This window comes from Podarcis muralis, chromosome 3, assembly GCF_964188315.1.
Source record: "Podarcis muralis chromosome 3, rPodMur119.hap1.1, whole genome shotgun sequence".
NCBI lineage: Eukaryota > Metazoa > Chordata > Lepidosauria > Squamata > Lacertidae > Podarcis > Podarcis muralis.
In genome coordinates this window covers 48,230,806-48,374,064 of record NC_135657.1, presented here as the reverse complement: position 1 = coordinate 48,374,064, position 143,259 = coordinate 48,230,806, and the positions used below count along the sequence as shown (strand labels likewise).

General features: G+C 42.6%; 6 protein-coding genes across 12 annotated transcripts; 2 read left to right on the top strand and 4 right to left on the bottom strand.

The window, feature by feature from the left end:
* Positions 1-22,434: 22,434 nt before the first annotated feature.
* On the bottom strand, positions 22,435-30,900 carry PSMB1 (proteasome 20S subunit beta 1). The gene is made up of 6 exons (XM_028723983.2): positions 30,711-30,900; positions 29,264-29,371; positions 26,995-27,076; positions 26,550-26,679; positions 25,262-25,368; positions 22,435-22,723 (listed from the first exon to the last, which is right to left on the bottom strand). The coding sequence occupies exons 1-6, from the start codon at positions 30,815-30,817 to the stop codon at positions 22,538-22,540; spliced, it is 720 nt and encodes a 239-aa protein (XP_028579816.1). The 5' UTR covers positions 30,818-30,900; the 3' UTR covers positions 22,435-22,537.
* An 80-nt stretch (positions 30,901-30,980) lies between these two features.
* On the top strand, positions 30,981-44,453 carry TBP (TATA-box binding protein). 2 transcript variants are annotated; one of them, XM_028723978.2, is made up of 9 exons: positions 30,981-31,747; positions 32,021-32,190; positions 36,232-36,464; positions 38,803-39,128; positions 40,081-40,168; positions 41,799-41,890; positions 42,086-42,253; positions 43,224-43,318; positions 43,680-44,453. In XM_028723978.2, the coding sequence occupies exons 3-9, from the start codon at positions 36,411-36,413 to the stop codon at positions 43,757-43,759; spliced, it is 903 nt and encodes a 300-aa protein (XP_028579811.1). In that variant the 5' UTR covers positions 30,981-31,747; positions 32,021-32,190; positions 36,232-36,410; the 3' UTR covers positions 43,760-44,453. The 2 variants fall into 2 exon arrangements, with proteins under 2 accessions (XP_028579811.1, XP_028579810.1); XM_028723977.2 differs by lacking the exon at positions 32,021-32,190.
* A 479-nt stretch (positions 44,454-44,932) lies between these two features.
* Positions 44,933-56,752, bottom strand: PDCD2 (programmed cell death 2). The gene is made up of 6 exons (XM_028723975.2): positions 56,389-56,752; positions 53,999-54,241; positions 52,256-52,405; positions 51,183-51,298; positions 48,637-48,753; positions 44,933-45,158 (listed from the first exon to the last, which is right to left on the bottom strand). Exons 1-6 carry the CDS (start codon positions 56,681-56,683, stop codon positions 45,000-45,002), a joined length of 1,080 nt encoding a protein of 359 aa, XP_028579808.2. The 5' UTR covers positions 56,684-56,752; the 3' UTR covers positions 44,933-44,999.
* A 1,804-nt stretch (positions 56,753-58,556) lies between these two features.
* Positions 58,557-82,562, bottom strand: GNPAT (glyceronephosphate O-acyltransferase). Of its 4 annotated transcripts, none has more exons than XM_028723970.2 (17): positions 82,358-82,462; positions 79,549-79,693; positions 78,550-78,741; positions 77,394-77,570; positions 75,935-76,064; positions 74,834-74,961; positions 74,520-74,595; positions 74,183-74,334; positions 73,311-73,441; positions 70,392-70,615; positions 68,351-68,596; positions 67,361-67,440; positions 61,834-61,974; positions 60,989-61,088; positions 60,803-60,896; positions 60,551-60,612; positions 58,557-59,246 (listed from the first exon to the last, which is right to left on the bottom strand). In XM_028723970.2, the coding sequence occupies exons 2-17, from the start codon at positions 79,609-79,611 to the stop codon at positions 59,203-59,205; spliced, it is 2,040 nt and encodes a 679-aa protein (XP_028579803.2). In that variant the 5' UTR covers positions 79,612-79,693; positions 82,358-82,462; the 3' UTR covers positions 58,557-59,202. The 4 variants fall into 4 exon arrangements, with proteins under 4 accessions (XP_028579803.2, XP_028579805.2, XP_028579806.2 ...); XM_028723972.2 differs by having other exon boundaries at positions 78,550-78,738; XM_028723973.2 differs by lacking the exon at positions 79,549-79,693 and having other exon boundaries at positions 82,358-82,562.
* A 30-nt stretch (positions 82,563-82,592) lies between these two features.
* FSAF1 (40S small subunit processome assembly factor 1) lies at positions 82,593-93,301 on the top strand. Of its 3 annotated transcripts, none has more exons than XM_028723979.2 (7): positions 82,593-82,833; positions 84,208-84,566; positions 89,000-89,056; positions 89,845-89,940; positions 91,163-91,249; positions 91,526-91,578; positions 92,955-93,301. In XM_028723979.2, exons 1-7 carry the CDS (start codon positions 82,713-82,715, stop codon positions 93,082-93,084), a joined length of 903 nt encoding a protein of 300 aa, XP_028579812.1. In that variant the 5' UTR covers positions 82,593-82,712; the 3' UTR covers positions 93,085-93,301. The 3 variants fall into 3 exon arrangements, with proteins under 3 accessions (XP_028579812.1, XP_028579815.1, XP_028579814.1); XM_028723981.2 differs by having other exon boundaries at positions 82,596-82,833; positions 92,958-93,301; XM_028723982.2 differs by lacking the exon at positions 89,845-89,940.
* Positions 93,302-101,164: 7,863 nt separating this feature from the next.
* On the bottom strand, positions 101,165-139,833 carry TRIM67 (tripartite motif containing 67). The gene is made up of 10 exons (XM_077925803.1): positions 138,205-139,833; positions 130,598-130,693; positions 129,038-129,160; positions 128,200-128,310; positions 127,339-127,492; positions 119,803-119,948; positions 119,030-119,168; positions 115,130-115,433; positions 109,423-109,585; positions 101,165-106,917 (listed from the first exon to the last, which is right to left on the bottom strand). The coding sequence occupies exons 1-10, from the start codon at positions 139,147-139,149 to the stop codon at positions 106,852-106,854; spliced, it is 2,247 nt and encodes a 748-aa protein (XP_077781929.1). The 5' UTR covers positions 139,150-139,833; the 3' UTR covers positions 101,165-106,851.
* Positions 139,834-143,259: the final 3,426 nt, after the last annotated feature.

The following is a 143,259-nucleotide window of genomic DNA, read 5'->3' as shown; positions in this document are numbered from 1 at the left end:
ATGGTGTAAAATTGAATTACTTTTACAATGCAAGTTGTACCCAGGCAAAGAGGATTTTTTCCCACACTTGACAGAGAAGGAGCCAGCAAAATGGGTGCCTAAGGTTGAAAAGCCAAAGTAGAAAATTGCATTTTAATAAAACAGAAGGAAAATAGTACTTAAAGGTTCAGCTTGAAAGATAACTTGAAACAGAAAAGTAAGCAATATTATGGGAAGCAAGACTAGTGCCATCTCACTTGTCTTCTAGAGCAGCTTCGTTTCTTGAAGGGTTTTAGGAGAGGAGGTGCAGTTTGGGCAGCTTCTTGTTGTGGAAGGAACTATCACTGTAAATATTAAGATTGTTCTTGGATTAAGATTGTGCTTGGAAAGTGGTGGAAAGAGAAGATTGTAAGGCGACCATTCTCCATTACACCCCCCCCCAACCCATTCCTTCAATGTGACCTGAGATTAGATGGCCCTTATAGTCCCTCCCAAATATACAGTTCTATGATTCTAAGTCTTTAGACTCTTCTGAACACAACTGGAGGGGCGGAGAGCAGGCAAACATACCACGGGAGAGGCAGAGCCTAATAATAGTAATACGACGGGGTGAGCTCCTGTTGCGCTGTCCCAGCTCCTGCCAACCTAGCAGTTCAAAAGCACACCAGTGCAAGTAGATAAATAGGTACTGCTCCGGCGGGAAGGTAAAAGGCGTTTCCATGAGCTCTGGTTTTTGTCACAGTGTTCCGTTGCACAAAAAGTGGTTTAGTCATGCTGGCCACATGACCCAGAAAGCTGTCTGTGGACAATGCCGGGTCCCTCGGCCTGAAAGCGAAATGAGCACCACACCCCATAATCGCCTTTGACTGGATTTAACCGTCCAGGGGTCCATTACCTTTACCTTACCTAGTAGTAGTAGTAATAACTGCAGCCAAAATGTTGGCTTTGTAATAAGTCCCTGAAAATAATGGTGCCATCATCACTCTCTCCCTCATTCCTTAGCCTAAGGGGCAGCACTGATTGGAGGTATTTAGCTTTTTAGGGGGCAATAACAGTGACCACATGCTGCTGCTTTCGTTCTGTTGACTTGAATGACAGGACTACATTAGTCAGTGAATTTTCCCATAAGCCTCTTAAAGAACAGTTAAACATAAAACTGTTAAATATATACAAATCCCATGTACCAAATGGCAGACTGTAATGAAAAGCCGAGGACTGCTGCTCAGCAGCTTAATCTGTGTAATTTTGATAATTTCATCGGATCTCAGGGAATTGCAGTAGGTGTGGCTGGGGGGGGGGGACGTTCTACCAGCTGAGGGCAGGAAAGCGATACCAAGCAGGCAATCGGAAGATTAGGAGATTTTAAAATTCTGGCCAACGCTTACATGCACACACATACAGCCACAGAGAGAGACCTAAAAGAGGATATTCTTGTAATCTATATTTATAGAAAATGAATGTTAAATATTGAAGGCGTGATTCAGTCAGAGTTAAAACACTTCAAAATCACATCTGTTTTGATCGGCAAGCTCAGTATGTGTTTTGCTAGGTCCCATTTAAATTAAAAGGGACACAATAAAACAATTAGGGTGCTATCCTAAGTTAATCCAAAGTAAACTCCCTGAAACCAATGGGCCTTAAGTAACCTATTCTATTGATTTCAGTAGGCCTACTCTCAGCATGATGTAGTCAGATATCATCCTAATACAATAACAAAATACAAATAAAAACAAACCTTTAAAAATTGAAGTAGCAAAGGACAGTTTTTAAAAAAGGTAAAGGACCCCTGACAGTTAAGTCCAGTCGCGAATGATTCTGGGGTTGCAGCGCTCATCTCACTTTACTAGCCGAGGGAGCCGATGTTTGTCCGCAGACAGTTTTTCTGGGTCATGTGGCTAGCATGTCGCGGCCAGCAAGCCGCTTCTGGCGAAACCAGAGCAGTGCACGGAAACACCGTTTACCTTCCCACCAGAGCGGTACCTATTTATCTACTTGCACTTTGACGTGCTTTCAAACTGCTAGGTTGGCAGGAGGAGGGACCGAGCAACAGGAGCTCACTCCGTCACGGGGATTCGAACCACCAACCTTCCGATTGGCAAGCCCTAGGCTCAGTGGTTTAGACCGCAGCGCCACCCGCTTCCCCGTAGCAAAGGAAAGTACCCCCCACAAACAACCCACCCCTCCCTACTTAAAGGGCACTGGAAAATAAGAACATTTATTGGCACCAAAACCACACCAGAGGCACTAGGTGAGCCTCTTGAAGGGGAAAAAAATCCATCATCAGGGTGCCACAACATAAAAGGTCCCGCTTTAGTTTGCTGCCCACCATCTCTGCACAGGTGGGGTCACTTGGAGAAGTGCCTCTCATTAAACAGGCAGGTTCATGCAGAGTTACGTGGTCCCTCAGGTGCCTCAATCCCACGCTTGGAAAGGGGCAGGCAATTTAGATCAGAGACATGGCATGGGAAGGAAGGGTTAAAAAAAATCTTCCTCAGCATGGTGGCTTTGAAGTTAAAATAAAACCCATGGGAGATCCTGATTATTGATCTCCTGCATCATGTTCAGTCGGGTGATGGTAAAAGCATGAGCTGGTTCCAAAGCACAAGTCCTGCATTTAAAAAGAAAACAAACAAATGCTACCTCTTGGGAACCTATATAATGATTTTTGGTAACGTTTTTTGCTTTGTGCTCCTAAGTCTGAGATGCATGGCCCATTTTATGATAATAGATACCTCTCTCTGGGTGAGCCCTTTGAAGTGAATGAGAGGCGTACAAGACAACTTCCCAGAGGACTGGACCTTTAGCAGAATAGAAGATCCATTTCTAAGCTGGGTGGTTTGCTCAACACTTTCCAGAGTCTGTTTCAATAATACTGTAATAAAGAAGCAAATATTGCCATCCTTCTGCCTCTTTAAGGAGCACAGAGGGTATTCCCCCTCCAAACAGATAGTGTTTCTATACTGTTTAAACATCCACCTTTTCCAAAGCCCATTAGCAATGGTAATGCTGTGCTGGCTTTTGTTTCGTAAATGTTTTCCCTCTATTATGTTCCCAGACTATCTGAAGGCCATCAACACATTGCTGATGATGAACTAGGAATCTTCACCTACAATCATCACCTTTCAAATGACCCATGAAAGAGTCTTTGGAGATCAAAAGATCTGCCTCTACCCCCCACCTCTCATACCTCTTTGACTCAGATACTGATGGGATTTAGCACCCATGTGGGACATGGATATGGCCCAGGAGCTGAATTACCTGAAAGGGGGGGTGGTGGCAGAGGAGATGCTGTTGGATTTCTTTCCACTTTGGCTCCATAGTATCACTCGCAAAATGGTTAGAAACCAAAAGAAGAAGGTATTTGCATCATCTAAATCTCTTGGCCCAAAGCACATTAGTTCACTCTCAATTGATGATCTTGGCTAGTCAATGGAACCTCATGCAAATTTATCTGTAGCAATATTACATTGCATGTTTAAGGGCTCGTCCACACTCCTGCTTGGTCCGTACCTAGAAAGCACAGGTCTCAGAGGTTTTCCACTTTTCGCATGCTTCCTACACATGGATCTGAAAGGTTTCTCACCTTTCCTCCGGAAAACCTGCTTTTTACTGCTGAATTGGAACAAATGGCAACCCACAGAAAACCCGATTGCTGTTTGTTCTGAAAGGGTAGGTTTTCCTTAGGGAAAATGGAAGTGCGGAGGAGCCCTAAGACTCCCAGTTGTGACAGAAGTATTTCCGGTGAATTTTAGTTCGCCTTCTCCATTCATTATATGGTACATAATGGTCTAGGGTGCTTTTTACAGTCCTATACCCTGGGATGTTTGGAGATATCATGTAAGGGGGGAGGGATGGCTTTGTTACACTCTGCTACAGCTGTAGGTCCAATTGCTGTAGGTTAAACTTCTCACAGATGCTTTATAGACTTTTACAGACATGCTCTTAGGATAGCAGCCTTAATGTTTATTTAAAGGATAGACATATAATCAATTCATGTGACCTAATGCTGGCCTTCATCAAACAGCTTAGTTCACATTACAGCTGCCTGTGCAGCAAAGTTGTTATCTGATTGTTCTATCACACAGATCAGTTTTCACTGCACTGTGAAGTGAGTGGGGAAAATTACTCCAGAGCATGTCCGCAGGACCACTTAAGGCAAGCATTTGGGGGGCTCCTCCTTGTTTGGCTGATCTCTCTCTTTCCAAAAGCACAGGCTAAATCCACACACCCTGTGTTTCCAGGGGGCTTGAGTCCTCACATTAAGGAATGAGCATGCAACTGTTGTTCTGGTTTAATTAATCCTGCATAAAAAGAATATGACTGTGGAGTGTGTCTATGTGAGAGAGGGAATCGGAAACACAGAGTGAGAGAGAGATGTCTTGGGCTGTGGAGCCAACTTTACAACATTTAAGGAACCAGGAAATCTGAAATAAGGTGCCTTGGCTACATCATGTTTGATGAAGCTGCCATGTTTGGATAACAGGAACCATTCAGTCAAAATATGAAAGGGTGATTGAAGGGAACTGAAAGATGTTAAGTCTCAGGCAAAGACATCACTCCACTGAAGGAATTGCTTCAATGTTGGAGGCTTCTTCTATCTCTCTCTTCTTTGGCGATCACTCGTAGCCGAGTAAGATTATCTTCCATGAACACAGTCTTAACAGTGAGTCCGTAAGTGACTGTCGAGGTCAATTCTGGATCCACAAATCCTTCCACAGCGGGGACACATATTTCTTGACAGGAGTTGATCAAGGTTTGCCAAACGTGCCTTCCTCTTAGCACATTTCTCCCTTTCGTCCTGAGTTTGAGCATCTTCAAAATCCATGACACCTTTGGTAAACGCTGTTCTCCAATTGGAGCACTCACAGGCCAGTGTTTCCCAGTTGTCGGTGTTTATACTACATTTTTTAGAGTCTTTAAACCTCTTTTGTGGACCATCAGCATTGTGCTTTCCATTCTTAAGTTCGGAATAGAGTAGTTGCTTTGGAAGGCGATAATTGCTTCAGTGTTGGAGGCAGCATGTATCTGAATACCAGTGACTGGAAACCACAGGAGGAGGGGATGTTATTGTCCTTGAATCCTGCTCACGGGTTTCCCACAGGCACCTGGTTGGCCGCTGTGAGAAGAGGATGTTGGACTAGGTGGGCCTCTGGCCTGATCCAGCAGGCTATTCTAATTCTTTTCTGAAAAGGTTAGGGGCTACATTTTGTAGGAAGCGTCTCCAGGAAGCAAATATATATGGAAGCAAATATACCTTATATACCAATAAGCAAATGTATAGAGGAGCCCATAGTCGGCCACTTGAAGTCTGGGACGCGTTCTGTACAAGACATTGTGCATCGGCAATGACGACATTCCATTGGCTTTTAATAGAGAAAGAGCTGGGGGGGGAGGGAAGAACTGCAGTTATTCCCAACCCAGCATGCCATCTTTGTATGTGGCCCCCACCCCCCAACAGAGGACAATGGTTCCCCTTGCTGTGAGAATCCCTGGGAAGCTGGAGTCTGACAATACTGCCCCATAGCTGCCGAGGGAGAGAGAGAGAGAGATTAAGTTAGGAGTCATCAGTTTTTACCACTTTCCTTTTATACTAGCCTCCTCCTCACTCGCCGCCCCCCACATTTCCCCCCTTTGTTGGCACAGGGTTGCCATCTACCAGCTGTTCCCAATTCCTTCACCCTTTTTTGCCTTTCAGCACCACACTACCATGAAATACACTTAAGAGAAATTGCTTCCACTTCAGCAGGCCCCTCTGCTCCCCCTGCCCTATTGAGCTGATTTAATAATAATAATGATAAAAGAAGACGAAAACCCTTTCTCGTTTCCAGAGCTGGCTTCCCCAAAAGCCACTTCCTAACTTGCAGGGGGAAGTTATTATATTTGCGATCGCAGCACAATTCAGATTTGCCCGTCTGTCGTCTTCTAATTGATTTAGATTGATCTCTTGAGTGTTTCTCACAGTCTGGGACTGTTTGTTCTCTCCTCCGCCCCTCGCTGGTGAGCTGACCTCGCCCACAGAGTGAGCACTGGCGTTTTCTGAAAAAGGTTTCTCCCACCGATTCATGAAACAGAGGTTTTCTCGCGCGCCAACAAACTTATCCTTTTCTTCTCTCTCCCCTCCTGCTCTGGTGGCTTTTGCGGCATAATCAGATTATAATTCAGACTTGAACTGTACTCGGGTCTCCATCAGTCACACCTAAAGAAAAGCAGCTTGGGAGAAAATGGATAACCAAGAACCAAATGCCAGCTCTCACAGACTCGACCAGATGACCAGCTGCAGGGCCACGACACCTATCAACGTATAGGATGGTCCTGAGACTAGAGTGGCACCTGTCATTTTAGTAAAAACAACAACAAACAGATTCAACAACCTGAGTAGGACCCAAAGAACTAGCTCCAGGTTCCTCAAAGGATGCCAGGCTTATGTTTCATGAACAGCAGTATCCCATGTCACATGGCAAACACCTTTTGAAATTGAGGTGAGCTTGCAATGTACGTAGCACAGGAATCTGCTGTCGGCTGTGTACAAACCCATACATCTAAAGCACCCCCAAATAATCTTGGGAATTGTCCACCTCTAACAGTGCTACAATTCCCAGCAGCCCTAACAAACTGCACACTGCACACACTCTACCTTTAAAGCACACATGGAGCAGATTATTTCCCTCTGGGAAAATTCTGGGCAATATAGCATTGCTGGGAATTGTAACTCTGTGAGGGGTAAACTACAGTGCTTGAGGGAAAGAGTGCTTCAAATGTGCTTAAAATGTATAGCGCAGATGTCACGAACCTTTGGCTTTCCAGATGTTGCCGAACTACAACACCTATCAGCCCCAGCAAGTATGACAAATGGCCACGGACAATGGGGTTTGTAGTTCAGCCACATCTGGAGGGCCAAAGACTCCCAACATCTGGTAGAGTGTGTACACAGCCTCCAGTTCCCAGGCTTTGGGGTGTGTGGGGGTGTGATTTAATGCGCTTTACATTTCTGGTATGTGTGCAGCCATAATTAAACCTGTCAAAAATTCAAAAATCGAGCATTGCCAAAGCTGAAGTGGTGCAGAAGTCTGCCTGTCACTCTCTCATTAGTATCCCACTTCCTACAAGAAGTAGGACTAACCGGTGTTGTCTTCACAACACTGTGAGGTACATTAGGCTGAAAGCTGGTGAGTGCAGGAATGTCACCTGATGAGCATTGTAACTAAGAGTGGATTGGAATACAGAGAGAGAGAGAGAGAGAGAGAGAGAGAGAGAGAGAGAGAGAGAGAGAGAGAGATGCATGTGGTTTGTAAATGGTTTTCCTTCCACTAAGTGGCAAGGCAGAAGAGAGTACTACTGTGGAAGAGAAGTAACTAAGAAGAGAGAATTATCTTTTTGCTAATAGCGTTTTCCAGAAGAGGATAATATTTCCATTTCCATAGGCTGGGTCCGCTAGAAATCTCAGCTTGTGGTATCTGTGTATCTGGCACTTCATAAAGACAAAGAACTTCAGTGGTGACGACTCTGTGAAATGAAGAATCGAGGTGTCACAGTAGCAAAAAAATCAAAAGCACAAAGGGAAGGAAATCGTCATTCACATTTGAGTGCGGAAACAAATATGTATATGCAGATGACAGGATAGAGATGGGCAGCGCACTTGAAACGTGCTCGATTATGCATATGCCGCTTCATGCACATCTGAAGTCAAAGGCAAGTGGATCCGCTTTCCTCTTCCACAGAGGCCACTCCAGTTTTCCATAAACAGCAGGATTCTATATTGGGTTGCATGCGCATAAAACAGATTAACACTTTCCCTGCATGCATGCGGTGGAATTGTGTAGGCGTGTGGGTGCAGCTATACCAGCCTTCATCCTGCAGTTGTTCTGGAGTACAACTCGAATCAGCCCCAGCCAACACAGATGTCCAAAACATCTGGAAGGGCTCATGTTGGCAAAAACTACGCTTTTGCAACTATTCCGCCATGCAACGTCAGGGGGCAACTGGTTGCAGCGTACCATTTTCCTCTAGTTTTTGTACAGCATATAAAGGGTTGTTTGTATACAGCACCCTCACATATCTGAATTTCTGATCTTACCAACTGTGTTCGAGGTGGGATGTGAAGAAGTAGAGTTTGTACTACAAAACAGAAAGGGGCAGTAAGATGTCATAATCTGTGCCTTGTTTCTGCACTGAAAGCCTCAAATGTTGGTATTAACAAGAAGCTTATTGTGTAAAAGTAGCCTTGTTTCCATTTATCTTAGTACCAGGAATATGGAGGGGAAAATTATATCCAGGGTTTTTCTGTTTTGGGGGGTGGGACACGTGTGTGTGTGTGTAAAAAATGACTCATGAAAATTATAAATTATTAAGCCATGTGTTTAAATCAGTAAATGGAATGGGTGAAAACTAATTTAAAACAGTTCTGGGGGGAATCTCCTATTCTTGGGAAATGACCCATTTAAAGTGAAATTCTTGGATGGAAAGCAGCTCTCCACTATTAAAAATTTCCTCAGCTTTTTCTTTTAGGCACAAATACAAACGCGATAAAGTTTTCCCCTTTAGGAACACAAAACTTAGATACGCCATTTGCGTGTGGCTGCCATGTTCCACTCCGCCAGTTTTGATCCTTCTGTGCTGCGGTTGTGTTTTGGAGACATTCTGCATCTCCTCCTCCTCCCCTCCATCGCCCGCCTCACTCCCCTCTTTTGTCTTTTGGTAACAGCATTTGGCATTTCCCGGACAGCCCGGACTCCATAAGGCCTCAGAGTTTGAATGCTAGAACGGATTGAACATTGCCTGCTGAGACTGAAGAAGAACTTGAGTGAAAATAATCCTCTCCTTTGTTCTGCTTGGTTTGCTTTTTGTTTGCCTGACAGATGTTCGGCCCCTGAGCGTGTGCATGGAACGGCTCCTCCGAAGAGTCGCCAGGCCCTGTGATCAGTCAGCTTATTGATTTCTGAATATCCCCGTGCTGCTTATTACCACCACTCAGCCCAGGACAGGCTTCTGGGCCTGAGACCTCTCTCTCTCTCTCTCTCTCTTTCCCCCTCCCCGTTTTCCCACTCTCCCTGACATACACAGACTGACACACAATTTGGGAGACCTCCCGTTGCGAAGCTCCAGAGGAAAGCAGGTCTTCCTACTGTGCAACTTTAAATGGCAGTGGGCGCGGGCGGTGGCGGAGCAAATTCTGTCAAACGGGCAGATGTGATGATGTGTATTGATGCGTCATGACATGTCATTTCAAATGGGATGGAAAGCTCTGAGGCCAGAAGAGGCCTTGCGGTTCCTCTCTAAGCCTGTCTTCACTGGATCTGAATAATGGATGGATGAATGGATCAAAGGTATAATTCTGAGCACAGTCGCACACATCCCACAGATTCTAGGCTGGTGGTGTCTGAATCCCATTTATTTCTTTGTTTGTTTCTTTAAACAGCGCTGCATTTTGTTGCTCGCTGTCCTACAGCTTGTCTGCACCAGAATTTACTGTGTGTTTGCAGCTGCTTGCATAGTCCACATGATGTCTACCCTCAAACAACGCCAATCTCAATAAATTGGGGGATACTGGGCTCCAAACTGCTCCACTCAGGGTTGCAGATGACTTGCTTCAGTTTCCCTGGATGGGTAGAGTATCACTTTCTGCTACTACCCTTTCCACACCCACTAATTCCTTGGTGATTTTGTTTCTTTTTTCCAGCCTTGCTCATAACTATTTCTGGTGTGATGCTGAATGGAGGAGTGTAGCTTTAGCAAACACATAAGGGGATGCTTCCTGGAAAAGGCTAAACATGTTTCTCATATACAAATAAATGCAGGTGTGGACCACTCTGGTCTCATCTGAATGGTGGGGAAAGTGGATTAACAGCTAAATAATGCTCAAACATGGACAATCCCCCAGTTGACACCTGTTGTTTCAAGGACATGAAAGAAGCAGCCTCCAGTTTTCCAGAGATACAACTGAGTTTTCCACATCTGATTTCCTTGCTAACACCCTATGCTCAATTCTGACACAATTTCTCTCTCATTTTTTTAATGATTTACCCCATGTTTAAGCCAGCCTGTCAGGCAATGGAGCCCACAGGTTGAAGTGGCAAGGCTCATGGGAGCATCTCCTGGCTACGGAACCTGTAAAGCAAAGAGTTAATCAGAGACTACAAGGATATCAGACACAAGTTATGTAAGCTCCAGAGTATCCATCAAATTAAGTAGATCCAATCAGCTATCAGCTACTTTAGTGCTAGGCAAGTTGCACTAGTATATGCTGTCTTGATACTAATGGCTTTTATAGAGTTGCCACTCAGATATGTGCTACTGCGCCACAAAGCTGTGATTCTGCTCTCGTGCATTCCATTCTGTAGTTGACTGAGCCTCATGTTCAAGTGAATGTTTTGGTTCTTTTGTACAGCTTTCCCTCCGTTCTTGTGGTTTTGCTACATGAGAGGGTTTCACTCTAGTGGCCTGGGGTATGGAGGAAGCAGATTTTCCGAGCCAATGAGGAAAGACAGGTCATTTGTGATAATAACTGGATTATGGAGAAGATCCTCATGGAAACTGATAGTCAATAGAAGACTTCATTTTGTGGGAATGTTGAGGAAAGTAGGAGAGGATATATTGATTAAATATTATCCCTCCTCACTCACGCTAGTGAACAAGTAGCAGAGCACATTCCCTTGCAGATTGCTGGAAGCAAGTTGATGGATTTGTTAGAATTTAAATTAAGCAATCCAGTCTGGCTTGGCCAATCTGGATTGTTCCTTTTTATTTCTCTCTTAAAAATAATAATAACAAGACAGTCTTGTTTGAAAGTAAGAATAAAGTTTATTTACATGCAGTGCTCTGAAGACAGGCTTTGCCTTGTGGTTACAGTTACATTTGTAGAGAAAAGAAGTCTAAGCTAGGCCTCAGACTTTCTACCTTGTGGCTTCCTTCCTCTGTAAGGATGAGCCATGTACTGGCTAAGAGCCAGAAGAGAGGAAGATGCCAAAAGAGGAAGATAGCTGCATGGCTAGCCCTTTTGTAGGGTCTGCTAGGGTCACGCCCATCTGCCTGATCATACATAGGGGGAGGATGCTGTATTCCAGGTGTGACAGGAACTCCTCCTTGTCTCGAGCAACATTCTCCTGCGTGTCCACTCTAGGCAACAGGAAATGTTGTATTTGACTGCTTCACATCCCACATATTTCACCTGCAGAGGTAGAAATTTGGTTGGTGTTTTGACACTAGCTGATTAATAACTCTTCACCAAGACATTTGGGAGTGATTAATCAGTGTTGTTCTGCTGTTTTGTTCTAGTCTTAAAATTGTAAAACACAGTGTAACAAGTTAAGTTTTATGTATGCAGACCATCCTGAGGTTATTTATGGTGAAAGGCAGCATATTAATTTACTGAATGAATTTTTCTGGCCAGCCTCAGGACCATGGATGGGGAACCAGTGTCCTTGCAGATCTTGTATGAACCAAACTCCCATTGGCCCAAGCCAATATGGCCAATGGTCAGGTCTTATGGGTGCTGGAATCCATCATTTGTAGGTTTAGAGATTATCCATTGCTGCTGCCTTTCATCAAATATATATTTGTCCTGATGTCGCGGGGCTTCTTCACACATGCATATACTCCTCAATGCTGAATTACGCAGCGCCTACTGACACTGTAGAATGCTTGAACAGACTCTGTTGGCAAGAAATTGCATTTGAATTCAATGCAGAGTGATGTGAAAGTTCTGTCTGCGATGTTAGGCTTGCAATGGTCGGTTCATACATGCAAGCCATCATCTGATCTTACTGTCATCAAGTGATGAACATAACGGTGTGATCCAGCATTTTGTAGGGGACAGTATTTTGCCACAGAGGCAGGATTGGACAGCTGTGGGAATAATGACATGATTGTTATGAATGTATTGGCCATCCTGGGTGATCAAGTCTATTCAAGTCCCAACAAGCAGTACCTTTTTGTGAAAACTCTGGCTATTTCCTTCTCTAAAACAGATGTATAAAAATCATTTATGGGGATATTCACCCTTTTGACCCTGAGTGAAGCCAGTTTTTAACACACATGCCCATGACCTATCCAGCCAGATTATGTGAGTTGCACAAGCGACAAATCTCATTTTAATGTTGCGTGGCAATGCCAAACAAGTACCGTGTCCCTTTTAATAGGAAGGGCACTGCCCTGCAAAATATCCCTTTAAAAATACATTCCGCCTAATTCTGGTGAAGTCAAACAGCCTCTAAGTGCAGTGTGAAGGGAAAGACCCGGGACATCTTTCAATCTAGAGCAGCTGTTAAAACTGTCAAACGGTCTCAGTGTCCATTTGGCTGTGGTAGTAAATGTGGCACTAATGAGATTGCGGCCCTGCTTCTGCCCTGCTAGCAAATAAACACCTTCAGCCGCTGACATGTTTGTTACCACATCTGCTTAAGGGATGGGATTAACTATCTGCTTAATGTCACACTTCATTATGCTGTAGTTAAAATGCTACCTCCAGCAAAACTTTAGAGAGGGAGGGGAAAACATGAGATTTGTGAGGAAGGCCAGCTTTCCTGAAATCTAATATGAACAGAAATACCCCCTGCATGAAAGGTATGATAATAGCTTTGGTCGTTGGCATGTGCATGATATCAAGTTACATGGGAAACCCACCACGTGGAAAGACAGCTTATTCTCAGAGATAATATAGAGCAAAACTAGCCAGGTTTAAATGGCTGGGAGCAGAAGGGGGGGGGTGGAATTCTGTTTGTGCAGTTCCATGCAACCTTTAAAGCCCACAATGATCATGGTGCAGGTTTCTGCAGGGTGAATCCACACATCTGGATTGCAACACAACAAAACACCAGTGAGGTCACAGCAGTGAGGTCACGGCCATATTCTATTACTACTTTGTTATGTACTTAGTTGAGAAATACGTAGAGAAAGAAGGTAGGAGAGAAATGGTATTATTTTTAAAGGGTGCAGATGTTTGCAGAAGGGACAGGAAGCTTTTCTTTTGTGCACTTCCTGAAGTTAAATTATTTCAGGACCCAAGCAGATATTTGTTAGTTGCATCTCAGCTGAGTTGCAGAGGGGCCATGGTTTCATCCCAGGTTTAATTCCAGGCACTTCCAGTTAATGGATCTCAGTTGGGAGGGATGGGAAAGGCCTCTCCCTGAGAGCTGTTGTTAGATGGAGTAGATGTTAGTTAGTGGGTAAAGATGGGGCAGAGCCAGTGTGGTGTAAAGTTAGTTAGTGGGTAAAGATGGGGCAGAGCCAGTGTGGTGTAGTGGTTAAGAGCGGTAGTCTCGTAATCTGGTGAACTGGGTTCGCTTCCCCCCTCCTCCACATGCAGCTGCTGGGTGACCTTGGGCCAGTCACACTTCTTTGAAGTCTCTCAGCCCCACTCACCCCACAGAGTGTTTGTTGTGGGGGAGGAAGGGAAAGGAGAATGTTAGCCGCTTTGAGACTCCTGAAGGGGAGTGAAAGGCGGGATATCAAATCCAAACTCTTCTTCTGCTTCTGCTTCATTATAAGGCAGATTTGTTTGTCTGAAGGTAACTAGACTGATGCATGCAGTGAAAAACCAACAAAACAGTTCAAATAAAAAACAAAATTTGATGTCTAGATTAAATACACAAGCGACAATTTGGGGGGAAGTTATGCACAAGCCCCATTGAAATTTCTTCTTCTTCTTCTTCTTCTTCTTCTTCTTCTTCTTCTTCTTCTTCACTCAAAGTAACTTACAAAAATGAACATTTGAGACAAGTATAAAACAGTCCAAGCTACACAAATAAAATAATGACAACTGGGCTCTTGTGCGGTTCTCATTCATTTTAATAGCACTTATGGATTTTGTAAAGGATGCTTGAGGAATTCGACCTTTGCAAATTCCTACACATATTTGTGAAATGTGTTGGAATATCTTGAAATATTTTGAAATGGAAATGCATTTTTCAAGGATTTGAATAAAAGTAATTTTAAGAAATATTCACAGAGCAAGGAGGAACTGGGACTAAATAGACTTGTGGGTCTTATGGGACAATGAAGCAGACCAGAAACAGAGTGTTTCACCTGCCCCTAGTTCCCATATTTACTTCCATTAGATTTTCCTTGCTGATGTGCCTTTATGGGTCTTTTAAACTTTTTTAAATTGTAACAATAGTTAAATATTAAGCAGAAATGATTTTAAATGATTTAAAATGATTTGATTGTGGTCATGCATACACTGATTTAATACTTCTTTTAAAGTCATAGGAAATCCATCATTTCTCATGATGAAATCCAGAAATCCTCTCATCCAGTGTCAAGGATGGCTTCAACAAGCACTAAATTTCCTTTTTGAGCCCTTCTGGAAGTGTAGTGTGCTTCTCCACCACATCCACAAAGACTAGGTTCTGAGCAGTTGAATATCACTAGGTGACCCCAAAATTTCACGCATGAGTGTCACAAGTCATATGAAACTCACCACCTCCCTCTCATTGCCAGCAACCTGGAAGTTCACCTCTTTTATTTCTGTGTACCACTGGTCAAATATTAACATAGCATAGTTTGCCAGTAGAAAGCAAATGAGCACATAGCCTATTAGTTTATTAAGTAGGCAATAACCCATTAATCTAATGTCCCAACACCAGAGAGTGCTGGAAAAGTAAGGATATAATAGCTGCCTTGTTAGTTTATTTTCCTTGAGCATATGATAAATAGGCCTAAATTATGTTTCCCCAAATGAATTCATATTAAATACAAAAGTTCCTTCATTTTGGAAGTTGACAGCTTCTCAGTGATATACATTCATATTGGTGCAATAATTCAGGCTGAAAAAAATTCATTCTGGTGATTTCAAAGTAAAAACTGGAAATTCATCCACTGAAATTATTCATTTTCAAACGGGATCTGTTTTATTATGTATTCTTTATTGAAAGCCAGCTTAGATCAGGTGACTATATTACCTGTATATGGTGAAAAATGTATCTGGAATAGGTAATTTGACATTAGAAAGTAATTTTTACATTTGAATAGGAAACAATTCTCTCATTTTTGTTGATAACAAATGTTCACTGTTTATTTGAAATCTAATAAATCTCTATTCGGACCTCACCCACAGTTTGGCTACCACCATAATTGAGACTGAAGCCTCAGCAGCAAAGGCCCTTTTCACGTTAGATCTCAAAATTATTTTTCAAGATTTCCCATGCTATTTGGATGGGTGAATATCATTAATGTGGAGCAGAACAGGAACTGAAACTGAATAAAAGCTGCTCAGGTTGGTTAAATCTCTCTGTGTCTCAGGCCCAAAGCATTCCCCCCCCCCCCCAAGCCACTAATAGCAACTCAATGCTGCCCTCTAATGTTTGCTCCTGGCCAAAATAACTTCAGATTCTGCTCTAAAATGGGCAGCCAAACATGTAAGTGGACTGACGTCACTAAAAATAACACTTTGAAATCACTGTTTGGATGCTTGAGAGCATTAACCAGTTCAGTTGCTTAACTGCTGTTTTAAATAACTTGGCCACTTCATCCTATTCTCTGATAATTTCCAGACTGGATTATTGCAATGCGTTCTATGTGGAGCTGCCTTTGAAGACAACTCAGGAACTACAGTTGGTCCAAAATGCAGTGGCTGGGGTTCCATTTAGATCTTGCATAACTCCTGGGACCTTCTGGTGAAGTCATGAATTAAAGTAGCAATAATAAGTATTCTGATCATTATTTATATTATTTTATTATATGTATTGTGTTTCAGTTTTATATCTTCTGTAAACCACCTGTGGATTTTTGGCTAAGTTGGACAACTTTTAAGTCTGCTTTTAAGTGGAAATTTTAGGTTTTCTTTCAAATCAAAAGACAAGACACCTGCACCAAAGTTAATGGAGCGCAAGGTTTCTACATTAAGGTTACCAAACGTCCCCATTTCCTGGGGAGAGTCCCCGGATTTACAAATCAGTCCCCATACAAAATCCATTGAAGTTGAAAAGTGTCCCTGGATTCACTGAAAAAAATAATCTGGTAACCTTATTCTACATGCAACGGTGGGGGGGGGGTTGATTTGGGTTGGGCTGGGGTCTGAGCATAGTTGAGGACAGTTCAGAATTGTGCTGGTTTCTATCCATAGAGCTGAAGGGTTGTTGGGTAAAGTGGCTCATAGTGTCCATGCATCTGGTGCATGTGTTGTTAGAAGGCATTATGGCATGGTTAAAGAACAAAAACTAGCTGGGCTGAAACAGAGAGGGAGAGGGCTCCACCTTCTGGCTCACAGGAAATCCTCTCACCTGCACTAGGAAACCACACTGGGGTGTGCAAGTAGCTCAACCACAAAACCCTGAAGTGAGCTGAACAATGAAAGGTGCAAGCTAATACGTCCATGGTCCTGGATTGTTTTCAGATCAGATTCTGCGGTGGTTACTAGTGCTACCTAACCCCACTTTTGTGGTGACTGTGGGCTTTCAATTAGGGATAAATAATAGTGTTCACACCTCCCTTCTTTTCATGTATACATGGAGGTCTTCCAGAACTGCCAATAAAGGCTTAAATTGTGGAAAGACCTTGGTGGCTGTTTCTGGGCACTCTGTCAGTGGAATGCTCAAGCCTCAAGGAAGGACATAGCTCATATCATCTGTTGAGATAATATTCCACTCCTAGTCACATCCTGGTTGTTACAGCTGAAGCCTACAAAAAGACTGAAAAGTCCTAGTTTGCACTGAATGCAAAATATTGATTAAAAACAGACAATCAGGAAACAGTTTAACAATGCCTGCAAGTCCCATAGCTTTCGGTGGAACTTCTGCATACAGTGGTACCTCGGGTTACAAAAGCTTCAGGTTTCAGACTCCGCTAACCCAGAAATATTACCTCGGGTTAAGAACTTTGCTTCAGGATGAGAACAGAAATTGTGCTCCGGCGGCGCGGCGGCAGCAAGAGGCCCCATTAGCTAAAGTGTGGTGCTTCAGGTTAAGAACAGTTTCAGGTTAAGAACGGACCTCCGGAACGAATTAAGTACTTAACCTGAGGTAAAAGGTAAAGGTAAAGGGACCCCTGACCATTAGGTCCAGTCGCAGACGACTCTGGGGTTGCAGCGTTCATCTCTCTTTACTGGCCGAGGGAGCCGGCGTACAGCTTCCGGGTCATGTGGCCAGCATGACTAAGCCGCTTCTGGCGAACCAGAACAGCGCACAGAAACGCCGTTTACCTTCCCACCGGAGCGGTACCTATTTATCTACTTGCACTTTGACGTGCTTTTGAACTGCTAGGTTGGCAGGAGCAGGGAACGAGCAACGGGAGCTCACCCAGTCGCAGGATTCAAACCGCCGACCTTCTGTGCCCTAGGCTCTGTGGTTTAACCCACAGCGCCACCTGCATCCCTAACCTGAGGTACCACTGTACTAAAATGCATGCTGAATTTAATAAATGGGACTCTTTCCAGTATTGGGGACATTGGAGATTGGGATGATATGATCAAGGAAGAGAATGGCTTGACTGATGTACCAGATGGCCCACTTAGGAAGATGATCCATTAACTCAGAATAAACTCATTATCCCATTAAAAAGCAGGATTTTCAGTCCCTTGTTTTATAACTGTAATGAGTTGGCCTTGGTGTTTACACAGAATGGGCTGAATGATTAACTGTAAGCTATACGGATGCTATTAGGTCTGTTTGACAATCATAATGACCTAGGTTTGTTTGAAGAGCAGTATTGCCAAGGTGCTGGAGCTAGTCCTGTACAAGGCGTTATGACAGCAGCATGATTGCTTTCGATCTTCTTCCTATATCGTATGGGACATGGGACATAGTCTGTTGCACTGGCAAAACAAAATGAGGCACAATTACTTTGTAATTGCTTCAAGGTATTTGATAAGCTGCTTTGCCTTAGCATTACCAATAATATATTCATGTAAATATTGGATGAAACATGTAGTTAATCACATAGGACTTACATAGGTCTTAAGAAGCAAATATCATGTCTGCTTGTATTGAAAGCCTCTGAAATGGATGTCGATTTGCATTTGCAAGGCAGCAATTCCACATTCATGTTCCCTGTGCAATCTTTATACGAGTTAACAAAAAATCATTCCCTTCCTGGTTTATCCTCACAACCCAGTAAAGCAGGTTCCGCTGAGAGTGACTGAACCAAGGTTGCTTTCATAGTTAAATGAAGATCTGAATGGCTCTACTTTTGGCATAATACTTGAACCACTAGAACCACATCTGCTCAAATGTATACCAAGTTTCAATCAGCACTCAGCTCTCTAAGGAAGACCTCAGCTTTCCATGACATCAGAGCAGAGAAGCCAATTGCATACTTCTGGGCTGTTGATTGTGGAACGTGCCAGCAGGTTGTGAAAAGGGGGCTTTTTTCTATTGAAAATGCAGCTTTGAGTGGAAAATCTGCAAGGTGATGTGCCATAATATTCCTAGCTCCACCCCCAGTTCTTATGTTGTCACTCTATTATGTTTTGATACCTTTGTGGTTGGGGTTGCAGGTTGAATAATAAGCTGGCTTGTGGACTGATGCAATCACATGACTGAATTCTAGGTGAAAAACAAGAATATTAACTTGTCCAACTTTTACTTTCTTGCCCCAGCTAGCATGGCCAAGTCAGAGCTGTAGTCCAGCATAACTACAAGCAATAATTTCCCTACAGTTTCTGGGACACTGTAGTTCTTTGCCTCTTCCCTGTATTTACCAGCAAACTGATCAATTCAGCATAGCCTAGTTAAATCCAGTAACACTTTGCTCCAGACTATATTTCATCCCTCTGCAGATGCTTGGTCTTTAGAAATGAAAGCCTTGAGTTGCATAGCAATACTGGGCAGGTGGGAATTTCTCAGATAAGGGAAAAACCAAGTTAATTCAAGCTAGGGATGGTGTGTGTGTGTTTAGTAATTTGAGTTTATCAGGCAGCTTAAGGTGAAGTAAAGGATGCTACAGGTCTCCAGTTTTATTCTTGATTTGCATGCTCAAGGCTGCACTCTTGCTCAACACTGAACTATTTTATCTCGGTTAATTCTTTGACTTCGCCACATTCCCATCTCTGAACTGCTGTTTTAAATTGAAACTGCTGAGCAGAAGCCAGGAATTGAAGGTCAGTATTAAATGAAGTTAAACAAACTTCCTAGACCATAAAGGGTAAATGATTTCATATAGCAATTCTTATATAAGCAGTCTTGCTTTGAAAACTGTTAGGAACAATTCCATGTTAAGAGTAACGTTTTATATTTTAACTTGCCAGCCATTTGTTCTATCCAAACACAGATGATCTGCTGTTTCTCCTAACTAGGGAAATCTTAATTCACTTCAAAGGAACAGTAATGCCACCTGGTGGTGGCCAACTCTACTGCAGGAAAAAACTTTACAATTGATTCATACCCTCCCGCACAAAGAATATTAGTCAGTTTCTCATTCATAACCTGTAATCAGAGAGTGAACATCTGCAGTCAATATATCAAACGGCAGATGCTTGATGCCTATACACAATATTAATTATATTAATAATTTGCCAACTGGTACACAGAAATGAAGGGACGCGGGTGGCGCTGTGGGTTAAACCACAGAGCCTAGGAATTGCCGATCGGAAGGTCGGCAGTTCGAATCCCCGCAACGGGGTGAGCTCTGGTTGCTTGGTCCCTGCTCCTGCCCACCTAGCAGTTTGAAAGCACATCAAAGTGGAAGTAGATAAATAGGTACCGCTCCGGCGGGAAGGTAAAACGGCGTTTCCGTGTGTTACTCTCATTCGCCAGAAGCGGCTTAGTCATGCTGGCCACATGACCCGGAAGCTGAACGCCGGCTCCCTCGGCCAATAAAGCGAGATGAGCGCCGCAACCCCAGAGTCGGTCACGACTGGACCTAATGGTCAGGGGTCCCTTTACCTTTACACAGAAATGAGTATACTTTACTCTGGGCCACAAAGTGAAAAAAGGGGACAAGGAACCTGCAGAGACATAAAATATGACCTCCCATGTTATTTTTTAACAATAGACTAAAACTACCAAGTTTCAATTTAATCTTTGTTAACGTTAGGATAGGACCAATTTCCATTACTTTGATAGCATCAATCACTTTTTTGAGTTAGGACACCTTTTCCTACATTTTCAAATAAGCATAATGGGAATGTAGTGTCAAACAATAAGGTACAAATGCAGATCTTTTTTCACCTATAAAAGGCAGCTGATGTGCATTTCATTTTGTAAAGAATATATGCAGGTTGTGTTCAATAGGGTCACTAGGCTAATGGTAATTTGGCTTACCAAAACAACGGAGACAATTTTTGGAAATTCCCTCCCCACCCTTTGCAACTTCCATATCTCCCTAAATATGCTGCAGAGATCACTGGATATCGCTTCAGTTCCCATTCTACAGATCATCATCTGAGTGACACTGTTGAATAGCGTCTTATAAACGCATTTTCTGCCATAGCTTACAAGATAGGCATTATGTTCTCAAACAAGGAAGAAAATTGCTACTTCAGAGCATAGTGCTGTAGAAAAAAGATGGAGTGAATCATAGGCCTTGTTCCCACATGACAGTAAATCATGGTAAATCGTTTACCATATATGCACCAATCTCACCCACTTCGCTCCCCATAATTAGCACAGGGGGAAAACAAAGCATGATCCCTGACTTAACATCAAGGCTGAATCAGGGATCAGTTTGTTTCATTCAAACAAACTTTGATCAGTAAGCCACAAATCTTCTTTACAGATGTTTTATTTGGAACAAAATTAATCACGATCCCGAGTTCAGACATACACTAAAGCCAGCGATCATGGTTCGTTTTATGCACTAGCAGAGAGGAAGGAGCAAAGTGTTCATCACTGACTTGTTTACAGCAAATCATTAACCATGGTTTTCTGCGATGGGCAAAATTGGGATTACTACACCTGCTGAACTTCTGTAGCTTCAACAATCGGGAATGAGTATCTGACTAGCAAAGTACTTTCACCAAAATGCTAGTGCCAAATTTACTTCTCCACTCTAGGATAAACTCAAGTAAAGCATGTGGATATTCTGTAGCGAGCTAAATATATAATTAAGTATGCAGGGAACTTAAACATACTTACTTTCTGGGCCAAACCACTTTTTAAAGAGTTTAAAAAACCACCACCACCATAGAACATAAGGAGTAATAATTATCAGAATTTTTCTCTCCTTCCATGCTGTGATCCTGAGGAAAATTCCTCCCCTAAAGGAGATACTTGCATTTCAGAGAAAATTCCCGTTAGTGCCAAAACTACAGTGGTACCTCAGGTTAAGTACTTAATTCGTTCTGGAGGTCCGTATTTAACCTGAAACTGCTCTTAAACTGAAGCACCACTTTAGCTAATGGGGCCTCCCGCTGCTGCCGGCCGCCGGAGCACGATTTCTGTTCTCATCCTGAAGCAAAGTACTTAACCCAAGGTAATATTTCTGGGTTAGCGGAGTCTGTAACCTGAAGCATATGTAACCTGAGGTACCACTGTATTAGCCCCTTCCCGTGTACCTGATATTTTTTGCATTTTTTTAAAAAAACACCCTACATTAAATGCAAATACACATTTCATAGAATCATAGAGTTGGAAGAGACCACAAGGGCCATCGAGTCCAACCCCCTGCCAAGCAGGAAACACCATCAGAGCACTCCTGACATATGGTTGTCAAGCCTCTGCTTAAAGACCTCCAAAGAAGGAGACTCCACCACACTCCTTGGCAGCAAATTCCACTGTCGAACAGCTCTTACTGTCAGGAAGTTCTTCCTAATGTTTAGGTGGAATCTTCTTTCTTGTAGTTTGGATCCATTGCTCCGTGTCCGCTTCTCTGGAGCAGCAGAAAACAACCTTTCTCCCTCCTCTATGTGACATCCTTTTATATATTTGAACATGGCTATCATATCACTCCTTAACCTCCTCTTCTCTAGGCTAAACATGCCCAGCTCCCTTAGCCGTTCCTCATAAGGCATCGTTTCCAGGCCTTTGACCATTTTGGTTGCCCTCCTCTGGACACGTTCCAGTTTGTCAGTGTCCTTCTTGAACTGTGGTGCCCAGAACTGGACACAGTACTCCAGGTGAGGTCTGACCAGAGCAGAATACAGTGGCACTATTACTTCCCTTGATCTAGATGCTATACTCCTATTGATGCAGCCCAGAATTGCATTGGCTTTACACATTTAAATACACATTTAAAACCATGCCTTCATTGGGCCCTCTCTGCACCACGATTCAGAGAAACAGAAGGGACAGAAGGCTGGCTACCTTACTCACCCAAAGTAATGAGAATTTGTCCAACTAACAGCTGTCATCATCTTAATTTAAGGTATAAATTTGTATCATGCATTTGTGCAAGTCCAAAGTATTAAGATAAACTTAAGTGGTTATGTAGAAGACTGTGCTGACATAATGATCATTAAGTTATTCTCTTCTACCATTTACCAGATTGTAACTTACATTTGAATAACAGCCTGTTTTTCCTTGACAGGCCTCATGTGACTCAAATCCCACTTATGCTGCGAACAATGAAATATAAATGATGAAAGACAGCTTTGTTTCCTTTTTTATTACATCAAATATCATACCAGCAGTATATAGCCTGCACAAAAATTAAGGTTGCACACCAAAATTCTTTAAATGTACACTGCACTGATTTAGTCTCTTCGCAATGGAGTCATTTCTTCTTTAATTCCATCTTTTGTGATAATGCAGATTTTTAGTGCATCTCCAGTGTATACATCTCTTTCTGCAGCAGAAATGAAGACATCCTTGACTAACTGCAAAGCCTTCTCCAGAGACAAAGACACATGCTCCACATTCTGCAAGTTCTTGAGGCCAACCTTTCAAAAAGAAAGACATTTTAATTAACCTTTCTGTTCTCACTTTCATTTGACAATTAAGATGAGGGCTACTTTGTTATGCTGTCACCTTAACTGACAGGTATTTTAACAGGCCAGATTTCGCCACTAAAAAATAATAATAATCAAAATAATGTGCAAGGAAGTCATTTGGTAAATTATCACTACATTCATTTGGAGGCGGGGGCAGAATAAGGGAATAAATTAAAGGCCAAATTCTCACATTCACTTTGGCTGCAATTGCTGGAAATCAACTCTTCATAAATGCCATGACATCAAAGTGTAACAGTTACAGACAACTGATGATGAAATGACCGCAGTTTCACATATTCAAGGTAAGTGATGGATGCAGCTATGGCAAATAAAATAGTCATCCTCTCTGAATTGATAAAAAATAAACTGAAACAAGCACAAAGCACCAGTAGAAATTGCTTCCTTTTTATTTAGGTGACCTTCTAATGCCTGTGGCATGATCATGCTTGGTCAGCCAGAGTAGTACAGTGGTACCCCACAAGACGAATGCCTCGCAAGACGGAAAACCCGCAAGACAAAAGGGTTTTCTGTTTCGGAGGCGCTTCGCAAGACGAATTTCCCTATGGGCTTGCTTCGCAAGACGAAAGCCCATAGGGAAATCTCCGGGGACCTGTTTTAAATTGCTGGCGGTCGGGAGCAAAGACTTTCGCCCACAGCCGGCCTTCAGAAGAGGTCCTGGACCTCTTCTGAAGGCCGGCGGGGGGCAAAAGTCTTTGCTCCCCCCCGCCTGCCTTCCCGGGACAGCGGAGACTTCTCCGCTGCCCCGGGCGATCTTAAAATGCTGGCGGGCGGGAGCGAAGCGTTCGCTGCCGACCCCCAGCATTTTAAAATCTCCCCGGGACAGCAGAGAAGTCCCGCCCCGCTCGGGATGGCGGCGCAGAGCTGTCTGCCGTGCCGGGATCAGCGCAGCTCTGCGCGGCCATCGGGAGCCGGGGGCGAAGCCCGCCCCGCTACAGATGGCCGCGCAAAGCTGCCTGCAGTCCCGGGACTGCAGGCAGATCTGCGCCACCATCCCGAGCGGGGACTAAGTCCCGCCCCGCTCGGGATGGCGGCGTAGAGCTGTCTGCCATCCCGGGATCAGCGCAGCTCTGCGCGGCCATCGGGAGCCGGGGGCGAAGCCCGCCCCGCTACAGATGGCTGCGCAAAGCTGCCTGCAGTCCCGGGACTGCAGGCAGATCTGCGCCACCATCCCGAGCGGGGCGCTAAGTCCCGCCCCGCTCTGGATGCCAGCGCAGAGCTGTCTGCCGTCCCGGGACTGCAGGCAGATCTGTGCCGCCATCCCGAGCGGGGCGCTAAGTCCCGCCCCGCTCTGGATGCCAGCGCAGAGCTGTCTGCCGTCCCGGGACTGCAGGCAGATCTGTGCCGCCATCCCGAGCGGGGCGCTAAGTCCCGCCCCGCTCTGGATGCCGGCGCAGAGCTGTCTGCCGTCCCGGGACTGCCATCCCGAGCGGGGCTAAGTCCCGCCCCGCTCTGGATGGCGGTGCAGATCTGCCTGCCGTCCCGGGATCAGCGAAGCGTTCGCTGCTGACCCCCAGCATTTTAAAATCTCCCCGTGTCCCGGTGAGATTTTAAAATGCTGGGGGTCGGCAGCGAAGCCCTTGTTCCCCCCCAGCCCCCCCCCCAGCCTTCAGAAGCCCTTGTTCCCCCCCCCCCCCAGCCTTCAGAAGAGGTCGGGGGACAGACTGTCCCCGGACCTGGTCTGAAGGCGGTTTCCCTAGGAACGCATTAATTGATTTTCAATGCATTCCTATGGGAAACTGTGCTTCGCAAGACGAAAAACTCGCAAGAAGAAAAAACTTGCGGAACGAATTAATTTCGTCTTGCGAGGCACCACTGTACTGCTTTATAGAATGACAACTCTTTCAGGAACTCACAACCGAGCAAATGAAGTCCCCAGAGATGCTTATCAACCCAACTGCTCACATAATACATTAGTCATCGGTAGGCTAAGAGGAAAGAACCACCAAACTTGTCTAAAGCTATGACGTCTGGGGTTCTGGAAGCAAATCCTAATTGTTCCAGGCTGCCAAGAAGGTAGCCATTTACAAGTTTGCTCTTGCGTATGGAAAATTAGTTGATAAAAGCTTGTCTGTTTCTTACTCTTAATTTTCTATCAGGTGAAAACCACTGTATGTCAAACATGGAGGCCATCAGAAGCATAGAAGAAACATTAAGTGCTTCAGAAACAATTCAACTACAATCAAACCTTGGTTCTTGAACAGCTTAGTTGGCGAACAAATCAGCTCCTGAACGCCGAAAACACGGAAGTGTTCCTGTTTTCAAACATTTTTCGGAAGCCGAACATCCGACACAGCTTCTGCTTCAGTGCAGGAAGCTCCTGCAGCCAATCAGAAGCCACGCCTTGGTTTTTGAATGGTTTTGGGAGTCAAACGGACTTCTGGAAAGGATTAAGTTCAAGAACCAAAGTTCCACTGTACTTCTATGTCAATGTAACCACTAACCAGAGAGTCATGTCTGAAATCTTACCTGGTTGTCCAGCAGAGGCTGCAGCATGGCACTAGCTGATCCACCAGCTTTGAAAGTATCTCTCTGGTAGGAGCCTACTGGATCAAAGCTGTACACTGCACCCTTTCCTTAAGAAGAAAAAGAAGCTGATGTTAGAATCATAAGCAGCAACCATGAATAAGGTCTAATAGCTGGAGCAGACACACACAAAAAAGGCTACAGCAGCCACTTCAGTTTGGAACCAGATGATGTGGATTTGACTGAAAGAGTAATGAACTGTCATCTTAGATAAAAGTGGATGAGAAATTATATAGCTACCAAAGCATAACAAAATTAATCACACAATCCAAAAGAATGAACTCGAAACACAACCCAAAAGAATGAATTCCAAAACATCCAACAAGTATTGGCCCATTTCACATGCAACTCTAAGGCAAACCACAACTTGCCATGAATGAACGTTGTGTGGGTTCCTGGAACAAAAACTGCAGTCGCAATGCTCCATCCCTGGCCCTGCTACCACCATGCTACCTAGGGCTGAGCTATGATTTGTCTTAGCATTAAGTCTCAAGCTGAGCTTATGGTTTGTGGTAAACCATGAACTGTAAACCAAGAACAAACCTTAGTTTACAGTTCATGGTTTGTGTGAAGCATTTTAAATCAATGGCCTGGTTCATACATTATGCCAAGTCGTTCTCTGCTTAGCCAATGTATGGTCTGTTTGAATGGAGGAGTGGCTACTCCAGACTGTTGCAGAGCAGTAGAAGGCTTGGGGCTTCATGGGCATGAATGTCATGGTTCCTGAAATTTGTTCTGATTGCCCAGATAAAATTTCACGGCTATACAGTAGTACCTCGGGTTACATACGCTTCAGGTTACATACGCTTCAGGTTACAGACTCTGCCAACCCAGAAATAGTACCTCGGGTTAAGAACTTTGCTTCAGGATGAGAACAGAAATCGTGCTCTGGTGGCGCGGCAGAAGCGGGAGGCCCCATTAGCTAAAGTGGTGCTTCAGGTTAAGAACAGTTTCAGGTTAAGTATGGACCTCCAGAACAAATTAAGTACTTAACCCGAGGTACCACTGTAATTCTACAGGTTGTGTTGCTAGTGTGTGAAAACAGGCAAGATCCCAGGATCCCCAGGCATGCACCTCCAGATGGTGGAGACATCAGGCGCCATCCTGGCAATCAGACATCTTCACTTTGTCGCAAGCACGATAGCCAGGTACAAAATAAATTTGGCGCCTAGCGAATTTTGAATGCTGCAAGAGAGACTTATATTTACTAGGAATTCAAATTAGACTTTACCTTCTTCATCTAATCCACCAATTATGTTGTAAACATAGTAAGGGAAGAATCTTCGAGAATACAGGATTGTAGAAAGCATGGCTGCAATAGCTCCAGCACTCATGGTCTTGTTATTGGAATGTTTGTACATCTGGAATCAAATGGCAAAATTGTTATAACAGAAACAAGGTGGAAGTTCATGCTGAATGTTTCACTGAAATGAGCTGCAGAACAGGCAAGACGGTCAGAATCAGAATACCGCATAAGCAGGCTACTCTACCAACAGGCAAGAAAAACTAGTTATCATTAAAGGGTAAAGGAATTCCTTAAAACATCTGGCATCACCCAATGTTGTAACTGTACACTGGAACAGCCACGTAAGTTTTATATACACCCCTTGGCATTTTTTTAAAATTAGCGTTTGGCCACCTCCATTTACAGACATATATAAATAAATATAATTTACCTTTAGCCTTGCTTCAATAATTTTAGTAAGTGTAAGGCAGTCTCCGTGAAATCCACTGCAACCAATGACCGTTGTATCTGTCCTGTACAAATGCAACATTAATATGATTTTAAGTAATCTTGACATGATGAACACTCTCAGATAAGATTTTTTGTTAAAGTACCTTTAGTTGTCAATTATGACACATATTAACTGTAAACAAAAACATCAAATAATTCCTCTCATTCAAATTTTCATAAAGCGGTGTTGTACGAATCACAACTTTACTGCTTAACGTGCAGAACCAGGACTGATTCAGTTGTGCATTGATACTGTTTTTATTCAACATGATGATAAGCAACTGTGCTCACTATCACATGGGCCCATGCAATTTGAATATAGTGCTACACACAACTGAAGCAATTATATGGAATGCATTCTTGTAAGATGTGATGGTGACATACTAGCTGTGAAGGCCAAGTACAACTTACGTCTCCATAGGCCACATGCCACCAAATACCAGTTGCTGGAGGCTTCTCGGCTTCTCAGAAGCATCTGGGAACACATGAACCTTTGGCTCTGATTTTGCAAAGCTTTGCTTACATTCTTAACTCCATGTACTGGTGCCTGAGTGTACTTTGGTTCACTTGATACATTCTCCACCAGATCACAGGTTCTCAAAGACACCACAGTATCAAATCAAGGAAAAGTGGCAGTAATGCACATCTGGACCAGCCCCAAGACTCCGCATAGCATATTATATAGCATATAGTAATTTGCACAAACCCTGCCATTTATAGAGAATGCTATGGAGACAGTATTAACAAGTACCATCATCACAAAAGACCAACTGATGTCAATAAAAAGGTAAAGGTACCCCTGCCCGTACGGGCCAGTCTTGACAGACTCTAGGGTTGTGCGCCCATCTCACTTAAGAGGCCAGCGCTGTCCAAAGACACTTCCGGGTCACGTGGCCAGTGTGACAAGCTGCATCTGGTGAGCCAGCGCAACACACGGAACGCCATTTACCTTCCCGCTGGTAAGCGGTCCCTATTTATCTACTTGCACCCGGGGGTGCTTTTGAACTGCTAGGTTGGCAGGCGCTGGGACCGAGCAGCGGGAGCGCACCCCGCCACGGGTATTCGAACCGCCGACCTGACGATCTGCAAGTCCTAGGCGCTGAGGTTTTACCCACAGCGCCACCCGCGTCCCTCTGATGTCAATAGAAGGTTACAAACCAAATGTTTATATCTAGACAACCATTTAAGATCTATTCTACTATAAAGCTAGCAACACAACCCTATGCAGAAGTAAGTCCTACTATGTTCAATGGGGCTCACTCCCAAGTAAGTGGATACATAGTATGCCAGCCTAAAACAATAAAACTAAGTCCACAATTCTATACCCACTTACCTAGGAGTATATCCTAATATGCTAAGAATGCATCCCTAGTTGGAACCTACGAGACATGTCTATTTAGAAAGCTAAAAGGCTATATATTTCATGCATCAAATGAAATGAGTTATGCAAAAATGAGTGGTGAAGTTTGTGGTACTACTCATACTTAGCAAATTTCTTTCCTTTGCCCTGGAAAATTCTGAAGCAGTATTATAGAAAACATTTTGGTTTTGTAGTCTGAAACGTCCATTACGTGCATAAGCATGTAATTGGGTGTTTTTCCTGTTTCACTTTAAAGAATATTACCCAAGAGAAGACACTGACAAAGTGAAACATGTTAGATAGTGAAACTAAAACTACTTATTTAGAAAAGGCTGGGCCCACCAATGTTCCAAGAGCTACTACAGCAGCACAATATTTTGCTCAGAAGTAAATATTGCCATGTTCAATGGGGCTTACTCCACAGTAAGCGTGTTCAGGTTTGCAGCCCACGTGCACTCAAAAGCATGACCTAACACAACTTTTTGTGTACTTGAATAGCAGGCACACTGCAATGTGCTTTTAAACCACTCTTTCATTTTCAAAAGCTGCTTGCCATGAAGGACGGAGGAACACAGCCAGAGAATTTCACCATTTTACCAGATGGCATATTATGTAAGATACAGCCAAGTTAGGCAAAATCCTTGTCAGTTAGTTATCATCCTTCTAGCTAAAAGTTTGAGATACTTGAGTTTATAAGAAATCAAATGAAGCTTATGGAAACACCAGGCTTCAGTGAAGTCCTGTTTCAAAAAGCAAAATTATAGAGAATTAAGTTAGCTGCAACGAAGACATGATGCTCTTGATGACTATAGGGCAATTACAATTTTAGGTTCTCTCAAGTTAAACTTACAGTTTGTAGCATTTTGGACTGTCCCGGCTATGAATTGCATAGTCTTCACTCAGTCGGGTGTCTGAGGCAACAATAGAAAAGTCTTCACCAGCAATTGCCAATATAGTCCTTTAAGACAAAAAAAGGAACAAATGTTTCTGCGTACTTAGGATTTAGCAAACAATTCAGCTCAGCAACACAAAAACTAGAAATCCTACAAGTATTAAAGATTTTGCTTTGCAGTTGTGATTGTTCCAATAAAAACCAGATCTAACAAGTATTTGAAGACATAATCGCATAATGCATTGTAATAATGCAACCTGCAGACTACCAGAGCATAGACAACAGAGGTTAGGCTATCTCTGTGCAGATAGGAGCACAGCTGGGCCATCAGATGAAGCTGATGTAAGCACTCTGTGTCACCAAGGCTACCTGAGCCTCAAGCCACAGCAATGGATTCAGGAATACCCCAGGGAAGGTACCCACTCTTTCAGCAGGAGTGCAATCCTGTCATTTATTGACTCTTGTCATTCTACCCTGAGTTATCGATCCACATTTATACCAGAGAATCAGATACCCTGATTTGAACAGGGGTTGCATTCTGGATCATTTGTGCATGTTAGTGGAGTTTGTGCAAGCATGCCACACTCCTGCCCAGATCCAAAAACAGCCTGCACATATGTGGTTGCACATTCTTTGAAAGCACTCAAAACTGGAGTTTCACTGACATAGCAGCCAGATCTCAGCAATTTTGCTCAAAAACAGAGAGTCTCCCCCCACCCCAAAAAAAACCCCTTGGTTATTGTTTTTCCTTAGTGCACTTGTACAACTGAAAAAATACTGACAGCACTCTGAATTAAAAGAAAAAGAAAATCGGATATACGTAAGATGAAATACAACTGAGGGAATCAAGGAGGAGACACCCTCACCAACGGGAAAACCTGAAAATCCATGAGAAAAAGGCTGGGCATACTGGGAGGGTGGGATTAAAACTATTTTGTACAAGTCTTGATCTAGAAAAGCACACCGACTCTGTAAAGACCTTCGGGTGAGCATATGGAGGCCGTGATAACTGTGGGCTCTCACAGGAGGGCAGCGAGTTGATGCTCTTGGTGATTGTATTCATCTTTAAAGCTGTCCTTAGTGTTTTAAACTTGGAAGCCGTCTTGAAGGGGGGGGGGGGGACTTTCTACGGCCATAAGGCATAGCTGTCAACTTTTCCCTTTTCTTGCGAGGAATCCTATTCGGAATAAGGGAATTTCCCTTAAAAAATGGAAAACGTTGACAGCTATGCCATAAAGTGGGGTCGGATTGTAATAAAACAAGCCCGTCTCGAAGACATAAAAGCCAAACACTAGGAAGTAGGGCCGATCGCGTGCGCGAAGCAAAAACCGCCGTAATTTGGGCAGCCCGAACCGAGCAGCCGAATACAAAAGGAGAGGACAGGAAGCGGCTGCCAGATACTCACCCGCCATTGAAGGTGTAAGGGGAGAAGCGGTGTTGCACCGCAGAGCCCTGCTTCGCCTCACAACCCAGGCCAAGCGCGGGCTCGGCGTAGCCTGCTGTCGACAGCATCGTTAGCTTTCAGAAACCCCACCGCTTCTCGAACTGCTGCTGCGGCTGCTGCTGCTGCTGTCTCACGGCAAAATGGCGTCTCCGGAAGAGAACCGGTTTCCCAAGCCCTCTCTGGGCGGCATCCTCGACGACTTCCGGCGTCGGCACCTGCGCGTCGCAGCGCCACCTGCAGGCGGGAGGCTGCTAGGACTCACAAGGGGGCACCGGAGACGAAGAAAGGGGAATTCATTTCAAGCTACAGACCCAAGCGCGCTTCCCGGGGAGAGAGAGGCTGAGGTGGTGGCGGCGGCGCTGGGGAGCCTGACTCCCATCCGCGCCAGCCAGCCAGCCAGCCTGGCCAATGTTCAGGAGTGAGGGCAGTTGAAAAGTGCAGCAACATCTTGTTTGCGCTTTCCCCTGTTTCGTGGTGGTTTTTTCTGCTTCTGCCGTAAAGGTCGAGGCAGAAAAAGACTTGCAGTTAAACGGGAACACGGGAGTCAGACACAGCACTGCGCTGAGGGTTGGAGGCCAGCGTAAGGGGGGTCAGGAGCACCTTCGCTTTGCTTGGAATCCCTTCTTATCCCTGCGGTGCTCTGATCCATTTGCCTAGGCGTGCAGCAGGCGGCTTTGATCGCCGATGCCTCCTAGAGAAGAGCTGCGCTTGGCATCCCGATGCTCATGCTCACCCCTCCTCCCCTTTATGCCCCTTTCCTCTTTGGGGCACGCCAGCCGCGCTCGGAGTCTTTCGAACGCGCCTGCGCGTTCCTTCCACTCATTTCTCTCTTCCCACCCCACCCCGCCTGCCGGCCGGCCGCTGCCGCCCTCAAGAAAGCTGGCGCCCGAGGTAACCGCCGAGCGGCGCAGCGGCTGCTTCGGATGACGCGAAAGAGGCGCGCCGCTCGATGAAGCGAGCGAAGGGGCACAGCTCGGCTCGGGAGAACTTCTGGAGCGGTAAGTTGCCGGTCCGCCAGCGTCGCCCTCGAGGGGAAGGGCAGCCCTGGGAAGGAGCCCAGAGCCGCTGGGCTGAGGAGGTCGGAGGAGGCGCCGCCTCTACGACTGTTCGTACCGCTACGGGCGGCAGACAGGGCTTTCTCCTTCCCGCTCCCCCTTCCCGCCCTTCGGACCCGTAACGTCAGGACGAGGGTTTGGCGGGTCTGTGGGCCGCGAGTCGGGCCCGGTAGCCTCCCGCCCGCCCGCCTGCCTCACTCCCGCTTTTCCCTCCAGCGGAAACGCAGCCGGCGGGGAGGGGCGCCCTTCTCGGCACCTCTTTCCCGGCGGCTGCGGGATGGCGATGTCCCCAATCTCCCGCCTCCGCCCGGCTGCGGTGTCTGCTGCCCGTGCGGTTTCCCAGTCCATGGGAACTAATGAGGAGGATCCTAGCCAGTGGCCCTAAGGTAGGTTGCTTCTTGTCGGCCACGTGTGCTCCTCTCGATCCTGTGCATGCTCTCTGCTTGGAAGCAAGTCCCACTACGCTGAATGGAGTTCCTGCACCGGTGTAGGAGGTGCTCGGAGGGAGAGAGGAAAATAATCACCTTTCTGGGTCTCTGCACTTTTTCCTGCAAGTCGTTTTGGCACACACGATTCCGAGAAGCACTCGATGATTCTGTGCAATTTGGAAGCTGCCCTGCTCCTTTGCCATCCTAAAAATGTTTGGCAAGGAAGGGCCAGTGAAATGTAGTTTGCTGCATTACTCTTCAGTTAGTAGAAATGAGTCCAAATTGCCATAGTTTAACATACTTAATTGAAACAGGCTACATTTCCGTGGGCTCTAGATCACGGAATCATAGAATTGTACGGTTAGAAGGGACACCGAGGATCATCTGGTCCAACTCCCTGCAGTGCCAGTCAGATGCACCGATCCATTGCGCCACACAGATTGCTAGCCGGTTGTTGCTTAGGCTATAATCCTAAACTTACTGGCAATTAAGTGCCATTTGAACTGTTGTAGTGTGTAATAGATATCAGTGAAACTCATCTATTGGGTGGTTGATGTCAGTCTCTTTAGAGAGATATTTAATTGTGAAACCTGCAGTGGGTACTTAACTGTCTTGAATTATTTCTCCATCTCTTTCACATATATTCCTATACAAACATAACTTTCTTTAAACATGTGAAGAGAGGGAGTTACAGACCACAAGAAGGAGTAGTGATTGACTGTGCTTATTTTATAAGAGTTTATACATGTTTTTATATCTGCTTAGATGTCAGTATTGTGTGTGTGCACTGTTACTGTATGTTGAATGTTTTTTGTATTTGATGAAAGCTATAAATAGAGGATGACAAAGTCAATTTGCAAACAGCTGTAATATGCAATGCTTGCACTCCTTTACATTTGCCTAATTCTTTCAATCTTGAAGTGTTAAATGCTACCCACACTTATTATGTAGCAGTATAACAATAACCGTAGGTGTATCTGCAGCTGGAAAGATTATCCTGCTTTGACACAGATATATTTGTGGCATTTGGCAAGACTATTCTAATCCCTGGTGTAGTTCTGTGTCAGTGAAATAAAAATAGTGCTGTTTGGATGGCAGCCTTCAGTGAGTACTTCTATAAAACACTTCTTGAGGAAGCAAGGTTTGTATAGCTTCATTACTGAAGCAATATAGTCCATTCTGTAAAATAGCTTATTCAAAGTATTGGTGTATGGAGGTGCTTCACAATGTTTCTGGGTTGTTTTTTACTAGGCCTTTAAGCTGTTGGTTTCTGGATGAAACAATCATTTCCTGGGATGTTGACAAATGATGCTACTAGACCAGGGGTTTCCAGATTGCGGTCAGTGGACCACCAGTGGTCTGCGAGCATCATTCAAGTGGTCTTGCAACATGTCTGCATTAATTACTCATACTGATTTTTATTTTTATTTTTATTTTGCTGTCTTTATTTCTTATATTAGATTGTATTACAACTTGAATTCTGTGGAGTTCAAATTGCAATAAAATACAGGCAAGGGGGAATAAATTAAAATACACACACACAAAATGCATAGTACCACACATTCCAGTTGCTACAGCAAGCAGAAAAATCATTAAGTGATCTGCCAAGGCCATAAATAATTTTCAAGTAGCCCATTGGCTGGGGTGGGGAAGCACAGAATGGAAACCACTATACTAGATAGTGATGTTCTCGTGGTGTTCATAATCTAAGAGCAGCCATGCTGGAATCAAAGATCTGTGTAAAGCAGCTTATTTTATCCAGTCACCAGCCAGATGCTTTTGGGAAGCCTGATGGAGGGCATGAAGGCATGTTGTCTCTTCTTCCAGGCCACTGTTATTGGGAGGCAGGCTGCCTCTCAGCCTGGATGATCCACATAGAAATGTTTGCCTAATAGCCATTGATAGACTTGTCCCTCATAAACTTGTTGAATCCATCTTTAAAGCAAGCTGAGTTAATGCTGAGTTGTAGCCGTGAATTTCATTGAAGTACAGTACTAGTTTCTAATTTCACTGAATCTTCTTCCAATCAGTTTTTTTAAGGGTGTCCCAAACCCAAGTGTTACATGAACGAAATGAAATACACTCTTTCATTTTCTCCACACTATGCATACTTTTATAAATGTGTATTGTGCTGCACCTTTTACAATTATATAATTTCTTCCCAAGATGGGACAATCAGAAACGTACACAGTAGTTCAAGTGTATATATGCAGCCATATACTTGTACCCATGAATTATAATATTGACAGTTTTTTAACTGACATTTAATATGCACACACGGAACATACATTATTTCTTAATTCAATTTAAAGTACATAAGCAACCTTAAACATTAATGCCAACATATTTCTACTTTCCTTTAGTAGGGAGTAGGTCTTATTCAAATCATTGGACTTATTTCTCAGTAAACAACCTTAGAATTGCATTTTTGCTCTCTTAAACTCACTCAGTTTTATTGTGCAGTTTTGATCTATTCTTTCCATGTAGGCGTTTTTGGAGTTTGCCAGCCTTTGGCCATAAGCAGTCATCAATAAACAATTACTAAGGGATAATGTTCTTTCAATACAGGTGCATGCACATGACTTCTCAAAATAGTTTCATACTCAATGATACAGCTAGACATTTTATTGTTCTTTTTCCTCACAATTCTTGATGTCTTATTTTATGTTCATTTCCAAATAACCCATAGCATGGATTTTTGCCTTTTTCTTTCCTGACATGCCCTGAGTTGGTTCCATTGAGCTGTATAGCACAACGCCAACATTTTTTCTGGTTAGTCAACCAGCGTTAGAAATGACACCTTAAACCTATGTTGTGGTTGCCACCACGGAATATCTAGGCGCCATAGTTTTTTTTAGAATGAGTCTTATTATTAATAATAATAATTCCATTTCTATACCACTTTATATTTTAAAGAAAAAATCTCAAACAGGTTGATAACACATTAAAGCATCAACTAAAACAATCCAGCATAAAGCACATTCAAGTTTCAAGGAAAACATTTCAGATCCTTTTCTAACTGCTGCCTACTATTCAGCCAAGGGATATCATAATCAGTTTCAAGCTTTAGTCCAAAAAGGATCTCTTGATGTAAAAGGTCACTGTCATGCCCCTTTTGGAGGAATGCTCTTTGAAGGATGACCTTGAGCTCTCCAAGGCAAACATTCAGGAGAAGCATCCTGTATCAAGGAACTGCAAGGCAGAGCAGGGGGATGCAGGTACTTCAGGGGTCACATCAACCCGCCCTCCTCCTCAAGTTAGCTAGCTATTTATTTCTATTTTCAGTGTGAAAAATGTTTATGTAATCTGATACTTATTATTTACTTGTTGCACTCCTGGTTTTGGCTTTTTGCTTGTCCTGGCCAGGCTGGTGCAGCGGCTAGTGAGTTTGGACCTCCAAATCTTTTCTCAGATAATGAATGTCACCGGAAGACCTTGGGAATAACACTCTGTCTCAGCTGAAGCTCATAGTCTATGACGTATACAAAGTAATAAAATAATAACCTCAGTTTGCTTATTACTTAACATTCTTTCAAAATTCAGGTATGAGCAGAATAGAAATTTTAAGTTGCAGTACTACTGGGTCAAAGAAGAAACCAAGTTGTAAGTACTTGATTTCTGTTTAGGTATAGTTATTTTCCTTCCAAACTGAGCTATTTGGGTTGGGTAGCTAAACTGATACCTTTGCCCTGCTTCAAAGGTAATTGTCATCACAGATCTCATCTGTCTGTTAGGCTTATGCTTTTTGCTTACTTCAAAAACCAATTCATTCAGTATGTGGGAGACCTGAAAGGGGATTTGTCATTGCAGATTCTTAGAACTGGCACTCAGAAGCTATTCTGCAAGCAGACCCATGCATATTATACTGGAAGAAGCACACTTGACAGCATTGTTTGGACAACAGAAATACATTTTGTGACTATAAAATGCAGCAGTGTTGTGTGTTTCTTAATTTTACTGCAAGGCATGCTTTTCATTAAACTTGTTTCTCTCTTTCAGACTTATGATCCTCCTCTTAGACACTTGGAAGCTGAAGTCCTTTCAAATATGTCAAGACAGGCTGCATACCTTGTTGGGATGCTTTAGGAAGTGACTCTCAAGGCAGATGGTGTGAAACTGCTTTTCTGGACAGGGTTTCTGTAAATACTTGTCACTTGACTGGAGACCGGACTGCTGCCATGGATCAAAACAACAGTTTACCACCCTATGCCCAGGGTTTAGCATCCCCTCAGGTAAAGATGTGTGAATTTTGGAGCTTATTAGGAAACACAGATTTCAAAATTATTTACCCAATGAAAAGTGATGCAATGTTGTAGGCACTAGATCTTCCTCCTCTCATCTTTTTTCTCGGTGGGCTTGCTTCAAACTCTTTTGAATCACATCTAATCTATCTATGCCTGCCTGCCTGCCTGCCTGCGAAGATCACAGGATGGTTTTATCTCTCGCTTCTCACCACAGGCCAGAACATGCTCTGGCCCTGCCTTTTGCTCTGCCTCTCCAGTGGTCTCAGTGAAAGGGTAGTTGGCAAAGGAGGCAAGAAATACCACTGGCCCTCAATACAGCCATTGCCCTAAGTGGCAGCATGCTTGCTGATGGAGCAGTCCCTGCCACAAACTTACTACAGTCTCCTTCAACAGTAGCCAAGAATGCTTTTCTTGGACCCTCTCTGTTTTTTTGACTCTCTGGAAGCCAGTTCCTTGGCAAGAGCTGAAAATATTGGAGGCACTTCTTCCCTTCCTGCTTCATTCTTGTTTACTTTTTGAGTGGGTGAAGCATTAAAGACACAGACTCCTCCATACTGACTTCCTCACTACCCAGACTCAGTTTCCAGCATTTTGTTTCTATGATGTACCCTTGGCCTGAAAGGTGTGTGTGTGTGTGTGTGTGTGTGTGTATGAAAGAGAGGGAGGAAGGGAGGAGACTCTTATTTCATTTAATTTCAAAATATAGTCTCAATTTATAACTATGGTTTAGACTTGAATCCTTTTTCAAAATATCTCAGTTAAAGTGAACAATGTGTGTCTAGATGGTTATTTGTATTATGGAAATTCCAAACTCTGCCCCCCTTCTGTTGTTTTGTAATTTTGTTGTAATGCAATTTGATTGAAGGGAACAATAAGCAAACAATAGTTTGTTTATTTAGAGTATTTATATACCATTTTTCAGGTGGACTTCACATAAGGTTATTACAACAATAAGCATCACCTTCTTTAAAAAGAAGCTGCAATAGAATGGATGGGACAACTTGTTTAGAAAAAACTGTTACTGCTTCTTCTCCCCTCAGGGCAAGATGGTCCTTCAGACATCCCTGTGGTGAAAGTTGAGAGAAGGGAAAGTTGCAAAACACTGCAGGATTGCTTAAAAAGAACCGTTCTGCATATTTGGAATTTGCTGATCTTTTTTTAAAGAGTATGACATGTACAACTGAATTTATTTTAATTAGCTTCAACTAGTAATTCCCAAACTGTGTCCCAGGCATGGGGTATACTAGTGTGCCTTGAGGGATACATTTTGAAATAATAGATGCAATTCAGCATTGCACTCTTCCAGTTGCCCCACCTGCAAAAGCATTTCAGCTTGCTAGACAGAATGATCCCACCTCTCTCTCCCAACCTCCCCAGAGCCAATGTTGGGGCACAAGGGGAAGTGGTGGGGGAGCACCATGATGCAAGCAGAAGTTCTTGTGCAGGGCTTCTGCTGATGGCACTGAGTAGGTGACTCCTGCCCAACTGCATGTTCTGAACCCAAAACAGCTGCCCAGAAGGAGCTGCATCGCTTCATGATTTTACTGCTCTGTTTTTCCCTTGATTTTATTTTGCTTTCTGGTTGGCATTCTAGTGGTGGGCAACTCCGACACCTCTCTACATTGTATTTGGATAATTCAGGCAGAAATATTTGGGACACTTACTTAGGAGCAAGCCTCACTGAACACAATTGGGCTTTCTTCTGAGTAAACATGCATAGGAATGCAGTGTCCGTCATCCCTGATGCAAAGACACAGAACTACCAGCCTCAGGGAAGGAATGCTGAAATGAAAGGGAAGCACTCCTTTGAGTAGGTAGTTATTACTTTTACAGGTTCTGAAAATCAACCATTAAGGATATAAGAGCGCTGCATGTCTTTAATTTTAAGGGAAAGTTCCTCAGCCAGAGAGAAGCACTGACTTAAAGGTATCTCAGTGCTAATGAAAGCATATATGAGAGAAATCCAGTTTTGATCTACCCCCCCCCTTCTTTTATTATGGTAACTGAATGTCAATTTCAGCCCTATTATAAGAGTCCAAGTAAAATAAGGTGATAACAATGCCTTGGAGAATACACATGGTAATATACTCATTCTGGAGGATCCTAGCTACTGTTTCAGTGCAATCCTGTGCACGTTTATTCAAAGGTAAAGCACACTGTGTCCAGTGGGTCTTACTCCCAGGTTAGTATGCATTGGACTGCACTATTGGTTTCAAAATAGAATCGGCTGTTTTTAAAGCAACTTAATGAATACTTAATCCTCTTCTTGATTGTTCAAAAACATCTGTGGTCGGCAGCATTCTCTAATTCTCTTCTCTTTTTTTAGGGTGCGATGACTCCTGGTATCCCTATATTTAGTCCCATGATGCCCTATGGCACGGGGCTCACACCCCAACCTGTTCAGAGCACCAACAGTTTATCTATTCTGGAAGAGCAACAGAGGCAACAGCAGCAAGCAGCAGCACAGCAGTCCACATCACAATCCACACAGGGTGCATCCGGTCAAACGCCGCAGCTCTTCCACTCACAGACACTTACTACAGCCCCTTTACCAGGAACCACACCTCTCTACCCCTCTCCGATGACCCCCATGACCCCAATAACTCCCGCAACACCTGCCTCTGAAAGCTCTGGGATTGTACCACAGCTACAGTGAGTGTGTAGTCTTCTCTTCTCCCTCCTGTGACCCTGCAATATTTTTAAACAGTGACTGTAAGCTCCTGTAACCTTCTGATCTTGGCTAGCAAATCTATCTTTTTTGACTTAGGGCCAAGCAACTAGTGTTAAGCAGCAATAATAAAGTTCCTTTTAATGGCAGCGACTTAACTAAAAACCACTGAATAGTTGACATATCCCTTGCTTCCCAGACATCTCAAATAAGCCTCACAACATTGGCAAAAGATGTTCAGGCTTTAGCTCATGTTTTGGAATATGGAACTTCTTAGGAATGTGACAGCTATAGAGTTCCTCTGCATCCCTGTGCTCTGAACTGGTTCACAGATGGGGAGTTCATGAGCACTCTCAATTGTTTGATTGTTTTTAGACAACAGGCAGGAGGTGCCCCTAATATGTTGACCATAAACTGTTAATGCACAATAATGTGGGACTGAGTGGGCTCCTGTAGTTTTACGATATTCAATTCTTTGTTGTGTTCAGAGACAATACGATAGCACCCTTTAAATATTTGTCACAGCTCTGATGGACCAAATGTATTTCCTGCTGTTCCAGAGGGTAGGACCCAAATCAATGGGTTCACTGTGAGAAAATGGAACAGTGCATTGAGGTGTGGTAGACTTTCCTTTGTTGGAGATTGAGTGTGTGTGTGTGTGTGTGTGTGAGAGAGAGAGAGAGAGAGAGACAGAGACAGAGACAGACAGACAGACAGACAGGGAGACCGACTAATCTTGAAAATATATATATACATGAAAATTAGCATGAGACAGTAGCTCACGAGTCAAAGTTATCCCGGTTGTAAATCTTATAAGGCTGGTTGTGTCCTGGTATTCTAGTTTTTACTTGCTTAATTGCAGTTGCATAGTAGGGGATACATTCAAAATTTGGGAAAAAATCTAGCTTGCCTGGCATGTCTTTGAATTGTCTTTAGGAATATTGTGTCTACAGTGAATCTTGGTTGCAAACTGGACCTCAAAACCATTGCCCTTCGTGCTCGAAATGCTGAATACAACCCCAAGGTAAGATATGAGAGTCGATAGCCATTACCTGATGCTTCTGTTTCTGATTGCCCATGGGTCCAGCATGAATCTCTTTTAGCTTTCTCATGGCTGGGGAGTCCCCAGTCTACAGGTCTGTGGGGCTGTTTCCCCAAACCAAGCCCACCTGCCCCACACCTGACATCATATGTCAAGAGTTGGACATAGGTAGGTCCACTAGAACAAATAATTCACCTGTTGGATCGAGTTTGGCAATTTCCTATCTTTACTCTTTAAAGAAGGTAAAACAATAAATCTAGCAGCATTGGTAGAAAGGATGCAAAAGTCACTTGCAAAGGTATTTCTAAAAGGGGAGTGACAGTTTTCACCTCTCCAAAAGCTCCTTGGCAAAAGTAATATTTTGAGTTGTCCATTGCATATTGACCATATTCAGATGCTATGTGAAATCAGTTTAGTATGTGAGGAGTGAGCCTTGAGCTCACATAATTGTCTCCCATTTCTTTCTCCTGGGATGACTGCAAGGAGTGGAGAATCTTTCCTTCCCATTTTTGCTTATTCAGTTAGGATTAGTGGTGGAGAATGCAGTCTTTCAACTGTCCAGGGGAGTTCTGCACCTCTAAAGAATTGTTGGGGAAACCCAACTTCCTCTGCATGTTATTTACTGGGGGGAGAGGCACAAATGGATAAGACTGGCACTTCTGTTCTGCTAGATAACTGTTGCTCACATTTGGAGATTAGAGTCTCTATATAGTAAAAAAATGATACTTTGTTGAAGAAAACTTTTTTTTTAGTGTTGAATCTAAGGAAGAACCTGCTACAATAAAAATGTTATATAATAAAACACTTAAAACAATTTGTAGAAGAGTGAGTTTGCAATACTCCTTGCAATATTTTTAACAAGCCTCCTGAATAGACACATTTGGGCTGCAAAATGTGGCTTATATATCTTAAGTGGAAATGAAGGCTGTTTATACAGCAAGATAAATACAGTGGTACCTCAGGTTACATACGCTTCAGGTTACATACGCTTCAGGTTACACACTCTGCTAACCTAGAAATAGTGCTTCAGGTTAAGAACTTTGCTTCAAGATAAGAACAGAAATCGGGCTCCAGCGGCGCAGCAGCAGCAGGAGGCCCCATTAGCTAAAGTGGTGCTTCAGGTTAAGAACAGTTTCAGATTAAGAACGGACCTCCGGAACAAATTAAGTACTTAACCCAAGGCACCACTGTAATCCCTTTTGGAATGTGAGGTTCATACAATGGTACCTCGGTTTAAGTACTTAATTCGTTCTGGAGATCCGTTCTTAACCTGAAATTGTTCTTAACCTGAAGCACCACTCTAGCTAACGGGGCCTCCTGCTGCTGTGGCCGCGTGATATCTGTTCTCATCCTGAAGCAAAATTCTTAACCTCAGGTACTATTTCTGGGTTAGCAGAGTCTGTAACCAGAAGCGTCTGTAACCTGAAGTGTATGTAACCCGAGGTACCACTGTACTCTTATTCTTGAAGTAGTTGATTATAAATGCTTGCAAAATTATAAAGATGACTGAGGAGTGAATTATAATATAGAGGTGGTTGCAGCTTCAAAAATTACTTACTAATGTTTTTTGGGATTCTTGTAATAACAACTTTTTTTTTTGTTTGTATTTCAGCGTTTTGCTGCTGTAATCATGAGAATAAGAGAGCCACGTACCACCGCCCTCATATTCAGTTCTGGGAAAATGGTGTGTACAGGGGCGAAGAGGTATGTGAGTCCATGGAGAATCTGCCCATTAATCTCAATGTCCAGTATAGTTTTATTCTCATTTCACTTGGGGGTTAACAGTCCAGCTCCCCAAACACATTTACTGCACACACATGCACCGTATATAACATTTTGTTATTATTTACTTGATAAATAATACTTGGTAAAATTACAGTGACTCCTTTTTTCCCCCAGTGAGGAGCAGTCCAGGTTAGCTGCCAGGAAGTATGCCAGAGTTGTGCAGAAATTAGGCTTTCCAGCCAAATTCTTGGATTTTAAGATTCAGAATATGGTGGGCAGCTGTGATGTGAAATTCCCCATCAGGCTCGAAGGATTGGTACTTACGCATCAACAGTTTAGCAGGTAGGTAAAAGGTTATTGTACCCAAGTGGTGAATACCACCTGCCACAAAATACGAGTGGATACGGCAACATATTCTCTTGTTATTATCTCTGCCATTTTAATTATTTTTTTTGTTAGTATGTTTAATCATTGCTTTGGATCTCCCATAGTATCCTGAATTAGGTGTATGCAAATAAGAAGGATTGCTTGTCAAGCTGTAGCCAATTTAGGACATTCTGTGGGTTGGATCCAGGTAAAAGTGTATAGCAGAAGGCTGGTTAATTTCCCCACCTCTCACCAAAAACCCTCTCCATGAAGAAGGACAGGCATCCACAGAAATCAGGCAGAGGCCCTTTCAGTGAGCACTGCTCACATTTGCAAAAGGTGCATGTATCCAGTTTTTGGAGATTTCCTATTCAGCAGAGTCCCCTGACCCCTGGGAGAAGCACTGATTCAACTTCTGTCAGTGTCCTACTGCACACTTTTCTCAGATCCAACCCTGTATCTATAAAGTTTTGTATACAAGAATTACAACATTTGAGACTTCTTCCATTTGCTAATATTTTATGATGTAATGATTTTATTGTATATAGCTGTATTTTAAATGAGCTGGTCGTTTACAAACAAGAGAGAGGGGGAAATAGACTGATCTCATGAAGTCTTGGGGGCTAATGGTGTATATTGCTAGATGAGTAGCCAGAGAAATTAAATCTGTATGAAAACCTTTTTAAACGTCAGCTTCCCATAAAGAGCTTGAAACAGGAGATGGCTCACCAGTTAGCTTAAGCCATATTTTGTCATTCTTATACAAAATATGTCGTATATTTTGCTGCAAATGTCTGCTTTGGTATATCAGCCACAAGATTTAGTAATAACAAAAATTAACTTGTGGCAAGAGAAATAAAATGACTTTCACTTACAGGCATCTCAATCAACCCACACTAGCTTAAGTTTCATTTAAAGATTTTACCTGTTTATTCTTTTCTTCCAGTTATGAGCCAGAATTGTTTCCTGGTTTAATTTACAGAATGATCAAGCCAAGAATTGTGCTGCTTATATTTGTTTCTGGGAAGGTAGTTTTAACAGGTAAGTTACATATGACATTTCTGCATTAAGTTAAATTGTAGTGCCAACAGGGGTGCCTAATAGTAATGATTTCTTGAAAATCCAAATTATTTTAATGTTGGCTTAGTCATTTTTTGAAGTGTTGGTGTTTTGGTATTGCAAATGTGCTACAACTTCTGTCAATGAACTCTTCTAAGAGTCTACAACTATGAACCAACTGCACAAATAAGAGATTTGAGCCATGCACTTCCTCCTTTTTCCTGTCCAAATTACAGGAAAAGAATAAACCAGACACCCTACCTCTTGCTCTGTAAAAAAAGGGGGGTACATTGTAGGTTTTTTTAAAAAAATGTGATTGTATAACTAGTGCTTTGCCTTCTAGGTGCAAAAGTCAGAGCTGAAATCTACGAAGCATTTGAAAATATATATCCTATTTTAAAAGGATTCAGAAAGACAACGTAACAGTTCCTCATGCTCATCCAAGACGTTGGGGAACATTTTTAAAGTTACTGATTATGGCACAGCAGTAAAAGGAGACTTACAGACTGCAGCATCAGGCCTTGGAACATTTTCCCAGTTAGTGCCTAATTACCAGATCTCCACGGGGAGGGTGTTTGTGTTACATCTATACTGAGTTACCGTGAGTTGCTTCACTCGGCTCTCCTTGGAGAAACAACTCGACTTATTTATATTTCTAGCTTTTAAACAGTTTTAACATCTATTTTTTAAAAAATCGGAAAGCTTACGCTGGCAAATTGGTTAAACCGTGTTACTCAACATTTAACAATTTTCTTACAGTATTCTTTCAACCATGAATTTTATAATCAGAAACTTTGATTCTACATTTTTAGACCACCTTTCACATTCCCTGTTTTCAGTATTCAGCAGGACAGAAAGTTGCTAATGAAAACTGATGGTTGTATATATATATTCCTCTATTTGGGAAGCAATTTTTTGAGTTCTAAATGTATAAATACATGCTGCTTTTGAAAATTGGGGAAAGAATTTGAAGAGTAAAAGCCTGTGATTAACCTGATTGGCTTCTGCTGCTGTTTTAATGTGCTAAATGCATGCTTGTAGCTTTCAGTGTATTGAATTGGTTTTTATAAGATTTCTTAACAATCCAGTATTAAAGCAATCTGTTTTGCCTTTTAAATTACTTTCTGTGTGTTTCTTAAGTATCTTTAAAAAAAAAAAGTTTAGCATATAAGCTATAGCTTAGTTCACACATTTTCTGGAACTGGTGGTCAATTCATGTAGTGGTGCAGCAGGCTTGCAGCCCTATAGGGATAAGAACAATTTAAAATGGGTTGCACCTGAACACCTGATCATATGGAGTACCCGGTTACCTCCATGGTGGAGGGAAGTTTATTCTTTTACTGAGCATAGGGGGGAGCTTTGAAGAAGTCCAGCTCTAAAATTAAAGGTATAAAAATAAGACGACTGTCTGAAAAATCTTACCTAGCTGCCGGCATGGCAAACTTTCACTACAATATAATAAAGCTACCTTAGCTAATGGTTTTATTAAAACAAAAGGGCAACTGTTATCATCTCATCACTGGATAAGCGCTTGCTTCTTTTGTTTTACCCATGTTTTGTATAGATGTCCCAAGGGTAATAAACACAATTACAGGATTAGTTATGAAGTGAGATATTTTAATGATGCGGAGTTAAATGTCCTGCTATTTAAATTTTGTAGATATTAAATAGTGCTAGAAATATCCTGCTTCCAGACGAATTCTTCGGTATAGTGGTTGCCTCTGTTACAGCTGTCGGCACATGTATAAATAGCTAGTGTTCCCCAGTCGATGCTTTCTCCAAGGCTGTCAACTTTTAGGTGATTCAGAAGTTGCGGCATAATCTTAAACAAAACACAACAGAAATGTTAAGTTACCTTTTAAGATACATAGTACTTTTTCTGTACTACATAGTTTAGAAGGCACAGTGATCAATTCTTTATTGTCTTCAAATCTTAGCTTCCAGCCCCCGTAAAAGCAACAGGATTAGTTGGGGTGGGGGGAAAGCGATAAACAGCACCATTCAAATACTTCAGCAAAATCTGTAGAAAATTTGCAGCAATTACCTGTTCTAAAAAGTTTATTTAGCACTTGGCCAATAAAGCAAGATGAGCGCCGCAACCCCAGAGTCGGCCACGACTGGACCTAATGGTCAGGGGTCCCTTTACCTTTACGTTCTAGTCAACAACCCGTTTTTAATTTAAGTAGACTATAGTTCCAAAAATGTGTATCATTGAACTCCTGACTTCCCACAATTCAGGCTACACAGACCTTGGCAAGGATTGAAAGAAAATTTTAGAATTCATTCCTAAAATTCTCCTCTGCTGCATATATATATATATATATATATATATATATATATATATATATATATATATGCTTTCGTAGATATATATATATATATACATATATATGTTTTGGTGTCCTCGGGTATCTTCCCGTGTAAAAGTTGGGGTGTCTAGGCGACGTTTCGACGAGGTCTCACTCGTCATCTTCAGGCTGGTGCTTTCGGCTTCTTGTTACTGGAACAGAGCAGGATCTCAGTGTTTGAGTTCCTATAAATACTGTTGAGGAGGTGTGGCCTCCAATGTTCTGGGCAGAGAGGAGGTTCCCAGGCTAGTGTGCCTTTTCTTCTTTTGTTCCTTAATTGCTTGAGGGATATCTTGAGTATCTTTGCAGTCTTTGCAGGATATCTTTGCAGTCGCCCCGAGACGCATCCCCACGGAAAACATCATATGCGGAGTCGAAGCTAGCCTAACCAAAATCAACCCAGATGAAGCCAATAAAATCAGCCAATAAAATCCAATAAAATAAAAGCCAATAAAATAAAAGCCAATAAAATCAGACTTGAAGTCACCAACATCCTCTGCTCCAGCAAACCACCCAGAAGCAATTTACACAAAGAAGAACAGAAAGCACTCACCAACCTGAGGAAAGACAACAACATAATCATTCTCCCAGCAGACAAAGGTAATGCCACTGTTGTGATGAACACATCGGACTACCAAGCAAAACTATCAAATCTACTCCAAGACCCTACCTACCAACCTATAAAAACAGATCCCACCACCTATCTGGAAAAAACCACCAAATCCAAAATAAAAGCCTCTCCTATCAGTGAAGAAATCCAGCTAAGAATCATCCCCAGAGAAAAATCATCCAGATGCCCCAAACTCTACGGCCTCCCCAAGATACACAAAGAGGGAACACCACTCAGACCAATAGTCAGCTCCATAGGCTCACCTCTACAAAATCTCGCTAAATTTCTCGCCAAGCAACTTCAGCCCTATGCAGAATCCATCTCTTCACACGTTCCAAACTCCTTCCAGTTCATAGAAACAATAAAGAAGCAAAACCTACATCCCAATGACCTACTTGTGAGCTTCGATGTTGTATCTCTCTTCACACAAGTGCCCATTAATGAAGCCTTGACAGCCATTCAAAACAAATACAATCCCCCCGAATACATCTTGGACCTGACCAACCACTGCCTAACCAACACGTACTTCATCCACAATGGACAAAGATACAAACAGATAGAAGGAGCACCTATGGGATCACCCCTCTCACCGGTCATCGCAAACCTGTACATGGAACACTTTGAAACCAATGCTTTAGACAAGTCAGAACACAAACCCAAACTTTGGCTCAGATATGTTGACGACACCTTTGTAATTTGGCCACACGGGAAGGAAAAACTGGACAGCTTCCTCACACATCTCAACAGCCTACACCCCAAAATACAATTCACTATGGAAATAGAAGCCAACAACCAACTTCCCTTTCTTGACGTCCTAATCTACAAAAAACCTGATGGCTCCCTAGGACACACTATCTACCGGAAAAAAACACACACCAACCGCTACTTACATGCACAATCACACCACCACCCTGCACAAATAAACTCCGTAGCCAAGACTCTCATCTCCAGAACCAAACGCCTGGCTGACAAAGACCACTTGACAACTGAGTTACAGAATCTCTCAAATGTGTTAATTGCCAATGGATACCAGCAAAACAGGGTTACGAAGCTAATCCAAAAAGAAACACCCCCCAAAAACCAAGACACAGAAGAAAACAATGGCATGGCCCTCCTTCCTTATATCAAGGGCACTACAGATAAAATTAGCAAAATCCTCCATAAACACAATATCAAAACAGCCTTTTGCGCCAACCAAAAAATAGCCAATATCCTCAGAAACCCCAAGGATAAAATCCAGTTGGAAAACCAAGGGGTCTATGAAATACCCTGCAAAGTCTGCCCAGCCACGTACATTGGACAAACAAACAGACGAATAAATGCACGTATCGCAGAACACAAGAATGCCGTCAAAAAAGAAGAAAAAACTTCCTCTCTCTTCCAACACATGAAAGAAACAGGACACGAAATTAATTTTGCAGATTCCAAATTGCTCTCTAACATGGAACATCACCACAAGAGAATAATCATGGAAGCCATCGAGATAGAGAAACACCCTCACAACATGAACAAGCGTGACGACACATCCCGCTTGCCAGACATCTGGAAATTAGCCCTCCCCACAAAAACTGACACCAGATCCAGAGGCACACAGAACGCCATCACCAATCAACCACACCAGACCCAAACCCAGACCCTCTCCACAGATAAATTACAGACACCATCCAGTAGCCAAACCATGGTGGCACCTCCGGATGCTGCACCCCCCTGCAATCCCTACACAGATCTGGCTGGCACAGGCCACAAAACCACAGCTCGCCCCTATACACGAAGCCAAGCCAGAGCACAACTAAATGTAGTACACCCATCTTCTCAGAAAAACTCTTCACAAAGTTCAAGAGGTCAAGACACAAAGGCTTTAGCAACTAATCCACACCTAATGACCCACCTAAGTGGTACTCAGGATATCACTCAAGAAATCACTCAAGCAATTAAGGAACAAAAGAAGAAAAGGCACACTAGCCTGGGAACCTCCTCTCTGCCCAGAACATTGGAGGCCACACCTCCTCAACAGTATTTATAGGAACTCAAACACTGAGATCCTGCTCTGTTCCAGTAACAAGAAGCCGAAAGCACCAGCCTGAAGATGACGAGTGAGACCTCGTCGAAACGTCGCCTAGACACCCCAACTTTTACACGGGAAGATACCCGAGGACACCAAAACCTGCATTCCTGTACCCGTGAAAATCTACGAAAGCAAATACATATATATATATATATGTATATGTATATGTATATGTATATGTATATGTATATGTATATGTATATGTATATGTATATGTATATATATATATACACACACACACACACTTATTACACACAATTTAACCAGATTTCCATACCTGGAATTCAAACACTCTTTTACTGCCACATAAACAGTTGGGGATGTCCGTCTCCTGAGGAATGTTTTCTGCAGAAATCCAGAGTGGGCCTTCTCCATCTCTACAGTATCTGATAATCTGAGATTAAGAGAGATCACAGATGGAGTTTTAAATTACATGGAAAGGCCCCAAGACTTCAGTCCCTTTAAAATTAATGAAACCTGAATGAAAGCTCCATTAATATCAATGCCAGTAAGTGCAATTTAACTTCTCTGAACTGGGGCAAAAGGTTATGAACGAAAATGAAATATATATGTCATCCCTTCTGTGGAACAATGCTGTGCTGCTGGTCACCCCACTCAAATCTTGTGCCTCCATGGCAATCATGTTAGCTGTTTCCTCTACAACCTCTAGAACCAATCCTTGCTTTATTTCAGGATGCTAAGAACCAGAGACTTCCTTCAGAAAATGGAAGTCTTACTCAAATAAGAACATCCTTACAAAACAGTAAGTGATGAAAAGGAAGCATACCGCTGAAACCACTGATTAAAGTATAAATATGTCAAATACAGGCAACCAGCTATGGAGGCAACTGAACCAATAATAACAAGGGTTTTAAGGAGATTGCTGAAAAGTTAATGTGTCTTCACTGTGGAAGACTTGGGACAGAGGCAACTAGTGACAACAGGTGAACTTCTAGGCCTTCCTTCTCAAGAAATTAAAAATCACAAGGTCTGAATGGTTTCTAGTCAAAGGTTCTAAATGAAATGTGAAATTGCTGATCATCTAATAAAATTATGTAACATCCCTTAGCAGCCATGGGATAAGAGGACAGGTCCTCTTTTGGATCAATAAAAAGTTAAAGAAAGGGTAGCAGAAGGAATAAGCAACAGGTTGCACAATAAAGGGATGTAAGAAGTGAGGTCCTAATAAATAATAATAATAATAATAATAATAATAATAATAATAATCCTGGCTGGGTTTTCCCAGCCACTCTGGACGGCTTCCAAGAAAAGATTAAAAATACATTAAAACATCAGACAGTAAAAACAGGGCTGCCTTCAGATGTCTTTTAAATGTAAGATAGTTGTCTATTTCCTTGACATCTGATCGGAGGGCGTTCCACAGGGCGGGCACCACTACCAAGAAGGTCCTCTGCCTGGTTCCCTGTAACTTTGCTTCTCGCAGTGAGGGAACCGCCAGAAGGATCAAAGTTGGAACCTGTGCCTGTTCATAATTTTTCAGGGGCAGTGAAGTGGCTATGCTTGCTGACCAAATTATTCCGGTTGGTAAAAACAAAAAGGGATTGAACAGCTTGAAAAGGATCTCCAAACCAGATGAATGGGAAATAAAGTGGCAAATGCGGTTTGGTGTACAATGATGAACACTAGAGCAAAAAAATCCTTACTTTACACTGATGATGTGTTGTGAGCTGACAGTGACTGACCAGGAAAGGCATCATGGGAGGTAGCTCAATAAAAATGTGTGTGGCAGCTGTTAAAAAAAGGCAAATACCAAGGTAGGGAGCCTTAGGAAAGAATTCTGAAAACAAATCTAATATCACAATGCCTTTATAAAAATCTGGCTGCAACCACATTTTGAGTAGCATACAGTTCTGGTTGTTGCATCTCAAAAAGAGATTGAGAAGCACACGTATGCCTCTGTCAGGAAGAAAAAGGAGATATGTAACATGATTATTATAAATAAATGTAGGAGTAGCCAAAAATGGTCCGAGAACTGTAGCAGTTCCACTATAAGGGAAAGTTACAGAGTTGGCTCTTTTTAAATTAGAAAAAATGAGTAGGGCGGGGGAACATATGGTGTAAAATATGCATAGTGTGAAAGAACTGGATCAAGATATCTTTCTCCATCTCTTGTGATACCAGAACTTCATTCAATGAAGCTGAATTACTTCATCACACAGCACATATTTTAACTACAAAAAGAACAAGTTGAATATGCTATACAGTGGTACCTTGGTTTACAACCGTAATCGGTTCCGGAGGCCTGTATGTAAACCAAAACAAGTTGTAACCCAAGGCACGCTTTCACCAATGGGGCCTCAAAAAAAAAATTTGTCCGTAATCCAAAAAAAAAAAAGGGTTGTAAAAAAAAAAAAAAAGGATTGTAATCCAAAAAAAGGACACGCACTTCCAGATTTGACGTGTTTGTAATCCAAGACGTATGCAAACCAAGGTACCACTTTATATAACAGCAGGAGAGAGCTATTCTCATGCCCAGCTCATGGGCAAGCTCTCCACTTCTGCCAATTTTATCCTTTAAGTTGTTTTTTTTAAAAAAAGTAAAACAATATTACCATTTCTCTTAGGTAGCCACCTTAAGCAGTGCCACTACCTAATTCCCCTATTACTTCTAAGATTTCATTTGGGCCAGATTTTGGATCTTCACCCCATATTTTAGTACTTTAGTGGTATGAAGACCTTAGTGGTTAGAAAATTAAGCAATATTGACAGGATTCTAGGCTAAGTAACAAATGACGAACAGGCATTACTATTGGACTCATATTAAAAAAATAGAGGGAGCCACAGAAAAATGCATTTCAAAACCTGTTCTGGTTCCGAAGAAATTTTCTCTTTAAACTTCTGAAAAATCTTGTCATCTTGTGTTTCGTGTTTTGCCATTGCTTCCAATGATGTCTCATCTAGAGAATCTGGTGCTTCATCTAAAACCCAAGCAGATTAAATCTTTATAGTGTTAAAATCAGCAATGCTATAGTTTTAATAAGCAAAATTAAAATCTTCAGAAGGTTTGCATGAGAAGTTAGAACAAAGTATGTTAAGATGAAGAGTTTGATTTTCATAGTGCAACTTGCTTAAAATATTCCTTTTTGTGAAATATTTTAAAAGAAAAGGCTGTGTCATGCCAGGGAGATTATGCATGTAATCTTTTTCAAATTTGTGTTCTTTTTGTTTATTGTTAATCTGTGTTACTTTTATACTATGCATTCCTTTGTTTGTCAAACTTTTTCCGATGACTAGATACAGAAAAACAAAACTTAATTCAATCAAATTTAAGCACATACTAACTTGGAGACTTACTTACATGGAGCACAGTGATATTTAAATATAGAGAAAATTATCATGTTCACAATTCTTCTGTTCTTTTGACCTGAATTATTTTCAAGTCTATGCTACAGGCACATAGCATTTAATGTAAAAGCAGGGGTGGTTAATCGGTGGCCCTGAAGATTTTGTTGGGACTAAAGATCCAAACATTTTTGACCATTGGCCATACTGGTTAGGGCTGATGGAAAATGGGAATTCAGCACCATCTAGTGACATAGGTTAGCCACCACAGGTCAAAAACCAAAAGTACAGTCGTACCTTGGTTTTCGAACAGCCTAGTTCTCGAACGTTTTGGCTCCTGAACGATCGAAACCCAGAAGTGACTGTTGCGGTTTTCAAATGTTCTTTTGGAAACCGAATGTCTGATGGGACTTCTGCGGCTTCCGATTGGCTGCAGGAACTTCCTGCAGCCAATCAGAAGCCGCGTTTAGTTTTTCAAACGCTTTGGAAGTCGAACGGACTTCCGGAACAGATTCCGTTCGGCTTCCAAGGTACAACTGTAATATAATTTAAAAATAGGTCTTGCAGCAAGGAAATTTATTCATGCTACTTACCTGCATTGGCGGCAGGTGTCAATTCTTTTTTGTCCTGATCTTCCTCTTCTGTTTCACTGACATTGGAGGAGTCAGTTTCTTCAGGCTCTATCACAATTTCATACTCGGGGAAAAGAAATTTATGATCTGGAATAACAACATCCAGCTCACCTACAAAACAAGAACCCAAAATTATTTTGGTCATTTTTCCCTATTCTATTTTGTATTGTATATCAGTCTATTTTCAAATGATTTCTTGGGGGTGGGGGGCAAAATTTAAAACTAGCAAAGACAAATATAGAATGAAATGGCCAGCAGAATAAAGCCAGAGCAGAAGGCACCATTTTTTTTAGACAAAGCTGCAGTGTCTCAATTTTTTGATTACTTTAAAACCCTGCTTGTCTCTAGAAGCAGAAATGTCCCAAAATTCAACAGTAACACCTCCCAGCATTACTGTAGAGTATTTATGTCATTCTACTCACAGAGACAAACAGGATTTTAAAGAAATGGACAAACTGAGACACTGCAGCTTTGCTAAAAAAAGAAACTTGTGCTGCTGGAGATGTCAAAGACCAAAAGTGGACTTTACAGCAGCGCCAGAAAATATGTATAAACTATTTTGGCAAAAAATTCTAAATATAATAGAGGATATGATGTTATAGAATTCCTAGGTGAATAACTACAACAACAACTATGACTATTGTGTCACCTCCTTCAGGCCAGACTGTAATAGGCCTTGCACTACCTAGGAAAGCTCTGTTGGATGACACAATGAGGATGCAATGGAGGCAGCAAAGTATACCTTCTTTGCTGCCTTCACTGCCATTTGGTAGGCTTGATGGTGAGGCCTCACTAGTGTTTGATTGCATTTGACTGGAGTTTTCCTCCACTTGTGTTTGAGCTGTCTCCCAGCTTGCTTCCTCATCCTAAGCTATGGAATATACAGTGGTACCTCGGCTGTCGAATGTAGTAAGACCGTTCAACTTCCAAAACGTTTGATAACCAAGGTGCATTGGACGTTCGGTAAATTCCATTGAGAAAATGGAGAAACGCGCCTCGGAAGCCGTTCGACTTCCAAGGCACGTTCGAAACCCAAGGTTCCACTGTACCAGGAAGCCAAACGGGCTCCACAAAGTGGGAGAGGGTGCTGAAGGGCAATCATGTCAATGGCCATTAGGATATTCCAGAGGTTGGCCAGGGCTTTGGTATGAGTACCAGTTATATCAGCCAGAGCAGTTTTAGAAATCCATTGGATTCATCAGCCGCCAAGAGCAGACAATCCTAATAGAGACCCCCTCCCTGACCCTCAGGTCTGCCCTGATACTGCGCCAAATACTCAGGTGGACACAGCTGGGTAAGACCAACCACACCTTGCTCAGCCAATATAGACCAGATCAGCCTCCTCATCCAGAAAAGGATGAGGGAGGTCTTACTCAGAGCTAACCTGGCATTCAGGGCAGCAGCCGCGGACCGAAGGGCTGGCTAACAGGATGACTGCAATGCCTCAGGTTGGAGAACGGGTTGGCAAACAGCACAGTCACCAACTGTGTGGGTCGTGGGCCCCTTCCCCAGCCTGCCCCACCTCCCATACCATACCTCCCCCTACCCTGAAACATTGTGAATGCACACACTCCCTGCTCTCCCCAATTACGGTATAACAATTCTTCTTGGACTACTTAATTCTGAAGTAATCAAAGCCAATCTTCAACTAATGGAGACCCTCCTCTAAATCAATGCAAATTTCTAGAGTTTCAATTTGCTTACCAGACTGCAAGCATGAAAGCTTATGTCCTGCTTTCCAGTCCTTAACTTGATGATCTTTGCTACAGTAATGAGCCTTGTGGCATTTGGAGCATGTTTTGCTTCCTAAACACCCACAGACTCGGCACAGCTTCGTTCCACATTTTAGCTGTAGATTTGCACAAATCGGCTCTTCGTGGGGTGGCTCTTCCTGTGGTGGATCATAACAGTAGGTGTCATTCTTCCTTGGTAATTGATTCCTAAAAACTTGAAAATAGAAATAAATTAGAAATAAATTATTAACTATTTGAAAGCAAGTATTGGTATATACTTTTTGTTTGCTCTCTCTGACCTGGCTATGTCAGAAACTATACAAGTTGCTACACTTCTCCTTAATCTTTACTGGAGGAGAGACCTCTTATTCCAAAGGATCCAAAGCTCCTTAGGGGAGGGAGAGATCCACTAATTTTGTAATATTGGCAGCATTTGAGTGTGGTATAACAGCATGCACGGCATGTATATAATCTGAGAGAAAATTCACTTCTCAGTAGTGTCAAACTACACATGTTCCAATTCTAGTTTAATAGTACCACACATTTCAGTTGGTACCTGAAAAATCTCTAGCCACCATCTGAGGTAAGACTCACACTGCTAATGTTTTCTTAAATCTGTTTTTGATGCTTTAATTGCTCCATTCAACAGACCAGATTTGCCATGAAAGTATCAAGAGAAAGGCAAACATTGTCAGTTTAGGATCTCAGAGGTTGGTTGATGTCTCACATTTTAAAAGAGCTGGTTCTTGTCAACATCAAAGCCAGCTAATACCTCCCTTTCCTTAGCGCCACTTCACCAGTTTTTTCTTTTGACATTTAATTCAAACATGGCGATTTATGGTGCTCTGAGATGCTCTCTAATGCATCTACAAGGGCAGCACTTTAAGGAAAGGGAATAAACATTCCCATCTGATATATAACTGCTGACATGGGTTGTTGGTGAAAAAAAAATTGCCTGACTCTCTTTATTTTTAAGAAAACTCTACCAAATGACATACACTGTATCCGTTCATCATTTCTATGCTGTAATCTTGCAGTTGGTTACTCACACAAAGATACTACGGATTTTAGTGGGGCCAACATGACATGTTCCTGAGCACAAGATTGAAGCCACTGACAAGTCTCCCCCCCCCCCCCCATTTTCAAATTCTATTATAAAGTTATGAGCTGGCCTTGTTTATTATTTTTGGACTTCCAGTTTTAGAACTCCTTCACAGCATTCTATTTAAGTAAGTTGTACTATGCCTATTTATTGAACTTTACCTGTGCTTTTTTTCTTTGTTTTAAACACTGATTTATTTTGATCTATGGATTGTTTTATTGACTGTTGTGTAGACTGCCTTGTGAACATCTGCGGTGAATAGCCATCTATAAATAGTAGAAACAAATAAAACTAGATTTTTAGCTGTGTACCTAAGATACATTTGCATTTATTTAGTGGAAATATTTACATCCCAACTCTTTACCAGATGTGCCGCAAGGCAGAAGCAAGCCTGTCAAATATGAACCGGGGTGCACAGGATGTGAGCCAATGCAGATGTTACCACACATCTGTATCATGACAAGTGGTAGGACTAAAGATGCCTTGAATAAGCAAAGATAAGCAAACTCTTACACAGGGAGCTCAGTAGCAGGGAGCTGGGCAAAGAAAGCAGCATTTTTATTTGAAATGGGCTGTACAGTACCTGCTTCCCCCATGTTCAATCCCCATCATCTCCAGGTAAAGGTAGGGAAGAAGACCCCTGTCTGAAACCCAGGGGAGCCACTGCCATCCCCTGTATATGATACAAGCTAGATGGGCCAGTGATTTCCCTTCGGCTAGGGCCCTGGTTCCAAATGTGGGGCACACGGCCTATTGGGGGGGCAATTTGATTTTTAAGGGGGGCAATTCAAGAACGAGTTATTAAGTTATTAAGCCTTTTAGGCTTCCTCCACGTCAACAGGAGTTCACCTTTTGAATAATAAGAATTATATGTCGTGGGGGAGGTGCATCAGGATTTCAGAGATGCTTAGGTGAGGCATGGCCCAAAAAAAGGTTGGGAACCTGTGGGCTAGAGCAACATTCCGTCTTCCTAATGGAAGGGCCCAAATTTTAATAGGCACAAACAATAAAGAGCCCAGGGATAGGGAAACAGCCGGTCCACCCAATAACTCCTATCACCCCTAACCATTGGCCATGGTGGCCGGGGCTGCTGACAACAGCAGGTTCCCTAATCGGGCCTTCAGGGCTTCCGCTGCAATCCTAACTTGCCCCGCTGGGTTTAAGGGGAGGGGACTTAGGACTTCCAGCATCTGCCTCATGCAGACCCGACCAAGGGCCCTTCAGACGACACGAGGCCCCTCTCTGCCCGCGCCCCTCACCTCTCAGGCAGCCCGGGGAGGGGCCGGCGAGGCGGTAGCAGGCGGGCCGGCGGCAGCCGAAGAGGAAGAGGCTCCTGTGGAAGGCGTCGGGCCGGCCTGGCCGAGGCGCGTAGAGCTGCAGCAGGAAGGCGCGCGGCTCCCCGCACTCGCCGCACTGCAGCTCGGCGGGGCCCGGCAAGCCCGCCTCCCCCAGCCACGCCGGCCTGCCGCCCACTTTGCAAGGGAAGTGCTCGCTGCGCAGCCGCCAGGCCGCCGCCTCCTCCGCGAAGCCCAGCTCGACCCGCCGCGAGGCCATGATGTCGCCTTCCCGGCCGAGGCGGTGGAAGCCAGCGGCAATGGAGTCGGCCTGGCGAGGGGAAGCAACAGCGCCTCCGTTGGAGAGCAGAGGCACCTGCGGGGGTTGGCTGGAGACGGTTCTTTCCAAATCGGCGCCTCCCTCCCCGCAGGACGGGCGGTCGCAAAGTCCTTGTTTAAAGTGGCGGGCCGCGGGGTGGTTTCCTTCCCAACTGCACCAGATTCAGAAGACCCTCTGGTGGTGACAAAGAAGTGAGGTGGCTTCAATCCCCACCGCCTGGAAATGAAGGGGTCAGAATCCTAGCTGGAGTACAGTCGAACCGAATTCCTGCCCCCTTCCACACCCAGAACAAACGCGAGCTGGCTCTGGGCTTGCCTGGTTTTTACTCCGAATCCTAATACTGAATCGGAACTCTCCCTGCCCCCAACCTCAAGGGCCTCATGGACAGCTTACTGAGAGCCACAAGCCAGTTGTGGGCAAGGCAAAAAAGCAAGGCGTGTGGGCAGCCTGAGCCAACGTGAAGGGAGCTATGGACGCAACTTTGTAGGGTGGGTTGTGTTGCAGATGATACACACACACCATACTCCATCCAGGAAAGCAAGAAGCATTGCCGTTGGTCAAGGACACACTTCAGCCAGATAAAAGCATTCAAGGAGGGTGCAGAGCATGGGCAGTGTGACCTAGCTGGGTAGGGCTGAGACCTGGGATAAACCCTAGAACTGGATAGGGAGAAGTGGGCCACCAGGTTTTACACAGCTTCCTTTTCACCAGCTTTATGCAAAAGCAAATTTGCCTAACAGCCAGTGGCAGGTACCTTTAAATAATTATGAAGAGAGAATATGGGCAAGTGGAGCTTGTAATGAAGAAAAGCTGCAATTAATAGAATCTCCTTTTCCATAGTTATCCAGGTACAGGAACTATGTCTTCTTCTAGATATGACCAACCCAAAGTTTGTTCAGATGACCACATTATTAAGGTGCCAGTTACAGTCACTGTTGGCATCTATTAGATTTGGGAGGTGAGGATTCGTTTATGGTCATATGAATTAGCTGCATGAACAAGGATGATAGATAGAGATACTGGAGCAAATGCTAGTCTTAACTCATGCAGTATCACATATTATACTGCAGCTGGGTCATCCTTCTTAGAGAAGGGGGATTGATTACCTTGGGGGGGGTGTACTGATCACTTCCCTGCAAGAACAGAATGGTGTTCCAAGCTCATACTGATGCACTGGGTACTAAGTTAATACTTATTGTCATTGTACATTAAGGAACAGTTTGCATTATCACAAGAGCATGAAATTCAGTAACTATGAATACCTTCCACTTACTTCTCTTGCGGGACTGGCACTGTTTCCAATTTTATTTTCAATTCTTTTCAACATATAGCCATCCAAACCAGCACAAAGACAAGTCCCTTTTATCTGCTCTCCCCATCCCCATTTTTGAAACCAGAAATTATTTTGGTAATGGGACAAAATGTTAGCTTTCTTTTATATTGCTCCCTCCCACTCCTGGCAAGCATATACTGTATAAACAGATAGTATTGTTGATGAGAGCAAAGGCTAAGAATCAGCCATTATCAGCGACTCACATTATTTCTAATAAACACACAATGAGTTTGCCCAATTTATGAAATATACCTAGTATTTATAGGACTGCATACTCATGTCTTCTCCCCACAACCAAACAAAGTTCAGGTCCTTCCCTTATTGAAGCTTTCCAGTGGAGAAGATACATCCATACGCCAACCCCCAGTAGTCTCAGTCAACACAACTGTAGCCCAGAACATCTGGAAGGCACCAGGTTGCAAAGGCTGCAGTAGGAAACCCTGTTATATTTGGTAACACACAGGCACATACTCAGATATATAAATGTATCTACCATTCGGTGACAATATGCTTTTATAAAACCTAACAGCAAGAGAAGAAAAACAATGCAATGCACATTACACTGAAGTCATCAAGTGTGCAACAGTTGAAAGCAGCAAAGTATTCCGTTCTTAGTTTTTAATACTTAAAAGTTGCAAAACCTGAAAAACAGTTACAGCATTGACATTTTGTGAGAATTACATCCTTGAAAGGAATGAAATAATCTCTTCCTATGTACAACAACAGCCAATGATGCTTTTCCTTAAATATTGCTTTTAATGCTATGTCCTTAGTTGTTCAATCACATTTCTTCACAACAACAAAATAATTATATAAAAGCAACAATTTCCTTATGGCAAACATTTCAGATGTTAACAGTGTGATTCTGTTAAATGCTAACTGGGTGAAGGAAGGAGTGGCGTTTATTAAAGAGAATGTTAATCATCAATGCTGACAAAGTTCTCTGAGTGGCGATGGAAATATTCTGGACGTCAGGAGTTTTCTCCCACAATTATGTAGCAGTAGTAACATTTCAAGGTGGGAAGCGTATCCTAAGTCTTCAGTTAGCATCCTGTTCATAATCTGCCTTACTTCCAGCCGTTCACAGTTTTAGTGTGCATAAGGCAAGCCACACAAGGAGCTCAAATTAAAGTCTTGCAGCCATCGGTTTGCTTACAGGTATCCTAGATTCTGTAACAGGAATACAGAGTGCATTAGTTCTGAGAGAGAAACACTCTACCATTCCTTTACAAAAGCTGTTAAAGAAGTAAGACAAAAAGTTATGCAGGGAAAGGACTTGTTACAAAACTACCTCTCAGAATCGGAGCTTAGAAGGAAGCTCTATTTTGGACTGGGAAAAGCAAAGGAGCCTCCATTACTGAACTGGGCAGGCAGGGCATGTTCAAGCAAAAACTACTTGCAATCAGCTGCTACACCTCCTGCTAAATCCACTGATGTAGTGTTAAGTCTTTGCCATCATTACTTCCATCACTTTTAAAATTTAAAGGTAAACTAAAGAGTATCAGACATATACTCCTGAAAATGTTAAGCCAGGAGGCAATCAGCTGAAATGTAATAAAAAACACTCCTATTTGGCCGTAAAAGCTGCTATGGAGAGTGTTAACATTTTGGAGACCATACATAATTCACTCAGTCTGTATTTCTATTGCGGGTCAGAGATGATCTTGACAAGGTGAGACTCTGTCAAGACAGAGCCTCGGACAGAAGATCACCAGGTTGATGGACTAGATGGAATAGATAGAAAGGACTGACAGAACCCGAGACCAAGAAGAAGAGACGGTGGATGAAGATTGGAAGAAAGTTTAAAAATTCATTTAGAGAAATATTGTAAAATTAATGAGTGTTAGAAAAATCTTGGAATGAAACCATTTGGCTTTAGTAGAAATGTTATAAGGAGTTATGTATAAATAAGTTTTTAAGTTTTAGGGTTTTTTATGGTAAGATAAGGTTAAAATAAATTAAGACAACCAAAGGACAGAATATAGTGAACGATGGAAAGGATTTGCTGAGATAATTAACAATTAGAATACAAAAACGGGAGGTGTGAGGAGGTCAATGAAACAAGTTAATGAAGATAAGGATATGGGAATATTGGATTTGTTTTTAATTTATTTATTTTTTGTTTTTGATTTTGATGTATTGTGTGTTTTGTATTTTTTTTCTGTTTATTGACTTGTACTGTTTAATCTCTTTTTTCTCTCTTTTCTTTTTCCTTTTTTTCTGTAATTTTAAATTCTTAATAAATATCATTAAAAAAAAAAAGAGTCTCTGTCAAGACAATATTGCAAGGGCCCAGTTTTCAGCATGCTACATTTTACGTTTGAAAAACAGCTCCTACTCTTGCAAGAAGTTTACAAACTGTTCAGCTACTGTTGACTTGGGAAATAACAAAAAGAGGAGAAGACACATGCAAAGTCTTTGGCAAAAAATCTCCCTCAGATTTCATAATACTCTCCATTAGCAGAGACACTTACCAAACATTCCTGCAGTTTTACTTAGAGCTTCTTTCCTTACAGTGTAAGTGAATCCATCACTCCTGGGGAGAAAAGGACAAGAACTGAGCCATATAATTAATGCATTCAGGGTTGTGAGTCCAAGTCTACAGAAGCCCCTCCTGACAGGCATCCCTCCTTGCTGAATTTCTGGCACTGCTTAGTTGTGCAATCTCTGTATAATTTGCAAGAGGCTTTATACCCCAACTTTCTTCTCAAAAATTTTGTACTCACGTTTTCATTCTTGATGCAACGCCTTGTCGCACAAGAGCTGCCAAAGCATTTTTCTGCATGTCTGAGGACAGGACATCGTAACACTGTGTGCTTCCTAAACAGGAGAAAGGGGAACAATTAAAGCTTCAGTTCTTTTACCCCAAGTGCTAAGGAAAGAATCGCATCATCCAAAGACAAAACACACACCTGCCTCGAGAAGCTCAGAAGCAAAGCTTCGGACTCCAAATATAAACTGCTTCTCCATAAAGGCCTCATTCGATTCCTTTAAAAGGTACTTGCAGATTATCTAGTGGAGAGAAACCCATTCACGTCTTTGGTTAAGAAGCACATTTGTTAATGATCATCACTCTTGCATGAATAGTCATTGGAAAACTAAACTTGTAATAAAAATGTAACATTCTGAGTTGAAAAATACTTCATAGCATTTTAAAGAGTTGATCTGCTTTCTAAAGAGCTACTTCCAAGGGGCAGCCGGATTGGGTTTCAAAGCAATTTTGTCATATGGCATTTGGGGGGTGGGGAGATGATGCTGTCAGAACATCACAATAGTTCTTGTGAAATAAATATATGGGAACCCACACAAGGGCAGGGGGAGCAGAGCTGTAAGTGCTGTACAGCAGGGCTTCGTTCCACAGGTAATACCAATTTCAACTTGTTTATTCAATTTTTGTTTCCTTTAATCAATGACACCACCCAGTTAAATCTTAAATGTCAGCTCGATCCGGAGATACAACCCTAAGTGGGAGAGGACATGTGTTTGCTTGCCTTCTAGTAAAATCTGTGCTACAGGTTTTAACCTTTTTTCTTAGGATGCTTAGGGTGCATGTAGGCCACTTGCTTCTATATAAATACCCACATGTTAAGATTTTCACCATAGGCCCTTCTCATTTTCTGCTTTATATATTTATCTTTTATCCTACCAAAGGCCCCTCTCTGTGGGCCCCAGCATCAAAATATTAATAAATAAGTCACTCCCCACAAAAGGAATAGAAGACAGACTGGTGGAAATAACATTGCAGTTGATTTTGTACCTGATAACCTTCCACAAAAGGCTTGAACATTGCTGTCAAGAAAGAGATTATATCGTTTCCTTTCTCAGTAATGAAAACTTGCTGGGACGTGACTTGAACTGCGTCACATTTTGTAAGCAAGAAACAACCTTCTTCAAAATCCTGGGGATTAAACAAAATTGTTTATGTTTTTTTAGTGGGTTTAATGCCATGCAGACAATTACAGATATTCAACACCTGTATTTCTCCAATAAATAGGTCTAACGTATCTCAAGTCTGTTTCTAACTTTCAAATTATACCTAAATGGTATCTCAATGAACTCCTTCATGGATCACTGCCTTGCCGTGGCGAAGGGGCTTGAATAACTCAGAGAAGCTATGAGCTATGCCGTGCAGGGCCACCCAAGATGGACAGGTCATAGTGGAGAGTTTTGACCAAACGTGATCCACCTGGAGCAGGAACTGGCAAGCCACTCCAGTATCCCTGCCAAGAAAACTCCATGGACAAAGACAACAGGCATATAAAAGTTATGACGCTGGAAGATGAGCCCCTCAGGTCGGAAGGTGTCCAACATGCTACTGGGGAAGAGCGGAGGACAAGTACAAGTAGATCCAGAGCTGATGAAGCGGCTGGGCCAAAGCCGAAAGGACGCTCAGTTGCGGATATGCATGGAAGCGAAAGGAAAGTCCAATGCTGTAAAGAAAAATATTGCATAGGAACCTGGAATGTAAGAACCATGAACCTGGGTAAGTTGGATGTGGTCAAAAATGAGATGGCAAGAATAAATATTGACATCTTGGGCATCAGTGAACTAAAATGGATGGGAATGGGCGAATTCAGTTCGGATGACTATCATATCTACTACTGTGGACAAGAAACCCGTAAAAGAAATGGAGTGGCCCTCATAGTCAACAAAAGAGTGGTGAAAGCTGTACTGGGATGCAATCTCAAAAATGATAGAATGATCTCGATACGAATCCAAGGCAGACCTTTTAACATCACAGTAATCCAAGTTTATGCACCAACTACTGGTGCTGAAGAAACTGAAATTGACCAATTCTATGAAGACTTACAAGACCTTATAGAAGTGACACCAAAGAAGGATGTTCTGCTCATAATAGGGGATTGGAATGCTAAAGTAGGGAGTCAAGAGATAAAAGGAATAACTGGCAAGTTTGGCCTTGGAGTTCAAAACGAAGCAGGGCAAAGGCTAATAGAGTTCTGTCAAGAGAACAAGCTGGTCATCACAAACACTCTTTTCCAACAACACAAGAGACGACTCTACACATGGACATCACCAGATGGGCAGCATCGAAATCAGATTGATTATATTCTCTGCAGCCAAAGATGGAGAAGCTCTATACAGTCAGCAAAAACAAGACCTGGAGCTGACTGTGGCTCAGATCATCAGCTTCTTATAGCAAAATTCAAGCTTAAACTGAAGAAAGTAGGAAAAACCACTGGGCCGGTAAGATACAATCTAAGTCAAATCCCTTATGAATACACAGTGGAAGTGAGGAACAGGTTTAAGGACTTAGATTTGGTGGACAGAGTGCCTGAAGAACTATGGATGGAGGCTCGTAACATTATACAAGAGGCAGCAACTAAAACCATCCCAATGAAAAGGAAATGCAAGAAAGCAAAGTGGCTGTCCAACGAGGCCTTACAAATAGCGGGGGAGAGAAGGCAAGCAAAATGCGAGGGAGATAGTGAAAGATACAGGAAATTGAATGCAGATTTCCAAAAAATAGCAAGGAGAGACAAGAAGGCCTTCTTAAACGAGCAATGCAAAGAAATAGAGGAAAACAATAGAATGGGAAAAACCAGAGATCTGTTCAAGAAAATTGGAGATATGAAAGGAACATTTTGTACAAAGATTTCCATAATAAAAGACAAAAGTGGAAAGGACCTAACAGAAGCAGAAGACATCAAGAAGAGGTGGCAAGAATACACAGAGGAACTATACCAGAAAGAAATTGATGTCTCATATACCCCAGGTAGTGTGGTTGCTGACCTTGAGCCAGACATCCTGGAAAGTGAAGTCAAATGGGCCTTAGAAAGCATCGCTAATAACAAGGCCAGTGGAAGTGATGATATTCCATCTGAATTATTTAAAATTTTAAAAGATGATGCTGTTAAGGTGCTACACTCAATATGCCAGCAAATTTGGAAAACTCAGCAGTGGCCAGAGGATTGGAGAAGATCAGTCTACATCCCAATCCCAAAGAAGGGAAGTGCCAAAGAATGCTCCAACTACCGCACAATTGCACTCATTTCACACGCTAGCAAGGTTATGCTTAAAATTCTACAAGGCAGGCTTAAGCAGTATGTGAACCGAGAACTCCCAGAAGTGCAAGCTGGATTTAGAAGAGGCAGAGGAACCAGAGACCAAATTGCAAACATGCGCTGGATTATGGAGAAAGCTAGAGAGTTCCAGAAGGACATCTACTTCTGCTTCATTGACTATGCAAAAGCCTTTGACTGTGTCGACCACAGCAAACTATGGCAAGTTCTTAAAGAAATGGGAGTGCCTGATCACCTCATCTGTCTCCTGAGAAATCTCTATGTGGGACAAGAAGCTACAGTTAGAACTGGATATGGAACAACTGATTGGTTCAAAATTGGGAAAGGAGTACGACAAGGCTGTATATTGTCCCCCTGCTTATTTAACTTATATGCAGAATTCATCATGCGAAAGGCTGGGCTGGATGAATCCCAAGCCGGAATTAAGATCGCCGGAAGAAATATCAACAACCTCAGATATGCAGATGACACAACCTTGATGGCAGAAAGTGAGGAGGAATTAAAGAACCTTTTAATGAGGGTGAAAGAGGAGAGCGCAAAATATGGTCTGAAGCTCAACATCAAAAAAACGAAGATCATGGCCACTGGTCCCATCACCTCCTGGCAAATAGAAGGGGAAGAAATGGAGGCAGTGAGAGATTTTATGTTCTTGGGCTCCATGATCACTGCAGATGGTGACAGCAGTCACGAAATTAAAAGACGCCTGCTCCTTGGGAGAAAGGCGATGGCAAATCTAGACAACATCTTAAAAAGTAGAGACATCACCTTACCAACTAAGGTCTGTATAGTTAAAGCCATGGTTTTCCCAGTAGTGATGTATGGAAGTGAGAGCTGGACCATAAAGAAGGGTGATCGCCGAAGAATTGATGCTTTTGAATTATGGTGCTGGAGGAGACTCTTGAGAGTCCCATGGACTGCAAGAAGATCAAACGCATCCATTCTTAAGGAAATCAGACCTGAGTGCTCACTGGAAGGACAGATCGTGAAGTTGAGGCTCCAATACTTTGGCCACCTCATGAGAAGAGAAGACTCCCTGGAAAAGACCCTGATGTTGGGAAAGATGGAGGGCACAAGGAGAAGGGGACGACAGAGGATGAGATGGATGGATAGTGTTCTCGAAGCTACAAACATGAGCCTGACCAAACTGCGGGAGGCGGTGGAAGACAGGAGTGCCTGGCGTGCTCTGGTCCATGGGGTCACGAAGAGTCGGACACGACTAAACGACTAAACAACAACAACAACAATCTCAATGAAAAGGTATTTCAGTTACTATGGTCGCAGCAAAGACAGATGGTTTTTAACATTTTATGACAGCTGACTCCTTTGTGATATCAAAACAGTAATATAGTTTTATTCTATAAAAATAATCTGATGCATGATAAAGTTAATTGCATACAGTGGAGTCTGGTTACACAAATCAAAACCAGTTTTTCAAGACAAGACAGCCAAGGCATACACACTCTGGAACTAGCCCTATAAAATTCCCTGCAGGCCCTCAAGTAGAGCAAGCATATGCATGTATTGTACAACCTGCCATCTGAAGAAAATAATATCTGTGTACTGGACTCTGGCGTACAAAAGCTGAGGCCACATATTTTGCCATTGCTTGTTTTGTCTGTAAGCAGACAAAATTCTGCAAACAACAGCACATGGGATGCACAACCAAAAGTTCTGAATTATGCCTCTCGGTTACATAATAACACTAATTGCAAACCAAACTTTAACTGTTGGAGAAATTAGTTAGAATGCATGCTTGTATGAATTTCAGAATGGGAAATTTCATTTAAATCTTTGCCCCAAATTGCTTTAATTTCAACAATTCAATCTGCTTAACAGTAATCATTATAATCAGGCAATCCACGTTGCCTGTACTATACCCCTGGATTTTTTAGCACCAAGTTAGCCCCAACGGAACAGCTGTTCCCAGCCAGCAGCAAAAGCTAATTCTCAGTTTGCATTGCGCAACAACTGCAAATAGTCCTGCTTGTTTGAGCACTTTGCACACTACATCAAGATTAAGAGGCTGGGATTTGTAATCCAGAGAGATGCTCCTTGAACATCTTAGAACCAAACACTCTGCGCTCTTAGATGGCCAAGCATTCCTGAGTTTTTGTACTGAGAGTGCATGAAGTGCAGTTGAAGACCTGCCCTTTCAAGAGGCAGAGTGGAGGGCAAACAGTTCGTTATTGGGCTTACACAACAGCAAACTGAACCACAGAGTAGTATGTAATTATGGCCGTATTAAGAACGGTGCATGGAAGATAGATCAGAGAAAGTTTGGGCTGAACAGACTAAAAAGAAGGAAGAAAATAATTGTGCATGCACTTCTAGCACAACCAAAATGGTCTTCCTCCGCACCATGATGGGACAGAACATAAATGTAAAGATAAAAGCAGCCCAAAATAAGGGGTAGGAGAGGGGAAACCACCCCAAGTGAGGAATAAGACACATCTGTAAGGCAGGGGTGGGGAACCTGTGATCCTCCAGATTGAACTACATCTCTCGTCATCCATGCTCACTTGTTGTACTGGCTGGGGCTGATGGGAGTTGCAGTCCAACAACATCTGGAGGGCCACAGGTTTCCCATCTTTGCTCGGGGGATGTGAGTAGGGATAGTGAACTGACACTCTCCAGATATCTTAGAAGGACAGAACAGTGTGGCAAGGTCAGTGATAAAATGCTGGTAATAGAGAAGGAAAGATAAATGTGGTGTGTGTTTGTGTGCACACAAGGTGTATATGCCACCCATAAAAAATATATTTTAAGTTTCAGACCGTTAAAGTTTCAGACTGTTAGTTGTCAAGCTCTTTCAGGTGTATGTGTAAAAATTAGGTTGTGACATCTAGAATGAGGCTATAACATGACATTACGTAGCTTTGGTTTTACAGCAAAGGAAGCCATAACATCTTAAAACATTATAGATGATGTCATTTTATGAGAAGCAATAGAACAGGGAGGAGGAACCTGTGGTCCTCCAGATGATGTTAGACCCCAACTCGCTGGTGATGCTAGATGGGACTGATGGGAGTGGGTTTTAGCCATGTTGCTTCAAGGAAAAGAGGGACTAGCATACTGAAAACTCACTCAAAAAGCAGGGGGAAATTACAGCCAAAAATGCTACCAACAGAAGATCATAACAGCTTCAAGATCACTCTCTCTATTCACATTAGGCTTCACTGTTTAGTGAAGTCATGAGAAACTCCTGTAGATATTAAGCTACCAGGACCGCACACAATACTTTACCTTCAGGGGTATTCCAGGAAAGAATATAAACTCATCAGAGAAGACATCACGCCAGAAAGCAAAATTGCTATAGACTTCCTCTGGAAAACAAAATGCAACTGCCCATGAATAAACCCTTTTTTCAAAGTGTTTCACTATTAAAAGAGGATGTCTGCAAGGTGCTCATTTTTTAAGATAATAATGTATGTTAAACGATGGCATAAAAACTGAACATGTACACAAGAATGGCAGAGTCACTTGGAAATGGTAGGTGCAATCATCAGAAGCTACTTCTGCGCAAAGTCTACTGAAATGACAGGGGATTTCACAAACCAGAATTGTTGATGGGTTGCGGTTAACCTTAACACTAAATTACGCAATGGAAGTTGTCAGGGCATGCACCATCCCCTTCAATCAACAGCTACTGCAGAATTAGTTCACCAGACAATGACAGTTCACTGGCACACGCCATAGCTGTTAAATTAAGGATGCTTTGAGGCATGACCAAGTTAGTCAGGTCACGGGAAGTGAAGCTGCTATAACCACAGAGAGCCACTGGGCATTACCTTCAAGAACTGCAAACTAATATACGCTTCACATTTTATTTACACTAACTAGTCTGCATGCATGATGAACACTAGATCATGGTGAATAGGCATATTGGGTACATGAACTTGCCAGCTTCCAGTACAGCTTATAATATAGGAAAGCACTTTATAATTGTGCTAAGTAGCTGAACAATCTATTTATATATTTTAAGAAAGAGGTATGGATAAGACATAAAGCCTAATCCAGAGCACAGGGAAAGGAGCATGCACAAAATGCTCTTTATACCCTTTCCCAATCTGTAGCTCATCCAGACCTGCTCAGTCTAACCATACATAAAATGCTTGGGGAACAAGGGAAGAGCTCCAAAAATCTCATCACAAGCCTGTTTAGCAAATGACATAACTGAATAATAGGAGCAGATTTGTGGCTTTACAGATTTGCTATATTAGACAATGAATTTACCTTTTCTAGAGCAGTGTGTCATTTGCAACGCAAGTGCTACAAGGGCTGGTCGCACAAAGACGTTGAGCAGCTGGTTCCTGTAGGACCCGCACATGAGGACGGCGAGCGCTTGCTTAAAGACAAGCTCTTCCGTAGCGCCAGCTTCCATATCTTTGTCATTGAGAACCACTTGCCCATTGACAAGGCTCACAATGTTGGAGTGTAGAGCAAGACTGGATCGCACCGCTTTGTTAGCACACAGATTATCTAGGAAAAGACAAATGGGGAATAAATGCCAAAATTGACACCATCTCTTATTTTAGCTTTGAATTTTGCAAGAAAAATACCAAGGAAAGAGGCAGGAAAAATGAATTGTTTCAGCTAGTGATCGGCAAAATGCGCCTGTCTCATTCAGAGCAGGCTGCGCCTTTCTTAGCCTTTTTTTGGAGAATCCTCAGAAGCAGCCGCCCAAGCGTTTTCTGACAATTCTTTCCAAAGGCTCAGAAGAGCTGGCCTAGGGGAGTTCCTCCACTGAACAACATAGGAAGCTGAGCCAGGCCACTGGTCCATTGAGCTCAGTATGACTTACAGCGAATGGCAGCAGCTATCCAGCATTTGCGGACAGGTGACATTCCCACTCCTATCTGGAGATTTCAGGGGTTGAACCTGGTGCCTTTGCATGAAAAGCAGGTTCCTTGCCACTGAGCCACAACACTTCCTTATGCTCCTACCTTCCTAGGTCCCACTATCACTAGCCCTACTTCCCACGCACTCGCAATTTTACTAAGTTGCTGGGACGGGGAGGTGGAGGAGGAGAAAAAACAAGCAGCTGGAGTGTCTTGCCAAAAAATTTCCTAAGTTTCCAGTTCTCTAACGTGAAGGCTTCAGAACATCTTTGGATCCTCCATTGCCAATGGGGACTCTGTTCAATGACTTAGGAAGAACAAACAACTGCAGTCCTAAGAATTCACACTGGTAATGCTGGTGAAGTGGTCTTTGGCTATTGTTTCCCTTCCGCAACCTCACCCTACAACTTGGTAAGTTTGAGAAAGGCTGGGGAAACAGGTGGATGAGAGAGCCGGAAGGTAACCATTCTGAGTGGAGGCAGAATTTGGAAGAGGGTGGAAGCTGGTAAGGACAAAGAGATTTCTAAACTGGCAACTTTAAAAAGGCATGCAATTATTATCTGCCTTCCTCAAACAGGAAAACATCCTATTTTCAGACCACTGTGTCTAGCACAAAGTTACGTATCCTTCATATTCCACTGCACTGCAAAGTAGTAAAAGCAATCAGAGCTTCTTCAAAATTAAGAGAACCGCAGACTTATGATCAGGTGAAAGATGGAAATGTGAAAGCGGGAGAAAGAGAAGACCCCTGTTACCACAAGGTAAGAGCATCAATTTTTTACTTTCAGCCTTTGTGAACCTTATTTATAGTGACCAATTAATAAATGACTTATGGAGGCAGGCAGACTACAAGAACCTCGTATTCCAGCTCAAAATTATGCTGGCTTCAAAGCTCAGGTATTTTTCATATTTGCATTTGCTTGTGGAATCATCTCTCCTGCCCTGAGCCACGTGGCTCCTTGAGCAGTCATGGCAAGACACTGGTATTGTATGTCTGCCATACAAAACTCAATGAGATTGCGTCCCATCCCAGCCTCAAGGCTCAAACAACATAAAATCAGCGCAATCAGGTAGGGCCCTAGTGGGAGGGCTCTTGCTTAGCCTTGCCTCACAGTTGTTGTGTGTGCATTTTGTGTTGATGGTTTTGTTTTGTTTTTAAACACCTTGCTTTCTAGCATGTCCTGTCCTCGTTTATAATTGAGATGGTCACCACAAATATAAGTAACCTTTCCTGCAATATTAAAATCTTTTTTATATCGAGGAAGGACAGTAATCACATGCTGTAGTAACATTCATGTATTTAGGGGTGGAGGTGCAGGAATCAGACTGGTTTTAAAGTCCTAAAAGGAAAATTCTAGCCTCCCACTGTTCCCAAACACATAAAAAGTAACACAAGCTACATTGTTCTCAGAAAAGGAAATGTGTTCATTGCATACCAGGCCAATCAAGGAATCCTCCAAATGTCTGAGTTAAACCTTTTAGCCAAAGTGTCTTTTCAACAAGAAGCTGCAAATCTATGGCTGGTAAATTCTGGAGTAGGACAGCAGCAACTAATATCCATGGGCTCAGAACCATGTTTTCTATTTGTAGGAGTTCCATTTTGTAGGCTACATCACAGGCAAATTCCTGGATTTCCTCAGATGGCTTTTGGGGAATATGCCTAAAAGGAAAAGTGTAGTGAGCAAAGGCATTCAAAGTCTTGTACTCCCTTATAGAGTCAGTTTGCTTTTGCAATTTTTTGTTTTGTTTTTTGCAATGGATATTCCATCCATCCCACAGGACCTCTGAGTGCAACTGAGTGAGGGACCTGTGAAATTGCATTTATTTTTGCATGGAATCCCCACCCCCCACCAGCAAGCAATACCTTCAAATCACTGATCACACCTGTCTGCCATTGACTGAACCATACAATTTAAAAGTCCAGTGCTTTTTTTCAGTGTTGTCATGGTGCAAAAACATGGATGCAAGGCATGGATCCTTATGGAGCCACGTAATTTTATAAGGGATTTCCTCAAAAACACTATCAAATCATAGGTCACAACTGCATCCACAGGGTTGTTGTCATCCTATGCAAAAGTAATGCAAAAGTAATGAAGGTTCCTGAGTATCTCTGCCTTGTTTTCCTGATACTGGGAAAAACTGGATCTGTGTTTTTGATAGTGAAGTCTACACATTTTTATTTGATTTTTAAAAAAAATAATAATCATGCCAATTCAAGAGGACCTGTATTCATTCAACTAGACCCAACTTTTACCTGGACCTCATAGAAAAAAACACAATGAGAGAATGTGTGTGTGACAATGTGTGTGACACACACACACGCACACACACACACACATAAATGCACACTTCCTCTGGAAAGGAAGTAACCTGAGGTGTGGAAGAAGAGAAACAACTGAAAAGGGTAGTGCCCATATGCCACTCTCTCAAAACTCCAAATGTGCCTATGGGTCCCAAATGGTGGGTGAATAATAATAATAATAATAACAGCAGCAGCAGCTGGGGGGTGCTTACTTTCATATGTAAAACTTAAGTAACAATATTTTGAAGTTCATATTAACAAGTGAAGTATGCTCATTGAATAGTATTTACATCTACAGGAAGTAATAAATGAGTTCAGGAATGCTTTATTTTGGGATCAGTATCTCCATGATGCATTCGCACTGTAATGCCCCTCAAACACTGAGATCTGACCAATGCTGAACCAATGAATGATCTAATACAGTGTTTCCCAACCTTTTTTGGGCAAAGGCACACTTGTTTCATGAAAAAAATCTCGAGGCACACCACCATGCCAGATGGGGAAAGGTCACTTTTTACTTATGTAAAAAAAAATAAAAAAATAGTAACTTCCAACGAATTCTGTAGGTCTTGTTTCTGAATCATTAAAGCTGCATATGGGAAGGACTCGTAAGGGCGCACAGCAACTCAGTCCCACCAACTCCACAGCAGGGTTCTCAGGTTCAGTGAAGGGCTCCCTCAAGGGGGCACATATATACACCTGGGCTCCCGAAAAGCTACCGCAAGAGCCCTTCAGGAGTTCACATAGCGCAGGCCTGAAGGCTGCAGCTTCCCACTTAGCATCCCGCCAGAGGAGGAAACCTCAAATGGTCGACCTGTTTTTTCCCCCTCCCGCCTCCCTTTTGGAGCGCAGAGTTTTGAAGGCCGGCATCAACTCCATTTTCCCGGATACTTCCCGCTCGAACCGAGGGCTGGGTGAAGCAAGGGCGGCGCTGCGCGTTTTACCTCCACGGCGCAGGGGCTCTGGCTCGCCTTCAGCCACCGCACGACAGCGCTGGCTGCCACTTCGTCCTGCAGCAACAGCTCCAAAACAGCCGCCATGCCCACCTCTCTCCTCCTCTAGCACTACCGCGTGGGCGAGCCTCCGGGGCGGGCGCACAAGGAGCGTGGGCGCCACCCCTCGACGCCGTCCCAAAAGCCGCCAAAAAGCCCTAAAAAAAGAGGAGCAGCAAAAAAAACACACCACACACGGGGGGCGTGTTCTAATTCGCTTCTAACTCCGGGTTAGAGCGCAGCACGTGGAGGATGGGTGGGGAAAGAGAGAGGAGGCGCACTGATAGAACGCCAGGCACGGGGGCCGCCAGGGAGAGCCAGCGCGCGCCCCACCCCGGACGCTCGCGGCCACCGCCGTCCCTCCCTCCCAGGGAAGGCGGGATTAGAGCAAGCGCCCGGGCAGCAAGAAGCGCGTGCGCGCGCCGGCCCTGCCCTGGATCCCTCAGAACCGCCAGTCTCTGGGAAAGTGGGCGTGGCTTCAGAACTCTCAGGCAGCAGCGCCCGCCGCCCGGCAAGGCTTCCCATTGGGAGGCGCGAATGCTTTAGTGGACGGGGATTGGCGCAAATATAGGCAGGGCGGGCTGAGAGGAGGAGCCGCCGCCGAGGAGCAGCGGCACCAGCAGCGTTTCCTCTCCCCCCTCCCCTCCCGTGTCAACAAGCGGGGCGCCTGCGCCGGGGGTTTGCGCGTCAGGCAGGCAGCCAGGCAGGCAGACGGCGAGAGCCCCGCGCTGGGCGGCCTCTCCTCGCCGCCGCCGCCCCGCCTCTCGCCGCCGACTCGCCCGCCTCCCTCCCACGGCACACCAGGCAACGTCTGGCGGCACACTAGTGTGCCGCGGAACACCGGTTGGGAAACACTGATCTAATAGACTTGACTGATACAGTAAAATTATTACTAAATATTGTGATAAAAGGAGTAGCGTCACTACCCAGCTAATGAGCACTTTTAAATTTTGCAGTGAAAAACAGACTCATGTTAATTTCCCCACAAGCCATTAAATATATATATATATATATATATATATATATATATATATATATATATATATATTACATTGTAATACCTTGGAACCAAGTTAAATGAACAGGTATCGATTCTCCCAGCTGCCAATGATCTGAGTGATACAGGCTGTCCAAAGAATATGTGTATGCTTCCAAAATCTTCACTCAGGATTTTCCTAGCTTTCAAGAGTCCCTACAAAGGATAAAATTTGAGACATGTTCAACAGCAAAGATACATGCAGATATACTACATTTATTATTTTATCATACCTTCTACAGCATCAGTTTGCAATTTTTATGATTACCTTAGGATTCTTAGCCTATTCATCCTCACAACCTTGAGGTACATGACTATTTTTTTCTCTTCTATAGGAAGGAAACTGTGATTGAGGTAGGAAATTGCCCTTGACAGCCAGGCAATGTTTAAATGCAACACTAAGTCATGGTTTGCATGCATCCACCTCCTACAAACACAGGTGCAAAAAGAGCACCAGAAGTTGTTGATTCTTTTACAGTTACCAGATTTTAACTATTGTTTGTTAAAATAAAGCAACTTCATAAAATATAGGTTGCAGCCAACTAAAATCTACTCAGAGTTGACCCATTAAGATTAATCTCATTGATTTAAATGGGTTTACTTCAATTATGACAAATGATGGATGTAACCATATGGCTTGCAGTTAGCTTGTTTCAACAAACCATACTTAACCATTGTTTGTCCAGGTCTGGATGTCATGGCAGGCTAAGTTTAATTTAAAACAGAAACAAAAGTTTCCAAATTCCTCCTTGTAGCTACATCGAAGGCGGAGAGAGTAACAAATGAGCCCAAGGCTCGTGGTGACCAAACAAGGCCACAGTGAATTTAAGGCCAAGCAAGATATGAACCCAGAATAAATGCCCATTGAACTACAATAATTTGAACCTGCTTTCTTACCGATGTAGATTCCTTTGGTTTAGGGACTCCTAAAAGTTCACGTGCATAAAGGGATTCTTCCAATACCCTCTCGTAGCTGATACTGATTGGGACAAGGTAAATGTCAAACACTTCCCTTTTAAGGAAAGGATCCATCACAATATTGAGGAGACCTATAAGAAGAAAATTATGTTATTTAGTATGAAATAAATGCATAAAATTCATGTAAAAATTAAATCAAGATTGTTTACAGAGCGCATAAGTTTCCAGCATGCGATTTGTGCTGAACACATGGCTCACTTCTGAGCATCAATCGTCTAATTCTGCGACAAAGGCTGCAATTTTCTGACCAACATACCAAACTTTGGAGTCAAAGTCTTTGCTGTGCGGCTTCTTGTCCCCTCAAGATAAAATTCAACGGGAGCATATCCATTCTTTAGGACAAAAAAGACAAAAACATAACCATTAGCAAACACAAGGGAAATCTATTAACTCATTTTTAAGTAAGTAATCTAAGTGGTGTTTGTTTTTTTTATTTAAAATAATGAATGTTTTAAATAGCAGCTACTTGGGTCAAACAAAGTATAAACAAATGTGCCATCAACCACAAATAAAGAAATAAAGTAAACCTGAGCAAGTATTAAAACTCAACATAAAATTACAGTTATTTACCTTTAACATAGTTTTCACATATTCAGCAAACACAGCCCAGTAGAGTTTGTTACCACCAAATGTACGTCGCATAAAAAAGGCACCTGATTTTCGTAGCAGCTCACCGACCAGTTTCATTCCCAAGAAATCTAGCAGAGGCACAGAATAGAGTAGCAAAAATCAATTGGTGTTTCAAAGGGGTACTCGATTCAGAAAGTAGAATGCAAAACACACAGAGATTTGGCCAACTGCTTATGTGGGTAGCGTATCAGAAACAAAATTTAAAAAATATATTTAGAAGGTATTATTTGGCAGCAAATTATATAGCATTCATAGGGTGATATACAACTAAGTCATAGAATAAACACCTTAGGCTGTATCCAAGGCTCCTGTTCTGCTAGCGCAAAGGACATACACTAGTGGAATGGAACTTTCCCTTCTCTTTCACCTGTAGCCCCCTATGGGCCCCCAAAATCAGCCGCAGAGGATTGGAAGATGCTTTGGAGATGATTCGGGGGGGGGGGAGCAAAGGAGAGAAAAGTTCTGCCAGAGCACATCCTTTGCACCACTGCAGGTCTGCTGGCACTCCTTTGGCTATGACCCAGTGAATTCAATGGGCTTGCTATTGCAAGGGGTTTGTGATATGGAAGCCTTGGTATTCTACCCTGGTTTTCTGCTGGTTGTACACAAGCCTTTGATAAATGACATGCATAATTGCATCTTATGTTTTAAATGCTTATAATTAAGCTTCAAGTGTATTAACGCTCCTACTTGTAATAGAGAGCTATCTTGAAGATCCGAAAGGGTGATCTTCACGCTGGTGATCTCATTCACAGGTTTTCAAGAACAAAATCCACTACGATTTCCCTCGGGACGGGCTATTCTCCCTCCTACCGGGGGATCAAGGAATCCCTGCATTCATCAGTTCCCTCTCAAATTTTTGGCCTGACCTTGTGCAGTCTCCTTACTGTACAAATCTATGGGGGATATTGCAAGCACAGTAAGACGACCAACACACACATTTATAGCAGTCTGATCGAAGCTCACGTTGGCCAATCCGGATTGCGCCATTACAAAATTCTGGCTATTTTAAGAATGTTTTGCTTAAAAGGAAATACTTGCCTATTCCTGCAGCAATGACAGGTAAAGCCAAGTCATAGGTGTACAGCACATAAGATAGTAAGAGAAAATCGATGTAGCTGCGATGACTGGGCAGCAGAACAACGGGATGCTCTTGTATTGCCTGTTGTAACTAACGAAGAACAAAATGCCATTCATCACTATGAAGGAATCTTGAGTTGTCTTTCTCTTTAATTTCAGCACATGGCCACAATATACTCTGCAACTCTTTCAGATTTTTCCTTATTGAAGATGATTGAATAATAAACGAAGGCATCAACTTTTATGATGACTTAAACATAACAGAAGCAAGGAAGTCAGACCTTAGAAGTTTTACATCAGCATTTCAATTACTCTGGGTTGCATGAAGTGGTTGTGTGAATGAAATCAGCTTGGCCCACACAAGGTTCACCTAATTACTTCTTTGTAAGGCTGCTGTCCAAAGTATTGCCTACAGATTGCTTGGGGTTGCATAAAAAGATACCATGCATGCAAAAGCCTGCAGTGATACATTTTTTTATATATTTAGAAGTTTTAAAAAGAAGGTAAAGGACCCCATGATGGTTAAGTCCAGTAAAATTCGACTATGGGGTGCAGCACTCATCTCACTTTTCAGTCCAAGGGAGCCAGTGTTTGTCCACTGACAGCTTTCCGGATCATGTGACCAGCACGCCTAAACTGCTTCTGGCGCATGGTACACCGTGACAAGTGCCAGAGCACATGGAAATGCCATTTACCTTCCTGCTGCAGCAGTATCTATTTATCTATTTGCACTGGTATGCTTTCGAACTGCTAGGTTGGCAGGAGCTGGGACAGAGCAACGAGAGCTCACTTCGCTGTGCAGATTCGAAAAACAACCTGTTGACTTGTAGAGTTATTAGGCCATTAATTCCAACCCCACATTAACATTGGCATGAAAATTCGTACAAATTAATGCTTGTTGATAGTTGCATATCAAAAGCTGATACGGGGGGGGGGGGGATGGAAAAGGCGCTTCTACAAATAAAATTTTTTTTCCTTAGTCATTTTTATATATAGCTTAAGGTAAAGATCCTGGATCCAAGGAGAACAAGGCTCCCAGTGGCTATTAGCTCTGATAGCTATGTGCCATCTCCAGGGTTGGAGGCAGTACACCTATAAATACCACCAGCTGATGGGCAGCACTGCAGCAGACATGTCCCTAGTGTGGGCTTTTCATAGGCATCTGGTTGACCACTGTGAGAACTGGAAGCTGGCCTAGATAGGCTCTTTGGTCCACTTACACAGGGCCATGCACATGGTAATTCTTTAGTTATGGCTACAACCCAAGGGTTCTGAAAATGCCACCCCAGGGACAATCAATATGTCAAACTGTCACACTATAATGTGGTTACTACAGTCAGCACGGCCACACAGATTCATTCCGATTGTAATGGCATTAAGAGTTCTAGCCGTTTCCATATGGCTTCATACACATACTTACTTTCTGCATGCCATCTTCATTCACACAGATGCTCTTGAAAAGGGATTTAAATATTTTGCTCAGTGTGAAAGCAAAAAACCGTATAGCTCCCATATGCATGCTATGCGCCATCTCGTCCAGAATTTCTGTTGCTTCTTCTTGTATGATGTCAGGTGATTCACCTGTCTCTTTCGATAGCTGTGCGAAAGATGAAGAGCAGTAGTGAATAAAAACCAAATGTCTCTGACATTTTGAAGATTGTTTGGCACACGGTGGCCTATAGTTGCTTTGCATGTGGCAAGTAAGAATTGTTGAAAAGGTTTACTCTCTTGCAGCAAGAACTACAAGTGCAGGTGCCAAGGAAATTACGCCTTGAGGATTTATCAGCTGTGTGAATAGCATAAATAAAATAGGGTAATCCTTTTCTTTTATGGAAGTACAGCTATGGGGAAAGCCCCACCTGTTGATAAAGTTATAAATCCCTGAAACAATCCATTTCAAAGCACATATAAATTACCGTATTTTTCGCCCCATAGGGTGCACCGGCCCATAGGGCGCACCTAGGGGGTTTGGGGGGGGGGGAATAAAGGAAAAAAAATATTTTTCCCCCCCAGGCGCGGGGCTGGGGCGGGGGAAGCCCAGGCTACCCCCGACCCCAGCCCCAGAACAGGCTGCTATCCGCAAGCCTTGGGAGCCCGGCGGGAGCTCCCCAGGCTTGCGGGTATCTGCCCGAAGCTTCGAGATGCAGGCTGCTATCCGCAAACCTAGGGAGCCCGGCGGGAAGTTGCGCCGGTCTCCCCAGGCTTGCGGATAGCTTCCTGAAGCCTGCATTCGCCCCATAGGATGCACACACATTTCCCCTTCATTTTTGGAGGGGGAAAAGTGTGACCTATAGGGCGAAAAATACGGTACACAAATCATGCAAAGGCCGATCCAATAAAACTCTCTCAGCTAAAAAGAGCACCTCCACCTGAGCAAGACACAGAAAACAATATAGATGATTATGCAATTTGAGGAATTTCTACTACAAGGGAAAGAAAAGAAACAAAATTCTACCCTGAGAAAATCAAAGCAATAGCCTCATGGGTAGAAAAAAAACTGGCAGTAAACAAGGGTGCTGCACAAAGAAGACCTACAAATACATTAACTTCTGAAGTAAGAACAATTTTTTACTCACGTGTTTGATGACATATTGAACTTGTTCAGATTGCAGAACAATAGTTTTAATGGCACTTGGCTTACAGGGAGAAAGTTCTTTATAAACAACAGGTGTGTAGCATTTCATTGCATATCTGAGGTCACTGGATTGCCGCCTCTCTTCCAAGATATCTTCAAAATCATCTTTTTTCTTTGATGTGAGGTTTTTCTGCTGGGAACAAAATGAATGAAGAATCAGACAGTAACTTAATCCATGCACAGTGCAATCTCATGCATATCTACTCCGAAGTGAAGTCCTTATAAAATCAATAGGACTTATTCCCTCATAACTGTGTATAGGACTGCAGCCTAAATAGCTTTCTGATGTTTGTCAGAGAAAATGGTGTCATGACAGTAAAATGTACAATTAGCAACATCTCTGCTATCATGAAATCTTTTATCTCTGCTGTTATGAAATCCAGTAACTTTACTTTCATGAAATCCCTTATCTCTGCTATCATGAAACCATTTTGTAATATTTGCTTTTATTTAATTAGAGTTCAACCTACACAAATGAGCCACAAGACTTAATAGCTGAGCTTTACAATCAAGGAGCTGGCTGGCTGGTTTAAATTAGTATGGCAAATTCAGTTCTTCACAGGGTCTTTATTGTCCATAAGGGTTGTCATCTGGTAACAAATGCCGCCATGAAAACAGAAGGAACAATTGGCAACACTCCCCTTTTATACAAATATTAAAAGACTAACTATAGTCTTAGCAACCCAGTGCTACCCACAGTCCCCATGCTCTCCAAATCATCCTTTGCATATCCACTTCCTTCTTGTCAATAGCATACACAAATCCTTTGGCTTCTAGCCCCTCAATGTTATGCGCTGCCTCTGTCCTATTTTCTCCCTCAATTCCATCTCTCCATTGTCAATTGTTTCCTTGAGTACCTCTTTATCTGTCCATCAGTTTTGTTCCATGTCCATTCGGTAGTCTATCTCCCTCCCCACCATAGCATACAGCCCCTACTGACCTTAAGTGGAGTTTCTTCAGAGCTTTTCTCCACCCTGAAAGCGTTGAGGCAGCATTGTCCCATGGGCAGTTTGGAACATTCACAAGTTGGAATGTCCACACCAATTCAGCCAATAACTGTCAGTGACCTCACTGCCACAAGTGTACTAAAAAAACAAATGCACTGATTTCTACACATATGAGAACTGTGCATTTCAAATTGTTGTGTGTATCAATGAAAGAAGATTTACAGATTAACCTGCATTCTTTGGGAAGGCACAGTAGCACATACTGGATAGAGAAGATCCCTAAGTGCAAACAGTGGCATTCCCAGTTAAGAGGATCCCAGACAGCAGAGCTGGGAGAAGATCCTTGCCTGAAACCTTGGACAGCCAGGCAGAACCGAAAGTACCAGGCTAGATGCATCAGTGGTGTGACTATATAAGGATGCTTCAAATGTGTCCATATATACATTATCCAATAGTGCCAGCATGAGATGCGTACGTACTCACAAGTGCTACGCACACTGTTGAGCCCCCAGTATCTTCAGGTCTGTGTTGATAAACCAAAGTATACCCAACATAGGTGTATGGCTCTGTTCTGCATCTGTAGGAATTCTTACACTAGCACTTGGGGCAAATGGTTAGGAAGGGGTGGCACAGGACTAAGACTGCAATCTTCTACAAGCTTCCATGGGAGCAAGTCAGTCTGAACTCAGTCTGAGTAGACCTAAATAGGATTGCTCTGTCAGTCTTCCTGCTTCAGACAAGAACAACACTGCACAAGAGACATACTGGAGGCAAAACTTGCTACTGCTATAGAAAATCCTTCTTTCCCTACTGATTTGCTTATTCGATGAAAAAAGGCTCCAGCATAGAATCACAGAATTGTAGAGTTGGGTGATCTAGTCCAATCCCCTGCAATGCAGGAATAAATGAATGTGTATGCACAACAAATGTGCACACATCCCAATGCAATGTGAAAGAAAAGGATTTGCAAAAAGCCAACCTAGATGACTGGATCCATTAAAGCACCACCATACTGCCATTAACATAAAGAACAGGACTAAGGCAAGGCAGCACAGAGGTGCTACTTTAACAACTTTCCTGGCTTGCTGTAGTGTAAGAATTCCTACAGATGCAGAACAGAGCCATACACCTATGAGAACAGGGAATTATAAATAAGTGGAGTTTGCAATTAAAAAATCCAAAGATACAGAACTAGCTGTAAGGAGTGCAAGTTTCTTTGATTACTACAGATTTATCTGTTACCAAACAGACAAACTATTCTCATGAGAATGCAGCCTTCTCTATTCTCAATTGGTTCTGAGCAGTGTTTGAAACTGAGATATGAAAGCTAGGAGCTAAATGGCACCTTAAACCTAGGTTATGGGCACAACAACGGAATATCTAGGTGCACTTTTTTATAACTAGAATACAAAGCTGAAAATGAATGAACTGCAGCTTAAATATTATCTTCCTTTTTCACATTGTCTAGTCCTTCCCCTGCCTACCCCCCCTAATATTCTTAAGAGGGTCTCTTCTCCAGTCTTCAGACAGTAGCTGGAAGTGGAGAGGCAGAAAAAAGCCCTCCTTTCCTTCCACTCTGCAGTTTTAATCTGAAATTGTAGGTGTAGTACTGCGCCTAGAGCTCAGAAACTGCTCACGTAAATGAAATTCCCTGTCACAAAAGGCACCTAGAACAATGGGAGTTTCAAACACTGCTTCTGAGATGTGGTTGGCAGTACTACATTACATGTTAGGATTTCTACCAATAATAAGCACTGGTCTGTACAGGTATCTCCTCCTACGTTTCAAGGGAAGGGGAATTTTTAGCATCTTGATAAGCCAGCTATTTGAAGGACTGTTGCAAGAGTACATACAAGTTCAAGTGTAACAAAACTGAGTGAAACATACTACCGCAAAATTCAGCAATACCTGCAGCACTGGTTTATGTTCTGCAGCAGGATAGTGACTGTAGGAAGAAAATGAACACACTTCCCTTTCAAGACAGTACTGTCCACCTTCTTTTGACGCAGTAAAAACAACCTTAAGATCAAAGAAGCAGCCTGGATCCCCATTCCTGTGCAATCCCTGCTGCCTGAGATTGCTCAAATCAGTTGCGTTCACATAGCTCAGGTTTATTCCCTGCTCTTGGCGAAGGAAAAGAGGCTTACAGGCTTTACGGTAGATGAGGGAAGGCGGTGGGGCGCCAGCCAAAGTGACAGTTCAGTGGAGCTTCCTCCCAAGTTAAAAACCCTTATTTACCCTAGCAACCAAACTCACAGCCCTGCCACACACTGAGCCTATCTTCAGGCGACCATGCCAAAAAGGCTTCAACATATTAAAGTCTCTTGTCTAAACGGACAACGATTCTTTCTTTCGGGACATCAGCGCCCATGCACAAAAGACCTTGCACCTCTGTGCTGTGACAGCCCAGTAAGCATGTCTGGCACATGAGCAGGCGGGCTCCACGTGAGAGCTGCCTGCTGTTTATGGCGTGGAGCGGTGGGCCCCGAACAGCTGTCAGGTAGGCAGCAATGCATCAGGTGCAGTTCCCCGCCTTCCTTTCCCCGAGCTCCAGCGCTGAAAGAGCATGCACCCTGACGAACTGCAACCTGCCTGTCATCGCGCGGACCTTCTGCCCGCGACCAAGAGACTCACGCGGAGGGGTCAGCGAGGGGCGGCCGCGCCTCCCTCCCAGCCCCGACGAGGAAGCAGGGCCCGGCCGCTCTCCTTTTCCCACGGGGCTTCCCAGCACACAATGCCGCCCCCCGCCCTTGCCAGCCACGGAGCAGCAGCACCGCCGCTGAGGGGACAGGAGGCGCTTACCGAGTACATGGGGGTCCCTCGCCGGACGGCGCCACCGACTGCAGCCGCCATGGCCAGCTTCTCCTGCCGGCAGCCGTTGCCTGGCTAAGCCCTCTCCTTCCCAGCTGGCTCCCTCCTCCGGGGGCCGGCAGAGCCCATGAACCCGCCCCTGCGCCCGTCCTCCTCGCCTCCCTGCCCGGCGGCTCCTCCAGCGCCGACTTCAGGAGGAGGGAGTAAGGAGAGAGGGGATGGGCGGAAGTGCTCTGTGGGCGCCGCCATCTTGCCGGGGTGGTGGCCGAGCGAAGACAAACCTCCTCTTACGGCGCGTTGCGGATGAACTAAGTGAGGCGGCGAGGAGGAGGAGGAGGACTCGAGCATGGCGGCGACCCCGGCGGCTGGGTGCGAGCTGAAGCCGGGGGAGGACGACAGGGAGGAGAAGGGCTCCGCCTCGGCCAGCTGCCTGCTCGACGCCGTCTTGAGCTCCTTGTACGACTTCGGTGCGTGAATGGCCGCGTGCGGGGAGTGGGCGCTCGGCAAGTTGCTACAGGCTCACCTGCCCTCCTCACCCACCCACCCCCGGAAACGTCTTGCAAGCGTCTCTCTCTGACTCTGGCTGCTCTCGTTTCTTCGGCACATGCTGCTTTCAGACGTTACAAAATTCCCGTGCAGCGCTTCCCGGCCCACATGCACACCATGCCTTTGGAGCAGCGGTCCTGGCTTCCCACCCGCAAGGATTTGGGGAGCTGTGGTTTTAAGGGTGCTGAGAGTTGTTAGGACTCCCCTACACTCAGAACTCCCTAGGAAGACGAGGGACTGACTGTTAAACTACTCTGAGAATTGTAGCTCTGGGGCTTCCTGACCATTCTCAGCACCCTTCACAAACTACAGCTCCCAGGATTGTTGAGGGGAAGCCATGACTTGAAAGTGGTCTCATGCATGGTGCTTTAAGCGTATGGTATAATTGTGGACCCAGTGTCTAGGGAATCACGTGTGGTGCTTGGCTGGGGTTTGTTCAGTTTTGCCATCCCTGCTATTAGGCAGATTCATGGAGGATTAGCTTTTAATCTCCACTGTGAAAGGCAGTATGCTTCTAAGCAGGAGTTGTTTTGATCCGGTCCTGCTGTGTGCTTCCCATGAGAATCTGGTTGGCCACTGTGAGAACAGGATGCTGGACTATTTGGGCCATTGGCCAGATCCAGCAGAGTCATTCTTATGCTCTTACTTTGGTTTTATTTCTGGAAAACAGCTGAGTCTTCTTCAGCACTTTTGCAAAGGCATGTTGCTTCAATGGAACATTAGAACTTCTTTTAGAAAGCAGGCAGCTTATGATACGGCCTAAACTAATTGGTTGCTACTAGAATTGTTAAAACAATAAAGTAGTAAAGCAGATACTAGTTTAGCAAAGATGCTTGCAACTCCAAATCCAGCAGGCCAGAGTGGATCAAAACTGGTGCAGGAAAGTAATCAAAATTGCCACCTCAGGAACCTCTCTGAGGCTTTTTAGTTCAGTGTCGCAATGTCAGAACACAGGATGGTGGTTAAGGTCTCTCTTCCTTAACCACAATCTATATTCATTGTATGTCCTATGGTTACAGGTCACTCCCTGATTTTATAGGTTCCAAAATAAATGGTCTTTTCATATTTTCCTCCAGGGCCCCATCCACTTATAGATTTCCTGCACTTAAAACTAAAACATTTTTTTAAATTAAAGCGGGAGAGATTTTGTGTGTGTTTCCTAAATGGTTTGTGGATGTGATCTCTCTAAATAATAAACATTCATTTTATATTTAAAAAATGATGTGGTATCCAAAATCACTCCAATGCCTTTGTTCCAATGCCTCTGCTAACCATTGTTCACTTTTAAACCACAGGTGAATCATTACCGGATGGGGGTGGAAAGAAAAAGAGCAAAAAGAGAAATTCAAATGAGAAGTTAACATTGGCGGTCAGCAAAACTCAAGTGGAAAATAAAAGCATGATTCCTGAATCTGGTGCAGTACCTCTTGGTAAGAAGAATACTGCTTCCAGTTTCTTTGAGAGTCTGAAAGATGAACTGGCTTATGACTGTATTCATCAGAAAAGCACTATCCCCAAATCCAGTTCCCCTGATGCTGATACATTTAAATCTGCTCGGTTGGGAAACACAACAGAGATTGAAGTTGTGACATTTCATGGTCGACGTAGAAAGAAGAAAGCTAAACTTGAAATTGCTGAAGATGGTGGTTCTAAGGTAAAGTTAACCAGATTTCAGATCAGACCAGCTACAGGTTCTTACTCACTCCAGATGACTAAATGAGTGGCTGTTTACAAACCTGTTTCCGTCTACACATCTCTAAACAAGTTGTCCTAAGCATGTTCACTTAGTAAATAACTAGTAAATAACTGGAAAAACTGGAAACATTTGGACAAACATATCTCAGCTTAAACCTTTTGCCCATGCATACAGTTCCATTGTTTCTCGTTCATACAATTAGTCAAACCAAGAAGCCTCTAATTAACCACATTGTTCTGTTTTGTCTGAACCAGGGAGCTGTGTTTTGCAGCTTTGGAACAATCAAATATATTAAGACAACTGTAAACCATAGTTTTATCATCTGGCTTGTTCCGAAGCCAATACAGTAACTATTGGTTCCCTGAGAACCTTTGGTTAATCAGACACCTCCTGGTTTGACTGCTTACACTGTGAAAGGAGGGGCAAAGCAGCTGTATGAGCAGGCACAAGTCTCTTTGAAAAGGAGCAAGGCCACTGTGTTTAGTGGGACACATTTCATAATAAATGGGCTCAGGATTGCAGCCAAACAGAACTGAAAGTACTCTAGCATAAGCTGTAGATAGGACTGTAAATCTACATGGTTTGCTTTTATGTGTATACTTTGGAATTGTGACAAAATTTAAAACCTCAAGGATACTTATAGAATAAAGGCAAAATAACAGGTATAAGTACTGGCAGAACTCATGTATGTTTTATTAGTATATTTGTAAAATAAAATCCTGTGGATAAATAAGATAGTGGAATCGGTTATGAATCTCTTTATGGCCTCTGAAATGAAATTCTGCTCCTAATCTTATTTCTTTAGAAGGATGGCTTTTAAAAGTATGAAATCTGGGTTAAAAAACTCAGTTGCTTGGTATAACAGTAGCCTTTATATAATGTTCTGGAATTATATGTTTAATGGTAATATAAAACACTCCCCAGGTCTTGTCTTTTCTTTTTAAGAGGATAATAACAATTTACTATTTATATGCTGCCCATCTGACTGGGTTCCTCCAACCACAGATTCCAGCAAATTAAAACGCAATACGACATCAAACAGGGTTGCCTTCAGATGTCTTCTAAAAGTCAGATAGTTTATTTCCTTGCTACAGTGGAATTTTTAGGTTTATATCAGCTGTAAAGGTTTTGGGGTGGGTTTTTTGCTGAGTCAGGATTTTGGTTTATCTACTTCTGTGTTAATTCTTCATGCAATACAGTACTATCTTATTTTACAGTGTTACCCACACTCAAGACTTCTGTGGTCCTGTGCTAGATTCTGACCCATTTTAAGCAATGTTTGCATTAGACATTCCACTCCACTCCACTTCTTTCTTGTATCTCATGCTGCTGGTACAGTAGCCTCCTATTAGGAAACTGGCTTCTGATTGGTGGTTCAACAAGATGTCATGATGGGTGCTGGATTGCCAAACACAAGCATTGTGTAGTAATTAAGTCTAAGCTGCATGGTTTCATTCCCAGAATTTTATCATCAGGTTTTGGGTGTATAGACAAGTGCTTAGGGCTCTTGCAGTACTGGTTTACGTCATGTGAATGTTGCAAGGAGCTTTGTAAAAGATAGAATGAGCATTGTAATTAAATTAGAACAACAGTTGAACTCCTGAAAGCATCTGATGCATCTAGTGCATGATGGCTATTGTCTTCTAAAAAGAAAAAGAATTGTGCCAGTTTTGACACTGCAGAATCTCTTTACATGTTTGAAAATTAATAGACTTTATATTTGGTAATGTCTCTATCTGTGAACCATGTATCCTGACCCACGTCATTGCTAACAGGGCATATTGATGAGAGAGCCCAGTGATGCTTTCATTATATTCATTTATTGTCTGTCTACTTCCTAAGGCCATGAGAAGGTAGCATGTTTTATTTAATATCATAAAAGCCTTGAAAGATATATTACCTTTATTCCCATTTTACAGATGACCTACTGAGGCCATGAGATAATGACTTGCCAGCAGTCTAAGGCACGGCAGATATTTAAATTAGACTCTAGGCCAAAATGCTGTATTGTATTGATCTGGTGCATAGATAAACAAGCTATCATTCAAGTTATCATTACATGGCTGTCGTTCAAGTTGTAACTTCACTTCTCTGTCTTTGGGCAAACAGACCAAAACTTAAGCATTCATGCACCTCCCACAAGCACATATAATCTAGACTGAATTCATAAAAGTGTGCTCATTTGACAGAAGAAATTGATTAGGACTCTGGTTATTGGGTTATGGTTTTTTTTAATTTATCTCTCCCTTAATCTGAACAAATTCTAGGTTCAAAAAATGTGATGGGAAATTGCAGCAAGAATTCTTATTTTTGCAATCTATTTATTTTTGCAATTTATTAAAAATAGATTTTACACAGTAAATACTACCCTCAAATTCCGAACAGAGTGAATGAAATGTTTACCAATATCCCACCAGAATGCCTCTGAATTGCTTTCTAGCAGCTGTAAACCTGGGCTCAGGTAGACATCCGCTGGAAACATATTACATAAAATTGATTCATCCCCTGCTGATCTTGCAGCAAAGGTACTCTAACCAAAACAAATGAAGCAATGTGTTCTCTGACGTAAAAAAATATAGGGCTGTAGCATTTTGCAGTGGTTCAAATCCTATTTGATGAGCAAAGGTCTTTTAACAAGAGTTGCCATTATGTCTGACCACCTCCTGATGTGAGGGTGCAGGTTATTTGAAAACGTTTGCAGATGCAGTTGAGATCTTAGCAACCCCAACAACCAGGCTTTTATGTTTTGTCGAAAATAATAGCTATGGTGGGGGGAAAAAGATCTCAGGGCAGGTTTTGACTGGGGGAAAATGCTTAAACAGTTCAAGTTTGTAAACTGTTTTGTAACCACTGGTGCTGTTTGTGGAGACATTGAGGGAAGTGAGTGAACTGGCTATTATGAGAATAGGCAAAACACCTTCTGCTCTCCTTTCTTGCATGAAACGGACAGAACAGGTTCTGGGCTACATATCTGTAGACATAACAACAGCATTTTTGAATAGACAGGCAGAAGGTTTTCCTGAAATCACGTGGCACTGGCTGAGACATGGAATTGCGGAAGACTATTACAAAGGTGCTATGTGATCTTTTCAATCCTTTCGGGGATGGGTGGGTGTGTTTGGCCTATCTTGTTGATAAGGTTAAATACTTCCACCCACAATGAACAGAGACTAGATTTCCTCCAGTGTAAGGCATACAAACAGAACATCCTGGGAGGGCAAACATTTTGCTGTTTGTAGCCTGGAAAATGAGACCCACAGAGTAGGAAATGGTGATGGTGGCTCTGAATTACATAGTCCTTTAGTTTGAACAACATGCCAAATGGTATTTAACTTAAATTGGAAGTGGAAACTTTTGGTTTCCTCAGAGGAACCAGGAAGTGAGATGTCCCATTGTTTTATCTCCAAACCAGGCAAATATCTGTGTTCCTTTCCTGCTTTGTTATACATCTTATTTAACAACCATGCCCTCTATGGCACTGTTCTACTTTTTGATACAGGGTGATAAAAGGTCTGACCACAGTTCTTGCACTACAGGGAACTTTAGATTCTCTTTAGGCACTGACATGATTAATATGGAATGGTTGGTATCTGGCTTGAGCCTTGTACAATGTCTTTGATGACTAAACATTGTGTGGTAATAGTGGTGTTGTTCTTCCACCCTCAATATACACTTCATGTTTTACTTCATGCATGTTCTCCTTTTAGTTGTTTTCCTTTATTCTCACTGTACTGTTCAAACTGAATTTCTGTTAGCATGTTAACCTTTTTGGCCCTCATCTTAAAAATGCCATATGCAAAATATGTAAGCTTTTGTAGGTGTGATCAAGGGATAGTTAGAGTACAATGGGCAGAGAGGCACTTTTCAGAGTCTTCATGTTTCAGTGTACTAAGTTAACTTTTTAAAATCTCACTTGTTTGTCAAGGTTACAGATATCAAACAAAGGACGTAATTCAAGCAAATTTTAAGTGACATTTTGTGTTAAACTTTATATATTCCGTGAAGTAAAAGTTATAGATTTTCTTTTTCTTTTGTTGGAGCTGTGCCAGCAGCATGCAAAACAATGTGCTGGAAATGCATATGCTATTTTAGATCTGCAGCACAATCCTACACGCCTTCTCAAAAGTAAGTCCCACTGAGCTCAACTCAGTTTAGTTCCAAAAAATTATCTGTAGGATTAAAGACTTAATATGTTTGCTTAAATAAAGAATCAGTTGTTCTCTTTTAGTAAGAGCTGTATTATAGCTCTTAATCAAAAGCTGTCCAAAATAAAAGTTTCCGCTTTTATGCCATAACCCTGGAATCATGTGACTGCAACCACTGCCATAATCTAGTTGTGTGGCAAAAGGCGCTTTGTTTCAAAATGCTGTTTTGTATTTTTTTTTTAATAGGCAGAATTGACTGTTCAAGAAAACCATGCCGCTGACCAAGAATTTAACTTGGAAAAAGTAAGTCTTTATTGTTTTTCTGTTTCAATGCATGCAGATGGCTGATGTCTCAAAGAGACTGCATATAAATCTGTAGTGGGTATTGAATTATGAAATGCTTTATCCCTAAATGATTGCTCTACCAGTGTTCAACTTGCAGAGTATTTTGATGGTTGCTAGAAAAAGGTGGTTGTATACCTGTAGGGATCCTGGGTTGTCAGAATGCCATAGTGACAGTCTCTAAGTCAAAAAGAAAATCTTTTCAACCTCCAAAATGAAACAGGGCACACATAAATGGGAGTTCCTTCTACAGGTATTAAGGTTCCCTGTGTTGCCCAAACTAATCTTGCAATTTTCTTTTAGGATTCTAGGGGATTTGTGTGGGATTTGGAAAGGGCATGCACAGAACTCTGAAAAAGAAAATCCATGAAAATGTGCTCTGGGAGTAGGGGAGACAGAATTAGGCTGAGCTATGTTCAGTAGGCCCATTCCCAAATAAGTGGGCATAGATTTGCAGCCAAATGCAATTTATTTGATACTGGTAGCAAGTTGTCTTCCATCTTTGGTTATATTTGAGATCAAGGGATGTTTGTGAAGACAAATTGCTCTTGCAAACCCCAGAGGGAGAAATGCCCATAGAAGTGGATGGTGGATAATTCCATCAAATGCCTCATTCTCCTCATACTGTGTTTTGGTTTTGCCACATGTTGGTATCCTACACTGTTCCTCTGAAAACACGATTGCTTCATTCTAATCATGCGCTTTTAGTTCTTTTGAAGATGCTGTTAACCATTTTTGTAATGTGCTAGGCCCGTTTGGAAGTGCACCGGTTTGGAATCACCGGATTTGAGAAAAAAGAGCAGCGAGTTATGGAACAAGAACGTGCAATCATGTTGGGAGCAAAGGTATTGTGTCTCCTTCTCTCCTGAGCTATAAAAAGAGGACATAATTCTTCCCACCACAAGACTCTGGATAGAACTTGGCATGGCAGTTGCACACCCAAGAGATCACTGCCAAACAGCTGGAAGGTAGTAGCATTAGGGATTTTCCAGAGAAGGCAAGAGCAGGAGAGTGAGTATTGAACTTTTCCTCTGCCTGCCACTACCTTCAGCCCTTACCTGCCACCCCTGCTCCAGTTTTCCTTCCAGTCACTGAGCCTGCAGGCAAGGGGGAAATGGTAGGGCTCTCTGTCTTCTGTTTTTCTGCTGGAAACCACTCCTCACATCACCTCTACTGCTGTTAGGCAAGAAGGTAAAGGTAAAGGGACCCCTGACCATTAGGTCCAGTTGTGGCCGACTCTGGGGTTGCGACGCTCATCTCGCTTTACTGGCCAAGGGAGCCGGCGTACAGCTTCCGGGTCATGTGGCCAGCATGACTAAGCCGCTTCTGGCGAACCAGAGCAGCGCGCGGAAATGCTGTTTACCTTCCCGCCAGAGCGGTACCTATTTATCTACTTGCACTTCCTGCTTTCAAACTGCTAGGTTGGCAGGAGCTGGGACTGAACAACAGGAGCTCGCCCTGTTGCGGGGATTCGAACCGCCGACCTTCTGATCAGCAAGCCCTAGGCTCTGTGGTTTAACCCACAGCGCCACCCGTGTCCCTTGTTAGGAAAGAACTCTAGAATAAAAACTTATTCTGGTATTGCAAGCTCAACACACCCAGAGCTGAGTATGAACCAGGGGTTGTAAAGGGCTGAACTCTAGAATCAGTTTTTATTCTAGAGTTCAGTCCCTGGTTCAAACTCAGCTCTGGTTGGGTTGAGCTTTCAATACCAGGAATGCATTTGCTTCTAACTGGGAAAATAGTGGGTGGGGGTTCTTGGTTGCATTTCTGGCAAAACAGTCCCCAGTTCATTTTTTAAAACGTTTCAGTGATATGAGTCAGAAGGCTGGAAACCAAGCCAATCCACACATCCCAGAAAGTCATACCTGTGTTAGTCAAGGGGGCCTGTTTTAATGGCATCCCCAAAGTTAAATAATTAAATTCAGATGTTTTAATATTTAAAGAAGCCAAGAATCCTCCTTTGGAGAAGGTTGCACCGTCTGTTAAGTTTCTGCTTCAGACTGCCTTTACCTTTTGTATTTATTTGCATGTTGGTGAAATGAGTCATTTTTGAAATTGTTGCAGCCTCCTAAAAAGCAGTATTTGAACTACAAGATTCTGCAGCAGAAAATCAAAGAAACGAAAGCAGCAAAGAAGGAAGAAAACATGACGGTTTGTGTCAAATGTTTCCTATGAAAACAAAATGCAAAGTCCAGCAGCCACTTGCTGGATAAAAGTCCAGGTTTCCGCAAGGGTGAACACTGGAAAATCTAGTGTGGGGGTTTCTGATGAAGCCACACCAGTGCCCACAGTTGGATAATAACTATGTCATGTGCCTGGCATAGTGGCTGTTCTAATCAACACTCATTGCATTTGGGAGCCATGTTTGATTGACTCCGGAGACTACTGGCTAGCTGCTAATGTATACTTACTGCTTTTCATTAACAGGAAAATAAACCTAATTCTCTCAAGAGGCAGAAGAAAAAAGGGCCCGAAGAAAGGTGAGACAGTATTTATGGAACTACATCAATGAGTAGTAAAAGAAACGGGATCTGTTTTCAGCTTTGCTAATGAAGACACAGTAACTGAATGTCAGGCTAGGAACCATAAAAATGCTCAAGGCGTGTGCAAGGGCCTAGGCTTTCCCTGGGGGAATGACTTCTTTTGCACATAATGCTAATTCGTAACTAACTGCTAAGGAAATGCACCTTGTGAATCTTGGATTCACATATATCCCTGCCCCCCTTCTGCTCTTCCCCCTGTAGCCGCAAGGACATAAGAAGGACCTGCTTTTAAATTAACCAGTGTTCTTCATTATGTCTGAAGTTGAGGGAACTCTGGTTTGTTCAAATCGAGGATGGAGGACCTTTTCGAGCCAAAGGGTTGCATTCCCTTCTGGGTAGCTTGCTGGGGACCACATATCAGTGGCGAGTGGGCCCAGAAGTAAAAGTGGATGAAACAAAGAGTGTCAATTCACCTTTGTACACTAGAGTAATTTCTATAGGCACTCAACTCATCTCTCTCTGTCCTCAATCCAGGGAGGCAAGAGGCATTGCCCAGGTTCAAGGAAACGTTCTAAGCAGGCAAAAATACTCAAGGAGGGTGTTTAGGGACAAGCGGGAGTGTGGCTGGGGAGGGAACATGACCTGAGGAGAGTCCTGAGGGCCATACAGACAGGCTTCAAGGGCCACATTCAGCCCCTGGCTCAAGGCTCCCAAACACTGGTTTAAATGAATTGGTTCTATCAGGTCAAGATCAAACCATTGTTTATGATCCTTGCTAGTAAGCCACACTTTAAACTAACCAGCATTTCCCAAGTCTGGACATAACAGGAAACTCTAGTTAGATAACAAGTGGATATTTCCACTGTCCTCCGCATGGCAACTCTAGGAGAGGAGGAACACGTGAGCCTGGTGCTCTTTGCTTCTTATGCACCACGCCCTGAACTATGGATTAATATTGTATGCAAAATGGGTCATTGACTATTTCTTAGAACTGCAGCCTTCTATGCCATTTCACAATCTGCTTTTAGTCCTTTTAGTTTCAAAAGTGAATTTCCATGTTACATAGAGAGCTGTAACATCGGACATGTAGAACTAATTACAGGAATCTTTGGATCCTGAACTCAATTTTTTCCTTTAAGAATAGAAGAATACAAAACAGGTTTTGTTTGGTTTTGAACACACTACTGTGATCTCCTCAGTATAAAACTCTGATAGTGTGTTTTCTGCCAATCTTTTCGCATCCTAAACAGGTAGTAATTTTAGCTACATTGTTGTATTTGGATTTAAAGCATACCTATCTTAAAACATTTCTTGTGAAACCTAAAAATGGTTAGTATTTTCGTTAGCATCTGATGATACTTTTCTTTCAAAAGCAGAAAATCGAAAAAGAAGAAAAAGCAGAGTATGTTACCAACGGGGCAGGTTGGAACTTTTAAAAACGGCACTCTCATACTTCGAAGTTCTGACATAAAGAAAATAAAGTCTTCTAAAGTCATTAAGTAACATCACTGCATCATGTTCAAATGGAAAATGAAATGGATAAACTTTGTAGCAAAATAAACTTTTTTTAAAAAAAAAACTTTTCTTTAATCTTTTTATGATCTCTTATTGCTTACCACTCTGATGTCACATTGAAGAAGGGTAGTTTAAAATCTTTGTAATAAATAAATAAAAATGTTCTTATTCTGAAATTTTGATAAACAAATTTGATAAATTTTGATTGGCGTCCCAGTGAACTTGAAAAAAACAACAGCACCATTGTCTACTGTTTTGCAATATTAAAATGGAAAGGATACGTTGCTGTAAGGATTGTTAAGGAAATTGTTATACAGTTTAACAAACTAATTTAGAAATCTGTAATTAAGAAGAGGGTAAATTTTACAGCCTAACTGCCAATAACTCGGAGCTATGTCGTCCTCTATATTTGTGTATTGGGTAGCAGAAAGAAATGCATCCACAATGAATGTCCTGTGTTGTCCAGACAAAAAAAATTCCTTCCAGTAGCACCTTAAAGACCAACTAAGTTAGTTCTTGGTATGAGCTTTCGTGTGCATGCACACTTCTTCAGATACACTGAAACAGAAGTTGCCAGATCCTTCTATATAGTGAGAAGGTGGGGAGGGGTATTACTCAGAAGGGTGGTGGGAATGGGTGATTGGCAGATAGCTGTGATGAGCCTGTTGACGACTCTTAACGACTGCAATAGGTCTTACAGGAAAAAGCAAGGGGTGAGAAGGTGAAAAATGGCTTTGTCATGTATAATGAGATAAGAATCCAATGTCTTTGTTCAGACCAGGTCTCTCCATGGTTTTAAGTTTGGTAATGAGTTGCAGTTCAGCAGCTTCTCTTTCCAGTCTATTTCTGAAATTCCTTTGTAGTAAAACAGCTACTTTGAGATCTTGTATAGAATGTCCTGGGAGATTGAAGTGTTCTCCTACTGGTTTCTCTGTGTTGTGATTCTTCATGTCAGATTTATGTCCGTTTATTCTTTGGCGTAAGGTTTGGTGTAAAAAAATTTTTGTTTTGACTATGGCAGACCAACACGGCTACCTATCTGTAACTGTGTTGTCCAGAGTTAATCTCTCACTGCAGTAGATGTTGATGCTCCTCTGGAATATCAGAGGAGTTGTGTGAACATGTTGTATGAACGTTTCTTGCACCTCTTTCATAGGAGGTTAGAAATTAAGGGTGCTAGCAAGCTGTGCCTGTGACCACTCCACTTCCTGGTATTGGCGTACAAAGACCGGGCACCAGTGTAATCTTTCTTCTGAATAGTAAAGGATGTTGAGTCCCTGCAGAAAAGATTCCAATCTGAATCTTTTCAAGGATTTCTGGATCAGTATCTGAAGTGTAAGCCAGTGCTGCTATTGTCTCTCACAATGGCAAAGTCGCAACCAAAATGTGGCATTCTCCTTGTGGGCCAAGTTCCATGTTGGGCTTCAGTGAACACAGTTTCACAGCTTGAATAGCTGTCTGTGTTTAACTCATAAAGAGCCCGTGATTTCAGACTCGCCCGCAATTCAATGAGCCCGTTTAAGGGAGCTCGTCTGCTTCTTAAACCTACATAATTGTTTGCATTTCTTGCCTCCCTAAGCCAGTCAGAAACACTTAGCCTACAATTATGCTTTACTTTCCAAGTCAAGATCAACAGCAACCAACAATAAAACCACAACCTTTATCCAGTTGTCTGCAAAGCAGCTGTTTTCAGTGGAACTCTGCCAGGTTCCAACATTTCCTCTCTTCCCCGGTTGTCCTGTTTCAGACTTTCCCCTCAAGTATGCCTCATCTCTTTCCTATGGAGGAGAAAAGTGGTAGTAGGGAGCTATGAACAATGGGCCTGACTCCTTTAAAAAGCAAATCAAGAAAGCCAGTGGATTCACTAGCAGAAACTGACAATAACAGGTATAGAAAGAAGCCAGTCTGAGGGCCAAACTAGAAGGGACCTGCATAGTTTGCCACTGAACGTGTTCTTTGCTTAATAAATAGCCGAAAAGAACATAAGGTAAGGTAAAAGTAAAGGCCCCTGGACGGTTAAGTCCAGTCAAAGGCGACTATGGGGTTGCAATGCTCATCTCGCTTTCTGGCCAAGGGAGCCGGCGTTTGTCCACAGACAGCTTTCTGGGTCATGTGGCCAGCATGACAACCGCTTTTGGCGCAATGGAATACAGTGACGGAAACCAGAGCGCGCGGAAACGCTGTTTACCTTCCTGCCACAATGGTAACTATTTACTTGCACTGGCGTGCTTTCAAACTGCTAGGTTGGCAGGAGCTGAGACAGAGCAACAGGAGCTCACTTGGTTGCGGGGATTCGAACCACCGACCTTCTAATCAGCATGCCCAAGGGGCTCAGTGGTTTAGATAGGCCAATGGCCCATTGAGTGCAGCATCCTCTTCTCATAGTGGCCAACCAAATGCCTGTGAAAAAATAGTACAGAGGCTGAGACAGACTGGGACTATGGCCTGAGGAGGGGCTCACACTTGCTATCTGCAAAGGAAGGAAACTGAGGAAGTTATTGAAATTTAACGCCCAGCCAATACAAATTCTGTGCTAAGAAAAATCCTCTTGTTTACCTGGGTGGGGTGATGTAGAAACGTCTGGCTTTCTGTGTCGTTCAACAGAGGTAAGAGTCGCTCAGCCCAATTTTTCCCCCCAGGTCCCATCCACTTCTGGCATCTGGAAGGTTGTCCATGAGAGAATGTGGCACTCACTCTTGGAAGAGGTTCCCCACCCTTGCTGTATATGCTGCTTTCAGCTTCCCTTTAAGAAACGCTGGGATACAAGTGAGGTCAAGTTTCCAATATCAGAGCTGTTGGTTTTATTAGGTTTTTTTTTTTTTTAAGAGTTTCAGCAAGTGAGGGAAATGTGACACTTTTATTGGGTACTCTTAACAGGCAGCTGCTCACCAGGGTTTCAGACAGGTCTCTCCCAACCCTACCTGGGAACAGAACAGGGGACCTTCTCTCCACCACTGAGCTACAACCCTTCATTCATGACAGTGCTTTGTTGCTAACTAAACCTTGCTGGGAGATCACATGGATGCAATTGTATTTTAGCAGAAAATAAAGGAGACGGTGTCGATGGATTTGTTGGCAGTGTAATAAGAATTTATTTAAAATTTGTAAAACAGCATAAACTCATACTTTATGTTTTCCAAAAGGGGCAAATACACAAAAGTTTTGACTTTGAGACAATAAGACAAAAATTGTTTTGTTTCCAATTGAAAAAATACAAACTTTGCTACAGGTAGAAAAATTAGAAAAAGTTAATTTTTCCCCCTTATGTGATCTGGTGACATATGTACATTCCACCAGATCTAAGGATATTAACTAGGCTACACGACAGAAACAAAAAGGTCATGATTAGGGAAGAAAACAAGAGTAAATAAATGTATACTTTACTTAAGCAAACATGAACATAACATGTGACTTTCTTTCCAATTGTTTTTGCCAACATTTAAATTAACGTCTTCCATGCTTTTTTATAACAACTTGAGAAAAAACAGCAGTTCTACCTCATGCATTAATTCTATAACATTTTCATCATACCGTGTCTTCAGGCTGTGCTTCCATTCACTATTTTTTAACAGCTTGGTATTTTTATTGACAGCATTTACCTAACACAGGGTTGTCAACTCCCATGAAACTGAGAAGGGGTTCTGGGTCCTTTAATATTGCATAGCAAAAAAGAAATTCTGCTGACTGGCCCTTCCTTGTGAGAGGGATGAAATGAAAAGTATCTGTACCTATTGACTTTTTTCCTGTCATGCAGGTATCAATGGCAAAGAATCGGCTTTGAATGCCAACTCTTGGCAAGCCTTTGGACTGTTTACTATTACTTTCCAAGGAGAAATATCAAGCTGGTATGAGTCTGAGGAGCATGGATGTTCCCTGCCTTCTCCTTCTGTTCATTGTGAAAGGAAAGAACGCCCAGGCTGCACTTTGTCTTTTGGGAACGTGGTGTGTTTCTGGGCACCCCATCATCTCCTCTCATTCTTTCCTGTAACAGAGTGGGTGTCACAGGGTGGGGACAGAAAAGCTTGCACCAGTTTGAGGTTTCACTTTGGAAATTCACAAGTAAACAAGTTTATTGTCTTAAGACGATAAGTACTCTCAAAGGACAATGTAAATGTATGGTGATGAATACTGTTGTGCAATTTTAAAAGATTAGTGAAATCTTCCATGTGGGAAGAATTTTTAATCTTGGCATGCTCTTGGCCATTTCTAATAGAATGTTCTGTGTCACATCAATAGACTTTTCACAACAATGGTGTTTAAAAGCCCTTCTGCATGACAATAGCACAGCTACATGAAGTTCCTGGGCAAAGACTTTCTGGAAGTGATCATGTGATTGGTTTCAAGGTCACTGATCTGTTTATAACAGCTATTACAACACCTCCCAATGTGAAATTAAATGTTGCATCCAGTGAACTCACACTTCTGACGTGTTTATTACAGTCTCTTTGCCTGCACTCACAGAAGAACATGGAAGTGCATACATAAGAGTTTAAGGACAGTGGAAGAGCCCTGCTGCATCAGGCCAAAAGCTCATCTATCCCTCCAGCCTGTTCTCACAGTGGCCAAGATGCCTGTGGGAAATTCATAAGCAGAATTTGAGTGCAGCAGCACTGTAGCCATGTTTGATTCCCAGCAAGTGATATTCAGAGACAGACCACTGATAGCACTGGAGGTAGAACATAGCCATTTGCATGACAACATTAAAGAGAGTGATAACAAGGCAAAGCCTTGATCGTGCCATCAGCGGGGGCTTCCTCATTGGTGTTGACATGTGACAGGGCCTTTTCAGTAGTGGTCCCCCATATGTGGAATGCACTTCCTAGTGGGGTAGATCTGTCCCCAGCATTATTTCTGGAGGAATTTGAAAACATGCCTGCATACCCGGGCATTTGGAGGCTGAAGAACACTGTTCCTGGCACTCCTTGTATCACTGGACAAAACAATGTTTTCAATTGTAACCGTTTTTATAATGTTTTAACCGGTGCTATTTTTCTAGAAAAAGAAGTGCCGGAACTCACCACGAATACTTCCCTTGTTCTCTTACAATGGCAATGGTGCCCACCTGAGAGGTGCCGGAACTGAGTTTCGGTGAATTCCGGCCCAAATAAAGCTCTGGTTGTAACTGTTCTATAATCCTTTCTTTAAGTATGGCTGTGTTTGTTACTCTGGGCTCCTTTGGGAGCCAGGGCAAGATATAAATTAAATAAATAAAGCTAGTGCCACATTTAAAATCTGTTGCCACTCGCTATATGCAAAATAAGATTCTCTCCCCAACTCCGCAGGGCAGGGCAGGGCAGATTTCCCCACAACAGGGAATATGTGCTGCGGGCATAGGTGTCATGGTCTATGGGTTCCCCCCCCAAAAGGAATCCAGTATTGTATATGGAATGGAAGCTGGCCCATAGTCCTTAGATTACTACACCACAGTCTGGCTGAGAGAGTTCATTCAAGTGTTATCCATGCAGATGGAGACCAACAAAAGTACCTTCTTTGGATCTCTATGCAGCAAGTAACACCTGAAATGCAGTTGCCACATGGATGGCTTGGCTTGTGCAGAGAGCCTCTATGCCAGAGTACCACTTAGCGTGCTGGAATGAACAATTTGAGCCATACATGTAGATTGATGGGTCTGATCATGTTGGTTTTTTCCCCTCATCAAATTGCCGCTCTCTTTCCTGACAAGGCTGTGTGAAAGGAACTACTGGGGGTGGGTGGGGTTGTTGCTTTTAGAAGAAATCTCCGGAATACGGTAGATTTATCCAGCCCTAGGTTACAAACCCACTGAAATAATTAAATTAGACTGTGTGAGGATGTAGATATCATGGTGTATGTGGAATTCTAGAGAAGCCTGGCTATGCGTATTTCATTTTAAATCAATTTGTGCTTGGTTTTGCTGCCCTGTTTGATTCTGAAATAAATATTGTCAATAAAAATAGGTAACTGCTCATTAAAAAAGAAAGAAAGAAAGAGGTTAAACATTAGCAATAACAAGCCACCTCCACTATATTCTTGCATTGATTTGGTTTGGTAATTTAAACTGTGGAAGGACTCACCGAGGTTACGAGGTGACGTTATGACTACACTCTACTGCACTTCCTACAATTCATGTTTCAATTTTTCTATTCAAGGATGCTGTAAAGGTAGCTCAAAACCCAGGGTTAGACTTTACAGAACTGTACCATAACTCTGCCTTATCATCCTTGCATGCAAGCTGTGGGTAGGGGAAAAAATACAGAAGTATCCAACTGAGATTTCTTGTCCATTTCTGCCCGGTGCCTCTTGAAGTCTAAGGGCCAGGCTAGAGCTGACATTCATTGTGTGAATGTAATTAATATGTAAATAGCAGCTGCAGGGAAGCATGAGCAGCTTCAGTATTGCAGGAGTTGGGAAGGGAGAGTTCATCAAACATTGTCTCTCCAAAGCTGCTGCTTGCGTTTCAAGGGAAGCTTCCATGTACACCAATGGAGGGCTCCTCTAAGATGCAAATTGCAGTTTCCATGTCTGTCTGTATGTATATGGAAGGACCATGACAGGAGAGAAAGAGAATCTCCTTCTCCTGAGCTCACATGAACCCAAGGCTACACAGGCTTCCCAGCCCTCCCTGGGCTGCTAGTTGCACAACAAACAACATACACACTGATTACATTCATGCAATATATAGTGTGGTCCCCAGTTTCAATGTACACCTCTCCCCTAAAACACACCCATAACCTAAGAATCCCACAAGCCTTGTGGAGGCTCAAGTTTTGTGATTTCAGCCACCTAAAAAAGAGGGGTGGGTGGGTGGGTGTGAAACAGGCTTCCATGCACATGTGACTCAGTCTGGAACACCTACCTCATATATTATGCTCTGAGTGTGGTGGAGGAGCGAGACATATTTCAGTTCCTCCTCCACCGCACAGAGAGGATTGCCGATCTGGTAGATGTACGGATCAGGCTCAAGCTGCAGGCAAAGCAGAGCTGGCGTTGTGTACATCTAGAATATGGATTGCACCGGATAGCAAACTGCAGTGCCTTGCATTGTGGTGGGTGGCGGAGCCATAATCTCTTAAAAATTATTGTCCGTATTAAAAGAGGAGGATAAAAGTCAAAACAACACACTTTGTCTTTCTCTAAAACACCTAAAAAAACTTGGGAACCAAGTGCGGCCCCCCCCCTTTTCGTTTTGCGGAACAAGTCTTTAAAAAAATCTACAGCACTACAATGGAATGTGACCACGAATCAATAACTGACTACGCCAGTACATTACAATGCATTATATACACTAAGATGGATTGGTATGTATACATAATACATTACATTACATATTAATATCTCCTCTTAAAACTCTGATATAGCTTATTTCACCTTCCCCCCCTCCCCTCAGTCCAATATATTTTGGCTATAATCCAACGTAAATTAGACACTTTTAAGCCCATGGTGGCTTTAGGTACACCTCACTGTCGAACTGTGGCCTTTATACTTTGTTTTTTCATTAATACAGTCAGGACTCAGGAGGGACATGCTCTCTGGCCTGCCTTCGAAATCTGAAAAAATCCAATTTGCAAGTCGGACCTGGATAGGTCAACTCAGGTGGTAACTCTACCCACTTACCTGGAAGAAGCCCCACTGAACTCAATGGAACTTACTTCTAAGTAAACACCACTGTCCTTTCTGCAGAACATGGGAAGCTGCCTTAAACTGAGTCCATTCTCCAGCTCAGTATTGTCTACACCAAGTGACAGGGACTTTCCAGGGGAGATGGGGAATTATTCCCAGCCCTACCTGGAGATGTCAGAATTTGAACCTGGGACCTTCTGCATGCAAAGCAGATGAGCTACGTCCCTTCAGACAAAGACTTCTTTTTCCTAAAGAGAAAACAGTTTCCCGCAAGGTGGGGAGATGGAATGAATGACATATAGAATGAAATCAGCAAAAGCAGGGATTTTTATTTTAAAAATCTGTCAGTAGGAAGGAAACCATTGAGCAACTACATATCATTTTTTTTCTTCTAATTAGTTGCAGCAGTATAAAACGGGGCCGTTTTGTCAGGGAAAGTTATCAAGGCGGAAGAATGACAATGGAATGACAATGGACAGTTCTCTACACTGCACAGTAAGTAAAAGGCTTTTCATCTTTCCTAAAACATCTCTCTCTCTTCCTCCTCACCCCCACAATTGATAAAGACAACTGAATAATGTGGATTCATCATTTGAGGTCTTCAAAGGGGATGGAGGAAAATTTTGGGGGGGGCACTCCCTTCAAAGATTCAAAGTTATTACAGTACATAAAAAGAAACAGCTAGACAAGCTGGAAGATAATGGTGGGTTCGCAACGTCATAAAGTAGGGTTGCTAATTTGGGGGGGACGGGACACTGTAGCCAGTAGCAAAAGCTTTGTAGAGATTGTCTGAAATAATTATATGAATAAAAGTCAGCAACAGCATTTTCCTTTAGTGTAAATGCACAAATTGTGTAGTCCATGCTTGCATACTAATAATCAGATAGCTGGGCTGGGTTATTAGTGTATGTTTTCCTGCAGGGACCCTCTGTTGCAATTCATTCTAGCTTATATGATTTATCATTGCCTTTTCTTGTCCTCCTGTTGTTCTTGCTCCCACAGCTGCATAGCTGGGAACTGAGGGAAGCCCAATGTGCAGAAGTCCTTGCACATGGCTTCCGCTGACAGTGCTTCTTAGGTGAATCCAGCCTAACATATTTTTAACAGCTCTTTTTAGTACTTCCTATGTTACATGCTTTTTGTATGCACCAGAGATATTTGAAGTGTACACCTAGAAATGCAAAAGCTGCAAACTCATTCCTATGAAATGGCCCTTAGTTTTGATAAAAGGGAGGTGGAGATTCTGTCTAGTTTATTCTTCCCTAAGAATCTGAGAAAGAACAGAAATGGAGAGGACTATTCACTTCTCCACAGCAAGGAAGAATCTCCCTTCCAATTGCATGCATTTCCTTCAGTCTTCTAAGCTTGTGTTACACTTTTTTTTTTTTAGTCACAATCTACAAGAAAAGTCTAGTGCAAGTGCACCACACCAATATATGGTGCCATATGTATATATACACAGAGAGAAATTATAAAAAAAGAACTCTGCAACAGGTGTATAAAAATGATTTCAAATCCCTTTAAAAATTGGATTGCAAGAATTTAAATTGCAAGGGATCATTGAAAGTGAAGATAGAAACGCATTCTAACACTAACAAGCAGTGCTGCTTTACTGCTAATAAGAAAAGCCCAATGTTTTCGGTATCAAGGTTGTATAACAAGGAATATATAACTGAAATGTGGCACTAACATTCAACTGTGATTCCGAAATATTTTACTAAATGGGACTAATACCAATGGGATGACTGGGTTTCTTGGGCCTATCTGTTGGCTTTAGGCTGGATCAGAAACAGAACCCTCTTAGTCTTTTGCATCGCCTTATTCCTAACGCTCACCTCTGGCCCTTAAAGCTGTTGTGATTCACAGGAGCAAAATGGCTGCCCAGCCATTTGGGAATCATGGCCGTATGATGTATTTCCAAAGAAGTACTATATAATAAGTCATTACTATCTGTACAAGTTCTAAATTCAGACAAGGCTTAGGTCACAGTGAGCAGGGTCCATAAGATGTTAGGTGAGGTAGGCTTGATGCTGACCCTGCTAAATTAAAAACAACAACACAACCCTGGACAAAATTTGATAACTTTTAAACAAGAAATTCAATAAATAGAACAGCATTTGTCGCTACTTTCAGTATATCACAGTCATATAGAAGTATCTGAAAATTTAAAGTAGTATAATAAAAAGAGCTACATCTTAACAGAAAGCACCTTTGCTTGCAGGCTTAAGAGGGGAAATTACACATTTTCACGGGGTTGGTTGGAGCCAAATGCTTTCTTCCTCCAATGGAAAGAACTTCCTGTAATGGAATGAGTTTCCCCCCCATCAGTGGAAGGACTCTTTCCAGACCATTCTGTCAGAGAAAGGGAGCCTTTCTGTCCAACCCACTGGTATTCTTTCCTTGCCAGTCTTAGTGTCTGTTTGCTACTTGCAAGACTGGAGGAAACAGGGATTGAAAGAAAAAGTTGGGATTGCATGGAAATGTTTAACTGGCGGTTCCCTCCATTTCTTCACCTAATTCTCCCACTTCTTAATCCTTCCCCATTAACTCTCCACTGTTATAGTACTCTCTGCATACATGCATGGAAAGCTCATTTGAGTTGCGTATGAAGTTCCACACTGAATCACAGAAACTATGATAGGGATGCATTTGGATCAATGCACATGAAAGGCTTTTGTGTAGTAGTTCTAGGAACTACGTGAAGCCCAATCACTGAATCCTTGCAGCAGTATAAGCATGATAATCACAAATTCAGTTGAGGCATTGAATTCAGTTTCCATGTCAAATGCACACCCCTGTGCACCACAGATTCCCATGCAATATACCTGTATGAATAATAAATAATGACTAGAACTCCATATGTACGATGAGTGGAGGATACCTACCATGAGGTTCTGAACAGTAAATGTCTGCATGCGATGGCATGCCTAGTCTCCATGGTTCTGAGGTGCTGCTTTTCAGGGCCACATTTGATTTCTGCAGAAGTGTCACAGCAATGTATTTTTACAATGCAATGTATGAGCTAGAATGTCATAGGCAACTCCCATTATCTCTGATGTTCAGAAATGTATGCTGGAGATAATGTGTTTTGCTAATTATTATACCCATGGACTCACATACTGTGGATGCAGATGCTGGGATGACTCCTGGCCCAATTTAACATCTGAACTAGCCAAAGTTTTCTTAAAAAACCCCAAAAACAAATAAACCACATGCTACATATCAGTATGTCCCATATCTGAGGTGTCATTCAAGGCAGAAAGCTGGATTTGGAATGTATAAAATTCTTATACAGTCGTACCTTGGAAGTCGAACGGAATCCATTCCAGAAGTCCTTTCGACTTCCAAAACATTTGAAAACCAAAACGCGGCTTCTGATTGGCTGCTTGGATGCTGTGGAAGCCCCGTCGGACATTCAGCTTCCAAAATTAGTTCACAAACCAGAACAGGTTTTCAACGTTCGGGAGCCAAAATGTTTGGGAACTGAGCTGTTCGATTTCCAAGGTACAACTGTGTTAACTAAGGGCACATAATTATATCAGTGTTATAGCAGATGAGCAGAATATTCTTGTGATATATCCATTTCTGATGTCCTTAATTTCAGACTGCCGGTCAGGGACTGGGTGTCTTTCCTGCTTCCTGGCAAAACATATTCCCCATGCATATAAAACTAGCATATCAGGGAGATGGTTTTAGGTAAGAGGTGAGGAAGGGGTAGTTCATCATATATTGCTCAACTACATCTCCCATCACCCCTGACCATTGGCCATAGTAGATAAGGCTAATGGGAGTTGGAGTCCAACAGCATTTAGAAGGTTATAGTTTCCCCACCCCTGTTCTAGGCTAGAATTTTACCTGGCTCTTTCTGTGGAAGACCATTTCAGCATTCCTCCCCAACTCCTGCAACACCACCTGCATCACCTGGGACTTCTGTTGGCATGTGTTGCTTTTTAACAGGAGGAGAGCATGCGTATTAGCCTAGATGCACATCTAAATGTACAAAGAGTGATAGCATCATTAGAAAGGTAAATAATTAGCAAAACAATACTCTGAAAGAACATATGGTGAAGTTACGTAAGAACTTGATTGATCAAGGCCTCATCTTCATCCAAACTAAAGTAATGGCTGCATGATGTTGATAATACTAACCATCTCATTACAGACTGGAACATTTGCTACCCTGTTGCAGGATTTGAACAATATTTCCTTGCATCATAGATCATGGTTCATGAAACATGGAACAAGGACTGAGTGCTCCTTCCTCCACCTCTTGAAATCTGGCTTCAGTACTTAGTTCCTGGCTTGGTATTAAACCAGAGTCCTCTATTATGTCTGATCAGAGGAACTGTGACTTAGGGCTCAGCTACATAAGTAAAAAAAAAGCATTATAAATGTGTTATAACACTGAGACACCAGATGGTGCTGTAGAGTTCGATTCTTTGGCAATGTGATTTCCCATTATGAGCTTTACAACACATTTTCCAGAAACAGTTTTTTTGATGTGTCTAGATCCAGCCTTAATCTCATAAACTAACCAGGTTTAGAATCCTAATAAATTAATGGCGATTAACCCAGATCTCCCTGGTTCAGACATAATGGGAAACTCTGGCTTAATGTCAAACCAATAATTAAGTGCTGAAGCTGGCCTAAGGAGAGGAGGGATAAAGAAAGAAGGAGTAGTCCACTTGGACCATGGTTCATGAAGCCAAGAAAAATTGTCTGAACCTGGCCACTAGACCTCACACTAAATACATATTTGCATTTAACTACTGGGATCACAGAAGCAGGATGGAGAGATTCATCCTTACTAAAATCATTCCTTTGAAGCTGCTCTTTGAGCTGGGAGCAACCCACCCACCCTGGCTGCCAATGAATAGCACCACATCAGCTAATTTTTATTATTTTTTAAGTGTGCTAAATGCAGAGACACAGCTAATGTCACATCTAGTTTGGCCCTAAAAACCAAGTTGTTGCTACATGCTGAGGGATTGACTCAGCTGGCATCTCAGAAAGCCATGAAACAACTTCAAAAAGGGCTTTACTGCAATCCAACAAATACTTGTGGAGAAATATGTATGAGTGATAAGTTAAGCAAAGTCCATTTTGCTAGACTGGAAGAAGGAGGATATGAATGGTATATGGTTTAGCGGTTTTGTTAATTAAATCCTGTTGAATAATAGAATATTGACTAGAAAGGTGGAGTGGGGGACATAGGTAAAAGAAGAGGATCTAAAATCACATAAAGATGTTAAAGATTTGTTATTATTTTACTGAGTAGATATGGGATCTCTGCTTTGTTGCCCCACATGTTCTTATCTGTGTTTTAATGAGTGAATCTCTTCCAGAGATCTGCTCTGTTTGCAAATCATTTGATTATATTCTCAACCACAAAGTCACAAATCATGAAGTTACATTAGTGCTGCATGAGCTTCAGTCAAGTGCTGCAAGCAGCTACACCATTGCAGAGGTCCGGTAGCACTACTCTGCAGCAATCAGTTTGAGGCCTGCAGCATATATTGCTTTAAAAATTAAGTCCTTGCTCACAGTGGAATCACTAAGAATTATGCTACTGACCTCAGTGGGATCACAAACAATTTCATTCCTGTTTCATCATGCCCAAATCTAGAGGATGCCTCAGAGGTCACTTCGTCCAAATCTCCACCAGTGGGGCTGGGTCCTTTATACTCAAACAGTACCTACAGTATTTGGAGTGTTATCATCCACATCAGTACATCACATTCAGAGACCAGAATGGAAAACAATAACAACAGTGAATTTAATCCCAGTCTAATCAATGGTGATAAAGTACTTTTCACTTTCTCTGGCACATGCCACATGAGTGGCTAAAGGGAAAATGGATGAAAAGGAAAATGAGGCATTTTTTGATATTAAAACAATCCACTTATGTGATTGACTTTAGATGGGCAGACCAATCAGGTTTCACGCACTGCTAATGCACAGGAAATTTGGTGATGCAAGCGACTCTCAGAAGGCTGTAACATTTTGAAATGCATGTAGACAAAAAACAGCGTTAGGTTACTTAAGTCTAATAACCAATTCTGATTTTGATCTAAATGGTGAATGCTTTGTATATATTCATGCCAAAATCTATTTAGAAAGATTATAAAATCCAGCTCAGATTTACGTAAGAGGAGCTCAGTTGCTCGGCAGCTTTGGTGGTCTGACAGTCTGAGGTACCTCGAGTCCTGTGTGCAGAGTCACCTACGAGGAGAAAAAAATGAAAAAAGACTTAGAACTGAAACTTAAAGATGAAGCAGGGAACCTTCAACTATACCATGAGTTCGATAGCATAGGAACCAGTCAACGTGGAAGGGCTTCTCATCAGTTTAAAAAGACAGTTCTGACCACTTGAAGTTGCCCTTTTGACAAATTAGAACTCCCTCCCTCCCCCTCACAAGTAGACAAGGGGAGCCAACATAATGGTTGGACTCCCAAATCCCATCAGCTCCAAACAGCACAGCCGATGGTCAGGGAAGATGGCAGTTGTTAGCCTGTTATATGTGAAGAGCACCACTCTGACTACTGCTGTTCCAGGCAATTGCTAAGTAGAAACATTTTGTGGAATACTTTCACAGCCTTAGTTAGCTATGGAGTCTGCATGCATTGTGTGGAGAAACTCCATAACCTTGCCAGACTAGAGAAGCTCCTTAGCCTCAGGCCTGAAAATGCTGTGTGGGTCAGAAGTTAGTCTAAAGCAGACTTTCTCAACTGGGGTTCCATGGAAACCCAGGGTTCTGTGAGAGGTTGCCAGGAGTTACCTCCTCTCATCTCTTTCCTGACACAACAATGAACGTCATTGGACAACATTGCCACTCCCTCACCCTTTCTGCACATGCATGCTTCTCTCCTCCCATGATTCACCCATGAAAATGGCAGGAAAGATCTATATGCAGGTATACAGCCCCACATTTCACTTTAAGGTAAAGGTAAAGGTACCCCTGCCCGTACGGGCCAGTCGTGACCGACTATGGGGTTGCGTGCTCATCTTGCTTAAGAGGCCGGGAGCCAGTGCTGTCCGAAGACACTTCCGGGTCACGTGGCCAGCGTGACGAAGCTGCTCTGGTGAGCCAGCACCAGCGCAGCGCACGGAAACGCCGTTTACCTTCCCGCTATAAAGCGGTACCTATTTATCTACTTGCACTTAGGGGTGCTTTCGAACTGCTAGGTGAGCAGGAGCTGGGACCGAACGACGGGAGCTCACCCCGCCGCGGGGATTCGAACCACCGACCATACGATCGGCAAGTCCTAGGCACTGAGGTTTTACCTACAGTGCCACCCGCGTCCCCGACACATTTCACTTTACTCCTGAGTTAATGGGGTTGCAAGCAGATTTTTTTTTTCTGGAAGCAATTAACGTGGAATTGAGTGCTAAACTCTCACTATATCCCACTAGATTTCTGGAAGAGTCTTTTATATCAGGGGTCAGCAAGGTTTACTTTACCTGGGCCAGTTCACTCCAGTAGAGATCCATCTGTGGGCCGGATCACGGGCGGGGACTCGCCGAGCGGGCAGCTCGGTTTAGGGGCGGCTTGTGGGCAGATTAAACTACCCCTGTGGGTCGCTTGTGGCCCATGGGCCTTAGGTTGCTGACCCCTGTTTTATATCACGTGAAAGCTCAAATATAGTGTGGAAATTAGAAGTTAGGGAAGTGTCAGAGAAACAGAATACACTGCTTGTTTGAATGCAGCCCAAATGACCGCCTGCCCACACCCAGAATCACCTCACTTAAGGGGGAATTTATACAGGGTATATAAAGAGTGTCTGGTAGACCTTTATCTACAGTGGTACCTTGGTTGTCAAACGTAATCCATCAAACTTAAGTTGAACAGACTCCCGTAACTGTTTGAAAACCAATGCACGGCTTCCAATTAGCTGCAGGAGCAATCGGAAGCTGTGGAAGCCACATCGGACGCTTGGCTTCCAAGAACGTTTAAAAAATGGAACACTTACTTCTGTGTTTTCGGCGTTTGGGAGCCAAAACGTACGCATACCAAGGCATTCGAGAACCAACGCACGACTGTGTTTCCTTTAACTAATTAGATTTTCTACATCCAAAACTTCTGACTTTCAAGCGGTTTGTGCCAATCCACCAACAAATAATACTGTACTACTTGACTGGGCTATTTGGATAAAGGAAATTGTACCACCAATTTTGATTCTGGCTATTCCCAGACAACCTGGTTTTGTTTTGTTTTGTTTTGTTTTGTTTTGTTTTGTTTTGTTTTGTTTTGTTTTGTTTTGTTTTGTTTTATAGCTTTCATCCTGATTTGTTTGCACAAAGTTTGTGGGGAAGTTATATGACAGGGGCAGGTTTGTTGAAGAAAAGGATCAAATCTATTTTAACTGTACAACCTAAGTTTGTCTATTTGCAATTGAATGTGTCAGTAAGCAATTGAATCCCTACAGAAAAATGACCAGAGTTTGAAATGGCTCCAGCTTATACAGAAAGATGGATTTTGTCCTTTGGCAATGTACATGAAATGTACATGGTGTGGAGTAAGAACAGAACCTGGGAGACCAGGACTCAAATCTCCACCCAGCCATGAAGCTCACTGGGTGACGGTGGGCCAGTCACCATCTCTTGGCCTAACCCACCTCAAAGAATTGTTAGAGGAGGGGACGAACTATGTATGCCACTAGGAGCTCCTCTGAGGAAAGGTGGGATACAAAAGCAAATAAATAAATCTGTGGGGAAAATAATTTTACCTGCACGTTTCGGTTGAGGCTTAATGCAGGCATGAAGACGCCCTCCACATTTTCAAATGCTGGAGGTCCCTGCTGTTGCCCATTTATGTAAAAGGTCAGGGTGTGCTTGTTGAGGTCCAGAAGAACTCCTACAGTTGCACCTTTTGAAACACCCCCTTCTGTTCTAAGGATCAGAGACAAAAATGCCTATGTTAGCTACATTACCTTGATGTATTGTACTTAATGCAGGAATCTCTTACGAAACCACAGGAAAAGAATGAAATAATCATTGCTATTTTGTAGAGTTGAACCTGAAAGAAATATTGGCCCACACTTACCAAATTTCCTAAATTTGAAACTGCTGAACTACAATTTTACAAGCAAATTTTACAAATCTTGATTTGCAATGTTGGATATGACCCTACGTAACGCTATTTGGGTTTGAGGTTTGCAGGGCCGTCTTTGGCATATGTGCCACTGGGGTGTAAAGATCTGCCCAGCGCCCCCAAATTTAGTTTAGCCACCCCCAAATAAATTTTTATTGAGCTTTTTGGGGGAGGGGGGAAGCCAACGTTGTTGACCTTCTTTTTGGGGGGGCGAACTCAAAGTTGTTTAGCTTTTTTTGGGGGGGGGGAATTGCTCACTGTAACAACGACGCAGCAGAAAAAACTGCTTTTGTTTCCTGACTCGTTGGGAATATTTGACGTGATGGACGAGGGGGATGGGGACTTTCGCTCCATTGCTTTTCACTGTCTCCGATTGAGAGGGACCAGTATACAGTAGGTATACATTTGGTGCCCCCCAGAATTCGGCGCCCAGCTGCCCCGCAACCCTTGGACCCCTGGGTAAAGACGGCTCTGGTGGTTTGTAAAACAATGTTGGTGCTTCAATTTCAAAGCTTCATTTAAATGCAATGCAAGAAACTTAATTTCAGATGCCAGGATTTCTAATTAAAGTTGATAAATATTTCCACGATCAACATTATCTGTATCAAGGGGGTAAAAAGTATAACGTTTTGTGAAAAGAAAATTCTATGCAACTAAGTCATATGTATGCTTTGTAAAATTTCAAATTTGTCTGAAAGTGTATGTAAGCGGCAGCGCTACAGAAACAGAAAAGGTCAATTTTAGGGCAACCACAGGGCTCCATTCCCTAGCACAGCCCTCCAGCTGGGACAATCAACAGCTGCTCTTTGCTCAATCCCTGCTAGAAGAAGTTGTACCTGGGGCACATCTGCCTTCCTCAGAATTCTTAAAAAGGAACCAAGGCCCTGTTCCCTTCTAAAATAAGATCACTCCAATTTTGTGTTATATTAAACTAATAGAGGTATTTGTGTTGTTTCTGTTGTGCTTACTGTTATTATTATTAGTTTTTGATTGAAAGTAAACAGGGAAGAACTACATGCCTATGTTTCCAACCGACCTGGCCATCATGAAAAGATGTTGCTTAAATGAAATAGGAACTCAAAGGCTATGAGACCAGCTCCTCGTAAATATGTGTTTGGTACTAATAACTCTTGATAAGGTGACAGGAACAGCTGCTTAAACGGCAGGATCAAACTATGCTTATGGATTCAGCCAGCTACTACATGCAAGACCGATTTGACATTAATGTGTTTTTCCTCAGGGAAGGTAGGCTAGCCCAACACTATAGCGTATAGAACCACTGAGCCAGAAATTCCCTGAATATGTGCAATGACCACACACACTTATGCTTTGTTAATGTCACTGGAGTTTTGCAACAGAATTACATGCTGACATGCAAGGCATAATCTTAGCATCAGTTTCAAGCAAATCTACAGCCAAAAGGGAAAACAAAACTCTTCTGGTTCTCTATGAAGTTGACTAACAATTTCTAAGTCATATGAAAAATGTCATGAGTGACATAGTATTTGCTTAAATTCAACATCAATGGAAGTTAAACGTAAAAACATGTATTCTGCAGGGGGGACTAAATGTTATTAACCAGCTTTGAAAAGAAGCTATATCAGCCTCCTACTGGAAGGGGGGCGGATTCACCCCAAATTGGACAGAACCTTGTTAAGGAAATCAACAAGATAAAAAATTATAACATATTCTACAGTTTTGCCATTTGTATTTATGTATGACATGGTACTGACAGCTCAGAATCCATTGGTAATAGATTTATTAATAGCAGTAAAAACTGTAAGTAACAGAAACTGATTAATACCAAACACTCCCACCATAAAGTAGTGGCTGGCAAAGGTAGGACAAACCACTCAGCTGTCTAGATTGGGTGAAACTGTGGGACTGAAAGATCGCAAGCAAATAATAGGGGGGAAATGATAAGAGCATCCCATGGCTGCTAGAAGCAAAAATTATGGTCTTGACATTAATGTATTTAGTTACGTCTGTCTGATCACTGTTTTGTGATATTCTGTAATTTATCTTGAGTAAAGGCAATAGCACTCAATTTGTATATTTATAATAATAATATAATATAATATAATATAATATAATATAATATAATATAATAATAATTTTAAAATGAATAATAATCTGAAAAAAGTATTTCCCTTCTGTGTCCTCCACAGAATAGCTTTTTATTAAGCTTTGGTGATATTTCATAAAATAGATTGTGTGCCTATAATCCAGTATGCCTGAGAATACATTAATAAAGTAGGTTTCTAGGGCAATGAGTGAGTGCTGCCATTTTGTCGCAATACAACATGGCCTGAAAGCAGCACAGTGTTCTAAATTTAGTAGAGATTAACATTATTTCCTCTTTAAATCTAATCAGGGTTTTAAAGGGGCAGATATCTGAGCCTTTGATGTGTATTGTTTTTGGGGAAACATTACTCTCGGCAGGTTTAAAATTATTCTGAACAGAGAAAAGAAATGGAAACATGCTCATTGTCTTTAGGAACTTTTGAGCAGATCTCAAGCCTATTTTTCCATCCTATGACCCTGCTATGCCAGTGTAATATGCAATATGCAGGTTGTCTAAAATAAATGCAATTAATCTATCTGTTCCTGAGCTGTGGATCATAAGTCTTGGGCTCACGAAAGAAGGGACCAAGATGGTGTTTCATTCCCACCTCACACGTTAAACATATGTTAAAGTTCTGGATCTAGTGGAATTCCATTCCTGAAATATAGAATCAGCATTCCAGGGCTAGTAGAGGGGGGAAAGGCTGGAGTTAATCATAGCTAAGCTGCTTGGCTCAACAACGAGGAAATGGATAATAGACAGGATTTGACAGAATGGTAAGGATCCCCAAGCAAGCCTTATTGATTATTCTTTTTTGTGTGTACTGTGGGCAGAGAAGCTGGACAAGGGCTCGGGTTTGGTGAAATCAAAGTCAAGTCTTTATCAGGCTGCTGGTGTAGCATAGTGCTCAGGAAAGCGAATTACAAGTCTAGGAGATCCTGGCTTGATTCTCATCTCTGCCATAAATTCACTAGATGGCCTTAGAAAAACCAATTTCCCGCAGTCTTAAGTACTATCATCTGCAATACAGGAGGGTAATAGTACTAAACTTACAGGGTTCTAGTAAGGACTGCTACTAGATAATCTATGTGACGGCCATAGAATACTTGAAAGTGCCACATATAAATGTTAAATTTGAGCTGCTGTTGTTGTTTAGCAGGGCTATCCTTATTTCCTCCCTTTACATCAATTTTTCATTCTGTTCTAAGGCAACGTTAAGTGATTCAGTTTCTCCATTCAAATCTTAGGTGCCACATTATTTTCTCCACATTTTAAAATGGGCATAGTGAAGATGGATAAAATCCCAGCATGCAGTGGGAAAGATTTAAAAAAACCTTATTGAGAAGAATGCCACAGGAAGCGTTTAAATTAGTGAAGCACTAATTCAGACACTGCACTGAAAAGCTTCTCCTGTAGCAGGATCTAGCAATGCCATCTCTGATCCATCTGTGGGTGGGATGTTTTTAATGGATTTCTCATTCTTCTTGGTTTTAATGTCTCTACTCTATGTGGGGTCTATTGACTATTTGTTTGGTTGTAGGTCACTTTGGGTTGCCCTGGGCAAGATAAAGCAACTGACCATTTTAATATGTAAAGAAACAATGCCTGAATCTCGCTGCAGATTTTACCACCACTGAGAGCCTTTCTTTGACTCTTTATAGCCAAAGCAGCACAAGCAAAATTGTACCTTGACCTCTGTGCAGATAGTCATTCCACACATGGATGTATGTGTGGTGCATGCATGTTCAGGAACACAGACGTTGACCACACCCCCTTGCCACGCTCAGTCTCCATGCACTGGGCAACCACTCTAATCAGGGGGTGGTTATGTGCATCCATGCCAACATGTGCAGGCTCTGAATTCATACCCTCAATTTGCCAAGGATACAAATTTTGGGTACATAGCCTATGCACTTTTATGCAAATGTCATCTCCAACATAAGGGAGTCTGGCGTATGAGGTGGGGAGGCCAACAGACATGTTTCTGCCACACACACAAGGCTTCACTTGCCCAGCTGCTTTCTCTGTTTAGGTATAACATGCAAACCAACATTTATTGTAAAGAGAATAATATATAGCCTTTATAATGATCTTCAAATATCTGAAAGTTTCCAGAACTGAGATGGAGCACAGTTTTTCCACTGGCACAGAAATTAGTAGCCAATTTACACAATGCCTCTAAATATGGGTTGGCTCAGTCAACAGTTCAGCTTCTGAGGAAATCATCACCAGGTTGCTTCACCACGTGCCCTTTCCTCATAGGGGAGTTGCTCCATCCCATTGATCAACTGGATGGCCACCTTTTGAACCTTTTCCAACTTTACAATACAGTGAAACCTTGGTTCCCAAACTTAATCCATTCCGGGAGTCCGTTCGACTCCCAAAACGGTTCAGGAACCAAGGTGAGGCTACCGATTGGCTGCAGGAGCTTCTTGCGGCCAATCGGAAGCCGTGGAAGCCACATCGGACGTTCAGCTTCCAAAGAATGTTCAAAAACCAGAACAATCATTTCCGGTTTTTGATCATCTGGGAGCTGGAACGTTTGGCTCCTAAGGGGTTCGGGAGCCGAGGTTCCACTGGATCTTTTTTGTGGTGAGGTGAGGTGACCAGAAATGTGTTCAGTATTCCAAATGTATAATGCAATTTTCACTATGATGCACATTTATACGTACATTTTCACCCTGGTATATGCATTTTTGTACACGTTGTTTTGCTGGAGAACTGCATTGGAAAATCTAGAGAAGTGCAGATTTCAAAGGATGACTGTGTTTCAGTTCATGTATTCTTTCGGAAACTGTGAATTAGGCAAGTTTGTGTTTAAGTGAAAAATGAATCAGATTTCTGCCCCATCCATACTTCCAAAATTAGAGCTTGGTTGGAGAGAAAAATGATTGGAATAGAGGCTGTCTTGAGGTGATATTTTGGTGGGGAAGTTTAGTACATGCCACTTGGGTGTCCTTATTGTCAGTCTCCTCTCCACTCGCTGATTTATATGTGATTGAAGCAGGCCCAGGTATAAATTAAGTGGCTGCTCATATTGCATCTAGCTTGGTCCATAGATGCCATAAAAAATAATGAAGTTATAATGTCAACAAATGTCAACAGAACTACACAGCAATAAGCTTCTGATTTATGGGGAAAGTTTGCAATGTCTAGAATTGATGAAGCATGCTCTTGAAATGCTGGAAGGGTTCCCAAAAGCCCTCTCTCTTGAGAAGTGACTTCCTGAGGGGGGAAAGTTCCACATGCACATGAGAAAATGTTCTTGGATGCTTACCGATTGGTGTGAGAATTGCAGTGCATGAACCAGCTGCGGTTGTTGTCAACGTACATAGCCCATGCCTTGTCATCCTTTCCTAGCATCATGTCCTTGACGACGTTGATTCTAGCAATCCCAAAGGCTGGATCTGGATGGTTATCGTAACGGTCTACATGCAGTTCCCAATAGTGGATCCCCTTTGAGAAAGCTGCTGTGCCCAGGATGACGCGGTCATCATAGCTACTGCAAGTAGCAGTCTGGTTGTCGTTTGAAAGGACTATGTCCCGGTGGGCTGAAGAGGGATCAAATGTAAACCAGGCCACTATTGAGAAAGAAAGTGTAGATGGATTAGAAGGATGCCACAAAAGGCACTGGTTTGTTACACCCTATCTTGGAGTAGCACCGGATCAGCAGGTGAAGAAGATAGATTGTGGCCTGGCTACCCTGAGTTCCATGATGGAAGACAGGTAGGATACAAATGTACTAAGTCCAAGCGACGCTTTTCCATCTGGGAAACCTTCCAGGGCCACATGCCACTGCTAGTTTGAGTCAATGGCAAAAGAGGGCTGTTAAGTTGTGGGTGAACATATCAGACAACACAGTGATTCTTCAAACAGCTCTTGTTTATTCACAGGCCAGGACAGAACTGAACTGAAGGGCTCAGTCAGCCTGCTTACATAGAGCTCCAGTACCATGTTACTGTAACAACTTTCTAAAACTATCCAATCACTGAACGTCACTTTCGATCCTTCATTTGCATAACTATCTACAGTATCCCCCTGCTGGCCCAGGGTAAGAATTTCAGTACATAATAAGGGCAGAGCAACAGAGCATACGCCTCAACTGTCCCACTTTAAGCGGAACATCCTGGTATTACAGAAACCTGTATCCTGGGATGTCCCGTTTGACTCCCACGAGAGTGCAGCCCCAAAAGACGCCCATTCTGGGAAGCTGTGTTCTCGCACAAGTCACCTGGCTCCTGTGAGAGTGGGGCCCCCAAAAGACGTGTGTTTTGGGGGACTGAAGCCCCCAAAGTCATGTGTTTCAATTTTTCTCTGTGGCACGTTGAACGGTATGACAAAGTTTACTTTTGCACTGGAGTCTAGTTCTTACACAGACCTCTCTTTATCCTTTACCCAGGCAAGCAAGAAGCAGGATAAAAATCCAATGACATTTTGCTGCCAGGCAAAAAGGAGGGGGTGCAAAGCAGGGGAGGGGACAGAGGTGGTCTGGGGAGAGGGGCTGTGGCTGAGGGTGTCCTTGGGAGAGTCCCAAAGGCCAGGTAGACAAGTCCGGGGGGACCTTTGGCTCCTAGGCCTGAGGATCCCTATCCCTGCAGTAAATAAATAAATCACATTTAATTTCCATTGATTCCACTAACTGAGAGTTTAGGATGTTATGCTGACGTCGATAAAGACAACCAATCTATGCAGCTATATACTTCTTTACCTCAACATAACTTGGTCTCTTTTATCACCTTCGTCAAGTGATAAGGAGAATTTTTATTACACATCGACTGCCAATGTATGGTAATATGCATGATAATATGTACAACAAAATGGTTCCTTGTATTTATTAATTTATTGCATTTATATCCCACCTCCCCCCCCCCCCAGGAGCAAATCTACTGATGAAAATGTGTGGCATTACATGACATCATTGTGTAATATTGCATGACATCATTGTGCTCCAGATCTCCCTATTCTCACTCTGATTTCATTGGCTGGTTCTTGTGAAGCCACAGAAATTCACAATGTGGTAGCTTCATTCTGTATCACTACCAGAAAGAATTAAGAGTTAAGGCTTCTGTTTCTGGCAGCAGCCACACATCTGCTAGAATGTCTAATTCTAGCCTTAGCAACTAGCTTTGTTGTACGACACTGAACATCCCGGATGAGCTACATAAACAACAAATAGGCAAATCTTCGTCTTCTCACAATCCAAAATTGTTCATCTTGGGAATTTAGCTGCAACTTATCCCTTCGCTCAGGCTTGCATATTTTGCTCTATCATATTTTGCCAGGTTGATTACAAATCATGTTCCTCTGAAGACTTTTTTTAAAAAAGAAAAGAGATTCTTGGGAACAAATGGTTTTTCCTGACATAGTTTGGCAACATGAATATGAAGAGAGAATGAGATTAACATGTGTTTTGTGATTCATGACAGTTAAGTATCATTAATCAATATTAATTTCTTCGGTTGCCCATATGGATAGCAAGTGTAATTACAGAGAACCGAAGCCTGAATTAACATCCATATTTTATAAGACATTGCTAGGAAATTATTTCCACAGAGAGAAAATGTAATTAAGCTCTGGAATTCATCACAGATGTATAATTAGGGAAATGGGGCTGTAAAAGCAATGGACATCTCCATTTTCTACAGAAGTAGCTTCTAGCTTTTGGGTGCCAATAGTTCAAGGGTCTGCGTACAGTTTTCAGTTCCATAAACTTCACCATCTTTCTAGTTTCGCAGGACCATTTTTCCCCTCACCCTGTTTCAAATGTTGTTAAATATTAAGAGTTTAAAGGATTAGTTAATAAGGTAGTGAAATCAACTGATTTCCCACAATGAAACATGGATTTATTTATTTATTTATTTAAAAAACCCCACACATAATATTTTCTACAAACTATGTCTGTGCCACACAATACTCCTTTTCTCACTAACCCTGAGTGGGCCACTTTGACAGGTGGGTGGGGCTGCCACCTATCAATCGCATGGTGTCATATGACTTCACATGACAATTTCAAAAGAAGAATCAGCAACACACTATGAAATTGAACCAAAATATTCATCTGTAGGTGCTGCTTGAACAAGCTGCATCTTGAAAACGAACAAAATGATGAAAAGAAGAATCTGCAATGTTCCTGGTTTTTCCTTTCCAGCTCTAATTCAGTGCTTTTTGAAGTTGATGCTTTTTCTGTTGTTTAATGATGGTTAAAAAGTTCAAAGATTTACTGAGATTTAGTTCAATCAATATTTTGGTCTGGCCCTGGACATATTCAAAGCATTAACTGTGGGATAACCAACCTAATACACACGATACGCTTAAATCTAATTAACACATGAAGGGGTTAATGCTATAGAGTAGTAATCTGCCCTGCCAGGCTTTGCTTGGTCACTCTACCTCTCCTTGGGAGGAAGGTAATCAAGCCTATTGTTGCATTTCATTCTACCAGAAAAACGTGTAAAGAGGTGTGAGCTGTTGCTCCAAGCTTTGACTGCATTATTGTGTTCCTACTGTAACTTGGCCAAGATTCACTGCCTGTGTTTTCTGAATGCTGTATGGAAAAGCAGATGAATTTGACCTTTGGAGAGTTTGTAAGTGAACCATCTAAACTTATCAAACATGTGATCTTCTTCTATGCTGGCGAAGTGGGGAACTTTGGAATAGGGGAGTTTTAGAACTCACGAGGATATATTTTAAAGGTCTAACAGCCTATATTTCCATGCTTTACTTTGCTGCATATTTTGTGATTTTAAATCCCTGCTGGGGTTCTTTCACCAAAGAGTACTGGGCATCCAGGGAATTCTCCTTTTATACCTATTTTTTCCTTGCCAACCAACATTAATAGGTCTATCAAATTGTGGGACATTCTCAGTCCATGTTAGAGCAAAGTACAAAGTGCGAAAGCACCTACATAAATGCAGTGATGCTTATGGAGGCTGAGCAAACCCAATCTTCATTAGGTTTCACTGTAACCAAGTTTCCTGTCACCTAATTGCATGCCGTTGACCCACACAACACCCCAACAGTTTCTATTTACACACAGCAAGGCCCAGCAGTTCACCTGGACTCTATAACTGAGTTGGAAACAGTTGTTCCGAAAACTGCCAGAATCTCAAAGCTTCCATAGATTTTAGACAAAGAGAAATCTTTAGAAGTAACTTTACATATCTTTAAAGTTACTCACCATCAGAAGTCTGTAAAACAACAGTCTTGCTATAAGGACCCACTCCTGATGAATTAAAGGCTTTGACTCTTGCATTGTATGTACTGTTGAAATGAAGGCCATCAATAGTGCATAGGGTCTCCTTACCAACATACACTTCCTAGACAACGAGAAAGGCAGCAACTGAGTTCACCAAATTCTTTTTAACCTGGGCTCTTTCCTAAAAGTAACCCGCATGTAATTTCTTGTTGCAAAACAATTAATCTCAGTAATGTTGTGACCATGCAAGGAGAATTTGCAGTACTAGGGGGCTTGCCCCGGCTTGCACTACTTGCCAGTCCAACCTCCCTCTCTTCCTAAGCCCCATCCCCTTAGATTAGGAAAGGGAATCTTTTTTTTGGTTGCGTGGACACCATCATTATCTGGATTGGCTATCTGACTGGTGTCTAAAAACAGATCGCACCCTGGCAAGACATTCCACAAACAGCAAGCCACCACGGAAAAACCTGATTCATATCATCACCCTCTGCTGTATAGTTTGTTAAGGATGCTCTGTCAGGGGATCCCAGGATTGTTTGGAGGAAGCTGTGACCATTAAAGTGGTATAATTGTCCTTTTAATATATGGTGTGGATGTGACTTTATTCTTCTGTCATGGGGAAAGGAAGGGTCATCTTCAGGGACAGGTTAAGACTGGATTGAAAACATTTTCAATTTGATACTAAGCACGAGTAGGCAATACAAGCAGTTGTTTAAGGATGCCAAACATAAATCAACCAGGAACGAAGGTCTCACTCGGAATTGGCCACCGTCTCCGTCATCGAGTTCCAAGATGTAACCTTCCACTGGGTTATGGCTAAAAGGTGGCATCCTCCAGGCAAGGGTCACACTGTTGTTTCGAGTGCAGCACTTCTCCAGCTGCAGGAGTGGGACTGGCGGCACTGAAACAGAAACTAAGCACCGATTAGTGCAACTCTGCCCTCACCCGTTTGACAAGCAGCAAAATCCACACACATCGCAACTGGAATCGCAGTTGTAGCTCTCTTGGCACTTAACACTCAGGGGAACATTTCTGGAGCAACAATCCCGAGGATTGCAGTTTTATGACCAATTAACAGGGCCTTGTGTTTGTTTGTTTTTAACCATAAGGAATATCCATATCTGGGAAAGCAGTGAACAGTGAATCTTTGGCAAAGTCATCATCTGATTACTTCACAGCACACCCAGTTTGTTCAAGATCCCACCTCTCAACTCATCTCTTGGCTTTCTTTTCTTTTCTTTTCTTTATTTGGAAGCAGAATGGTTATCCATAGCCTAAACACAGAATAATGCAATTGGGCATTGGTGTGCATTCGGCACTCACTATTCACCTAGGGGACATGGGTGGCGCTGTGGGTTAAACCACAGAGCCTAGGACTTGCTGATCAGAAGGTCGGCAGTTCGAATCCCCGCAACAGGGTGAGCTCCCGTTGCTCGGTCCCTGCTCCTGCCAACCTATCAGTTCAAAAGCACGTCAAAGTGCAAGTAGATAAATAGGTACCACTCCAGCGGGAAGGTAAACAGTGTTTCTGTGTGCTGCTCTGGTTCGCCAGAAGCAGCATAGTTATGCTGGCCACATGACCTGGAAGCTGTACGCCGGCTCCCTCGGCCAATAAAGTGAGATGAGCGCCGCAACCCAAGAGTCGGCCTCGACTGGACCTAATGGTCAGGGGTCCCTTTACCTTTATTTACCTAGAACCTGCATCTCTATAATTGAACCACACATTCTTCTACTAAACACTAATGTGTTATTAACTTTTATTTTACTTCTGCTCATAACTGTTGCAGCACTTTATCTCTGAAACCCTGACTTTTACTGATTGGATGAAGGCAAAATGTCACCTTGGTTGATATTAACTAGGCTGGCATTTCGATTGGTATAAATCAGATTTGTGTAACCCACAGGCCACATATGCCCCCTAACTTCCCACATGGTGATATAGTGGAGCATTCTTTCTGCTCCGAGGTAAAAGGTGCCACGTCAAATGTGTATCATATGTCTATTGACAAAATTCTCACTACAAAAGAGTTTAGGGATTTAATGTGAATAGGTGACATTCCAGTTAAGCTTGCCATCTACAGTGGACTCAGCTATACAGCTGCAAATAAAACGTTTCAAGTGTGTTTTAAGTGCAATATACAATGTGACACTAGATGGCAGTGGTGAGTCTTATGGAAAATTCAATGTATTGTTTATTTATTTTTAAAAAATCTTTTTTTAAAAAAAGTATTTTCAGAGCGGTTTTGATATGTGTCTAGATTCCACCAGACAGGGTTTCTTTTCCTGCAAGAATTCTGTGGCTGAAATTTTGTGGTTTAACCTTTGAAGCAGAGCCAACAGAGCACAATGCATGAGGCAACAGATGGGCAGGAAAGCATCTGGTGACATATCAGTAGAGCAATGAGTGGAGAGCAATATTTGGAATAGGGTGTGGCCAACACAGAAATCGGTACTAGGTGGAGTGCCATCAAAACTCAGCCAGGATGGAGCCATGTTAGAAGTGATGCATTTGAGGATTTTGTAATACAGCAGAGGAAATCTGTGTGACAGATGGCTGTTTGGACACCAATACAAAACTATTACTAAAAAGCTAAGTATGGGTACAAACATTAAGAGTCCCAATTATAGAAGCTGAAGGAAGTGCTGAAATTTAAATGGTCTGAAAAGGATAGATATGGAATGTAGTTAATGTCATGTGTACATTACAGTGGTACCTCGGGTTAAGTACTTAATTCGTTCCGGAGGTCCGTACTTAACCTGAAACCGTTCTTAACCTGAAGCACTACTTTAGCTAATGGAGCCTCCCGCTGCCACCGGGCCGCCAGAGCACAATTTCTGTTCTCAACCTGAAGCAAAGTTCTTAACCTGAAGCACTATTTCTGGGTTAGCGGAGTATGTAACCTGAAGCGTATGTAACCTGAAGTGTATGTAACCTGAGGTACCACTGTACTTCAAACACCAGCAGTGATAGCTCCTGGAGCTGGAATAAACAGCAATATGTATACACCTTTGGACCACACCAGCAAGGCCGAGGGGGTGCGTGTGGCTACATTGGCTCCGAGTACGTCTCTGGGCACAATTCAAAGTGTTGGTGCTGACCTTTAATGCCCTAAACGGCCTCGGTCCAGTATACCTGAAGGAGTGTCTCCACCCCCATCGTTCAGCCCAGACACTGAGGCCCAGCTCTGGGGGCCTTCTGGCGGTTCCCTCATTGCGAGAAGCCAAGTTACAGGGAACCAGGCAGAGGGCCTTCTTGGTAGTGGCGCCCGCCCTGTGGAATGCCCTCCCATCAGATGTCAAAGAATTAAACAACTACCTGACTTTTAAAAGACATCTGAAGGCAGCCCTGTTTAGGAAAGTTTTTAATATTTGATGAATTCTTGTATTTTAATATTTTGCGGGAAGCCACTCAGAGTGGCTGGGAAAATCCCAGGACCTCCATATACACTGCCCAGGTTTGCATCCAAGGGAAGCTCACTTCAGTGCTGTTACACAGTGGTTTGACTTCATCCACGGAGCTGTACTCCATCTCGCGAGGAAGTTGGATGGCAACAACAGTATATAGGTTCAGTTTGAAGAGCAGGCCCAGAACATGAGACGTAATAAGGACAGGCAGAACTATGCTGGCTCCCCTGGCCATGTGACAAGGTATAAGTCAGCTGGTGGGGGACATAATGCCGTCTAGACATTTGGGTAAAAAAAATTCAGCCTGCAAGCTCTTTAGCAAACATGCTGCCTCAAGAGGTGCATGAAGTTATGGGTGGTGTTCAACTAAAGTTTACTCAAGAGTTAGACCCATTGAAATTAATGAACATAGAAGTCAAAGAATCATAGAGCTGGAAGGGATTCGAAGGGTCATCTAGTCCAACCCCTGCAATGCAGTAAGAGTCCTAGTTTTCAAATCTTTGGTGCCTTATAGCTAGTGAAATAGCTACCGCCAAGTCTATTCCTAAGAGCACAGCAAATAGGCTGTGAATATCTAGCTATTTTAAGAATGATGTTACTAATAGGTAATAATTCAAGATTTCTCTAACATAATATTACTAATTAATCTGTTCCTGGAGCAATGCTAAAGAAGCTCTACTTTTCTGTATTATTGATGAAATTATACTTTTGGAGAGGAAGAGTTATTTCACCAATGGCAAGAAATGCACACACATTTTAATACAGTCTGATCCTCATTTTCCTTCTCCTTAGTAGAAAACACAGCATAGCTAAGGGCAGACATTCATTTCTCAGTAAGGTTGAATAAGGACAGAAGCTTGTTAAAAGCATTTCATGACTTCATTCTGCCATTTATAATAATCCACCATTTAAGTATATATTATTCATTTAAGCTTAAAGTTGTCCTAGTACAACATAGACATCCCTGGACAGCCTAACTACTAGAAAACCATCACAGAACATCTGCACCCATTTCTGTCCCCTGGTTTCTTCATTCTAACTTCCCAGACAACTCACATTCCACCCAAGCTTTTTGTACAAATTGCACGTACAAAATTGCAACTGCCTTGCCATAGAAACCCAACTCACTGCACCCATGATTACCACTCTCTTTTTTTTAAAAAAAAGATATTTATTAGAATTTTACAAAATGAAAAAATAAAAAATAAAAATACAAAATAAAAATAGATAAAAAACAATTCCATCTTTCCATCACTTTCTTTCATTTGCTTATTTCCCGGACCTCCTCACACCTCCCTTTTTGTATTCCAGTTCAATTTGTTAGTTCAGCAAATCCTTCCCCTCTTTGTTTATCCTAATCCTTAATCTTAAAATAATGTAACATTAAATTTTTGTCTGTTAATAGTCCGTTGTTTTTTTTCATACTCCTTATAGCGTTATAGCTAAAAACCACGTAACTTTTCATCCAACATCATTCTAACATTCATTAATTTTACAATATTTCTGTAGGTAGTCTTTAAATTTCTTCCAATCTTCTTCCACCGACTCTTCTCCCTGGTCATGATTACCACTCTCACCCAGAGAGAGTGATGAGAAGAGGCAGACATCTAAGACGTCTTTACCCCACTCCCTATGGAGCCTATTTGTATACTTGGTGTGTCCTTTTCAGAAAGCATCCACTAAACTCAGGAACTGCACGTATGGGTTTGCAAAAAAGGAAAACAGCCCGTGCAGGCAATAGCTTATGAATCCGAGAGCTGGAAGTGGCAAATTTAACATCTCTGCTGCTCTGGCCCTTAGAGGCAGCCAGCTTCAGACTGAGAAGGCAGCAGCACTGGGAAAGAGATGGACACACATCCCAACATAATATGGGGCAAATTGGATATAGATGGTTTGTCACTGAAGAAAGGAAGCACAGCATCCCTCCTTATGCCTGTTACCTGCCTAAACATACAAGAAGACACCTGTTATAATGGAAACATTACAGTCCAAATTCTTGTACTGGCAAATAAGGTAAAGGTAAAGGGACCCCTGACCATTAGGTCCAGTCGTGGCCGACTCTGGGGTTGCGGAGCTCATCTCGCTTTACTGGCCGAGGGAGCCGGCGTACAGCTTCTGGGTCTTGTGGCCAGCATGACTAAGCCGCTTCTGGTGAACCAGAGCAGCGCACGAAAACGCCGTTTACCTTCCCACCGGAGAGGTACCTATTTATCTACTTGCACTTTGATGTGCTTTCGAACTGCTAGGTTGGCAGGAGCAGGGACCGAACAATGGGAGCTCACCCCATTGCGGGGATTCAAACCACTGACCTCCTGATCGGCAAGTCCTAGGCTCTGTGGTTTAACCCACAGCGCCACCCGCGTCCCTTACACTGGCAAATAGAAGCTATCAAATAATAATAAAATACATCCAAATTGAGACCAGGTTTTGCAATTATACAATCTAAGAGAGACTTCACCTTAAATTCTCCTCATCAGCATATTCTTTTCTGGGTTTTTTAATTTTTGATGTTGCAATTTGCTCATGTTCTTTCAGTGGCTTCATTAATATAACCCATTTAGTTTAGGAAACAATACCCTTTTGGGGAGCATATTTTTGCCTTTAACTGCTTTCCTAAATTCAAGCATTTTTCTGTTGTTCCTCAAAGATTTAGCTGTCAAATTAACTGACCTAATTGCTTTAGATTGAGCCTTTAGAGTTCAGAATTAAGCCAACTGAAATAAAATGAGCTTTGGATGAACAAGGATAAAAATTTACTAAGGATTCTTGTAAAGAGGAATAGTGCTGGTAACATCATTTACCTATGAACCATGCAATTCCTTCCAGCAGAAATCTCCTAGCAGTCTTCTGTGTTGCATCAAAGGAAATTGACCCATTGTTGTCTTTCATTTTATTTCATTTTTGTTTGTCCTTCTTTGTTCCTGTGCTGATCTTTGGGCACTTGCAATATGCACATTCCCATAAAAAGCAGCTCAAAAGAATCATCAGGCTGGAGCAGCCACTCATGAGTAGCTTTCATCCTAAGTAGGGGCTCTAGCCTGCTCTTCCAAGCAGCAGAATTGCAAGAACAATCTTTCTGGGCAATGCCTGTTCAGAATGCCAAAAGGGATACTGAAGAGAAGCTGGTAGGTTTTGCTGAGGCATTCACTCTCTTTGGACAAAATACAAATGGAGTATCATATAACTGAGGGGGATAAATTACAGAAAGGTGCAGGCTGCACCAGCTGATCGAATGTCCTCCTGGGACATAGCCTCCAAGGACCACAGTCCTTAGGCTTCTGAATTCACACCTTCATTGTTTTAGCATATGCTGGCTCAAATGGGATAAATCAGGGACAAGTTTACGCAATAGAATTTACCTATCAAATGATACACCAGCTCAAAGAGCTGTTATTATTTGTTTATTTCATAAAATTGGTACACCACTTGATTATAAAGAAAATTGTTGTTACATTACCCTAAGGTCCCAGTGCGGGTTACAACATTGCTTATACAGCTACAATGTGTCTATGTGTCTTTGACAAAGGATAAGTTTCAGCTGTGCCTCTGGAAACTGCTTAATATGCCCTATGCTCATAATAAACGAGGCTGTGAGTTCACAAGGTTTCTCCCTTTCATATAGACTATCCTCAGAGCATTCATCATTTGCCATGTCCACATGACACTCTCCTCTTTCTCAAAATTTTACGCTACAGCAGAAAGGAAATTTGAAATTAACGATTTCTACATCTGAATTTTGAATTCAACATTTGAATGCATTATTGTTCACATATTCTCTCTGTGTGTATATATAAATTGCTAGGCTCAAATAGCAAATGCAGTAAGCCATAGGCTATCAACTACTGTCAGAATTTAGAAACATAGGAAGCTGCTTAAGTCAGACTTTTGGTCCATCTAGCTCACTTTTGTCTAAACTGACTGGGTTTCAGACTGGGGACATGCCCAGTTCTATCTGGAGGTTCCAGGGACTAAATTTGGGACCTGATGCTGAATCACTGAATTGCAGCATTTCCACTGTTGTCAAATATTAAACCTTAACAGTTTTCAGACATCAAATCCTGTTGGATGACAGCTGCCAATTAAAATAAAAAACCACAATACTATTTCACATCAGACAATACTATTGCATACTGAATACAATTTCACATCAGCTATCAATACAAATACTTATACCGGCACATGATAACTGACCAAACTGTCAAATGGTAATGATCACTGCATATCATGCAGCAAATGTGTAGAAATGCTTTACGATTCCATGTGAGCTGTGAAATTCTGAACTCGAATACTAAAGCAAAATGGCAAATATTGAAATCAGATATTGTTAGATGTAAAACGCAGGCATCAAATATCAAAATGTACAAACAGAGCATACTGGAGAATATTTAGCACCCAAATCCACGCAGAAGAATTTTGGGGAACAAATTAATGTCAACTCTAGATGAATATGGTTCTTTCACACATTTTAAGAATAATGCAGCCTACGAATGAGGGCAAGTATGATTGTATGGGTAATTGAAATGACTTCTACTGTTGATCTGCAATGCTCCAAAATGGGGCAAGGCTAATTTTTTTTTATAAAGTTACAGTTATGTCGGTAAACGTCTTCACTTAAGAAAAGAACAGATGGCCCAGTCTGAAGCTTTTCATATTCTCAGATGTCTAACATTATCTATTACTACTGTCTGAGCTTCTTAGGGTCACAGGAAGAGGAAAGGGTTTTCTCATCACACAAATGCTTGGTTACATCTGGATAAGAAATTCCCATCTTTGAGGCCCATCGGAGGTGCCTCACTGTCACCCGCTGCTTTTTGAAATCCTGGTGTAAAAGAGCGAAAGAGAGAGAGAGAGAGAAAGAAAAGCAATCTACAAAAGCTCACCCCTACATTTCATCTGAATGAAGTCCAGCTGATGAATTGACTGCAACAATGGCTCGCTATCCAGAGTGAGATCAAATTCAGCAGATACTTTGGGTTCCAGAGCTCCTTTGACCCACTGCTCCTGAGACACTTGAACACGTTTGATTAAAGCATCTGAAATCTGAAAGGAAAACATTTAAGTCCCAAGCTATAGAATAATCATTTAAAATTGATCGTGACTCAAGCAAATTGTGGGTACAGGTGCTCTATAGAGGACACTCTAGGGCTGGCTCAGAATTGTGTCCTCAGCTTTTGTTGTAGCCACCAAGTCTTGAACAGCGCGCAGCAATTCTTTTTGCCTGTGTACTCTGGATGGAACAATCCATTATAAGAAAAACATGGGAGAGATTAAACTGATGCAAATGGACCAGGCTCAGAGGAGTCCACTTATCCCTGACTTCTGCCATTGAAATGGATGGAGTACCCCATGTTTGAATGCACAAGACCTGTGCATGCATCAGAGGGCACTTTCAGATTCTCACTTTTTTTTTTAGTGGAATCAGTCACATATTGGAAAATTCCAGTTGCACAATTCCAGTTGATTGGGAGGTCTTGTGCAACAAACCTGCTTCTGCAAATTATATAATTTTTGTGATAAGGAAAGTGGTTGGGGAAAATGCATTGGAAAGTTTGGGCTAATGCTTGATGCAACATTGTCTAACCTCTCTGAACAAATTAGGGTAAGTGCTCACTAAATTTTCAGCATCTTCTAACCTGCTTCCAAACAAATCAGGATGAATGCTTAATGAGCGAGCACACGTGGGGCTTCAGAAGTACAATGCTTCATTATTATTTTCTCATTAATCACAACATTAAGAGGCAACATACCTGTAAAAACCCAGAAGGGTCATTTTCTTTGATTACTTCAAGACAATATTCCATAAGCCCTGTAGACTGGCGCAGTTTCATAGTACAGTGGTTTATCTGGTCCCAAACAACCTGGGGAGGGGGAAATTCCATGTATAGTAGATAATCCTCTGGGCTTTCACTGAATTAAATAACTTATTTCAGAAGCAACAGCAGGAAAGCAAAGGCTCTTGCAGCCATATGGACACCACCTCATCTGCATCAGTGCCACTGAGTTGTCATTACTTAGCCCTAGTTCTTTATAAGAATTTCATCATAATTTTAATGGTGCTAAATAATTTGGATAATTCATGCTTAAGACAATCCATTAAAGAAATTAAAAATAAAATACATATAAAAAATGGAAGTTCTATGCTCAGAGACAATATACCTCTGATTACCATAGACTGGAAACAAAGAGGGTGTGGCTATCTCTAGCATGCCCTAGTTGTAAGGTTTAAAGGGGCATTGACCAGCCACCATTGGATACGGATAGGCCAACTCAATATATCTTTTCTTTATCTATCCTGGTGTAAGCCTGGTTGCAGTAGCAGTGGGGAATGGCCAGGGAGCATTTTCAGGGAAGAATCAGCAGACACAGTAAGGGGTGAACACACTGGTTTCCACCACTGCCACCAACCTTCTCCTACAATGTCCTGCATGTCCTTGACTTGACATAAATGTGGTTTTAGAGTTCATTTGCCATGATAACAAATGGCCCTCATTCTAATGGGGCTTGATCTTGGGGCAGTACCCAGCAGATGGTATCTCAAATAAGCCTACACATTTATGGTTGTTGTCAAATGAAATTTTCACTCACCTTTAACTTGTGTTCACGCTCTTTGGTAACTTTTGTGAGCAGTTTTGCCTTCTGGCGAGTCAAAGCGTCAACCAAGGCATCACACTGAGCCACCAGACAGGCTTCATAGTCCAAGCCATTTTCCTTGAAGACAAAAAAACCCCCACATTTCCTTCTACAACTGAAAGCCTGTTTTACTCAATGCATTGCCAATGTTTCATCTTCCTGGGGATTTTTTTTTCCAATGAGGATTTGGCAGCATGCTGTTTGTGTGATTCATTACAAGTTGTGACGTTAATAACAGCTTGTTGTAAAAGTTCTGTGAGGATGCTATCAAGATGGTTAAGCTGGAACATTGAAAAAGCCTAAATCTTTAGCATATTTAATTTTTTGCAGTTCTGGGAAATGTTACTATAAAAAGGTTCAGCATCATGGGGAGGATATGCACAACTCCCATTCATTTCAATGGGACTTGCTTGCATAGAGAGTTTGTGGTGGACTGTCCGCACCGTCCCCAAATTTGTTTTCAAAGGTGTCATTGCAATCTGAAATTCATTTGTAGCTGCACAGTGTACAAGCAGAAAATAATTCAATTTTGAAACAAAATAGCTGGCAATAAATGTATTGTTTCAGTACATGGGCATGTGTATTGCTGTAAAGTCATGGTGAAAGAAACACGTAGCTTCAATTCTACTGAGCCTGGCTGAAATCTTAGGGACTTAGGCCTGAGTAAGTATGAACAGCATTCCAGCTTTGTAAATTCAAAATAATAGTTTCTTCTCCAGAGCTCCTCATTAGGTTAGATGGTAAACATAACAAATGTGTTGGGCATATGTGTCTGTGTGAACAGGATTTTAAATTTTTTATTTGGCTGATGTTATTGGATTAACATTTTACAAAAAGCAAAGTGGGGCAGGATTGGAACCAAAGAAACTTTTATAAACCAAACCAACACCCAGATTCTACACACAGTTACCTGGAAGCAAATGCCCATTGGTTTCAAAAGTGTTCACTTCTAAATAAGTGTGCATAGGAGTGCGCCCTAAAATAATGCAGTTTTCTTTCTCTATTCTTTTTGCAAAAAATGCCTATACCTCCAACATTAATTTAAAAGATATATATGGCAATGAACAGCATAAAATCCACAATAAAATTACATTCATAACCAAGCACAAAATGCATCAATAATCAGTAGATCAGATTAATAGATACATAGATATAGTTGGATCACCATTCAGGAACTGCCTGGGTAAACACATGAGTATTAAGCAGGTACCTAAATGCCAATACTGTAGGTGCTGCAGGATTGTCAGTACTGATGTTCACTGGAAGCTTGAATTGATTATCATTATAATCTGTTTAAATGGTGATCGCTATAATTTGTTCTATCAATGCATTTGGGACACAACCTAGCACAGAGTTAGGTGTTGTGCTGGATCGCGACATATAGCGTCTGTTTCAAGTTAGCCATATAGTCCTATTAAAATAAAACAAAAACTACAAAACATGCTTAATATCTGCCTGTTTAGTTACTGCAGTTCGATATAAAATCCAAAACAGCTAGAATTCTGTAATTATTACCTGTATCTGCTGTAGTATATTTTTCAGCTGAACCAGAAATTCCTTTGCTTCCTTTGCTTTATCTGAAATGCCATTTAAAGCCTGAGACAGTTGTGCCTGTAAGGGGGGAAAAGGCCAGTGACGCCAAGTATAAAATAGATAATCTCTATTCTTTACAAGTTATGCCTAAAATAGTTACTATACATCTCAACATTTTAGTGCTTGCTATCATTGGGTTTTTATTTATAGGAGAGAGAAAATGAACCCCTTAAAGTAGTGAGCAATTTATGTGTCTAATCAAGACAGATTGCCTTTATGAACTCTTTTCACTCTTTTCAACTCCTTTCATTATGAACTCTTTTGGTCCTCTAGTCACTCTAAAGGGCTCTCTTTACATGCTTAGGCTGTGATCCTGTGCACAAGTACCTAGGAAGCAGCTCTGCTTTACACAGCAGGATTTACTTCCAACTGCACAAAAATGTGTGTTCAGAGTCACTCTTAACAGAATTTTGCAAACTGTTGCATACATATGGGATTATTAACTTTCAGGATAACATATGGGATTATTAACCTGTACTGACTTGTTTTCTCATGAGAAAAGCATTAATCTAGACTCAGTAGTGGAGTGGGGTGGAGCTGCTGAGCCACCCTTCTGACACCGGTGTCACTGCTGCTTATCTAGATGTGGCTGGGGCAGGCCAGGGTGATGGGGCAAAACAGCTGATATCGATCCAGTATGCCTGATGGTGCACCTGCATGACCCAAACCTCACTGCTGCCCTGCCCTAGTTCCTTCCCTCATCTCCAAACCCACCCCTTTACTCACCATAGTCACCACTCCCCTCCTTAAAGGTAAAGGTAAAGGGACCCCTGACCATTAGGTCCAGTCGTGGCTGACTCTGGGGTTGCGGTGCTCATCTCAGTTTACTGGCCAAGGGAGCCGGTGTACAGCTTCCGGGTCATGTGGCCAGCATGACTAAGCTGCTTCTGGCAAACCAGAGCAGCACACAGAAACACCGTTTACCTTCCCGCCAGAGCGGTACCTATTTATCTACTTGCACTTTGACGTGCTTTCAAACTGCTAGGTTGGCAGGAGCAGGGACCGAGCAACGGAAGCTCACCCCATCATGGGGATTCGAACCGCCGACCTTCTGATCGGCAAGTCCTAGGCTCTGTGGTTTAACCCACAGTGCCACCCGCATCCCATCTCTTACTCCCCTCTTTACCCATCTCTAAAGACATCACTCCCACTCCCTGTATGCCTTGCCAAAGCTAAGCCTCCCTTTACAACTCGCCAAAGCGATACCATCTCTAGACCTCGCCAAACTTTCCACTTGTTGACCAGGGCCACTTGCTTGCATCCATCTCCGGGGGGGGGGGGGAACGGGACAGTTAACAACAGCAACAACACATGCAAACATCAAATCAATTCAAATCCAGGAGAGATACAAACTAGAATAAAGAGAGGAAAACCTTTGGCAGGCTACAAAAATGCAATGGAGATGACACCCGCCTGACGCACCGGGAGTTCCAAAGGGTAGATGCCTCCACACTAAAGGCTATCCAAACCCTTGTAAACTATCATGCAGCCCACAAGTTCCTTCACAATAATGGAAAGAAGCTAAATTGCCCCATGTTGTAAATGCCATTGACTAAAGCCATTAAGAATTCCTGACTCTGGCTATTTTCCCAAGATTTTTCTTAACCACTTGTCCCAGAATCTGTCAATTGCGTAGCATACAAGGACAGGTTCCTTATTGATTTTACAAATAAGCATTAATCCTACTATTCCTTCTCAGATAAAAGTTCATTGTTTATTCTGTATGTAATAGCAGCAGCAGATTAATATCGATCTTCCCTCACCTGATCTGGTTGCCGACTGAAGCTTACAAATTGCTGAGAATGGGAAGTTTCAGGACTTTGGAGGCCCACATTCTAAAACAGAGAGATTAATTCCTAAGCCCATGGAGGGCTGGGTCACAGATGGAAATGGGTAGCCCCATCCAAATGCAATTCCCCCCATAAGAGCTGCTTTGGATCAGCCCAGCCTCCAACTAGTCCAACATTCTGCTTCCAACAGAAGCTTCTAGGATTATTAAACTCACAAGCAAGGCATGAAGACGTGACATCCCATTGTCTGTCCAGAGCAAATCCTGCCAATAACCAGTGACTACTTAGTTCTATGACCCAGGCAATTCCTCCCCCCAGTTCTGGGGAAATCTACTCCTCCATTAACACTATTCCATGAATGAATACGATTTACTGGGTTAAGTTGTGGGTATGCAGCCAATGATGCAGCATTAGAAGTTCGCCAGTTGCCAGGCACATTTTGCTCCTGGCTATCAGTCACCTGTGACAAAGTGAAGATGCCTGGGTGCCAGGAAGGCGCCTGATGCCTCCACCATCTGGAGGTGCATGCCTGGGGATCCTGGGATCTTGACTGTTTTCACACATTAGCAACACATCCTGTAGAATTCTATCTGTTATATTTTATCTGCACAATCAGAATGAATTCCAGGAACTGAAAAGTTGTATTGATATAACTTTTGAGCCATCTGGCCCCAAAATTGGCAACTAGGTATTCCGTGTTGGTGACGGTAACCCTGATTTAAGGTGACATTTGGTGTCTAGCTTATATATCTAAGGTTCTAACACTGCTTACTTCTCTCAAACTACTACTCTCAAGAGCTCAAAAAGCATTGGGTATTTGCACTTTTATTTGACTTTATTTGACTTTTATTAGACCAACTTCATTTTTGCTGGACCAGCTTCTTAACTTTTAATTAGATGCTGCCTTCTTGTTGTATAGTGGTACCTCGGGTTAAGTACTTAATTCGTTCAGGAGGTCCATTCTTAACCTGGAACTGTTCTTAACCTGAGGCACCACTTTAGCTAATGGGGCCTCCCACTGCCACTGCACCGCCGCCACGTGATTTCTGTTCTCATCCTGAAGCAAAGTTCTTAACCTGAGGTACTACTTCGGGGTTAGAGGAGTCTGTAACCTGAAGCATCTGTAACCTGAAGTGTCTGTAACCTGAGGTACCACTGTATATACATATGTATGTGGGAAAACTGCACACACCCAGATGTGTTTGCTATTGTTTGGTATTTTCTGCCTTACAATGTATCCCATCCTCATCCATTTTTCTAGGGATAGCACTCCTTATTTCATGAGAGGAGGGGGGGAAAGTCCTAGTTTCCCCAGGTCTAAAAAGGAACATGAACAAATGCATTTGTTCTCTACCAAACTGCACAAGTGACTGGAACAAATGGAACAAAGAAAGCTGCCTTCTACTGTCTGCCCATCTAGTTCATTAATGTATGCTGCACTGACCTGGAGATGCCAATAAACTTGAAACAACCAGCACAAAACCCCAAGGTGGAATTCAACATTGTGTTATTACAACCATTCAATCAGTGCAAGTATTTCTGCTTGTCCAACTAAACCATCTCCTCTTTCCCTTCCACTGTGCAATGTACTGGGGGTTATCTTGACCAGTGTGATGTAGTGGTTAAGAGCGGTAGTCTCGTAATCTGGTGAACCGGGTTCGCGTCTCCGTTCCTCCACATGCAGCTGCCGGGTGACCTTGGGCCAGTCACACTTCTTTGAAGTCTCTCAGCCCCACTCACCTCACAGAGTGTTTGTTGTGGGGGAGGAAGGGAAAGGAGAATGTTAGCCGCTTTGAGACTCCTTAAAGGGAGTGAAAGGCGGGATATCAAATCCAAACTGAAGCAGGTGGGAGAAGAGGACAGAAAGCCCCAGTTGCCCTGGCAGGACTCCTTGCTTTGGCTCCTGCTAGTGCAACTGCTTAGTTGAATCTGGTCCCTATTATCAAAACCAGCACAATAAAATACAGTAGTAGCTTGGGTTACATACGCTTCGGGTTACATACGCTTCAGGTTACAGACTCCGCTAACCTCAGGTTAAGAACTTTGCTTCAGGATGAGAACAGAAATCACGTGGCGGCAGCATAGCGGCAGTGGGAGGCCCCATTAGCTAAAGTGGTACCTCAGGTTAAGAATAGTTTCAGGTTAAGAACGGATATCCGGAACAAATTAAGTACTTAACCCGAGGTACTACTGTACTATATACAATACAGAACTAAAACAACCATCAAACCAACTCATCAAAACTGCTAACCATAACACAGGAACTTAAAATCAAATCTTAAAAGGCCTGGATGAACAGACAAGTCTTAATCTGGCACCAAAAAGGCAGTGGTGTTGGTGTCTTGGCCAGCTGCAACATGGTACACACAATAACAAAAGAAGCATTTGGGAGGAGTCACCAACAAATTACACCTTGCGTAACAATTGATAAGAACAGTATTGTCAAAGGTGTGGGATGAAATGCTTTATTGATCGATGCACCATTTCAAATAATCACTCAACTTATTTATAAAACTATGAGCATGAAGACAGTGTAACTTGTAAGTACAGTGTTTTTATTTCTCTTTGCATCAGGTTTCCCTTAATGCTGTTTCATCCTTTTTGTTGTAAATACTGGAAAGAAAATAAGCACACAATTAACTAATTTTTTGTGATAATAGTGATTATCTTGTGCTCCTATAAGTGTTAATTATCCTAGTGCAATATCCTTGGCAGGATGTAAATGTGACGTCAGGGAGCCAACATCCTCACTGACTCTTCTCTTCCAAGCGAATAGCATGTTAAAGCCACATATTCAAAACTGGCTGCAGCAGGATATTTGCATGCTGCAATTCTCTGTAATTTACAGCCTCCTGAGCCCCATAATAGTGGCTAAATCATAAATCAAAGTGCCATGGGCTGAATTGGACTGCACATTTCATCAGGTTTTATGAGTTCCTGCATGGATAAGGCTGTGGGAGGAGGTAGAGAGCGTTCACCCATCATGAGCATATGCTACTTGCAACTATTTTGCAAACTGATTCCTCCTCCTGCCCATATGTCTAGGAAGCCAGCCTTTTTGTCATGCTTAAATCATCTTTTGAATAATCTGGGGAGCCATTTAGCAAGCAGATCTAGTGCAATGTCTCCACATGGTGCAGTTCAAAATAGCTCCAGTTTACCTATGAAGATTTAAATAGTAGGTGGGCAGTCTAAACGATCAAGGGAAATTATTTTGACTGTTCCAATTTATTGAACAAATACCTTGCCCCACAGGCACCCTGGCTATGTAGCCTCCCATCCACTTTTGCACACTGTAGTCTGAATAATGTAGACTATGCAGTTAAGAGTTTTGGGGTGCAGTGGATTCTGACCAGGAAGACCAAGTCAGAGAAGATCAGGGGTTCTTTAACTATGGCATGGGAACCCCCAGTGCTTCCCGGTGATCCCCAAGATCATACTAAAAATAACAGAGGCAAATGTTGAAAGGGCCAGATAAGTCCTTCAGTTTCTGAAGAGGAATAGTTCCAGTCTTATAATATAAACTGAAAAGCAGCTGCCTCTGCTTCTTCAGCAGCACAAGTGGTTGCTGTAAAGAGGTCAACTAACTGGGTAGAAAAAATAGTCAATGGGTGTTGTTGAGCCAGAAATCTTCACTCACTACTGAAGTTCCTATTTAATTCATTTAAGAAATTGATTCAAACATTTGGGAAGGTCATATGCCACAATCCTCAGGGGACTGAATCACCTCAGAATATATGAAGCAGATGTATTTTTGAATGCAACTAAATAAAAATTCCCCTGCCCAGTGTTACCACATGAGAGAAAAGAATAGAATAGCAGCATACAAGCCATCCCACAGGAACATAACTGTCACAGTTCCCTGAGAGCTCTGATGTATAAATGTATAATGTATGCATTATTTAATAACAGAAAGCGCTTCACCCAAGTGCAATGTGAATAATCAATAAATATTTTGTAGGCCTTTATTTTCAGCAAGGATGAATGGACATAATTGGCTTTCAGCTCAATCTCAAGAGCTTCATGTTCTACTCAAAAGTAAAGAAAATACAACTGTATTTAATAGAAATAATACAAATGCCATGCTCTGTCTATGAGATCTATGTCCTGTGATATCAAAACTGAAATGAGTTGATTTAAACCCTAAAAATTTATTGAATGGCTAATAGTTGAATGCGTAGTAAATAGTAAATTAAAATAACGAAGCAGAAGGGAATACTTGATTACGCTTATTCACTTACCTAGGATTCTATATTCCCATAATTTAAGAGCCAAAAAAATAGCATTTTATCCTGCAACTTTAATACAGCTTGGTTTTTCAATAGACTTGTAGAATGGAAATGAAATCCAGAGTAGTGATGTGTCAACAAAAATTCCATTAACTGTTGTTGGTTTTTTTAAAAAATGTTGCCGGAAACCTACAATCCCCCCCCCCCCCATATTCTCCTCCCTCACTCTGAACAAACACCTATTGCTTTTCTTAGCAAACATCCCCCAAAAACCAAATTACAATGAATACATTCCTACTATAACACTTAGTTGTTTCAGGATGGTCACTCTGAACTATTCTGCTGCTGCAAAGTGGTTTATAAAGCTGTTAGTAGAACTTTCCCGAGGGTGGAAAGCACAGGCAAGTTGCACAGCAGATTAGGAAGAGCTGTCTAGTCAGGTATATCTAATATAATGTTATTTGTCTCTCACCAAGGTGGCCTTGAGGAAGTCACTATCCATTAGCCCCATCATAGGGAGGTGCTGGACTCCCATTCTCTTCAACCAGGCCTTTGGCTGATTAGATCTGATACCCTTTTAAATGTGTTGTGGGAGTGGGTGGGAAGGGGACAAGGGTTATTGGTTTGTTCTTGTTCTTGCTTTTATTATGTATTTTGCGGGTTTTTGATTTTTTTTTTCTTGTTGTGAGTGATCCCAAAAAAGATGAAGGGTGGTATACAAATTTAGTAAATAAATAAATAAATAAATATAATAAACAATAATAACCATCCATGGCTTTTTGCTATGCTGACCAGAGCTGATGGGAGTCCAACAACATCTGGACATCTACAAGTTTCCTACCTTTCTTTGCCCATTGTTCTTCATCTTTAGAATGGGAGAAAGGATTGTTAGAATGGCAAATACAATGGAGATAGTACAGAACTGTACCACTTTAAATATTTTTGTACTGTAATGCTTGGGGAAGAACCTTGGAGGAGATCTTGGGATGCACTCAAAGTTCACTTCATGTCCCTCGATACACTTTAAGAGCTGGTTCATACAGCTATTAGGACCATTATACAGAACAGGATCAAATTTCTAAAAGAAGAAGTAGCAGAGCTCAAATCAGCCTGGATTCAAAACATGTTGTGCTGCAGTGACCCTGCTCCCTAGGGTTGGGTTTACTCAATGGTGTTGGGAAAGACGGGCACCCTTTTGTTTAAAACCTGTACATGTACATTACTGGCATTCACAAAAATTTTCCACCTAGGGGTGAAATAAATACCTGCTGAAAGTGATTTATAGGGTGGGCCTTCACCACTCTTTCAGTGCCAATTTATCTATAGCGTTGGGATTCTCATCTGCTGTAGCGATTGCTAGTTCAGTTCTAGAGGGCGGTAATGGCTCCTTACGAAAGAACCGGGAGTCAATGGCCGGCTGTGATCTGGCGTGACACGCTCCAGCCTTTGCCAGCAGGCGGTGCAGGCGAGCGAGCTGTGGAGCAAAGATCAGGACCTCTCCTTGCCTTACCTTGTGCTGCTTCCACATGGCCCCCAAGGCCTTCACCTCGTGCTTGGCGTGCTTGCCTTCTTCCAGGCACTGGTAGCAGACGGGAGTCCGGCAGGTCGCGCAGTACATGCTGTAGTTCTCCAGCTCGTGATCCGCGCAGGTCGGGGGCTTGCGCGCAGCCCCGGGCGCTTTGCTGCCCCCGCCGCCGCCACCAGCTGCTCCGCCGCTCGCTCCGCTCGGGGCTCCCTGCTGGCTGGGCGGAGGGACCAAGCGGTGCTTGGCAAAGGGCCCCCGGGACGGGTGGCACTTGACCTGGCAAGAGGCGCAGTAGAGCACCTCGCATTGCTCGCACATCACGGCGGCCGGCTCGGGGGGGCTGCGGTCGCACAGCTGGCACTTGGCGGCGGCCGAGGCGGCGGCCCGGCCCTGCTGGTAGCGCTGCACGATGGCCTCCAGGAGCCGGTTGCGCTGGAAGCCGCGTAGGCCGCGATGGTCCAGCGAGGCGCTGCGGTGGCATTGCGGGCAGGTCAGCGAGGAGCTGGTGCCTCCACCCCGAGGGGCTGCCGCCGCCGAGGAGCCCGGAGGAGGTGGCACCAGGGGCAGAACCCGCACCCCGTTGGGAGACTTAAGGCTCGGGGTGTAGGAGCCGTAGCCGCTGTCGGTCTCGCTGTGCAGGCTCAGCTTGTCCGCATGATCCACGCCGCCCCCTCCGCCTGCTCCGCTGCCCCCTCCGGCCCCGCAGTCGTAGTCGAGAGAGGCTGGTCCGGAGGCTCCGGCCCCGGCCCCGGCCCCCGGCGCTGCCGCAGGGCCCCGGGGGTGCAGCATGGCGGGCAGGTGCTGCTCCGTCTCCGGCGTCTGCACGGCGATGGTTCGGGCGCAAGGCAGGCAGACATTGTGCGAGCAGGGCAAGATGATGGGCTCCCGGAACAGCGAGCCGCACACGGGACATTTCAGCTCCTCTTCCATGGCTGCGGGTGGCTTTGTGTCCAAACAGCGAGAGCGGGCTGGGATGGAACCGATCAGCGCAAATACAGCGCGGTGCAGTCAGCCTTATTGCTGCTCTTCCGGGAGCCCTTTCCCTCCATGTTCCACAGTAGCCGCTGTCTCTTCCTGCTGCTGTTCTTGCAGCTGGAAAGATGTCGGAGAGGAGTCAGCTTTCAGCACCGCGGCAGGATGGACAGCTCCTTGCTGAGCGGATGTTGCTGAGTTCAGCACCGCGGCGCGGATAGACAGCTTTCCCAGCTGTGTTGCTCTAGCTCGGTTCAGCACCACGATGGAGTTGGACAGCTCCTTTGGGTTGAGTTCAATAGCGCTGATGGGGTTGGCCGGCTCTTCCTGATGTACAGCTGCTGAGTTCTGCACGCATAGGGGAGCTGGAGGCGGGGGTCTTTTCCAGGCGCTGTAGCTGCTGCCGCAGCGGGACTGACCTTGCCTAGTTGCAGCCAAAGGGGTGGAAGACAGCTATTGTTTATTGCAAAGGAATTTCCTTGCCCTTGGTGTATGCAGTTAGCATAGTAGTCGGCTAGCTGGAATTCGTGTTGCATAGATTAAAGGGGAGACAGAAGGGAAAAGAACCGTAAAGGGGGCGGGAATAGCTTTTTCAGCAAATAGGTGATCGCTTGCTATGTGACTGAAAGGAGAGAACGAGTTTTATTTAAAGGGAGATGTCTTTATACGATAAAAATCCATTATTTATAGACAGGATTGAACATAGTGGGGGTTTCTTTATCTCTAATAGCGTGCTTTCCCCCTGAGGGAAGACGGGGATGTTCAAATGAGGAAGCTTGAAAGAAGAGAGCAAGCTGCAAATATGTTTTCCTTTCCACATCCTTTATCGTGCTGGAACACAAATTCCAACCACAAAATATTGCACGCTGTTAACTAGAAGAATGAAAGAGATTTTTATTATTATTATTATAGATGGTACACAGGCTGAATTGTGATTGGATAGTGGCATTCCACACACACACAAAAGATGATGTTGGAAGTAGGGGAAAAACCCCTGCACCACTCCACTAGCAACCGAATCCAAATTTGCTTCAAAAATAAATCAGAGTTGACAGCTGAGTGTTTTGTGAGTTGGAAATAACCATCATTACAAGGATGCACTAGCAGTGGGAAATCCCATCTGTTTTTTCTTTGCTCTACATATGTTTAGGATAATAGAAAGATGGAATGCTAGAATAAAACAGAGATGATAAAAAGCCATTATTTTATGACTTGGAAGAGATTATAATGGTTTGTAACCCAAATAGCAATGGTATAGAAAATAAACTGGGTAGGTTGCTCCAAGACCCCTTTTAGAAATAAATAGTCTTACACTTTGCTTACTTAACGTGTGTATGGATGTTTTAAAATATACTTGAAACCAAGGGGAACAAAAGGTGAAAGAGCAGTGGATTACCAAGAAACTGTATAAAACCAGAATTGCACATTTTACACATTTTATTTTCCCTTTAAATCTGTTCCTCTACTACCCAGATCTGAGCTAGTGGCATATATGGCCAAAGAGGAAGGGCCAAAAAAGAGAAAAGAAACAATATATGTTATAGAGGTGGGTTAATAATTAGTGCCTCGGAATGCAAAATAAATCATTTCAGTCCTGGAATCCAGCCAAAATACTAACTACAGCTAGTTAGCATGGCTTTCTCAATATTTGGCCATCTCTCCACTGTCTCATTGATATGTCAGCATGAGTATGTCCATGAAAAAAATATGGGAGATTCTGAAGCATCTAAGATCCAAAGGTGGTTTGAAGGTGTTGAACTTCAGAATGTCCCAGAGTTTTCTTACATATATGTATTATTAACTACAATCATCGCCATCACCATCACTCTGATTCAAAATGTTTCATTAGTTTAAGAAACAGCTTGTTGCGTGGTGCAGGGGCTATGGTTAGAAGGGAATTTTGTAATGTCCACAGCTGTGGAGATCCTGTCCTATGGATCATGACTTCTGCCTGGGGTATATTTTGATAACCGATGGGCCAATTGCTGGTTGACACAGAAAATGAAAAACTGTCTCAACTCTGTTCATCCTACAACTTTAAGTATCAGTTTAAGAGACATTACAAACAGCAGGTGCCTGCACAATTACCTGAGCACTACACATTTAGCATATTCTCCTGTGCATGAGATCACAGTATGAGATCTTGCACATTTTGACATAGATAACATGATAGAATTTCCAGGTGAATTGTGCCTACCTTGGTTGCAGGAGGTGCCTATTTCAGTTAATTAGGGGTGTCTAGCAATGTGTGTCCCAAGCAGTTTACTAAACTGGAGCCACCACAGAGCAATTATTACTGTGTGTTTAACACTACTCACATTTTTAACCATTTCAGTAAAATCCTCAGATGGTTATTAGAGTGGTTTCTGAGTGTTTCACAGTATAAACTTGCTTATATCATTGTATTAACGGACCTACAGGAAACATGCCATTATGCTTGTTCTTTGATCATATTCTCATACAGGATTTGATCTAAGCTGTAAACTCATTGTTACATATAAAAGTTCCTGCTGCAAAACAGAGTTTCTTTCTACCTACAACTGTATGGAAGAGGCAAGGTCTAATGTCTTATTCTGGAAGTAGCTATATTCTCTTACTTCCAGTGCAAACTTGCACTGGCAAATGAATGTAGAAAGATGGTGCAAGAGAGGCAGAGGTGAACTGCTCTGCCACATTTGCTTCTCATATGATGTTTCTGCCAATACCATAACTGCTATAAGCAGGGAGCAATGGGACTATAAATATGGAAAAGTTACAGCTAATTGCACTTAGGAGGTAGAAGAAAAAGGGGGTAGGAAAAAAAACCCAGAAATAATTTCTCTCTCAAAAGCAGACTACAAAAGCTTGGGATGCAAGGAGAGCACCACTTACCTCTCCTTGCATTGTCTGAAATAGCACCTTCCTCCTTGGAGTGAGCAATTGCCAACATTCTGGGCCCTATCTTGGCAACAAGATTCAGCCAACAACAACAGATTCTCCCATTTCACCAGTTCTTCTTCTGAGAAACTCCTCTGAACCAGTTAATAAATGTGCTCTCACTACAAATCCAAACTATGCTTGGCAGATCCCACGCAGATAGGATAGTGCCTAGGGCTAGGTTAATGCTCAAGGCAGATTGTGGGCCCTATAAATTAATATGGGACATGAGAAAGTTGCAAGGGATCAGATGGTCCCCCTAAATGCCCATAGCTTCTCTGGTGTTGAATTATGCTTGTTTGCTGGCTAATATGGGTTGTCTAACTTGACAGAAGGTGGCCATCTTTGAAGAAATACTTCTGTTTGATCTTAAACTTATAACCCACCTCTCTAACCTAGTATCAAGCATAGTCTACAACTGATAAACATTTCAATACACAGTAAATACAGTAAATACAATAAAACTGTATTTCTCTAAGCCTCTGCTTTATCTAATGAGACACGTCACATCTGTCTTTTGGCAAGTAATATAACATTGCACACCACCTCAATCTCCAAGCAGTGAGAGATTCCAAGGGTTCCAAGCACTTAACCTGGGTTTGTGTTCCCTTTGGAATGAGGTAAAGTGGAGATGATGGTGTCTTTATGAAATACGGTTTATTTACACACACATATACAACCTGAGCCTGTGATGGAGGGGTTCACAGCATTAACAGCCCAAGAGGGTCTTGCTTCTTCCATAGCGACAGCCTTGGATTCAAACAGAAATCAAACATCACTCTTGTTCTATCTTCCCAGCTTGCTGATTTGCCTCTAACTTACATCACTCCCAACCCTCAACTCTGGCTTTGTCCTTCTAACTATCCCCAAGTTGAGGGAGGGGCCCCCAACCATTTGCTGCCTCGCACTGAGCCCCTTCCTTTGTTCCCCTTAATGGCCCATCACCTCACTGGGAAGCTAGCTTGGCTATTCCAGGAATTAGAAGGGATGCCTAACCAATTGAAGAGTCTTGGCACACAGCCTACTTTCTCCCACCAAAACTCATATAACATATGTGAATGTTGCTTACATGCAATAGAATGCAAAGTAGCTATTTTCAGGTCAAATGCATATTCTAGTTAAAGCAGATGTTACATTCAAACCAGGGGAACT

Coding starts and splice junctions, on each gene's coding strand:
- PSMB1 (XM_028723983.2), bottom strand. CDS start 30,817: ATGCTGTCGACAGCAGGCTACGCCGAGCCCGCGCTTGGCCTGGGTTGT. Junction 29,372..30,710: donor CCTTACACCTTCAATGGCGG/GTGAGTATCTGG, acceptor TTTGTCTTAAAG/GACTATATTGGCAATTGCTG. Junction 25,369..26,549: donor TGGTGGATTAGATGAAGAAG/GTAAAGTCTAAT, acceptor TTTCTTCTTAAG/GAAAGGGTGCAGTGTACAGC.
- TBP (XM_028723977.2), top strand. CDS start 36,411: ATGGATCAAAACAACAGTTTACCACCCTATGCCCAGGGTTTAGCATCC. Junction 42,254..43,223: donor ACGCATCAACAGTTTAGCAG/GTAGGTAAAAGG, acceptor CTTTTCTTCCAG/TTATGAGCCAGAATTGTTTC. Junction 43,319..43,679: donor TGGGAAGGTAGTTTTAACAG/GTAAGTTACATA, acceptor TTTGCCTTCTAG/GTGCAAAAGTCAGAGCTGAA.
- PDCD2 (XM_028723975.2), bottom strand. CDS start 56,683: ATGGCCTCGCGGCGGGTCGAGCTGGGCTTCGCGGAGGAGGCGGCGGCC. Junction 52,406..53,998: donor GCTTTCATGCTTGCAGTCTG/GTAAGCAAATTG, acceptor CTTGTTTTGTAG/GTGAGCTGGATGTTGTTATT. Junction 48,754..51,182: donor TTTCTTCGGAACCAGAACAG/GTTTTGAAATGC, acceptor TCTTAATCTCAG/ATTATCAGATACTGTAGAGA.
- GNPAT (XM_028723970.2), bottom strand. CDS start 79,611: ATGGGACAATGCTGCCTCAACGCTTTCAGGGTGGAGAAAAGCTCTGAA. Junction 77,571..78,549: donor TTCAATATGTCATCAAACAC/GTGAGTAAAAAA, acceptor TCTTTCGCACAG/CTATCGAAAGAGACAGGTGA. Junction 59,247..60,550: donor TAAAACTGCAGGAATGTTTG/GTAAGTGTCTCT, acceptor TTCCTGTTACAG/AATCTAGGATACCTGTAAGC.
- FSAF1 (XM_028723979.2), top strand. CDS start 82,713: ATGGCGGCGACCCCGGCGGCTGGGTGCGAGCTGAAGCCGGGGGAGGAC. Junction 89,057..89,844: donor AAGAATTTAACTTGGAAAAA/GTAAGTCTTTAT, acceptor GTAATGTGCTAG/GCCCGTTTGGAAGTGCACCG. Junction 91,579..92,954: donor AAAAAAGGGCCCGAAGAAAG/GTGAGACAGTAT, acceptor TTCTTTCAAAAG/CAGAAAATCGAAAAAGAAGA.
- TRIM67 (XM_077925803.1), bottom strand. CDS start 139,149: ATGGAAGAGGAGCTGAAATGTCCCGTGTGCGGCTCGCTGTTCCGGGAG. Junction 127,493..128,199: donor ACCCTTCTGGGTTTTTACAG/GTATGTTGCCTC, acceptor TTTTCCTTTCAG/ATTTCAGATGCTTTAATCAA. Junction 115,434..119,029: donor TGTTTTACAGACTTCTGATG/GTGAGTAACTTT, acceptor CTTTCTCAATAG/TGGCCTGGTTTACATTTGAT.